Genomic DNA, 136,970 nt, shown 5'->3' on the forward strand with positions numbered 1-136,970 from the left:
GGATGAGGTCACGTATGATCGTGGTGAATGAAGTGTCGTCAGCGTCCGGTCGGTGAGATGAGGGGTCCTGAGGTGCAGATGGAGATGGCCCGTCGCGGGAGGGGAACAGGGTGGCGGCGGCGGAACCGCGCCGAGTCCAGGCGTTGGAGGTGACGGCGGGAAAGGCACGAGCGTCGGTCAAGTTTGGCGGTCGCGGTCGCGGTGCCGGGGTGGCCTCAGGCTGTTGTCGGGGGGGGTGGCGTCTGAGGTAGGCCTGGTTCACCCGGCAGTCCATGGAAGTCGCGAAGTGCGCCTCGCCGCAATTGACGCACTTCGGAGTCGTCGATGTGCACTCGCGGGACCGGTGGGGCCCGGCACACTTGAAACAGGCCACCGGCCTCTCGCAGCGTGTGGATGGGTGGCCGGCCTGCTGGCACCGGTAACACTGCGGGACCCGCCCGCTGCCACGATAGCGTTCGACGGAGACCACCCAGCAGCCCAGGGAGCGTAGAGCCAGGAAGGGAGCTGCCTCCCCCAGGTGGTGAGTATTAACCAGGAACGGACGGGTCGTGGCGGTGTCGGTGACGCGGAGCGGAGTGACGGAAGCAACGGGTAGGTCCAGGTCGAGGAGGGCGGCGTGCACCTCCTCGGGGGTAGTGGTGAGTGGGAGACGCTTCAGGACGAGTCGGTCCCCCTTCTCGTCCTGTCGCAGGTGCGTGAAAGGCTGATGGCCGAGCTGGGTGAGGTGGTTGTATAGGAAGGTGTGATCAGCGGCGTTAGAAGTGTAAAAGAAGGTGCGGCCGTCGACGGAGGTGATGGATAGCTTGCCAGAAAGGAGCGACTGAAACGATTGGGCCAGGGTGAAGGGGCTGGTGGTGATGGGGAGGCGGCAGCCGATGGGCGGCATGCGGGTAGGCTTGACGGTGGCGGCGGCGGAGGCAGATGCGGGGGCGGCAGCAGGTTGGGTGGGAGGCCGGGTGCGGGGTCCAGGTGCAGATGCGGAGGTGGATGGTCGAGGCGACGGCTGACGAGCAGCGGAGGTCGATGGCTGAGTCGCGGCGGTCGTAGTCGGCCGGGGGGTGGTGCGGCGGGTGAGGTGTGAGATGCGGGATGACGTGGATGGTGCAGGTGACGAGTCCCGGGACGAGGTCCCCTCCTCGCCGGCGGAGTCGAGCTCGAGGGCGCCAAACCGGTTGGAGATGGAGGTGCGGTCCTCGGCGCGCCCCATCCTCGGCCGCTTCACCGTCCGGCGGGGGAGGCTGAAGCCGGTGTCCATCGGCACGTCCCGGGGGGCCGCAGGCTCGACAGGGATGAGTGGCAGTGAGGGGGAAGGCGCTGAGAATGGTGAGGAGATGGGGTGAGAAGCAGAGGGGGTGAAAGTGCAAACTGTCGTGGTCGTCATGGTGGTGGTCGTGGTGGTGAGGGTTGCTGCCATTGTGACGTCCGGGGTGAAGGGGGTGTCGGAGCAGAAGCCAGGTGGCACCATCTGGTGATGCTTGGACTCCGACACCTTCGTGCAGCGCTCCTGGGTGCGGATCCCGGTCCGGCTGGGGGTGGGGGGCGGCGAGCATCCCTCTGCTCCAGCATCGCCCGAGGCACCCGTCCGGTCTCGGTGGCCACCAGGAGGCCTGGTGTAGTCCCTCAATGGCGGTTGGAGTCGGCCCTCAAAGTCGGAGTCCCCCAGGGGCGGGTCCTCCCCGGACCCCCCCTCGGCCATGCCGACGAGAAACAATCAAGTCGGCAGGCCAAGAGCCACACCCGGGAGGAACTACTCTTCTCGGCCACCTGGTGACAGCCCCAGGAAGCAGCAGCAGCAGTCAGCAGTCAGTTAAAGGTGGAAGAAGATGGAGTGAATATAATAGGAGTGATGCTGAGTAGAACTTGTAAATAAAAAGAAAATAAAAATTAGTGGAACCCGAGGGTTGAATTTATTTCTGCAGAGTCCCCCCAGCAATGCCCAGGGGGGGACCCTGTTGCTTGCTGCTGAGAGTTACCAGATCCGGATATGCACCCAGCAGCAAGTCTTCGCACCAGAAACGACTGGTCGGATTATAAAAGCACGCGAGGAAAACTCGAATTAACTAAGGAAATCCCTGCAAACCACTCAGAGTAGCACCTAAGAGCAGTTTGAAGGGAAACCAGAGCACGGTTGAAACTTTGAAAATCCGGACTATATAGGAAAAATGTGCGGACCACCACTAATGGTGAAAATAGCGTACGGTCGTGCAGCCTGAAGCCGCGAATCGTCCGAAAATCGCCTCGTGGGACACGGCACTCGATATTTCGTGAAACCCTAGGTATGTTGCTAATGGAAAAAAGTTCCCCTCTCGACTGTGCCGTGGTGCCCGCCTTTTTGCCGAGGCGGACGCGACGACCCGAGTGCCGCCACGCGGCAAACGGTGTAACCAAGTGCCGCCACGCGGCAAACGGGGTAACCAAATGCACGCGGCGGTCGACCGTCGCCGTGGGTACAGAAACAAAGGAAACGAGGTGCGAGTAGAAACGGGCAGTTGTAGGAAGAAATTGTATTTGCATTGTTGGTGTGTACTGTCATGTAGTGTGATGAACTGGCACGGGAGTGTTATGTCTGGGGAAAGAGCTGTTTCGGAGGTAGAAGTACATAACCTCAAAACACGTTGATGAGGTGGTCCGAGCTCCAAGTGAAATAGAAAAGCGAAACACTGCGCAGCATACTTACCTGGCGTAGGGGCTACCCTGTGTGCGGGTCGTTTTGAGTGTGCTTACGCGCGTAGTTGTGCTCTTTTCGCTGAATTTCGGTTTTCCCCCCCTCCCCGCTTCACCCCCGGGTCCATCGGTTTTGCTGTAACCCCGCGAGTGTGTAAATTCCTGGTCGTGTGCGCGTGCGTCGGTGCTGCCGCCTAGCGGCGGCAGTCAGAAGCTGCTGGTGTTGCGGTGCCTGGTGCTGCTCCTGGTGGCGGGATCTACAAGCCGCTGGCCTGCGCGGGACTTCGCCGAGCGCCGCCTGGATGGTGCTGCCCCTGGTGGCGGCCTGCGGAACTCCGTGCTGCCCGCGCCCTGTGTCGTCATCGCAGGCGATCGTCTGCTGAATAATGTGAGCCCGACCCATATTTCACGCCCGATTCAGGTCTGTTTCATTTCCCTTATTTTCTGGTTTAATTTTATGCTGCTTGTTGTTCCACATTCTTTCCTTGCTGGTTCTATTAATTTTCTGCGCATTCATTTCCCGTTTTTGCTGTTCACGCTTGCTGCTCCTTGTGACGAGTCCGCGTGTCATGGCCGCCAGGTCTCTCGTTCCTGCACATTTAATTTTGCAAGGCCGACTCATGCCTTTCTGTTTGCACTATTAATTGCTGCTGCGTTTATTTCTGTTTTCGTGATTGCTGATTGTTTATTGGTCCGTGATCTGTGTCTCGCGCGCGGTTTATTTACGTTTTCTGTGTTCGCTGATTTTTCGTTTTGCTGTTTGCGATCTCGTGGTATTTTTGTGGTCGTCATTTCGTGTCATTTTGCTCTGTACTTTCGTGTTTTCGCTCTGTATTTTTTCTGTTTTCTGTTCTTGTGTTTGGGTCTCGTGTCTTTCGCTCCTTTGCGTATTTTTCGTTGCCGATTTGTTTATTTAGTATTTTTGTGGTTCGTGTTTTCTGTTTGCTATAATAGTCTCGCTGGCCATCTTGTCTTCTTCGGCTTGCCTGGTGGTTGGCCTCCGGCAGTTCCGGCAACGGCCGGTGCTTGTTTTCTGTTGCAGTTAATGGCCGCCTATGTGGCCCGCAATCGATTGCTGTTGGCCTCGTTAGTTGGAGCGCGGCATACTTGCGACCAATTAATTATATTTAATTTTCTGTTCCTGCGCCCAGGTTTTGTTGTGGGTTATTTTTGCTGTTCTGTTACTTCTTTATTTTCTTCTTATTATGGCGAGTGAACCTACTTGTGACATTATTTCCTGTACCACTGATACTGATGATTACGAACATTACTACATTGCTGACTGTCCTGCCCAGCCTGTGCGCACTGTGTCTCTCTCCCAGCCTTCTGTTTGTGTGGCGGTCAGCGCGGTGGCGCCTGGCTGCATTGTGTCACCTGTTATGTCCTCCTCGCAGCCTGAGCGGATTGCGCGGCCTTTGTCCCGGCGTCTGGCGCGCGCTGATGGTTCTGGTGGCGATGGCCCCCGGCCTGGGGCTGGGGCGCGGCGCTCCCTCAGTCTTGATCGGCGGGCGGATGGCCCCCGCACTCGTACCCAGTCTTCGTACGTTGGGTCCAAGCAGCCCAGTGGGGGCGGCGTGCCGCCGCCTGTGCCGGATCCGTACGCGGCCCAGCGGCCCGGCCTGACGCCGCCGTCTGCCTCGGGGGTGGACCAGCCCCCGGGTGGTTCGTGCCAGCTGCCTGCGACGCCTGTTGCTGTCTTTTCTGATGTGGGGCTACCGGTGGCCTGCCTCCGGTGTGCCACCGCCACCGTCACCACCTCAAGCGTGACGACGACTAGCCGGACAACTGCTGCTGGGGGGCACGTCTTTGCGGTGCCTGACTATTCGCTGCGGTATCGTGGCATGGCGGGCGATTCCACTGCGCCTGCTGTCACTGTGGCGCCTGTGGCTGTGGATGGCGCGCCCGCGCCGCCCGTCTCGTCGGGTGCTGGGGTTCCTGTGTCTGTTTATTCAGGTCCTCCTTTGGTGGTGCCCCGCCCGAAGCCCCTGGTGGTGGCTCCGCGGGACCAGGAGCCGGTGCTGCTGGGCAAGCGGAAGCGCGCTGCGGCCCCGGGCGACCATTTGCTGTCCCCTGACTCGGAGCGTGAGGAGCAGGGTGGAGGTTCTGGTGGGCCTCTGCCTCCCCGGGCCAAGCCGCCGCCCAAGGGGAAACGCCCCAAGTCTGGGGGCGCCCGCGGCCGGTCGTCCCGGCTGTCGCAGACCTCTGGTGATCTGTCTACCTCACGGGACGACCTCTCCGATGTGTCTGCTGTTGCTGGCCCTAGCTCTGGCCGCCCAGCACGGCCGCCAGCGCCCGGGGCCCCCTCGCCGCGGCCGGCGGTGTCCTCTGCTGGTGGTGCGCCGGCCCCTGCGCCGCCTCTTACAGGCCGGAAGTCCTGGCCGCCTGTCATCGTGTGCCAGGGGGGTCTTTCGCCTACTGCGCTGCGGGACTTGCGGGATCTGCGGCCGCACTTCTCTGCAGATTTCGAGGCCAAGAGTTTCGCCCGCACGTCCACCTTTCAGATGCGCAACAAGGCGGACTTCGAGAAGATGCGCACCATTCTGCGGGAGCGTGGCATGGCGTTCCACACCTGGGCCAGTCAGGAGGACCGCAATGCTCGGGTGGTGATCCGGAACCTCCACCTGGACACCCCGGTGGAGCTCATCTCCGAGTTCCTGACAGAGCAGGGCATCGCCCACAGCAAGGTGGTGCGTATGGGCAGCCGCGGACCTCAGGCCACTCCTTGGCCGCTCTTTCTCGTGGTGCTGAACGGGACGGAGCAGAAGGCGCAGGCTCTCCAGCTGAAGCACCTGGGACACGTCGCGGTCAAGGTAGAGCTGTACCGCGGCAGCCTTCGGGCTGTCCAGTGTTATAGGTGCCAGGAGTTCGGCCACTCCAGCCACAACTGCGATAACCCCGCGGTGTGTGTGCGCTGTGGGGGGCCCCACCGGTCTACCGACTGCTCGCTTGATCCTGCCTCTCCGCCCACGTGTGCGCTGTGTGGCCTGGATCACCCGGCCAACTTCTCTGGCTGTCCTTCTCGGTTGGCGTACGAGGAGCGTCAGGCGCGCCGCCGCAAGCCTCCAGCCCGGGGCCCTGGCGGGTTTGATGCGACCCGGGGCAGTCAGTTTCCAGGTCTGCCGGCCTCTCGTCGTGACGGCGTGGACTATGCGGGGGCGGTTGCGGGCTCTTCCCGCGGCCGGCCTGCTGCTGGCGGTGCAGATGCGCCCCCCGAGGGCGGGCGCGGCTTGGCTGCTGATGTGCAGGAGATCATCCGCCTGCTGAAGGACCTGCGCCTCTCGTCCTGGCTGCAGTGCATCCGGCGCACGCTTGTTGCCCTGGCGCGTGCCCCCACTCTCCTGGAGAAGGGCGAGGTGCTGCTGTCTGCTCTGCTGCGGCTCTTTGGCGATGACGATGCGGGGCCCGGGCAGGCTGTGCCCGCCGCTGGTGCTGCCTCTCATGACTAGCCTGCTTCTGTGGAATGCCCGGTCTGTCCGTTCTCATTCCCAGGAGCTGGCTGACATCCTTCACCGCTGGTCGCCCGACCTGGTGCTGCTCACCGAGACCTGGCTCAAGCCGCATTTGGCGCTTGACGTCCCGGGCTACGTGTGCCACCGGGCTGACCGCCCTGCTGGGCCGCGTGGCGGGGTTGCTGTGCTGGTGCGGTGCCACATCTCCCACTACCGCCGTGCTGTTCCTGCGCTGGCCGCGGCGGAGGCGGTGGCTGTTCGGCTGACGTCCACGCGCCCGGCCCTCACGGTGGTGGCCGCCTACCTGCAGCCTAATCGGGTGCTGCCCACGGATGACCTGGTGCTGCTGGCGCGGCTGGACGCTGCTGTCTTGCTCGCTGGCGATTTCAACTGCCGCCATACTCGCTGGGGCTGCGCCGCTGACACCTTCCGTGGCCGTGCGCTCCTGCGGTTCACGGCTGCTTGCGATCTGACCATCCATGCGCCTCCCTCGCCTACCTACTGTCCCACCCGGGCTAACCAGCGCCCTTCTGTCCTGGACTTGTGCCTGACCACCCAACGGCTGACCGTCGTTTCCCTGGCCGTCCTCTCTGACCTCGCCTCTGACCATTTACCGGTGGTCGGTGTTCTCCAGGGTCTTCAGGCTGCTGGCCCTCCTCTGCGGCGGCGCGACTACCAGCGGGCGGATTGGCCGGCCTTTCGGAGGCACCTGGATGACCAGCTGGACCTGGGGCTGACGGTGGCGACCCCTGAGGACCTGGATGACGTGGTGGAGCGGTTCGCTGCCGCACTTGGCAGTGCGGAGCGTGCGGCCGTCCCGTTGCGGCCTGTGCGCCCGGGGGGCAAGCCTTTACCGCCGCCCCTGCGTGCGCTGATCCGGATGCGGAATGCTGCCCGGCGTTGCTGGCAGCGCCTGCGCCACCCCCAGGCGCTGGAAGACTACCGGTACTACAAGGGCCGCTGCCGCCGTGCCGTTACCGACTGGCAGGCCTCTCAGCACCTTCTGGCCCTGCGGTCTTTATCGGCGCAGACGGGCTCGGTGTGGGGCTACGTCCGGGGCCTGCGCTCCCGTGCCGCTGGTGTCCCGCCGCTGCAGTCTGGTCAGCGCTTCCTGGATGACCCCCGGGATAAAGCGGAGCTGTTGGCGGGCCACTTCGTGTCCACCTTCGTGCCGCACGCTGTTCCGGCGGCTGGGCCGACTGCTGCCGCCTTCCGGGATCTGCCGCCGCTGCCGCTCCCGGCCGCCGTGGGCTCCCTGCTGGTCACGCCTCGTGAGGTGGAGCGTGCCGTGGGCCGGCTGAAGCTGGGGAAGGCTCCTGGCCCTGATGGTGTGCGCCCCGTTTTGGTGAAGTCCCTCTCCCGGAAGGCGCTTATTTATTTCACCAAGCTGTGCAACTTCAGCCTTCTTCTGGCACACTTTCCTCTGCCGTGGCGTCATGCTGTGATCGTCCCGGTCCCCAAGACGCATCCTGCTTCTCCAGATGTTGCCCTGTACCGGCCTATCTCTCTGCTGTCTTGCCTCTCCAAGGTCTTTGAGCGTATGGTTCTTGGGCGTTTGGGGCTCCACCTGGCGGTTCATGGCACTCTCCAGGACTTCCAGTTTGGGTTCCGCCGGCACCTGTCTGCGCTCCAAGCTGTTGCATACGTGACTGACCTGATTTCTGCCGGCTTCAATCGGCGGGCGCACTCCATTCTCGTGCTGCTGGATTTAAAGCGCGCCTTTGACTCGGTTCACCATGCTGCCCTGGTGCACAAGCTGCGGCGGACGGAGCTGAGCCCCCATCTGATCAATCTCCTCCAGAGCTTCCTTGCTGACCGTACGTTTGCTGTCCGGGTTGATGGCGCGCTCTCCGGGATTCATCGCGTGGCTGCTGGGGTGCCGCAGGGGGCGATCCTGAGTCCGACGCTGTTCGCTGTGTTCCTGGCGGACATGGCGCCCCCGCCTGGGGCTACTTTGGCGCTCTACGCCGATGACACGGCGGTTCTGGTGACCGGTGACGACGCGCAGGTGCTGCAGGCGCAGGCGCAGGTGGCGCTGCGTCACTTGAGCGGCTACATGGCCTCCTGGGGCATCTTGCCGAACCCCGCGAAGACCCAGGTGCTCTTCTGCACCAAGCGCCGCCGCCGACCACCGGCCCCCCTGGTGCTCCTGGGCGTCTTGCTGCCGTACTTGCCTGCGGTGAAGTACCTGGGGGTGCTGCTGGACGCCACTTTCACCTGGCAGCCCCACATCACGGCGGCGGTTCGGAGGACGCGGATTCTGCACAGGACGTTGCGGCCGGTGCTGGGGGCGCGGAGTGGCGTGCCTCTGCCCACCCGGCAACTGGTGTACAGGGCCTACATCCTGCCAGTGTTGCTGTACGCGTCGGTGGTCTGGGCGGCGCTTCCCCGGACTTGCTGGCGCCCCATCAATTCTGTGCTGCACGCTGGTCTGCGCCTGGTGCTCGGCTACCCGCTGTGGACGCCTGTGGAGCTGCTGTACCGCCTCTCTGGTCTCCGGCGGCCGGTGGAGATGGTTGCTGACTTCGCCCGGCGGTTCTTCAGGCGCAATGCGCGCAGCCTTAACCCGTTGGTCCGGTCTATTGGGGACTACGACGTTGCTGCGCCACACGCCCATCCCCGGTTGCGTGACATTCTTCGTGACGACCCACCCTAACTTTGACATTTTTACGTGCTGTGCGTCGTTTGACTCTGGCTGTCTTCGGTGTACTTTGTGTGCTTCGGTGTGTTTTTGTTTTCTTTTTCAGGGTTATTTTTGGACTTTAAATGCTTTATTGTGTCAGGGTGGTGTTTGTGTATCGTGTCTTGTTTGCTGTCTGTGTTTATTAAATTAGTGTTTTGTGTGCCTTCCCCCTCCCTCCTCGACCCACTTGGTTCTCTGTTAGGGTTCGGGGGGGGTGCTCTTGTTCAGCCTTATGCTGTAAATTTATTTTAGGGTACTGTTTCATTGAGTGACATCTTGCCTGCGCTGGGTGTCTTTTCATGTATTTGCTTTGCGCCACGCTTCTCGTGGGTGCCTTTTGGCTTCCTTCTGGCCCTTTCTTGTAGGGGATTTAATTGTTATTGCTTTCCCCCTTCGTTTGCTGGTATGCTGCCATTTATGATACCACTTTGCTTTAAATGTTCTTAATTATTTTTCCTATATTTTTGCAACCAACATGGCTGCCTTTTAGCTTTTCCTTTGGGATCTTTTATTTGCCTCTCTAGGCATTCTTTTTGCGATGTTTTTATTCGTCGCTTTCTTTTGTTGCCGCGGCCCGCGAGTGTTCGGGTCGCCTTTTTTTTCCTCTCTCTTTTGGCCTCGGTGGCGTTTCGCCACCCATTCTTCGCTTTTTGTTTTCTTTGCCTCGTGGGGGTTTTCGGGGTTTTTATTCCCCGCCCTCCTTCTCGTTAGCTGTTTTGGGGCTTCTCCTGTTTCTGGTCATTTTTCCTTTCCCCTTTTTCAATTTGTTTTGGGGTTTTTCGTGTTTTTCCCCACTTATTTTTACCGACTTGTTTTCTTTCGTTCTTTTTGTGTATTTTTTATTTAAATTTGTTTTCATGTAGGAGCCTGCGGCTGAGGCATGTAATTGTATCTTTTTGTTTGTAAACCGACCAAGGTGTATTTTAATTTTCTGTTAATAAATGTTATGAACTTGAACTTGAACTTGCACTTCGGTTGAGCTGACCTCTGCGATTACCCCAAATGTGGGTAACTCGGGCGCGTAATTTTTGGTAGTCGGGACTGCGTTCGCGCTGTCCCGGTGAAAAAATTTCAACTTAGTAGTTGTGAAGTAGTGTTAAGAATTATGTACAGTGAAGTGTAATTTTTTTTTTTTTTTTCATCTGTGTATGGTATGTAATGCATTCGTAGGTCTCAAGTTTACGGTGCCTTGGCGAACAACCCCACCGTCTTGAAAGTGCGGAAGGAAGGTACGTAATTGTGCATGGTAATAGTTGAAAAAAGAAAAAAAAAATTCCCATGAACGATACTTGTCCAATTCGATTTTTCAGATTTCCCCCTCCCCGCCTCACCCCCGGGCCCAGTGGTTTAACGGTAACCGGCCCAGTGTGTAAACACTGGGCACAACAAAAAATTGTTTAAAGACTCATCAAATGTTCCCCTCCACGGAAATCTTTAGTTTTTTTTTTTTTTTTTTTTTTTTTTTTTATATAAGTGGGGCCCCTAGGGGCCCACACACAAAAACATCATTTAATACATAAAGATACATACAAGGCAGTGGACAAGAACACTGTACAGAACATAAACACAAAGATGAAGAACATGACGATGCTGCTGGACCCCGCCAACACGGAGGTTCTTGAAGGTCCCGGCTACTTGTTGGGTGGAGGGGGGGTGAGGGACTGCTGGGGGTGAAGAGATGCTGATCCAGGAGCCGCGCAGCTGATGGAGGCCGCGCGGAGAAAACGGCGATGCTGATGACGATGGGAAGAAGACGGAGTGGCGATGTAGATGGTGAACTATGGTGGCGGGTCCGCGGAGGCTACCGGTGGACGTGGAGGTCCACGCCGTCATCTACCGGGCCCACCGGCCGCCGGGACGTCGTCAGCGTCGTCGTCGGAGTCGTCGCGTAAGTGGTCAGTCGAAAAGAGCGGTCGTCGTGGGTGGGGTGCAGGAGGCAGCGGCTCCGCAAGTTGAAGGATGAGGGGGTTGTCGCTGCGTCGGCATCGGCGTAGGAAGTAAGTTGTCATGGAGCGAAGGAGAGGGTGAAGGTGGGGCAGGCCGGAGTCTGCCAGGAGAGTCAGCCTGGAGGTGGCGCGGGGGAGTCCGAGAAGGAGACGAATCCCCAGGAAGTAGGTGCGGGTAATGGGGCGAAGGTTGAAACGGGATGAATGAACCCACACGGGGGATGCGTAGGTGAAGCGTGGGATGACGTAGGAATGAAATGCGGTGATGCGAACCGGGAGGGGGGTGCCAGATGAGGGTCGCAGTATCGGTGCCAGCTGCGCCAAGACCGCCCTGGATTGAGTCTTCATGGAAGCAAGGTGCGGGATGAAAGTGAAGGTACTGTCCAGGGTCACCCCCAGATAGCGGACCTCGGGTGACCAGGGGATGGCAGTGCTGGAAACTCGTGGGGGGTGGTCCTGGCGTGGGTGGATGCGTGAGAAGAGAATGGATTGGGTCTTCGAGCAGTTCAGCCCGATGCCGTGCGCGAGGAACTGAGTAGAGAGTGATGTGAGCCCGCGGCTCAGGCGGTCGCCGAGCATCCGCTCGGAGACGGAGGAAGCGAGGAGGCAAGTGTCATCGGCGTACTGAACCAGGTGAGTGCCAGGTGGTGGTTGCAGGTCGGCGATGTGAAGGGTGAAGAGAAGGGGTGAAAGGATGGCGCCCTGGGGGACGCCGGCCATGATGTGACGGGGGTCGGAGAGTTCGCCCTCCACCCGAACCCGGAAGGTACGACCCCCCAGGAACGAGCAGATGAGGCGTATGAGATGAGGTGGAAGGTCGGTGGCGGAGAGACGGTGAATGAGTTGTGAATGGGGCACGGAATCAAATGCCCGGGCAAGGTCCAGAAGCACCATGCCCGTGTGTTGGCGCCGTGCGAAACCTTGGACAGCCAGCACCTCCACACGGGCGATGGCGTGGGAGGTGGAGTGACGTTTGCGGAAACCGAACTGGTGATGGGGGAGAAGATGCAAGAGGTTGACGTGAAGGAGAAGGCGTGTGAGAATGGTCCGCTCTGCGACCTTAGAGATGATGGGTAGAAGAGAAATGGGGCGGTACGATGATGGTAGGGAAGGGGGCTTCCCGGGTTTGGGTATGGGTGAGACAATGGCCACTTTCCAAGGGGTGGGGAAATGACAGAGAAGGAACATCGCGTTGATGATGCGGGTAAGGAAGACCGTCGCCTTCCGAGGAAGAGCACGGAGGACGGGTGCAGGCAGAGAGTCGGAACCGGGGGCAGAAGGGGGCTTGAGACGGAGGAGGAGTGTGCGCACCTCCGATGGCGTGGCGAGAGGGAATGGCAGAGAGTCCGGAAGAACGGGCAGAGTGACGTGATGTGCGAGGGGGGGGGGGTGTGTCCCCGTCGTCCGAAGACTCGGAGGAGAGGGTGGGGGGGTCAGCGGAGGCAAACGTGGTCGCGAGGTAGGCAGCGACCGCCTCCGATCGCTCAGGGGCAGTCTCCGCCACCCCGGCCGGGTGGGTGAGTGGGGGAATAGTGGTGGGGACCGATCGGAGGCGCCGGACGTAGGTCCACAGAGAGCCGGATGCAGAGGCGAGGGAGCCGAGACGCCGGGTCTCCAAATGCGCCTTCCACGCCGCGACCATCCGGCGGCACCGGCCCCGCAGCAGGAGGAACACCATCCGTGTCAACGGGGACCGGTTGGCCTGCCACAGGCCGCGGAAGCGGTCGCGCAGGACCACGGCGTCACGCAGGTAAGGCGGGAAGGGGGTGATGCGGGTACTTGGAGTGGCCAGCGGAATGTGAGCGGAGGCGGCCGCAGAGACGGCCCGGGTGAATGACACGACGTTGGCGTCGAGACGGTCGGGGGTGTCGAAGGGGAGGGTGAGGTCGAGTGATGATGAGAGGGTGGTCTGGAACCCATTCCAGTCGGCGTTGCGGAAGTCGAAGCGGGGAAGGTGCGGGTTGGAATGGGGGTAGAAGTGAAGGGAGCCGAGGACGGGCAGGTGATCCGAGGCCCCGGCGGTGAGCGTGGTGAGACCAGAGATGATGGGGAGCGGTGTGGTGAGGGCGAGGTCGATGATACTGGGATGACGGTGGTGCTGAGCGGGGAAGAATGTGGGGGTGGCGGGGGCGCAGATGGAGAGGTTAGTACGCCGGAGGAGCTGACGGAGGGAGCTGCCTCGGCGGTTGGCCGCGACGCAGCCCCAGTAGGGATGGGTGGCGTTGAAGTCCCCGGCCAGCACGACATGGGCATCGAGCCGACCGAGGGCGACAACGGCGGCAGAGGGGAAGGCAAATTGGGGTGGGAGATACACGGAGACTAGAGTCAGGGAGTAGGGCTGTCCGAACAGGCGCACGGCCACAGCCTCAGTCGCGGGTGAAGGTGGAATGTGTCGGCGGTGATGGGTGAAGGTGTCGCGCACCAGGAGTGCCACCCCACCCCCCCGACCATCACGGTCGGAGCGGTGGACGGCATATCCCGGGACGCGGAGGGGTACAGCGGGGGTCAGCCAGGTCTCTGATAGGAACACGACATCGGGTGAGTGCTCGTCGACGAGGTGAAGGAAGTCGAGAAGCTTAGGGAGCAAAGAAAAGGCGTTCCAGACTAGGAGCTTAAGGGGCGGCGGGGGATCCATCGAAGAGACCCAGAAGCGCTTGGAGGAGCACCTCGAATCTCTCCGAAGGGGACTTGGCATGGGACAGGGCGGTCAGGGTGCGGCGAATGAAGGGAAAGTACTGCCGAAACAGCTGGATGAGGTCACGTATGATCGCGGTGAATGAAGCGTCGTCAGCGTCCGGTCGGTGAGATGAGGGGTCCTGAGGTGCAGATGGAGATGGCCCGTCGCGGGAGGGGAACAGGGTGGCGGCGGCGGAACCGCGCCGAGTCCAGGCGTTGGAGGTGACGGCGGGAAAGGCACGAGCGTCGGTCAAGTTTGGCGGTCGCGGTCGCGGTGCCGGGGTGGCCTCAGGCTGTTGTCGGGGGGGGTGGCGTCTGAGGTAGGCCTGGTTCACCCGGCAGTCCATGGAAGTCGCGAAGTGCGCCTCGCCGCAATTGACGCACTTCGGAGTCGTCGAAGTGCACTCGCGGGACCGGTGGGGCCCGGCACACTTGAAACAGGCCACCGGCCTCTCGCAGCGTGTGGATGGGTGGCCGGCCTGCTGGCACCGGTAACACTGCGGGACCCGCCCGCTGCCACGATAGCGTTCGACGGAGACCACCCAGCAGCCCAGGGAGCGTAGAGCCAGGAAGGGAGCTGCCTCCCCCAGGTGGTGAGTATTAACCAGGAACGGACGGGTCGTGGCGGTGTCGGTGACGCGGAGCGGAGTGACGGAAGCAACGGGTAGGTCCAGGTCGAGGAGGGCGGCGTGCACCTCCTCGGGGGTAGTGGTGAGTGGGAGACGCTTCAGGACGAGTCGGTCCCCCTTCTCGTCCTGTCGCAGGTGCGTGAAAGGCTGATGGCCGAGCTGGGTGAGGTGGTTGTATAGGAAGGTGTGATCAGCGGCGTTAGAAGTGTAAAAGGAGGTGCGGCCGTCGACGGAGGTGATGGATAGCTTGCCAGAAAGGAGCGACTGAAACGATTGGGCCAGGGTGAAGGGGCTGGTGGTGATGGGGAGGCGGCAGCCGATGGGCGGCATGCGGGTAGGCTTGACGGTGGCGGCGGCGGAGGCAGATGCGGGGGCGGCAGCAGGTTGGGTGGGAGGCCGGGTGCGGGGTCCAGGTGCAGATGCGGAGGTGGATGGTCGAGGCGACGGCTGACGAGCAGCGGAGGTCGATGGCTGAGTCGCGGCGGTCGTAGTCGGTCGGGGGGTGGTGCGGCGGGTGAGGTGTGAGATGCGGGATGACGTGGATGGTGCAGGTGACGAGTCCCGGGACGAGGTCCCCTCCTCGCCGGCGGAGTCGAGCTCGAGGGCGCCAAACCGGTTGGAGATGGAGGTGCGGTCCTCGGCGCGCCCCATCCTCGGCCGCTTCACCGTCCGGCGGGGGAGGCTGAAGCCGGTGTCCATCGGCACGTCCCGGGGGGCCGCAGGCTCGACAGGGATGAGTGGCAGTGAGGGGGAAGGCGCTGAGAATGGTGAGGAGATGGGGTGAGAAGCAGAGGGGGTGAAAGTGCAAACTGTCGTGGTCGTCATGGTGGTGGTCGTGGTGGTGAGGGTTGCTGCCATGGTGACGTCCGGGGTGAAGGGGGTGTCGGAGCAGAAGCCAGGTGGCACCATCTGGTGATGCTTGGACTCCGACACCTTCGTGCAGCGCTCCTGGGTGCGGATCCCGGTCCGGCTGGGGGTGGGGGGCGGCGAGCATCCCTCTGCTCCAGCATCGCCCGAGGCACCCGTCCGGTCTCGGTGGCCACCAGGAGGCCTGGTGTAGTCCCTCAATGGCGGTTGGAGTCGGCCCTCAAAGTCGGAGTCCCCCAGGGGCGGGTCCTCCCCGGACCCCCCCTCGGCCATGCCGACGAGAAACAATCAAGTCGGCAGGCCAAGAGCCACACCTGGGAGGAACTACTCTTCTCGGCCACCTGGTGACAGCCCCAGGAAGCAGCAGCAGCAGTCAGCAGTCAGTTAAAGGTGGAAGAAGATGGAGTGAATATAATAGGAGTGATGCTGAGTAGAACTTGTAAATAAAAATAAAATAATAATTAGTGGAACCCGAGGGTTGAATTTATTTCTGCAGAGTCCCCCCAGCAATGCCCAGGGGGGGACCCTGTTGCTTGCTGCTGAGAGTTACCAGATCCGGATATGCACCCAGCAGCAAGTCTTCGCACCAGAAACGACTGGTCGGATTATAAAAGCACGCGAGGAAAACTCGAATTAACTAAGGAAATCCCTGCAAACCACTCAGAGTAGCACCTAAGAGCAGTTTGAAGGGAAACCAGAGCACGGTTGAAACTTTGAAAATCCGGACTATATAGGAAAAATGTGCGGACCACCACTAATGGTGAAAATAGCGTACGGTCGTGCAGCCTGAAGCCGCGAATCGTCCGAAAATCGCCTCGTGGGACACGGCACTCGATATTTCGTGAAACCCTAGGTATGTTGCTAATGGAAAAAAGTTCCCCTCTCGACTGTGCCGTGGTGCCCGCCTTTTTGCCGAGGCGGACGCGACGACCCGAGTGCCGCCACGCGGCAAACGGTGTAACCAAGTGCCGCCACGCGGCAAACGGGGTAACCAAATGCACGCGGCGGTCGACCGTCGCCGTGGGTACAGAAACAAAGGAAACGAGGTGCGAGTAGAAACGGGCAGTTGTAGGAAGAAATTGTATTTGCATTGTTGGTGTGTACTGTCATGTAGTGTGATGAACTGGCACGGGAGTGTTATGTCTGGGGAAAGAGCTGTTTCGGAGGTAGAAGTACATAACCTCAAAACACGTTGATGAGGTGGTCCGAGCTCCAAGTGAAATAGAAAAGCGAAACACTGCGCAGCATACTTACCTGGCGTAGGGGCTACCCTGATCAAGCAGGGGGTTCCCCCAGGGTGAGGCTCTTCCCTTGCACTTCGGTTGAGCTGACCTCTGCGATTACCCCAAATGTGGGTAACTCGGGCGCGTAATTTTTGGTAGTCGGGACTGCGTTCGCGCTGTCCCGGTGAAAAAATTTCAACTTAGTAGTTGTGAAGTAGTGTTAAGAATTATGTACAGTGAAGTGTAATTTTTTTTTTTTTTTTCATCTGTGTATGGTATGTAATGCATTCGTAGGTCTCAAGTTTACGGTGCCTTGGCGAACAACCCCACCGTCTTGAAAGTGCGGAAGGAAGGTACGTAATTGTGCATGGTAATAGTTGAAAAAAGAAAAAAAAAATTCCCATGAACGATACTTGTCCAATTCGATTTTTCAGATTTCCCCCTCCCCGCCTCACCCCCGGGCCCAGTGGTTTAACGGTAACCGGCCCAGTGTGTAAACACTGGGCACAACAAAAAATTGTTTAAAGACTCATCAAATGTTCCCCTCCACGGAAATCTTTAGTTTTTTTTTTTTTTTAACAAAGGGAACTCCCACTGAAGGGAGTTACCCACCAAAAAATTCATCTTTAATATAAAAAGCGGATACAGGTGAACACAAATAAAACACAACATAGAACACGAATACATGGCCACAAGGGCGAATGGTGACAATCTTTATTCAACACTGACGAAACGGGGCCCCTCCGACGATACCGTCCTAGAGGTCCAGCTGCTTGTTGGGCGGCGAATCTTCTGTGGGCTGCCGGGGGCGACTCGGGGCGCAGAAGGTGCCGGGCCGCAGATGAAGACGGTCCGGAGCAGTGGCGATGTTAGGCAGTAGTTCACTGAGAGCAGAGATCTTGATGGGATGATGCCTGGTAACATTCCTCAGAGCCAACCGTGGACGTGGTGATCACCGTCGTCAGCTGCCGGGCCCACCAGCCGCGACTGCACCAGCGTCAACGTCATCAGGGTCAGGGCGTCTCAAATGATCGTAGGTAAAGAGCGGTCGGCGGGGGTGAGGAGCGTCAGGCAGGGGCTCTGCAAGGAGTCGGATCAGGGGGTTGTCAGAACGCCGGCAGTGGCGGAGAAACTTCTTAGTCACCTTGCAGAGCAGCTCGTGTAAGTGCGGGAGCCCAGTCTGGTCCAGGAGGGTCTGTCGTAAGGTGGCGCGAGGGAGACCGAGCAGGAGGCGGGCACCGAGAAAGTAGGACCGGGTGATCGGACGGAGGTTGTACAGAGAGGAGTGGACCCAAGCCGGGCACGCGTAGAGGAAGTGGGGAAGAACAAAGGAACGGTAGGCAGTCACACGAACGTCGAGAGGGGTGCCGGATGTCGGTCTGAGTATGGTGGCCAGCTGAGCCATGACGGCACGGGACTTGGTGCGGATTGAGTCGAGGTGCGGCAGAAAAGTAAAGGTATTGTCTAGGGTGACCCCCAGATAACGGATGCGAGGCGACCAGGGGATGGCTACGGTGGAGATGACTGGCGGGTGGTCGAGGTGTGGATGAAGTCGGGAGAAGAGGATGGATCGTGATTTAGAGTGATTGAGCCCGATGCCATGCGCGAGGAACTGATTGTTGAGGGAAGTGAGGCCGCGGCCGAGACGGTCGCAGAGCAGCCGCTCGGAAACTGAAGAGGCCAGGAGACAGGTATCATCGGCGTACTGGACAAGATAGGTGCCGGGAGGGGGCTTGAGATCAGAGATGTGGAGGGTAAAAAGTAGCGGTGAGAGAATGGCGCCCTGGGGGACGCCGGCGGAGATGGGGCGGGGGCCGGAGAGGACCCCCTCCACCCGAACCCGGAAGGTGCGACCCTCCAGGAAGGAGCAGAGGAGGCGGATGAGATGAGATGAGAGGTCGGTGGCAGAGAGGCGCTGGAGGAGCTGGGCATGCGGAACGGAATCGAAAGCACGGGCGAGGTCAAGAAGCACCATGCCCGTGTGTTGCCGCCTGGCGAATCCCTGGACCACCAGGTGCTCCACACGGGCAATGGCGTGGGTCGTCGAGTGGCGGGGGCGGAAACCGAACTGGTGGCGGGGTAGAAGGTCCAGGGTGGTGACTTGAAAGAGGAGACGGCGGTGGATCGCCCGTTCCGCGACCTTGGACAGAATAGGAAGAAGCGAGATGGGCCGAAAAGATGAAGGGAGAGACGGGGGCTTGCCAGGTTTGGGGATGGGTGAGACGACGGCGGTTTTCCAGGGGGTGGGGAAGTGGCAGAGGAGGAACATTGCGTTGAAAAGACGGGTCAGAAACACAAGGGCCTTGCGAGGTAGGGCACGGAGCACGGGGGAGGGCAGAGAGTCGTGGCCAGGAGCAGAACGGGGCCGAAGGCGGGCGAGCAGGGTGCGGACCTCGGAAGGCGTGACGAGCGGCAGGGGGAAGGTGGCCGGAAGGGGGGGCAAAGTGACGTGGCGAGACAGGAGGCGGGCCCCGTCCTCGTCGTCCGAAGACTCGGAGGACAGGGAAGGGCCGGGTGCGGATGCGAAGGTGGTCGCCAGGTAGGCGGCCACCGCCTCGGATCGCTCCGAGGCCGTTTCCGCCACACCCGTGGGGGTGGTCAGCGGGGGGATGGTGGTAGGAACCGAGCGGAGACGACGGACGTGAGACCAGAGGGAGCCGGAGCAAGCAGAGAGGGATTGGAGACGCCGAGTCTCCAGACGGGCCCTCCACTCCGCGACCAATCGCCGGCAGCGCCCCCGCAGCACCAGGTACACCCGCCGGTGCAGCAGGGAACGACTAGCCTGCCAGAGGACGCGGAAGCGGTTGCGCAAGGACAAGGCGTCCCGGAGGTAAGGCGGAAATGGGTCGACAAGGGGACGGGGGGGAACCAGAGGTATGTTGGCAGAGGCGGCCGCGGAAATGGCGTCGGTCAGCGAGAGAACGTTGGCGTCAAGGCGGGCAGGGGTATCGAACGGAACAGACAGGTCTATGGCAGCGGAGAGGGAACGCTGAAAACCGCCCCAGTCGGCCTTGGGAAAATCGAAGCGGGGGAGGTGGGGGTTAGAACGGGGGTGAAAGTGAAGTGTGGCAAGAACAGGCAAGTGGTCGGAGGTGCCGGAGGTGATGGTGGTGAGATCCGAGAGAATGGGGAGGGGCGTGGACAGTGCAAAGTCGATGATGCTGGGTTGCCGGTTGAGCTGGGCCGGAAAAAATGTCGGGGTCGGAGGGGCATAAAGAGAGAGAGGAGTACGCCGAAGGAGTTGCCGGAGGGAGCTGCCCCGCCGGTTCGCGGCGGCACAGCCCCAGAAGGGATGGGTGGCGTTGAAGTCCCCGGCCAGCACGACGTGGGCGTCGAGCCGACCGAGGGCGACAACGTCGGCCGTGGGAAAGGCGTACTGAGGGGGGAGGTACAAGGATACCAAGGTCAGGGAGTACGGGAGGCCGTGCAAGCGCACAGCAACCGCCTCGGCCGCGGGGGAAGAAGGGATGCGACGGCGATGATGTGAAATGGTGTTGCGGACGAGTAACGCCACCCCCCCCGCCCCGACCATCGCGATCGGCACGGTGGACCGCATACCCGGGGACCAGGACGGGGGCAGAGGGGGAGAGCCAGGTCTCAGAAAGGAACACGACGTCGGGCGATCGCTCGTGGAGCAGGTGCAAAAGGTCGTGGAGCTTAGGGAGGAGGGAAAAGACGTTCCAGATGAGGACACTAAGGGGAGGGGCGGGATCCATCGAAGAAATTCAGAAGGGCCTGGAGGAGCACTTCGAACTTCTCGGTGGAGGTGCGGGCTCGGGAGAGTGCCGTCAGGACAGACCGGATGAGCGGGAGGTACTGTCGGATGAATGAAATGAAGTCGTGAATGAGGGATGAAAGCGACGAGCAGTCTGAGTCGGAGGCAAGCGGTCGAGAGTCAGAAGAAGGAGCGGAAGGAGGAGGGTGCGAGGTGGCAGAGGGGGGAACAACCGGTACAACGGGGGGAGGGCGTGCCCAAGCATTGGTGGAGAGAGCAGGAAACGTCTTGGGATCGGACAGGGACGGGACAGAGGGCCCGGTCCCCACGGCAGTCGTCGTGGCGTCAGTGAGTCGTTGAGGGTGTCGGCGCAGGTAAGCCTGAATCACGCGACAGTCAGTGGAAGTAGCGAAGTGGGCCCCGTCACAAAGCGTGCAGCGTCGGGTAGTCGAGGTGCAGTCCCGAGACCAGTGGGGCCCAGCGCACTTGAAACAGGCGAGGTCCCGGTGGCATCGGGAGGACGGGTGTCCAGGCCGCTGGCAGCGGTAGCACTGAGGTACGCGCCCCGAGCCGCGGTATTTCTCAACTGCCACCACCCAGCAGCCCAATGTCTTCAACTTCAGGAAGGGGGCTGCCTCACCCAGACCGGATGTAGTGACCAGGAAAGGCCGGGTCGTTGAAGTAGGAGAGGTGCGCATGGCCACCACAGATGCCACAGGTAGGTGCAGGTCGAGCAGGGACTGGGTGACCTCGTCAGCCGTCGTGGAGAGAGGGAGTTTCTTGATCACAACTCGATCGGCACGCTCGTCGGGGCGGAGATGGGTGTAGGGTTTATATCCGAGGCGTTGGAGTTCGTCAAATAGGAGCTGGTGGTCCTGAGGGTTGCTGGTATAAAAGGAGGTGCGGTCATTGACGGAGGTGACAGAGAGAGGACCGGAGAGGAGAGACTGAAAACGTTGTGCAGTGGCGAAGGGGCCGGCTGTGGGCGTGAGAAGGCAGGCGATCGGAGGCATGCGAGGCGTGCGAGGAGTGGAGGTAGGCGGGCGAGGCGCCGCCGAGGAGGAGGCACGAGGCTGCGAGGCTGGAGGGCGGGGTGGAGCACGAGATGAGCTGGGACTCGTCGAAGAGGGGCCCGGGAGAGTGGTGAAGGGCACAGGAGGAGGTTGCGTGTCGGGCCGGTGCCGCTTAGCATGCTGCTTGCGGCGGGGCTTGGCAGTCAAGGGTCGGTCCGAGGAGGCAGCCCCAGCGCCGTCGTCGGTGTCGGTATCCGGTAGACTGAGGAGACTGTCGTAGCGGTTGCTGGTAGGGACGGCATCGTCGGAGGAGTGCTGGTCGGGGTGGGCGCGCTTGACGGTCTTCGTGGGAACGATGAAGCCGGTGTCCATGGGAGTAGCAGTCGCAGCAGGAGGAACGGCGGCAGGCGGTGAGTCGGTCGGCAACAGCGGAAGAGAAGGCGCAGGAGACATGATCGGTGAAGTGATGCAGGCCGTGGTGGTAGTAGTAGTCACAGTTGGTGGTGTTGGAGCAGAGGTAGTCGTAGGCAGAGCGAGGATGGTGGAGACGTCCAGGCCGTGAAGATGTTTCGTCTCGCTGACCTTAATGCAAACAGTCTGGGTGCGCAGCCCGGCTGGCGCGGGGGAGGGAGGCGGAGCCACCCCCCCGACCCCAGCAGCGCCCGCCTCCCCAGACCCGACTTGCATGGTCTCCAAGCGCTGGCGATGCGGTCCACAGTATTGTCGTGGCTGGGGTGGCCGATTGTCAGTAGTCATCTCATCGCCAGAACCGGCCTCGGCCGAGGGCCTCGGACCAAAGTCGTCCCCGCCCTGGTTCGGCGTCATCGGGAGAGAGTCCATTCCAAACTCACCCCTCGGCCTCCCCAATAGGCTACAACTTGGTTGCCGGGAGTCACAAGAAGTGGCCTCGGCCGATGGCCTCTGACCGAGGTCGCCCCCGCCCTGGTTTGGCTTCATCGGGAGGGAGTCCATTCCAAACTCCCCCCTCAGCCGCCCCAATAGGCCGCGACTCGGTGGCGCACAGCACTCACAAGAAGAAGATCTAGGATCTAAGAACTAGATCTACACAAGAGCACTCCTGGTGGTCGACTCAGGAACTAGCAGCAGCAGGTCTCGGCGGCTCGCTGAAATTGCTGAAAGGAAACCAGTTAGTTAATGGCCAAAAGTGCTCAGATTTGCTTCAAAAAGCTTTTAAAAAATTCCCCTGAACAGTTTGATGCCTTTGAAGGGAAACCAGAGCACGGTTGAAACTTTGAAAATCCGGACTATATAGGAAAAATGTGCGGACCACCACTAATGGTGAAAATAGCGTACGGTCGTGCAGCCTGAAGCCGCGAATCGTCCGAAAATCGCCTCGTGGGACACGGCACTCGATATTTCGTGAAACCCTAGGTATGTTGCTAATGGAAAAAAGTTCCCCTCTCGACTGTGCCGTGGTGCCCGCCTTTTTGCCGAGGCGGACGCGACGACCCGAGTGCCGCCACGCGGCAAACGGTGTAACCAAGTGCCGCCACGCGGCAAACGGGGTAACCAAATGCACGCGGCGGTCGACCGTCGCCGTGGGTACAGAAACAAAGGAAACGAGGTGCGAGTAGAAACGGGCAGTTGTAGGAAGAAATTGTATTTGCATTGTTGGTGTGTACTGTCATGTAGTGTGATGAACTGGCACGGGAGTGTTATGTCTGGGGAAAGAGCTGTTTCGGAGGTAGAAGTACATAACCTCAAAACACGTTGATGAGGTGGTCCGAGCTCCAAGTGAAATAGAAAAGCGAAACACTGCGCAGCATACTTACCTGGCGTAGGGGCTACCCTGATCAAGCAGGGGGTTCCCCCAGGGTGAGGCTCTTCCCTTGCACTTCGGTTGAGCTGACCTCTGCGATTACCCCAAATGTGGGTAACTCGGGCGCGTAATTTTTGGTAGTCGGGACTGCGTTCGCGCTGTCCCGGTGAAAAAATTTCAACTTAGTAGTTGTGAAGTAGTGTTAAGAATTATGTACAGTGAAGTGTAATTTTTTTTTTTTTTTTCATCTGTGTATGGTATGTAATGCATTCGTAGGTCTCAAGTTTACGGTGCCTTGGCGAACAACCCCACCGTCTTGAAAGTGCGGAAGGAAGGTACGTAATTGTGCATGGTAATAGTTGAAAAAAGAAAAAAAAAATTCCCATGAACGATACTTGTCCAATTCGATTTTTCAGATTTCCCCCTCCCCGCCTCACCCCCGGGCCCAGTGGTTTAACGGTAACCGGCCCAGTGTGTAAACACTGGGCACAACAAAAAATTGTTTAAAGACTCATCAAATGTTCCCCTCCACGGAAATCTTTAGTTTTTTTTTTTTTTTTTTTTTTTTTTTTTTTTTTTTTTTTTTTTTTTTTTTTTTTTTTTAATATAAGTGGGGCCCCTAGGGGCCCACACACAAAAACATCATTTAATACATAAAGATACATACAAGGCAGTGGACAAGAACACTGTACAGAACATAAACACAAAGATGAAGAACATGACGATGCTGCTGGACCCCGCCAACACGGAGGTTCTTGAAGGTCCCGGCTACTTGTTGGGTGGAGGGGGGGTGAGGGACTGCTGGGGGTGAAGAGATGCTGATCCAGGAGCCGCGCAGCTGATGGAGGCCGCGCGGAGAAAACGGCGATGCTGATGACGATGGGAAGAAGACGGAGTGGCGATGTAGATGGTGAACTATGGTGGCGGGTCCGCGGAGGCTACCGGTGGACGTGGAGGTCTACGCCGTTATCTACCGGGCCCACCGGCCGCCGGGACGTCGTCAGCGTCGTCGTCGGAGTCGTCGCGTAAGTGGTCAGTCGAAAAGAGCGGTCGTCGTGGGTGGGGTGCAGGAGGCAGCGGCTCCGCAAGTTGAAGGATGAGGGGGTTGTCGCTGCGTCGGCATCGGCGTAGGAAGTAAGTTGTCATGGAGCGAAGGAGAGGGTGAAGGTGGGGCAGGCCGGAGTCTGCCAGGAGAGTCAGCCTGGAGGTGGCGCGGGGGAGTCCGAGAAGGAGACGAATCCCCAGGAAGTAGGTGCGGGTAATGGGGCGAAGGTTGAAACGGGATGAATGAACCCACACGGGGGATGCGTAGGTGAAGCGTGGGATGATGTAGGAATGAAATGCGGTGATGCGAACCGGGAGGGGGGTGCCAGATGAGGGTCGCAGTATCGGTGCCAGCTGCGCCAAGACCGCCCTGGATTGAGTCTTCATGGAAGCAAGGTGCGGGATGAAAGTGAAGGTACTGTCCAGGGTCACCCCCAGATAGCGGACCTCGGGTGACCAGGGGATGGCAGTGCTGGAAACTCGTGGGGGGTGGTCCTGGCGTGGGTGGATGCGTGAGAAGAGAATGGATTGGGTCTTCGAGCAGTTCAGCCCGATGCCGTGCGCGAGGAACTGAGTAGAGAGTGATGTGAGCCCGCGGCTCAGGCGGTCGCCGAGCATCCGCTCGGAGACGGAGGAAGCGAGGAGGCAAGTGTCATCGGCGTACTGAACCAGGTGAGTGCCAGGTGGTGGTTGCAGGTCGGCGATGTGAAGGGTGAAGAGAAGGGGTGAAAGGATGGCGCCCTGGGGGACGCCGGCCATGATGTGACGGGGGTCGGAGAGTTCGCCCTCCACCCGAACCCGGAAGGTACGACCCCCCAGGAACGAGCAGATGAGGCGTATGAGATGAGGTGGAAGGTCGGTGGCGGAGAGACGGTGAATGAGTTGTGAATGGGGCACGGAATCAAATGCCCGGGCAAGGTCCAGAAGCACCATGCCCGTGTGTTGGCGCCGTGCGAAACCTTGGACAGCCAGCACCTCCACACGGGCGATGGCGTGGGAGGTGGAGTGACGTTTGCGGAAACCGAACTGGTGATGGGGGAGAAGATGCAAGAGGTTGACGTGAAGGAGAAGGCGTGTGAGAATGGTCCGCTCTGCGACCTTAGAGATGATGGGTAGAAGAGAAATGGGGCGGTACGATGATGGTAGGGAAGGGGGCTTCCCGGGTTTGGGTATGGGTGAGACAATGGCCACTTTCCAAGGGGTGGGGAAATGACAGAGAAGGAACATCGCGTTGATGATGCGGGTAAGGAAGACCGTCGCCTTCCGAGGAAGAGCACGGAGGACGGGTGCAGGCAGAGAGTCGGAACCGGGGGCAGAAGGGGGCTTGAGACGGAGGAGGAGTGTGCGCACCTCCGATGGCGTGGCGAGAGGGAATGGCAGAGAGTCCGGAAGAACGGGCAGAGTGACGTGATGTGCGAGGGGGGGGGGGTGTGTCCCCGTCGTCCGAAGACTCGGAGGAGAGGGTGGGGGGGTCAGCGGAGGCAAACGTGGTCGCGAGGTAGGCAGCGACCGCCTCCGATCGCTCAGGGGCAGTCTCCGCCACCCCGGCCGGGTGGGTGAGTGGGGGAATAGTGGTGGGGACCGATCGGAGGCGCCGGACGTAGGTCCACAGAGAGCCGGATGCAGAGGCGAGGGAGCCGAGACGCCGGGTCTCCAAATGCGCCTTCCACGCCGCGACCATCCGGCGGCACCGGCCCCGCAGCAGGAGGAACACCATCCGTGTCAACGGGGACCGGTTGGCCTGCCACAGGCCGCGGAAGCGGTCGCGCAGGACCACGGCGTCACGCAGGTAAGGCGGGAAGGGGGTGATGCGGGTACTTGGAGTGGCCAGCGGAATGTGAGCGGAGGCGGCCGCAGAGACGGCCCGGGTGAATGACACGACGTTGGCGTCGAGACGGTCGGGGGTGTCGAAGGGGAGGGTGAGGTCGAGTGATGATGAGAGGGTGGTCTGGAACCCATTCCAGTCGGCGTTGCGGAAGTCGAAGCGGGGAAGGTGCGGGTTGGAATGGGGGTAGAAGTGAAGGGAGCCGAGGACGGGCAGGTGATCCGAGGCCCCGGCGGTGAGCGTGGTGAGACCAGAGATGATGGGGAGCGGTGTGGTGAGGGCGAGGTCGATGATACTGGGATGACGGTGGTGCTGAGCGGGGAAGAATGTGGGGGTGGCGGGGGCGCAGATGGAGAGGTTAGTACGCCGGAGGAGCTGACGGAGGGAGCTGCCTCGGCGGTTGGCCGCGACGCAGCCCCAGTAGGGATGGGTGGCGTTGAAGTCCCCGGCCAGCACGACATGGGCATCGAGCCGACCGAGGGCGACAACGGCGGCAGAGGGGAAGGCAAATTGGGGTGGGAGATACACGGAGACTAGAGTCAGGGAGTAGGGCTGTCCGAACAGGCGCACGGCCACAGCCTCAGTCGCGGGTGAAGGTGGAATGTGTCGGCGGTGATGGGTGAAGGTGTCGCGCACCAGGAGTGCCACCCCACCCCCCCGACCATCACGGTCGGAGCGGTGGACGGCATATCCCGGGACGCGGAGGGGTACAGCGGGGGTCAGCCAGGTCTCTGATAGGAACACGACATCGGGTGAGTGCTCGTCGACGAGGTGAAGGAAGTCGAGAAGCTTAGGGAGCAAAGAAAAGGCGTTCCAGACTAGGAGCTTAAGGGGCGGCGGGGGATCCATCGAAGAGACCCAGAAGCGCTTGGAGGAGCACCTCGAATCTCTCCGAAGGGGACTTGGCATGGGACAGGGCGGTCAGGGTGCGGCGAATGAAGGGAAAGTACTGCCGAAACAGCTGGATGAGGTCACGTATGATCGCGGTGAATGAAGTGTCGTCAGCGTCCGGTCGGTGAGATGAGGGGTCCTGAGGTGCAGATGGAGATGGCCCGTCGCGGGAGGGGAACAGGGTGGCGGCGGCGGAACCGCGCCGAGTCCAGGCGTTGGAGGTGACGGCGGGAAAGGCACGAGCGTCGGTCAAGTTTGGCGGTCGCGGTCGCGGTGCCGGGGTGGCCTCAGGCTGTTGTCGGGGGGGGGTGGCGTCTGAGGTAGGCCTGGTTCACCCGGCAGTCCATGGAAGTCGCGAAGTGCGCCTCGCCGCAATTGACGCACTTCGGAGTCGTCGAAGTGCACTCGCGGGACCGGTGGGGCCCGGCACACTTGAAACAGGCCACCGGCCTCTCGCAGCGTGTGGATGGGTGGCCGGCCTGCTGGCACCGGTAACACTGCGGGACCCGCCCGCTGCCACGATAGCGTTCGACGGAGACCACCCAGCAGCCCAGGGAGCGTAGAGCCAGGAAGGGAGCTGCCTCCCCCAGGTGGTGAGTATTAACCAGGAACGGACGGGTCGTGGCGGTGTCGGTGACGCGGAGCGGAGTGACGGAAGCAACGGGTAGGTCCAGGTCGAGGAGGGCGGCGTGCACCTCCTCGGGGGTAGTGGTGAGTGGGAGACGCTTCAGGACGAGTCGGTCCCCCTTCTCGTCCTGTCGCAGGTGCGTGAAAGGCTGATGGCCGAGCTGGGTGAGGTGGTTGTATAGGAAGGTGTGATCAGCGGCGTTAGAAGTGTAAAAGGAGGTGCGGCCGTCGACGGAGGTGATGGATAGCTTGCCAGAAAGGAGCGACTGAAACGATTGGGCCAGGGTGAAGGGGCTGGTGGTGATGGGGAGGCGGCAGCCGATGGGCGGCATGCGGGTAGGCTTGACGGTGGCGGCGGCGGAGGCAGATGCGGGGGCGGCAGCAGGTTGGGTGGGAGGCCGGGTGCGGGGTCCAGGTGCAGATGCGGAGGTGGATGGTCGAGGCGACGGCTGACGAGCAGCGGAGGTCGATGGCTGAGTCGCGGCGGTCGTAGTCGGTCGGGGGGTGGTGCGGCGGGTGAGGTGTGAGATGCGGGATGACGTGGATGGTGCAGGTGACGAGTCCCGGGACGAGGTCCCCTCCTCGCCGGCGGAGTCGAGCTCGAGGGCGCCAAACCGGTTGGAGATGGAGGTGCGGTCCTCGGCGCGCCCCATCCTCGGCCGCTTCACCGTCCGGCGGGGGAGGCTGAAGCCGGTGTCCATCGGCACGTCCCGGGGGGCCGCAGGCTCGACAGGGATGAGTGGCAGTGAGGGGGAAGGCGCTGAGAATGGTGAGGAGATGGGGTGAGAAGCAGAGGGGGTGAAAGTGCAAACTGTCGTGGTCGTCATGGTGGTGGTCGTGGTGGTGAGGGTTGCTGCCATGGTGACGTCCGGGGTGAAGGGGGTGTCGGAGCAGAAGCCAGGTGGCACCATCTGGTGATGCTTGGACTCCGACACCTTCGTGCAGCGCTCCTGGGTGCGGATCCCGGTCCGGCTGGGGGTGGGGGGCGGCGAGCATCCCTCTGCTCCAGCATCGCCCGAGGCACCCGTCCGGTCTCGGTGGCCACCAGGAGGCCTGGTGTAGTCCCTCAATGGCGGTTGGAGTCGGCCCTCAAAGTCGGAGTCCCCCAGGGGCGGGTCCTCCCCGGACCCCCCCTCGGCCATGCCGACGAGAAACAATCAAGTCGGCAGGCCAAGAGCCACACCTGGGAGGAACTACTCTTCTCGGCCACCTGGTGACAGCCCCAGGAAGCAGCAGCAGCAGTCAGCAGTCAGTTAAAGGTGGAAGAAGATGGAGTGAATATAATAGGAGTGATGCTGAGTAGAACTTGTAAATAAAAATAAAATAATAATTAGTGGAACCCGAGGGTTGAATTTATTTCTGCAGAGTCCCCCCAGCAATGCCCAGGGGGGGACCCTGTTGCTTGCTGCTGAGAGTTACCAGATCCGGATATGCACCCAGCAGCAAGTCTTCGCACCAGAAACGACTGGTCGGATTATAAAAGCACGCGAGGAAAACTCGAATTAACTAAGGAAATCCCTGCAAACCACTCAGAGTAGCACCTAAGAGCAGTTTGAAGGGAAACCAGAGCACGGTTGAAACTTTGAAAATCCGGACTATATAGGAAAAATGTGCGGACCACCACTAATGGTGAAAATAGCGTACGGTCGTGCAGCCTGAAGCCGCGAATCGTCCGAAAATCGCCTCGTGGGACACGGCACTCGATATTTCGTGAAACCCTAGGTATGTTGCTAATGGAAAAAAGTTCCCCTCTCGACTGTGCCGTGGTGCCCGCCTTTTTGCCGAGGCGGACGCGACGACCCGAGTGCCGCCACGCGGCAAACGGTGTAACCAAGTGCCGCCACGCGGCAAACGGGGTAACCAAATGCACGCGGCGGTCGACCGTCGCCGTGGGTACAGAAACAAAGGAAACGAGGTGCGAGTAGAAACGGGCAGTTGTAGGAAGAAATTGTATTTGCATTGTTGGTGTGTACTGTCATGTAGTGTGATGAACTGGCACGGGAGTGTTATGTCTGGGGAAAGAGCTGTTTCGGAGGTAGAAGTACATAACCTCAAAACACGTTGATGAGGTGGTCCGAGCTCCAAGTGAAATAGAAAAGCGAAACACTGCGCAGCATACTTACCTGGCGTAGGGGCTACCCTGTGTGCGGGTCGTTTTGAGTGTGCTTACGCGCGTAGTTGTGCTCTTTTCGCTGAATTTCGGTTTTCCCCCCCTCCCCGCTTCACCCCCGGGTCCATCGGTTTTGCTGTAACCCCGCGAGTGTGTAAATTCCTGGTCGTGTGCGCGTGCGTCGGTGCTGCCGCCTAGCGGCGGCAGTCAGAAGCTGCTGGAGTTGCGGTGCCTGGTGCTGCTCCTGGTGGCGGGATCTACAAGCTGCTGGCCTGCGCGGGACTTCGCCGAGCGCCGCCTGGATGGTGCTGCCCCTGGTGGCGGCCTGCGCAACTCCGTGCTGCCCGCGCCCTGTGTCGTCATCGCAGGCGATCGTCTGCTGAATAATGTGAGCCCGACCCATATTTCACGCCCGATTCCGATCTGTTTCATTTCCCTTATTTTCTGGTTTATTTTTATGCTACTTGTGGTTCCACATTCTTTCCTTGCTGGTTCTATTAATTTTCTGCGCATTCATTTACCGTTTTTGCTGTTCTTGCTTGCTGCTCCCTGCGACGAGTCCGTGTGTCATGGCCGCCTGGTCTCTCGTTTCGTTCTTATAAATTTTGCTTGGCCGCTTCGTGCGTTTATGTTTGCACTCTTAATTACTGCTGTGCTTATTTCTGTTTTTCTATTTGCAGAATATTTCTTGGCCCTTGCTCTGTGTCGCGCGCGCGGTTTCTTTGCATTTTCTGTGTTCGTGATTTTTTCGTTTTGCTGTCTGCGACCTCGTGGCATTTTTGTGGTCGTCATTTCGTGTATATTTGCTTTGTACTTTCGTGTTTCGGCCCTGTATTTTTCTTGCTTTCTGTTTTTGTGCTTGGGCCTCGTGTACTTAGCGGTTTTGCGTGTTTTTTGTTGCCGTTTTGTTTATTTCGTATTTTTGTGGTTCGTGTTTCCTGTTTGTGGTAATTGTCTCGCTGGCCATCTTGTCTTCTTCGGCTTGCCTGGTGGGTGGCCTTCGGCAGTCCAGCATACAGCCAGCACTTGTTTTCGGTTGCTGTTAATGGCCGCCTTCGCGGCGAACAATCGATCCTTGTTGGCCTCGTTAATTGGAGCGCGGCATACTTGCGATCATTTTCTTGCATTTAATTTTCTGTTTCTGCGGGCGAGTTCTTTTGTGTGTTCTTTTTGCTGTTCCTTTGTTTCATTAATTTCTTCTCATTATGGCGAGTGAACCTTCTTGCACGAACATTACCTGTACGTCGGATACCGATGTTTACGAACATTATTATATCTCTGAGGGTCTTGCCCAGCCTGCGCGTTCTGGGGCTCTTTCCCAGCCTTCTGTTTGTGTGGCTGTCAGCGCGGTGGCGCCTGGCTGCATTGTGTCGCCTGTGATGTCCTCCTCGCAGCCTGAGCGGATTGCGCGGCCTTTGTCTCGGCAACTGGCGCGTGTTGATGGTGCTGGTGGCGCCGGCCCCCGGCCTGGGGCTGGGGCGCGGCGCTCCCTCAGTCTTGATCGGCGGGCGGATGGCCCCCGTACGCGTACCCAGTCCTCGTACGTTGGATCCAAGCAGCCTGGGGGGAGTGGCGTGCCGCCGCCGCCTGTGGCAGATCCCTACGCGGCCCGGCAACCCAGCCTGACGCCGCCAGCTGTTTCGGAGGTGGCCCAGCCCCCGGTTGAGTCGCGCCAGCTGTCTGAGGCGGATGCTGCTGTTCCTGCTGCGGTGGGGCTGCCGGTGGTCTCCCTCCGGTGTGCCACTACCACCGCCACCACCTCCAGTGTGACGACGACCAGCCGGACCACTGCTGCTGGAGGACATGTCCTTGCTGTGCCCGACTATTCACTGCGGTATCGTGGCATGGTGGGCGATTCCGCTGCGCCTGCTGACACCGTGGTGCCTGCGGCAGCGGCTGGCGCGCCTGCGCCGCCCGTCTCGTCGGGTGCTGGGGAACCTGTGTCTGTTTATTCAGGTCCCCCATTGGTGGTGCCCCGTCCGAAGCCCCAGGTGGTGGCTCCGGGCGTCCAGGAGCCGGTGCAGCTGGGCAAGAGAAAGCGCGTTGCGGCCCAGGGAGATTCTTTGCTGTCCCCTGACTCGGAGCGTGAGGAGCCTGGCGGTGGTTCTGGTGGGCCTTTGCCTCCCCGGGCCATGCCGCCGCCCCGTGGGAAGCGCCCCAAGGCTGGGGGTGCCCGCGGCCGGTCTTCTCGGCTGTCGCAGACCTCCAGTGGATTGTCTACCTCTCGTGACGATCTTTCAGATATCTCGGCTGTTGCTGGCCCCAGCTCTGGCCGCCAGGCGCGTCCGCCTGTGCCCAGTGTGCCCTCGCCCCGGCCGGCGGTGTCCTCTGCTGGTGGTGCGCCGGCCCCTGCGCCGCCTCTTACTGGACGGAAGTCCTGGCCGCCTGTCATCGTGTGCCAGGGCGGTCTTTCGCCCACTGCGCTGAGAGACTTGCGGGATCTGCGGCCGCATTTCACCGCTGACTTTGAGGCCAAGAGTTTTGCTCGTACGTCCACGTTTCAGATGCGCAACAAGGCGGACTTCGAGAAGATGCGCACCATTCTGCGGGAACGTGGCATGGCGTTCCACACCTGGGCCAGTCAGGAGGACAGGAATGCTCGGGTGGTGATCCGGAACCTCCACCTGGACACCCCGGTGGAGCTCATCTCCGAGTTCCTGACGGAGCAGGGCATTGCCCACAGCAAGGTGGTGCGTATGGGCAGCAGGGGGCCCCAGCCCACGCCGTGGCCGCTCTTTCTCGTGGTGCTGGACGGCGTGACGCAGAAGGCGCAGGCTCTCCAGCTGAAGCACCTGGGCCACGTTGCGGTCAAGGTGGAGCTGTACCGTGGCAGCCTCCGGGCTGTCCAATGTTATCGGTGCCAGGAGTTCGGCCATTCCAGCCACAACTGTGACAACCCTGCAGTGTGTGTGCGCTGTGGGGGGGCCCACCGGTCCACCGAATGCTCTCTTGATCCTGCCTCTCCGCCCAGGTGTGCGCTGTGTGGCCTGGATCACCCGGCCAACTTCTCAGGCTGTCCTTCTCGGTTGGCGTACGAGGAGCGTCAGGCGCGCCGCCGCAGGCCTCCAGCCCGGGGCCCTGGCGGGTTTGATGCGACCCAGGGCAGTCAGTTTCCAGGTCTGCCGGCCTCTCGTCGTGATGGAGTGGACTACGCGGGGGCGGTTGCGGGCACTTCCCGCGGCCGGCCTGCTGCTGGCGGTGCTGATGCGCCCCCCGAGGGCGGGCGCGGCCTGGCTGCTGACGTGCAGGAGATCATCCGCCTGCTGAAGGACCTGCGCCTCTCGTCCTGGTTGCAGTGCATCCGGCGCACGCTTGTTGCCCTGGCGCGTGCCCCCACTCTCCTGGAGAAGGGCGAGGTGCTGCTGTCTGCTCTGCTGCGGCTCTTCGGCGATGACGCTGCTGGGCCCGGGCAGGCTGTGCCCGCCGCTGGTGCTGCCTCTAATGACTAGCCTGCTTCTGTGGAATGCCCGGTCTGTCCGTTATCATTCCCAGGAGCTGGCCGACATCCTTCACCGCTGGACGCCCGACCTGGTGCTGCTCACCGAGACCTGGCTCAAGCCGCACTTGGCGCTTGACGTCCCGGGCTACGTGTGCCACCGGGCTGACCGCCATGCTGGGCCGCGGGGCGGGGTTGCTGTGCTGGTGCGGTGCCACATCCCCCACTACCGCCGTGCTGTTCCTGCGCTGGCCGCGGCGGAGGCGGTGGCTGTTCGGCTGACGTCCACGCGCCCGGCCCTCACGGTGGCGGCCGTCTACCTGCAGCCTAATCGGGTGCTGCCCGCGGCGGACCTGCTGCTGCTGGCCCGGCTGGATGGTGCTGTCCTGCTGGCTGGCGATTTTAACTGCCGCCATACTCGCTGGGGCTGCGCCGCCGACACCTTCCGTGGCCGCGCCCTCTTGCGGTTCACCGCAGCGTGCGACCTCACCATCCATGCGCCTCCTTCGCCTACTTACTGTCCTACCCGGGCTAACCAGCGCCCTTCTGTTCTGGATTTGTGCCTGACCACCCAACGGCTCACCGTCGTTTCCTTGGCCGTCCTCTCTGACCTCGCCTCGGATCACTTACCGGTGGTCGGTGTTCTCCAGGGTCTTCTGGCTGCTGGCCCTCCTCTGCGGCGGCGCGACTACCAGCGGGCGGATTGGCCGGCCTTTCGGAGGCACCTGGATGACCAGCTGGACCTGGGGCTGACGGTGGCGACCCCTGAGGACCTGGATGACGTGGTGGAGCGGTTCGCTGCCGCCATTGGCTGTGCGGAGCGTGCGGCCATCCCGTTGCGGCCTGTGCGCCCGGGGGGCAAGCCTTTGCCACCACCCCTGCGTGCGCTGATCCGGATGCGGAATGCTGCCCGGCGTTGCTGGCAGCGCCTGCGCCACCCCCAGGCGCTGGAGGAATACCGGTACTACAAGGGCCGCTGCCGCCGTGCCGTTACCGACTGGCAGGCCTCTCAGCACCTTCTGGCCTTGCAGTCTTTATCGGCGCAGACGGGCTCGGTGTGGGGCTACGTCCGGGGCCTGCGCTCCCGTGCCGCTGGTGTCCCGCCGCTACAGTCTGGTCAGCGCTTCCTGGATGACCCCCGGGATAAAGCGGAGCTGTTGGCGGGCCACTTCGAGTCCACCTTCGTGCCGCACGCTGTCCCGGCGGCTGGGCCGACCGCTGCCGCCTTCCGGGATCTGCCGCCGCTGCCGCTCCCGGCCGCCGTGGGCTCCCTGCTGGTCACGCCTCGTGAGGTGGAGCGTGCCGTGGGCCGGCTGAAGCTGGGGAAGGCTCCTGGCCCTGATGGTGTGCGCCCCGTTTTGGTGAAATCCCTCTCCCGGAAGGCGCTTATTTATTTCACCAAGCTGTGCAACTTCAGTCTTCTTCTGGCGCACTTTCCTCTGCCGTGGCGTCATGCTGTGATCGTCCCGGTCCCCAAGACACACCCTGCCTCTCCAGATGTTGCCCAGTACCGGCCTATCTCTCTGCTGTCTTGCCTCTCCAAGGTGTTCGAACGCATGCTTCTTGGTCGCCTGGGGCTGCATCTAGCGGTCCATGGTTCCCTGCCTGATTTCCAGTTTGGGTTCCGCCGGCACTTGTCGGCCCTCCATGCTGTTGCGTACGTGTCCGACCTGATTACGGCCGGCTTCAACCGGCGGGCGCATTCCATCCTCGTGCTGCTGGACTTGAAGCGCGCCTTCGACTCGGTCCACCATGCCGCTTTGGTGCACAAGCTGCGGCAGACGGAGCTCAGTCCTCATCTGCTGAATCTCCTACAGAGTTTCCTCGCTGACCGCACGTTTGCTGTCCGAGTTGGTGGCGCGCTCTCCGGGATTCATCGGGTGGCTGCTGGAGTGCCGCAGGGGGCGATCCTGAGTCCTACGCTGTTCGCTGTGTTCCTGGCGGACATGGCGCCCCCGCCTGGGGCTACTTTGGCGCTCTACGCAGACGACACGGCGGTCCTGGTGACCGGCGACGATGCGCAGGTGCTGCAAGCGCAGGCGCAGGTGGCGTTGCGTCATTTGAGCGGCTACATGGCCTCCTGGGGTATCTTACCCAATCCTGCGAAGACCCAGGTGCTCTTCTGCACCAAGCGCCGCCGGCGGCCCCCGGCCCCACTGGTGCTCCTGGGCGTCTTGCTGCCGTACTTGCCTGCCGTGAAGTACCTGGGGGTGTTGCTGGACGCCACCTTCACCTGGCAGCCCCACATCACGGCGGCGGTTCGGAAGACCCGGATTCTGCACAGGACGTTGCGGCCGGTGCTGGGGGCGCGGAGTGGCGTGCCTCAGCCGACGCGGCTGTTGGTGTACAAGACCTACATCCTGCCGGTCTTGCTGTACGCATCGGTGGTTTGGGCGACGCTCCCCCGGACTTGCTGGCGCCCCATCAATTCGGTGCTGCACGCTGGCCTGCGTCTGGTGCTCGGGTACCCGCTGTGGACGCCCGTGGAATTGTTGTACCGCCTCTCTGGACTCCGGCGGCCGGTGGAGATGGTTGCTGCCTTCGCCCAGCGGTTCTTCCGACGCAACGAGCGCAGCCTCAACCCGTTGGTGCGGTCCATCGGTGACTACGACGTTGCGGAGCCCCATGCGCATCCTCGGATACGAGACTTTCTTCGTGCCGATCCCCCCTAACTTTGACATTTTTACGTGCTGTGCGTCGTTTGTCTCTTGCGGTCTTTGGTGTGCCTTGTGTGCTTCGGTGTGTTTGTGTTTTTCTTTTTCAGGTTATTTTGGACTGTAATTGGTTACTTGTGTCAGGGTGATGATTGTATATTAGTGTCTTGTTTGCTGTTTGTGTTTATTAAATGAGTGTTTTGTGTGCCTTCCCCCTCCCTCCTAGGCCCACTTGGTTCTTTGTTAGGGTTCGGGGGGGTGCTCTTGTTCAGCCTTCTGCTGTAATTTATTTATTTAGGGTTCTGTGTCCTTGTTTAACTTCTTGCCTGCGCTGGGTGTATTTTGTGCTTTTGTTCTGCGCCACGCTTTTCGTGGGTGCCTCCTGGCCTCTTTCTGGCCTTTTTATTGTTGGGGCTTTAGTTTTTAAACGGATCCCCCATTAGTTTGCTGTTTCTGCTATCACTTGTGCTTATTATATATTTTTAATTATTTCACTGTTTCTGAGACCAATGTGGCTGCCTTCCTTTAATTTAGGGATTTTTTATTCGCCTCACTAGGCATTCTTTTTGCGATGTTTTTAATCGTCGCTTTCTTTTGTTGCCGCGACCCGCGAGTGTTCGGGTCGCCTCTTTTCCTCCTTTTTATGGTTTCGGTGGCATATTGCCGCCCATGCATAGTTTTCGTTTTTTTGTCTCGTGGTTGTTTTTGGGGTTTTTACTCCCCGCTTTTCGTCTCGCTAGCCGTTTAGGGGCTTCTCCTGTTGCCTGTTCTTGCTTCCTTTTTCCTTTTTCAATTTGTTTCGGGGTTTTTCGTGTTTTTCCCCCAATTTGTTTTCGACTTGTTTTCTGCCTTTCTTTTTCAGTGTTTTTCTTTTCAATTTGTTTTCATGTAAGAGCCTGCGGCTGAGGCATGTATTGTTCCTTTTTCCTTGTAAACCGATCACAGGTGTATTTTATTTTCTGTCAATACAATTATTTGAACTTGAACTTGAACTTGCACTTCGGTTGAGCTGACCTCTGCGATTACCCCAAATGTGGGTAACTCGGGCGCGTAATTTTTGGTAGTCGGGACTGCGTTCGCGCTGTCCCGGTGAAAAAATTTCAACTTAGTAGTTGTGAAGTAGTGTTAAGAATTATGTACAGTGAAGTGTAATTTTTTTTTTTTTTTTCATCTGTGTATGGTATGTAATGCATTCGTAGGTCTCAAGTTTACGGTGCCTTGGCGAACAACCCCACCGTCTTGAAAGTGCGGAAGGAAGGTACGTAATTGTGCATGGTAATAGTTGAAAAAAGAAAAAAAAAATTCCCATGAACGATACTTGTCCAATTCGATTTTTCAGATTTCCCCCTCCCCGCCTCACCCCCGGGCCCAGTGGTTTAACGGTAACCGGCCCAGTGTGTAAACACTGGGCACAACAAAAAATTGTTTAAAGACTCATCAAATGTTCCCCTCCACGGAAATCTTTAGTTTTTTTTTTTTTTTTTTTTTTTTTTTTTTTTTTTTTTTTTTTTTTTTTTTTTTTTTTTTTTTTTTTTTTATAAGTGGGGCCCCTAGGGGCCCACACACAAAAACATCATTTAATACATAAAGATACATACAAGGCAGTGGACAAGAACACTGTACAGAACATAAACACAAAGATGAAGAACATGACGATGCTGCTGGACCCCGCCAACGGAGGTTCTTGAAGGTCCCGGCTACTTGTTGGGTGGAGGGGGGGTGAGGGACTGCTGGGGGTGAAGAGATGCTGATCCAGGAGCCGCGCAGCTGATGGAGGCCGCGCGGAGAAAACGGCGATGCTGATGACGATGGGAAGAAGACGGAGTGGCGATGTAGATGGTGAACTATGGTGGCGGGTCCGCGGAGGCTACCGGTGGACGTGGAGGTCTACGCCGTCATCTACCGGGCCCACCGGCCGCCGGGACGTCGTCAGCGTCGTCGTCGGAGTCGTCGCGTAAGTGGTCAGTCGAAAAGAGCGGTCGTCGTGGGTGGGGTGCAGGAGGCAGCGGCTCCGCAAGTTGAAGGATGAGGGGGTTGTCGCTGCGTCGGCATCGGCGTAGGAAGTAAGTTGTCATGGAGCGAAGGAGAGGGTGAAGGTGGGGCAGGCCGGAGTCTGCCAGGAGAGTCAGCCTGGAGGTGGCGCGGGGGAGTCCGAGAAGGAGACGAATCCCCAGGAAGTAGGTGCGGGTAATGGGGCGAAGGTTGAAACGGGATGAATGAACCCACACGGGGGATGCGTAGGTGAAGCGTGGGATGACGTAGGAATGAAATGCGGTGATGCGAACCGGGAGGGGGGTGCCAGATGAGGGTCGCAGTATCGGTGCCAGCTGCGCCAAGACCGCCCTGGATTGAGTCTGCATGGAAGCAAGGTGCGGGATGAAAGTGAAGGTACTGTCCAGGGTCACCCCCAGATAGCGGACCTCGGGTGACCAGGGGATGGCAGTGCTGGAAACTCGTGGGGGGTGGTCCTGGCGTGGGTGGATGCGGGAGAAGAGAATGGATTGGGTCTTCGAGCAGTTCAGCCCGATGCCGTGCGCGAGGAACTGAGTAGAGAGTGATGTGAGCCCGCGGCTCAGGCGGTCGCCGAGCATCCGCTCGGAGACGGAGGAAGCGAGGAGGCAAGTGTCATCGGCGTACTGAACCAGGTGAGTGCCAGGTGGTGGTTGCAGGTCGGCGATGTGAAGGGTGAAGAGAAGGGGTGAAAGGATGGCGCCCTGGGGGACGCCGGCCATGATGTGACGGGGGTCGGAGAGTTCGCCCTCCACCCGAACCCGGAAGGTACGACCCCCCAGGAACGAGCAGATGAGGCGTATGAGATGAGGTGGAAGGTCGGTGGCGGAGAGACGGTGAATGAGTTGTGAATGGGGCACGGAATCAAATGCCCGGGCAAGGTCCAGAAGCACCATGCCCGTGTGTTGGCGCCGTGCGAAACCTTGGACAGCCAGCACCTCCACACGGGCGATGGCGTGGGAGGTGGAGTGACGTTTGCGGAAACCGAACTGGTGATGGGGGAGAAGATGCAAGAGGTTGACGTGAAGGAGAAGGCGTGTGAGAATGGTCCGCTCTGCGACCTTAGAGATGATGGGTAGAAGAGAAATGGGGCGGTACGATGATGGTAGGGAAGGGGGCTTCCCGGGTTTGGGTATGGGTGAGACAATGGCCACTTTCCAAGGGGTGGGGAAATGACAGAGAAGGAACATCGCGTTGATGATGCGGGTAAGGAAGACCGTCGCCTTCCGAGGAAGAGCACGGAGGACGGGTGCAGGCAGAGAGTCGGAACCGGGGGCAGAAGGGGGCTTGAGACGGAGGAGGAGTGTGCGCACCTCCGATGGCGTGGCGAGAGGGAATGGCAGAGAGTCCGGAAGAACGGGCAGAGTGACGTGATGTGCGAGGGGGGGGGGGTGTGTCCCCGTCGTCCGAAGACTCGGAGGAGAGGGTGGGGGGGTCAGCGGAGGCAAACGTGGTCGCGAGGTAGGCAGCGACCGCCTCCGATCGCTCAGGGGCAGTCTCCGCCACCCCGGCCGGGTGGGTGAGTGGGGGAATAGTGGTGGGGACCGATCGGAGGCGCCGGACGTAGGTCCACAGAGAGCCGGATGCAGAGGCGAGGGAGCCGAGACGCCGGGTCTCCAAATGCGCCTTCCACGCCGCGACCATCCGGCGGCACCGGCCCCGCAGCAGGAGGAACACCATCCGTGTCAACGGGGACCGGTTGGCCTGCCACAGGCCGCGGAAGCGGTCGCGCAGGACCACGGCGTCACGCAGGTAAGGCGGGAAGGGGGTGATGCGGGTACTTGGAGTGGCCAGCGGAATGTGAGCGGAGGCGGCCGCAGAGACGGCCCGGGTGAATGACACGACGTTGGCGTCGAGACGGTCGGGGGTGTCGAAGGGGAGGGTGAGGTCGAGTGATGATGAGAGGGTGGTCTGGAACCCATTCCAGTCGGCGTTGCGGAAGTCGAAGCGGGGAAGGTGCGGGTTGGAATGGGGGTAGAAGTGAAGGGAGCCGAGGACGGGCAGGTGATCCGAGGCCCCGGCGGTGAGCGTGGTGAGACCAGAGATGATGGGGAGCGGTGTGGTGAGGGCGAGGTCGATGATACTGGGATGACGGTGGTGCTGAGCGGGGAAGAATGTGGGGGTGGCGGGGGCGCAGATGGAGAGGTTAGTACGCCGGAGGAGCTGACGGAGGGAGCTGCCTCGGCGGTTGGCCGCGACGCAGCCCCAGTAGGGATGGGTGGCGTTGAAGTCCCCGGCCAGCACGACATGGGCATCGAGCCGACCGAGGGCGACAACGGCGGCAGAGGGGAAGGCAAATTGGGGTGGGAGATACACGGAGACTAGAGTCAGGGAGTAGGGCTGTCCGAACAGGCGCACGGCCACAGCCTCAGTCGCGGGTGAAGGTGGAATGTGTCGGCGGTGATGGGTGAAGGTGTCGCGCACCAGGAGTGCCACCCCACCCCCCCGACCATCACGGTCGGAGCGGTGGACGGCATATCCCGGGACGCGGAGGGGTACAGCGGGGGTCAGCCAGGTCTCTGATAGGAACACGACATCGGGTGAGTGCTCGTCGACGAGGTGAAGGAAGTCGAGAAGCTTAGGGAGCAAAGAAAAGGCGTTCCAGACTAGGAGCTTAAGGGGCGGCGGGGGATCCATCGAAGAGACCCAGAAGCGCTTGGAGGAGCACCTCGAATCTCTCCGAAGGGGACTTGGCATGGGACAGGGCGGTCAGGGTGCGGCGAATGAAGGGAAAGTACTGCCGAAACAGCTGGATGAGGTCACGTATGATCGCGGTGAATGAAGTGTCGTCAGCGTCCGGTCGGTGAGATGAGGGGTCCTGAGGTGCAGATGGAGATGGCCCGTCGCGGGAGGGGAACAGGGTGGCGGCGGCGGAACCGCGCCGAGTCCAGGCGTTGGAGGTGACGGCGGGAAAGGCACGAGCGTCGGTCAAGTTTGGCGGTCGCGGTCGCGGTGCCGGGGTGGCCTCAGGCTGTTGTCGGGGGGGGTGGCGTCTGAGGTAGGCCTGGTTCACCCGGCAGTCCATGGAAGTCGCGAAGTGCGCCTCGCCGCAATTGACGCACTTCGGAGTCGTCGAAGTGCACTCGCGGGACCGGTGGGGCCCGGCACACTTGAAACAGGCCACCGGCCTCTCGCAGCGTGTGGATGGGTGGCCGGCCTGCTGGCACCGGTAACACTGCGGGACCCGCCCGCTGCCACGATAGCGTTCGACGGAGACCACCCAGCAGCCCAGGGAGCGTAGAGCCAGGAAGGGAGCTGCCTCCCCCAGGTGGTGAGTATTAACCAGGAACGGACGGGTCGTGGCGGTGTCGGTGACGCGGAGCGGAGTGACGGAAGCAACGGGTAGGTCCAGGTCGAGGAGGGCGGCGTGCACCTCCTCGGGGGTAGTGGTGAGTGGGAGACGCTTCAGGACGAGTCGGTCCCCCTTCTCGTCCTGTCGCAGGTGCGTGAAAGGCTGATGGCCGAGCTGGGTGAGGTGGTTGTATAGGAAGGTGTGATCAGCGGCGTTAGAAGTGTAAAAGGAGGTGCGGCCGTCGACGGAGGTGATGGATAGCTTGCCAGAAAGGAGCGACTGAAACGATTGGGCCAGGGTGAAGGGGCTGGTGGTGATGGGGAGGCGGCAGCCGATGGGCGGCATGCGGGTAGGCTTGACGGTGGCGGCGGCGGAGGCAGATGCGGGGGCGGCAGCAGGTTGGGTGGGAGGCCGGGTGCGGGGTCCAGGTGCAGATGCGGAGGTGGATGGTCGAGGCGACGGCTGACGAGCAGCGGAGGTCGATGGCTGAGTCGCGGCGGTCGTAGTCGGTCGGGGGGTGGTGCGGCGGGTGAGGTGTGAGATGCGGGATGACGTGGATGGTGCAGGTGACGAGTCCCGGGACGAGGTCCCCTCCTCGCCGGCGGAGTCGAGCTCGAGGGCGCCAAACCGGTTGGAGATGGAGGTGCGGTCCTCGGCGCGCCCCATCCTCGGCCGCTTCACCGTCCGGCGGGGGAGGCTGAAGCCGGTGTCCATCGGCACGTCCCGGGGGGCCGCAGGCTCGACAGGGATGAGTGGCAGTGAGGGGGAAGGCGCTGAGAATGGCGAGGAGATGGGGTGAGAAGCAGAGGGGGTGAAAGTGCAAACTGTCGTGGTCGTCATGGTGGTGGTCGTGGTGGTGAGGGTTGCTGCCATGGTGACGTCCGGGGTGAAGGGGGTGTCGGAGCAGAAGCCAGGTGGCACCATCTGGTGATGCTTGGACTCCGACACCTTCGTGCAGCGCTCCTGGGTGCGGATCCCGGTCCGGCTGGGGGTGGGGGGCGGCGAGCATCCCTCTGCTCCAGCATCGCCCGAGGCACCCGTCCGGTCTCGGTGGCCACCAGGAGGCCTGGTGTAGTCCCTCAATGGCGGTTGGAGTCGGCCCTCAAAGTCGGAGTCCCCCAGGGGCGGGTCCTCCCCGGACCCCCCCTCGGCCATGCCGACGAGAAACAATCAAGTCGGCAGGCCAAGAGCCACACCTGGGAGGAACTACTCTTCTCGGCCACCTGGTGACAGCCCCAGGAAGCAGCAGCAGCAGTCAGCAGTCAGTTAAAGGTGGAAGAAGATGGAGTGAATATAATAGGAGTGATGCTGAGTAGAACTTGTAAATAAAAATAAAATAATAATTAGTGGAACCCGAGGGTTGAATTTATTTCTGCAGAGTCCCCCCAGCAATGCCCAGGGGGGGACCCTGTTGCTTGCTGCTGAGAGTTACCAGATCCGGATATGCACCCAGCAGCAAGTCTTCGCACCAGAAACGACTGGTCGGATTATAAAAGCACGCGAGGAAAACTCGAATTAACTAAGGAAATCCCTGCAAACCACTCAGAGTAGCACCTAAGAGCAGTTTGAAGGGAAACCAGAGCACGGTTGAAACTTTGAAAATCCGGACTATATAGGAAAAATGTGCGGACCACCACTAATGGTGAAAATAGCGTACGGTCGTGCAGCCTGAAGCCGCGAATCGTCCGAAAATCGCCTCGTGGGACACGGCACTCGATATTTCGTGAAACCCTAGGTATGTTGCTAATGGAAAAAAGTTCCCCTCTCGACTGTGCCGTGGTGCCCGCCTTTTTGCCGAGGCGGACGCGACGACCCGAGTGCCGCCACGCGGCAAACGGTGTAACCAAGTGCCGCCACGCGGCAAACGGGGTAACCAAATGCACGCGGCGGTCGACCGTCGCCGTGGGTACAGAAACAAAGGAAACGAGGTGCGAGTAGAAACGGGCAGTTGTAGGAAGAAATTGTATTTGCATTGTTGGTGTGTACTGTCATGTAGTGTGATGAACTGGCACGGGAGTGTTATGTCTGGGGAAAGAGCTGTTTCGGAGGTAGAAGTACATAACCTCAAAACACGTTGATGAGGTGGTCCGAGCTCCAAGTGAAATAGAAAAGCGAAACACTGCGCAGCATACTTACCTGGCGTAGGGGCTACCCTGTGTGCGGGTCGTTTTGAGTGTGCTTACGCGCGTAGTTGTGCTCTTTTCGCTGAATTTCGGTTTTCCCCCCCTCCCCGCTTCACCCCCGGGTCCATCGGTTTTGCTGTAACCCCGCGAGTGTGTAAATTCCTGGTCGTGTGCGCGTGCGTCGGTGCTGCCGCCTAGCGGCGGCAGTCAGAAGCTGCTGGAGTTGCGGTGCCTGGTGCTGCTCCTGGTGGCGGGATCTACAAGCTGCTGGCCTGCGCGGGACTTCGCCGAGCGCCGCCTGGATGGTGCTGCCCCTGGTGGCGGCCTGCGCAACTCCGTGCTGCCCGCGCCCTGTGTCGTCATCGCAGGCGATCGTCTGCTGAATAATGTGAGCCCGACCCATATTTCACGCCCGATTCCGATCTGTTTCATTTCCCTTATTTTCTGGTTTATTTTTATGCTACTTGTGGTTCCACATTCTTTCCTTGCTGGTTCTATTAATTTTCTGCGCATTCATTTACCGTTTTTGCTGTTCTTGCTTGCTGCTCCCTGCGACGAGTCCGTGTGTCATGGCCGCCTGGTCTCTCGTTTCGTTCTTATAAATTTTGCTTGGCCGCTTCGTGCGTTTATGTTTGCACTCTTAATTACTGCTGTGCTTATTTCTGTTTTTCTATTTGCAGAATATTTCTTGGCCCTTGCTCTGTGTCGCGCGCGCGGTTTCTTTGCATTTTCTGTGTTCGTGATTTTTTCGTTTTGCTGTCTGCGACCTCGTGGCATTTTTGTGGTCGTCATTTCGTGTATATTTGCTTTGTACTTTCGTGTTTCGGCCCTGTATTTTTCTTGCTTTCTGTTTTTGTGCTTGGGCCTCGTGTACTTAGCGGTTTTGCGTGTTTTTTGTTGCCGTTTTGTTTATTTCGTATTTTTGTGGTTCGTGTTTCCTGTTTGTGGTAATTGTCTCGCTGGCCATCTTGTCTTCTTCGGCTTGCCTGGTGGGTGGCCTTCGGCAGTCCAGCATACAGCCAGCACTTGTTTTCGGTTGCTGTTAATGGCCGCCTTCGCGGCGAACAATCGATCCTTGTTGGCCTCGTTAATTGGAGCGCGGCATACTTGCGATCATTTTCTTGCATTTAATTTTCTGTTTCTGCGGGCGAGTTCTTTTGTGTGTTCTTTTTGCTGTTCCTTTGTTTCATTAATTTCTTCTCATTATGGCGAGTGAACCTTCTTGCACGAACATTACCTGTACGTCGGATACCGATGTTTACGAACATTATTATATCTCTGAGGGTCTTGCCCAGCCTGCGCGTTCTGGGGCTCTTTCCCAGCCTTCTGTTTGTGTGGCTGTCAGCGCGGTGGCGCCTGGCTGCATTGTGTCGCCTGTGATGTCCTCCTCGCAGCCTGAGCGGATTGCGCGGCCTTTGTCTCGGCAACTGGCGCGTGTTGATGGTGCTGGTGGCGCCGGCCCCCGGCCTGGGGCTGGGGCGCGGCGCTCCCTCAGTCTTGATCGGCGGGCGGATGGCCCCCGTACGCGTACCCAGTCCTCGTACGTTGGATCCAAGCAGCCTGGGGGGAGTGGCGTGCCGCCGCCGCCTGTGGCAGATCCCTACGCGGCCCGGCGGCCCAGCCTGACGCCGCCAGCTGTTTCGGAGGTGGCCCAGCCCCCGGTTGAGTCGCGCCAGCTGTCTGAGGCGGATGCTGCTGTTCCTGCTGCGGTGGGGCTGCCGGTGGTCTCCCTCCGGTGTGCCACTACCACCGCCACCACCTCCAGTGTGACGACGACCAGCCGGACCACTGCTGCTGGAGGACATGTCCTTGCTGTGCCCGACTATTCACTGCGGTATCGTGGCATGGTGGGCGATTCCGCTGCGCCTGCTGACACCGTGGTGCCTGCGGCAGCGGCTGGCGCGCCTGCGCCGCCCGTCTCGTCGGGTGCTGGGGAACCTGTGTCTGTTTATTCAGGTCCCCCATTGGTGGTGCCCCGTCCGAAGCCCCAGGTGGTGGCTCCGGGCGTCCAGGAGCCGGTGCAGCTGGGCAAGAGAAAGCGCGTTGCGGCCCAGGGAGATTCTTTGCTGTCCCCTGACTCGGAGCGTGAGGAGCCTGGCGGTGGTTCTGGTGGGCCTTTGCCTCCCCGGGCCATGCCGCCGCCCCGTGGGAAGCGCCCCAAGGCTGGGGGTGCCCGCGGCCGGTCTTCTCGGCTGTCGCAGACCTCCAGTGGATTGTCTACCTCTCGTGACGATCTTTCAGATATCTCGGCTGTTGCTGGCCCCAGCTCTGGCCGCCAGGCGCGTCCGCCTGTGCCCAGTGTGCCCTCGCCCCGGCCGGCGGTGTCCTCTGCTGGTGGTGCGCCGGCCCCTGCGCCGCCTCTTACTGGACGGAAGTCCTGGCCGCCTGTCATCGTGTGCCAGGGCGGTCTTTCGCCCACTGCGCTGAGAGACTTGCGGGATCTGCGGCCGCATTTCACCGCTGACTTTGAGGCCAAGAGTTTTGCTCGTACGTCCACGTTTCAGATGCGCAACAAGGCGGACTTCGAGAAGATGCGCACCATTCTGCGGGAACGTGGCATGGCGTTCCACACCTGGGCCAGTCAGGAGGACAGGAATGCTCGGGTGGTGATCCGGAACCTCCACCTGGACACCCCGGTGGAGCTCATCTCCGAGTTCCTGACGGAGCAGGGCATTGCCCACAGCAAGGTGGTGCGTATGGGCAGCAGGGGGCCCCAGCCCACGCCGTGGCCGCTCTTTCTCGTGGTGCTGGACGGCGTGACGCAGAAGGCGCAGGCTCTCCAGCTGAAGCACCTGGGCCACGTTGCGGTCAAGGTGGAGCTGTACCGTGGCAGCCTCCGGGCTGTCCAATGTTATCGGTGCCAGGAGTTCGGCCATTCCAGCCACAACTGTGACAACCCTGCAGTGTGTGTGCGCTGTGGGGGGGCCCACCGGTCCACCGAATGCTCTCTTGATCCTGCCTCTCCGCCCAGGTGTGCGCTGTGTGGCCTGGATCACCCGGCCAACTTCTCAGGCTGTCCTTCTCGGTTGGCGTACGAGGAGCGTCAGGCGCGCCGCCGCAGGCCTCCAGCCCGGGGCCCTGGCGGGTTTGATGCGACCCAGGGCAGTCAGTTTCCAGGTCTGCCGGCCTCTCGTCGTGATGGAGTGGACTACGCGGGGGCGGTTGCGGGCACTTCCCGCGGCCGGCCTGCTGCTGGCGGTGCTGATGCGCCCCCCGAGGGCGGGCGCGGCCTGGCTGCTGACGTGCAGGAGATCATCCGCCTGCTGAAGGACCTGCGCCTCTCGTCCTGGTTGCAGTGCATCCGGCGCACGCTTGTTGCCCTGGCGCGTGCCCCCACTCTCCTGGAGAAGGGCGAGGTGCTGCTGTCTGCTCTGCTGCGGCTCTTCGGCGATGACGCTGCTGGGCCCGGGCAGGCTGTGCCCGCCGCTGGTGCTGCCTCTAATGACTAGCCTGCTTCTGTGGAATGCCCGGTCTGTCCGTTATCATTCCCAGGAGCTGGCCGACATCCTTCACCGCTGGACGCCCGACCTGGTGCTGCTCACCGAGACCTGGCTCAAGCCGCACTTGGCGCTTGACGTCCCGGGCTACGTGTGCCACCGGGCTGACCGCCATGCTGGGCCGCGGGGCGGGGTTGCTGTGCTGGTGCGGTGCCACATCCCCCACTACCGCCGTGCTGTTCCTGCGCTGGCCGCGGCGGAGGCGGTGGCTGTTCGGCTGACGTCCACGCGCCCGGCCCTCACGGTGGCGGCCGTCTACCTGCAGCCTAATCGGGTGCTGCCCGCGGCGGACCTGCTGCTGCTGGCCCGGCTGGATGGTGCTGTCCTGCTGGCTGGCGATTTTAACTGCCGCCATACTCGCTGGGGCTGCGCCGCCGACACCTTCCGTGGCCGCGCCCTCTTGCGGTTCACCGCAGCGTGCGACCTCACCATCCATGCGCCTCCTTCGCCTACTTACTGTCCTACCCGGGCTAACCAGCGCCCTTCTGTTCTGGATTTGTGCCTGACCACCCAACGGCTCACCGTCGTTTCCTTGGCCGTCCTCTCTGACCTCGCCTCGGATCACTTACCGGTGGTCGGTGTTCTCCAGGGTCTTCTGGCTGCTGGCCCTCCTCTGCGGCGGCGCGACTACCAGCGGGCGGATTGGCCGGCCTTTCGGAGGCACCTGGATGACCAGCTGGACCTGGGGCTGACGGTGGCGACCCCTGAGGACCTGGATGACGTGGTGGAGCGGTTCGCTGCCGCCATTGGCTGTGCGGAGCGTGCGGCCATCCCGTTGCGGCCTGTGCGCCCGGGGGGCAAGCCTTTGCCACCACCCCTGCGTGCGCTGATCCGGATGCGGAATGCTGCCCGGCGTTGCTGGCAGCGCCTGCGCCACCCCCAGGCGCTGGAGGAATACCGGTACTACAAGGGCCGCTGCCGCCGTGCCGTTACCGACTGGCAGGCCTCTCAGCACCTTCTGGCCTTGCAGTCTTTATCGGCGCAGACGGGCTCGGTGTGGGGCTACGTCCGGGGCCTGCGCTCCCGTGCCGCTGGTGTCCCGCCGCTACAGTCTGGTCAGCGCTTCCTGGATGACCCCCGGGATAAAGCGGAGCTGTTGGCGGGCCACTTCGAGTCCACCTTCGTGCCGCACGCTGTCCCGGCGGCTGGGCCGACCGCTGCCGCCTTCCGGGATCTGCCGCCGCTGCCGCTCCCGGCCGCCGTGGGCTCCCTGCTGGTCACGCCTCGTGAGGTGGAGCGTGCCGTGGGCCGGCTGAAGCTGGGGAAGGCTCCTGGCCCTGATGGTGTGCGCCCCGTTTTGGTGAAATCCCTCTCCCGGAAGGCGCTTATTTATTTCACCAAGCTGTGCAACTTCAGTCTTCTTCTGGCGCACTTTCCTCTGCCGTGGCGTCATGCTGTGATCGTCCCGGTCCCCAAGACACACCCTGCCTCTCCAGATGTTGCCCAGTACCGGCCTATCTCTCTGCTGTCTTGCCTCTCCAAGGTGTTCGAACGCATGCTTCTTGGTCGCCTGGGGCTGCATCTAGCGGTCCATGGTTCCCTGCCTGATTTCCAGTTTGGGTTCCGCCGGCACTTGTCGGCCCTCCATGCTGTTGCGTACGTGTCCGACCTGATTACGGCCGGCTTCAACCGGCGGGCGCATTCCATCCTCGTGCTGCTGGACTTGAAGCGCGCCTTCGACTCGGTCCACCATGCCGCTTTGGTGCACAAGCTGCGGCAGACGGAGCTCAGTCCTCATCTGCTGAATCTCCTACAGAGTTTCCTCGCTGACCGCACGTTTGCTGTCCGAGTTGGTGGCGCGCTCTCCGGGATTCATCGGGTGGCTGCTGGAGTGCCGCAGGGGGCGATCCTGAGTCCTACGCTGTTCGCTGTGTTCCTGGCGGACATGGCGCCCCCGCCTGGGGCTACTTTGGCGCTCTACGCAGACGACACGGCGGTCCTGGTGACCGGCGACGATGCGCAGGTGCTGCAAGCGCAGGCGCAGGTGGCGTTGCGTCATTTGAGCGGCTACATGGCCTCCTGGGGTATCTTACCCAATCCTGCGAAGACCCAGGTGCTCTTCTGCACCAAGCGCCGCCGGCGGCCCCCGGCCCCACTGGTGCTCCTGGGCGTCTTGCTGCCGTACTTGCCTGCCGTGAAGTACCTGGGGGTGTTGCTGGACGCCACCTTCACCTGGCAGCCCCACATCACGGCGGCGGTTCGGAAGACCCGGATTCTGCACAGGACGTTGCGGCCGGTGCTGGGGGCGCGGAGTGGCGTGCCTCAGCCGACGCGGCTGTTGGTGTACAAGACCTACATCCTGCCGGTCTTGCTGTACGCATCGGTGGTTTGGGCGACGCTCCCCCGGACTTGCTGGCGCCCCATCAATTCGGTGCTGCACGCTGGCCTGCGTCTGGTGCTCGGGTACCCGCTGTGGACGCCCGTGGAATTGTTGTACCGCCTCTCTGGACTCCGGCGGCCGGTGGAGATGGTTGCTGCCTTCGCCCAGCGGTTCTTCCGACGCAACGAGCGCAGCCTCAACCCGTTGGTGCGGTCCATCGGTGACTACGACGTTGCGGAGCCCCATGCGCATCCTCGGATACGAGACTTTCTTCGTGCCGATCCCCCCTAACTTTGACATTTTTACGTGCTGTGCGTCGTTTGTCTCTTGCGGTCTTTGGTGTGCCTTGTGTGCTTCGGTGTGTTTGTGTTTTTCTTTTTCAGGTTATTTTGGACTGTAATTGGTTACTTGTGTCAGGGTGATGATTGTATATTAGTGTCTTGTTTGCTGTTTGTGTTTATTAAATGAGTGTTTTGTGTGCCTTCCCCCTCCCTCCTAGGCCCACTTGGTTCTTTGTTAGGGTTCGGGGGGGTGCTCTTGTTCAGCCTTCTGCTGTAATTTATTTATTTAGGGTTCTGTGTCCTTGTTTAACTTCTTGCCTGCGCTGGGTGTATTTTGTGCTTTTGTTCTGCGCCACGCTTTTCGTGGGTGCCTCCTGGCCTCTTTCTGGCCTTTTTATTGTTGGGGCTTTAGTTTTTAAACGGATCCCCCATTAGTTTGCTGTTTCTGCTATCACTTGTGCTTATTATATATTTTTAATTATTTCACTGTTTCTGAGACCAATGTGGCTGCCTTCCTTTAATTTAGGGATTTTTTATTCGCCTCACTAGGCATTCTTTTTGCGATGTTTTTAATCGTCGCTTTCTTTTGTTGCCGCGACCCGCGAGTGTTCGGGTCGCCTCTTTTCCTCCTTTTTATGGTTTCGGTGGCATATTGCCGCCCATGCATAGTTTTCGTTTTTTTTGTCTCGTGGTTGTTTTTGGGGTTTTTACTCCCCGCTTTTCGTCTCGCTAGCCGTTTAGGGGCTTCTCCTGTTGCCTGTTCTTGCTTCCTTTTTCCTTTTTCAATTTGTTTCGGGGTTTTTCGTGTTTTTCCCCCAATTTGTTTTCGACTTGTTTTCTGCCTTTCTTTTTCAGTGTTTTTCTTTTCAATTTGTTTTCATGTAAGAGCCTGCGGCTGAGGCATGTATTGTTCCTTTTTCCTTGTAAACCGATCACAGGTGTATTTTATTTTCTGTCAATACAATTATTTGAACTTGAACTTGCACTTCGGTTGAGCTGACCTCTGCGATTACCCCAAATGTGGGTAACTCGGGCGCGTAATTTTTGGTAGTCGGGACTGCGTTCGCGCTGTCCCGGTGAAAAAATTTCAACTTAGTAGTTGTGAAGTAGTGTTAAGAATTATGTACAGTGAAGTGTAATTTTTTTTTTTTTTTTCATCTGTGTATGGTATGTAATGCATTCGTAGGTCTCAAGTTTACGGTGCCTTGGCGAACAACCCCACCGTCTTGAAAGTGCGGAAGGAAGGTACGTAATTGTGCATGGTAATAGTTGAAAAAAGAAAAAAAAAATTCCCATGAACGATACTTGTCCAATTCGATTTTTCAGATTTCCCCCTCCCCGCCTCACCCCCGGGCCCAGTGGTTTAACGGTAACCGGCCCAGTGTGTAAACACTGGGCACAACAAAAAATTGTTTAAAGACTCATCAAATGTTCCCCTCCACGGAAATCTTTAGTTTTTTTTTTTTTTTTTTTTTTTTTTTTTTTTTTTTTTTTTTTTTTTTCAAAGGGAACTCCCACTGAAGGGAGTTACCCACCAAAAAATTCATCTTTAATATAAAAAGCGGATACAGGTGAACACAAATAAAACACAACATAGAACACGAATACATGGCCACAAGGGCGAATGGTGACAATCTTTATTCAACACTGACGAAACGGGGCCCCTCCGACGATACCGTCCTAGAGGTCCAGCTGCTTGTTGGGCGGCGAATCTTCTGTGGGCTGCCGGGGGCGACTCGGGGCGCAGAAGGTGCCGGGCCGCAGATGAAGACGGTCCGGAGCAGTGGCGATGTTAGGCAGTAGTTCACTGAGAGCAGAGATCTTGATGGGATGATGCCTGGTAACATTCCTCAGAGCCAACCGTGGACGTGGTGATCACCGTCGTCAGCTGCCGGGCCCACCAGCCGCGACTGCACCAGCGTCAACGTCATCAGGGTCAGGGCGTCTCAAATGATCGTAGGTAAAGAGCGGTCGGCGGGGGTGAGGGGCGTCAGGCAGGGGCTCTGCAAGGAGTCGGATCAGGGGGTTGTCAGAACGCCGGCAGTGGCGGAGAAACTTCTTAGTCACCTTGCAGAGCAGCTCGTGTAAGTGCGGGAGCCCAGTCTGGTCCAGGAGGGTCTGTCGTAAGGTGGCGCGAGGGAGACCGAGCAGGAGGCGGGCACCGAGAAAGTAGGACCGGGTGATCGGACGGAGGTTGTACAGAGAGGAGTGGACCCAAGCCGGGCACGCGTAGAGGAAGTGGGGAAGAACAAAGGAACGGTAGGCAGTCACACGAACGTCGAGAGGGGTGCCGGATGTCGGTCTGAGTATGGTGGCCAGCTGAGCCATGACGGCACGGGACTTGGTGCGGATTGAGTCGAGGTGCGGCAGAAAAGTAAAGGTATTGTCTAGGGTGACCCCCAGATAACGGATGCGAGGCGACCAGGGGATGGCTACGGTGGAGATGACTGGCGGGTGGTCGTGGTGTGGATGAAGTCGGGAGAAGAGGATGGATCGTGATTTAGAGTGATTGAGCCCGATGCCATGCGCGAGGAACTGATTGTTGAGGGAAGTGAGGCCGCGGCCGAGACGGTCGCAGAGCAGCCGCTCGGAAACTGAAGAGGCCAGGAGACAGGTATCATCGGCGTACTGGACAAGATAGGTGCCGGGAGGGGGCTTGAGATCAGAGATGTGGAGGGTAAAAAGTAGCGGTGAGAGAATGGCGCCCTGGGGGACGCCGGCGGAGATGGGGCGGGGGCCGGAGAGGACCCCCTCCACCCGAACCCGGAAGGTGCGACCCTCCAGGAAGGAGCAGAGGAGGCGGATGAGATGAGATGAGAGGTCGGTGGCAGAGAGGCGCTGGAGGAGCTGGGCATGCGGAACGGAATCGAAAGCACGGGCGAGGTCAAGAAGCACCATGCCCGTGTGTTGCCGCCTGGCGAATCCCTGGACCACCAGGTGCTCCACACGGGCAATGGCGTGGGTCGTCGAGTGGCGGGGGCGGAAACCGAACTGGTGGCGGGGTAGAAGGTCCAGGGTGGTGACTTGAAAGAGGAGACGGCGGTGGATCGCCCGTTCCGCGACCTTGGACAGAATAGGAAGAAGCGAGATGGGCCGAAAAGATGAAGGGAGAGACGGGGGCTTGCCAGGTTTGGGGATGGGTGAGACGACGGCGGTTTTCCAGGGGGTGGGGAAGTGGCAGAGGAGGAACATTGCGTTGAAAAGACGGGTCAGAAACACAAGGGCCTTGCGAGGTAGGGCACGGAGCACGGGGGAGGGCAGAGAGTCGTGGCCAGGAGCAGAACGGGGCCGAAGGCGGGCGAGCAGGGTGCGGACCTCGGAAGGCGTGACGAGCGGCAGGGGGAAGGTGGCCGGAAGGGGGGGCAAAGTGACGTGGCGAGACAGGAGGCGGGCCCCGTCCTCGTCGTCCGAAGACTCGGAGGACAGGGAAGGGCCGGGTGCGGATGCGAAGGTGGTCGCCAGGTAGGCGGCCACCGCCTCGGATCGCTCCGAGGCCGTTTCCGCCACACCCGTGGGGGTGGTCAACGGGGGGATGGTGGTAGGAACCGAGCGGAGACGACGGACGTGAGACCAGAGGGAGCCGGAGCAAGCAGAGAGGGATTGGAGACGCCGAGTCTCCAGACGGGCCCTCCACTCCGCGACCAATCGCCGGCAGCGCCCCCGCAGCACCAGGTACACCCGCCGGTGCAGCAGGGAACGACTAGCCTGCCAGAGGACGCGGAAGCGGTTGCGCAAGGACAAGGCGTCCCGGAGGTAAGGCGGAAATGGGTCGACAAGGGGACGGGGGGGAACCAGAGGTATGTTGGCAGAGGCGGCCGCGGAAATGGCGTCGGTCAGCGAGAGAACGTTGGCGTCAAGGCGGGCAGGGGTATCGAACGGAACAGACAGGTCTATGGCAGCGGAGAGGGAACGCTGAAAACCGCCCCAGTCGGCCTTGGGAAAATCGAAGCGGGGGAGGTGGGGGTTAGAACGGGGGTGAAAGTGAAGTGTGGCAAGAACAGGCAAGTGGTCGGAGGTGCCGGAGGTGATGGTGGTGAGATCCGAGAGAATGGGGAGGGGCGTGGACAGTGCAAAGTCGATGATGCTGGGTTGCCGGTTGAGCTGGGCCGGAAAAAATGTCGGGGTCGGAGGGGCATAAAGAGAGAGAGGAGTACGCCGAAGGAGTTGCCGGAGGGAGCTGCCTCGCCGGTTCGCGGCGGCACAGCCCCAGAAGGGATGGGTGGCGTTGAAGTCCCCGGCCAGCACGACGTGGGCGTCGAGCCGACCGAGGGCGACAACGTCGGCCGTGGGAAAGGCGTACTGAGGGGGGAGGTACAAGGATACCAAGGTCAGGGAGTACGGGAGGCCGTGCAAGCGCACAGCAACCGCCTCGGCCGCGGGGGAAGAAGGGATGCGACGGCGATGATGTGAAATGGTGTTGCGGACGAGTAACGCCACCCCCCCGCCCCGACCATCGCGATCGGCACGGTGGACCGCATACCCGGGGACCAGGACGGGGGCAGAGGGGGAGAGCCAGGTCTCAGAAAGGAACACGACGTCGGGCGATCGCTCGTGGAGCAGGTGCAAAAGGTCGTGGAGCTTAGGGAGGAGGGAAAAGACGTTCCAGATGAGGACACTAAGGGGAGGGGCGGGATCCATCGAAGAAATTCAGAAGGGCCTGGAGGAGCACTTCGAACTTCTCGGTGGAGGTGCGGGCTCGGGAGAGTGCCGTCAGGACAGACCGGATGAGCGGGAGGTACTGTCGGATGAATGAAATGAAGTCGTGAATGAGGGATGAAAGCGACGAGCAGTCTGAGTCGGAGGCAAGCGGTCGAGAGTCAGAAGAAGGAGCGGAAGGAGGAGGGTGCGAGGTGGCAGAGGGGGGAACAACCGGTACAACGGGGGGAGGGCGTGCCCAAGCATTGGTGGAGAGAGCAGGAAACGTCTTGGGATCGGACAGGGACGGGACAGAGGGCCCGGTCCCCACGGCAGTCGTCGTGGCGTCAGTGAGTCGTTGAGGGTGTCGGCGCAGGTAAGCCTGAATCACGCGACAGTCAGTGGAAGTAGCGAAGTGGGCCCCGTCACAAAGCGTGCAGCGTCGGGTAGTCGAGGTGCAGTCCCGAGACCAGTGGGGCCCAGCGCACTTGAAACAGGCGAGGTCCCGGTGGCATCGGGAGGACGGGTGTCCAGGCCGCTGGCAGCGGTAGCACTGAGGTACGCGCCCCGAGCCGCGGTATTTCTCAACTGCCACCACCCAGCAGCCCAATGTCTTCAACTTCAGGAAGGGGGCTGCCTCACCCAGACCGGATGTAGTGACCAGGAAAGGCCGGGTCGTTGAAGTAGGAGAGGTGCGCATGGCCACCACAGATGCCACAGGTAGGTGCAGGTCGAGCAGGGACTGGGTGACCTCGTCAGCCGTCGTGGAGAGAGGGAGTTTCTTGATCACAACTCGATCGGCACGCTCGTCGGGGCGGAGATGGGTGTAGGGTTTATATCCGAGGCGTTGGAGTTCGTCAAATAGGAGCTGGTGGTCCTGAGGGTTGCTGGTATAAAAGGAGGTGCGGTCATTGACGGAGGTGACAGAGAGAGGACCGGAGAGGAGAGACTGAAAACGTTGTGCAGTGGCGAAGGGGCCGGCTGTGGGCGTGAGAAGGCAGGCGATCGGAGGCATGCGAGGCGTGCGAGGAGTGGAGGTAGGCGGGCGAGGCGCCGCCGAGGAGGAGGCACGAGGCTGCGAGGCTGGAGGGCGGGGTGGAGCACGAGATGAGCTGGGACTCGTCGAAGAGGGGCCCGGGAGAGTGGTGAAGGGCACAGGAGGAGGTTGCGTGTCGGGCCGGTGCCGCTTAGCATGCTGCTTGCGGCGGGGCTTGGCAGTCAAGGGTCGGTCCGAGGAGGCAGCCCCAGCGCCGTCGTCGGTGTCGGTATCCGGTAGACTGAGGAGACTGTCGTAGCGGTTGCTGGTAGGGACGGCATCGTCGGAGGAGTGCTGGTCGGGGTGGGCGCGCTTGACGGTCTTCGTGGGAACGATGAAGCCGGTGTCCATGGGAGTAGCAGTCGCAGCAGGAGGAACGGCGGCAGGCGGTGAGTCGGTCGGCAACAGCGGAAGAGAAGGCGCAGGAGACATGATCGGTGAAGTGATGCAGGCCGTGGTGGTAGTAGTAGTCACAGTTGGTGGTGTTGGAGCAGAGGTAGTCGTAGGCAGAGCGAGGATGGTGGAGACGTCCAGGCCGTGAAGATGTTTCGTCTCGCTGACCTTAATGCAAACAGTCTGGGTGCGCAGCCCGGCTGGCGCGGGGGAGGGAGGCGGAGCCACCCCCCCGACCCCAGCAGCGCCCGCCTCCCCAGACCCGACTTGCATGGTCTCCAAGCGCTGGCGATGCGGTCCACAGTATTGTCGTGGCTGGGGTGGCCGATTGTCAGTAGTCATCTCATCGCCAGAACCGGCCTCGGCCGAGGGCCTCGGACCAAAGTCGTCCCCGCCCTGGTTCGGCGTCATCGGGAGAGAGTCCATTCCAAACTCTCCCCTCGGCCTCCCCAATAGGCTACAACTTGGTTGCCGGGAGTCACAAGAAGTGGCCTCGGCCGATGGCCTCTGACCGAGGTCGCCCCCGCCCTGGTTTGGCTTCATCGGGAGGGAGTCCATTCCAAACTCCCCCCTCAGCCGCCCCAATAGGCCGCGACTCGGTGGCGCACAGCACTCACAAGAAGAAGATCTAGGATCTAAGAACTAGATCTACACAAGAGCACTCCTGGTGGTCGACTCAGGAACTAGCAGCAGCAGGTCTCGGCGGCTCGCTGAAATTGCTGAAAGGAAACCAGTTAGTGAATGGCCAAAAGTGCTCAGATTTGCTTCAAAAAGCTTTTAAAAAATTCCCCTGAACAGTTTGATGCCTTTGAAGGGAAACCAGAGCACGGTTGAAACTTTGAAAATCCGGACTATATAGGAAAAATGTGCGGACCACCACTAATGGTGAAAATAGCGTACGGTCGTGCAGCCTGAAGCCGCGAATCGTCCGAAAATCGCCTCGTGGGACACGGCACTCGATATTTCGTGAAACCCTAGGTATGTTGCTAATGGAAAAAAGTTCCCCTCTCGACTGTGCCGTGGTGCCCGCCTTTTTGCCGAGGCGGACGCGACGACCCGAGTGCCGCCACGCGGCAAACGGTGTAACCAAGTGCCGCCACGCGGCAAACGGGGTAACCAAATGCACGCGGCGGTCGACCGTCGCCGTGGGTACAGAAACAAAGGAAACGAGGTGCGAGTAGAAACGGGCAGTTGTAGGAAGAAATTGTATTTGCATTGTTGGTGTGTACTGTCATGTAGTGTGATGAACTGGCACGGGAGTGTTATGTCTGGGGAAAGAGCTGTTTCGGAGGTAGAAGTACATAACCTCAAAACACGTTGATGAGGTGGTCCGAGCTCCAAGTGAAATAGAAAAGCGAAACACTGCGCAGCATACTTACCTGGCGTAGGGGCTACCCTGATCAAGCAGGGGGTTCCCCCAGGGTGAGGCTCTTCCCTTGCACTTCGGTTGAGCTGACCTCTGCGATTACCCCAAATGTGGGTAACTCGGGCGCGTAATTTTTGGTAGTCGGGACTGCGTTCGCGCTGTCCCGGTGAAAAAATTTCAACTTAGTAGTTGTGAAGTAGTGTTAAGAATTATGTACAGTGAAGTGTAATTTTTTTTTTTTTTTTCATCTGTGTATGGTATGTAATGCATTCGTAGGTCTCAAGTTTACGGTGCCTTGGCGAACAACCCCACCGTCTTGAAAGTGCGGAAGGAAGGTACGTAATTGTGCATGGTAATAGTTGAAAAAAGAAAAAAAAAATTCCCATGAACGATACTTGTCCAATTCGATTTTTCAGATTTCCCCCTCCCCGCCTCACCCCCGGGCCCAGTGGTTTAACGGTAACCGGCCCAGTGTGTAAACACTGGGCACAACAAAAAATTGTTTAAAGACTCATCAAATGTTCCCCTCCACGGAAATCTTTAGTAAAAGGCGAAAGATTTATGCGTTTGAAGGGAAACCAGAGCACGGTTGAAACTTTGAAAATCCGGACTATATAGGAAAAATGTGCGGACCACCACTAATGGTGAAAATAGCGTACGGTCGTGCAGCCTGAAGCCGCGAATCGTCCGAAAATCGCCTCGTGGGACACGGCACTCGATATTTCGTGAAACCCTAGGTATGTTGCTAATGGAAAAAAGTTCCCCTCTCGACTGTGCCGTGGTGCCCGCCTTTTTGCCGAGGCGGACGCGACGACCCGAGTGCCGCCACGCGGCAAACGGTGTAACCAAGTGCCGCCACGCGGCAAACGGGGTAACCAAATGCACGCGGCGGTCGACCGTCGCCGTGGGTACAGAAACAAAGGAAACGAGGTGCGAGTAGAAACGGGCAGTTGTAGGAAGAAATTGTATTTGCATTGTTGGTGTGTACTGTCATGTAGTGTGATGAACTGGCACGGGAGTGTTATGTCTGGGGAAAGAGCTGTTTCGGAGGTAGAAGTACATAACCTCAAAACACGTTGATGAGGTGGTCCGAGCTCCAAGTGAAATAGAAAAGCGAAACACTGCGCAGCATACTTACCTGGCGTAGGGGCTACCCTGATCAAGCAGGGGGTTCCCCCAGGGTGAGGCTCTTCCCTTGCACTTCGGTTGAGCTGACCTCTGCGATTACCCCAAATGTGGGTAACTCGGGCGCGTAATTTTTGGTAGTCGGGACTGCGTTCGCGCTGTCCCGGTGAAAAAATTTCAACTTAGTAGTTGTGAAGTAGTGTTAAGAATTATGTACAGTGAAGTGTAATTTTTTTTTTTTTTTTCATCTGTGTATGGTATGTAATGCATTCGTAGGTCTCAAGTTTACGGTGCCTTGGCGAACAACCCCACCGTCTTGAAAGTGCGGAAGGAAGGTACGTAATTGTGCATGGTAATAGTTGAAAAAAGAAAAAAAAAATTCCCATGAACGATACTTGTCCAATTCGATTTTTCAGATTTCCCCCTCCCCGCCTCACCCCCGGGCCCAGTGGTTTAACGGTAACCGGCCCAGTGTGTAAACACTGGGCACAACAAAAAATTGTTTAAAGACTCATCAAATGTTCCCCTCCACGGAAATCTTTAGTTTTTTTTTTTTTTTTTTTTTTTTTTTTTTTTTTTTTTTTTTTTTTTTTTTTCACAAAGGGAACTCCCACTGAAGGGAGTTACCCACCAAAAAATTCATCTTTAATATAAAAAGCGGATACAGGTGAACACAAATAAAACACAACATAGAACACGAATACATGGCCACAAGGGCGAATGGTGACAATCTTTATTCAACACTGACGAAACGGGGCCCCTCCGACGATACCGTCCTAGAGGTCCAGCTGCTTGTTGGGCGGCGAATCTTCTGTGGGCTGCCGGGGGCGACTCGGGGCGCAGAAGGTGCCGGGCCGCAGATGAAGACGGTCCGGAGCAGTGGCGATGTTAGGCAGTAGTTCACTGAGAGCAGAGATCTTGATGGGATGATGCCTGGTAACATTCCTCAGAGCCAACCGTGGACGTGGTGATCACCGTCGTCAGCTGCCGGGCCCACCAGCCGCGACTGCACCAGCGTCAACGTCATCAGGGTCAGGGCGTCTCAAATGATCGTAGGTAAAGAGCGGTCGGCGGGGGTGAGGGGCGTCAGGCAGGGGCTCTGCAAGGAGTCGGATCAGGGGGTTGTCAGAACGCCGGCAGTGGCGGAGAAACTTCTTAGTCACCTTGCAGAGCAGCTCGTGTAAGTGCGGGAGCCCAGTCTGGTCCAGGAGGGTCTGTCGTAAGGTGGCGCGAGGGAGACCGAGCAGGAGGCGGGCACCGAGAAAGTAGGACCGGGTGATCGGACGGAGGTTGTACAGAGAGGAGTGGACCCAAGCCGGGCACGCGTAGAGGAAGTGGGGAAGAACAAAGGAACGGTAGGCAGTCACACGAACGTCGAGAGGGGTGCCGGATGTCGGTCTGAGTATGGTGGCCAGCTGAGCCATGACGGCACGGGACTTGGTGCGGATTGAGTCGAGGTGCGGCAGAAAAGTAAAGGTATTGTCTAGGGTGACCCCCAGATAACGGATGCGAGGCGACCAGGGGATGGCTACGGTGGAGATGACTGGCGGGTGGTCGTGGTGTGGATGAAGTCGGGAGAAGAGGATGGATCGTGATTTAGAGTGATTGAGCCCGATGCCATGCGCGAGGAACTGATTGTTGAGGGAAGTGAGGCCGCGGCCGAGACGGTCGCAGAGCAGCCGCTCGGAAACTGAAGAGGCCAGGAGACAGGTATCATCGGCGTACTGGACAAGATAGGTGCCGGGAGGGGGCTTGAGATCAGAGATGTGGAGGGTAAAAAGTAGCGGTGAGAGAATGGCGCCCTGGGGGACGCCGGCGGAGATGGGGCGGGGGCCGGAGAGGACCCCCTCCACCCGAACCCGGAAGGTGCGACCCTCCAGGAAGGAGCAGAGGAGGCGGATGAGATGAGATGAGAGGTCGGTGGCAGAGAGGCGCTGGAGGAGCTGGGCATGCGGAACGGAATCGAAAGCACGGGCGAGGTCAAGAAGCACCATGCCCGTGTGTTGCCGCCTGGCGAATCCCTGGACCACCAGGTGCTCCACACGGGCAATGGCGTGGGTCGTCGAGTGGCGGGGGCGGAAACCGAACTGGTGGCGGGGTAGAAGGTCCAGGGTGGTGACTTGAAAGAGGAGACGGCGGTGGATCGCCCGTTCCGCGACCTTGGACAGAATAGGAAGAAGCGAGATGGGCCGAAAAGATGAAGGGAGAGACGGGGGCTTGCCAGGTTTGGGGATGGGTGAGACGACGGCGGTTTTCCAGGGGGTGGGGAAGTGGCAGAGGAGGAACATTGCGTTGAAAAGACGGGTCAGAAACACAAGGGCCTTGCGAGGTAGGGCACGGAGCACGGGGGAGGGCAGAGAGTCGTGGCCAGGAGCAGAACGGGGCCGAAGGCGGGCGAGCAGGGTGCGGACCTCGGAAGGCGTGACGAGCGGCAGGGGGAAGGTGGCCGGAAGGGGGGGCAAAGTGACGTGGCGAGACAGGAGGCGGGCCCCGTCCTCGTCGTCCGAAGACTCGGAGGACAGGGAAGGGCCGGGTGCGGATGCGAAGGTGGTCGCCAGGTAGGCGGCCACCGCCTCGGATCGCTCCGAGGCCGTTTCCGCCACACCCGTGGGGGTGGTCAACGGGGGGATGGTGGTAGGAACCGAGCGGAGACGACGGACGTGAGACCAGAGGGAGCCGGAGCAAGCAGAGAGGGATTGGAGACGCCGAGTCTCCAGACGGGCCCTCCACTCCGCGACCAATCGCCGGCAGCGCCCCCGCAGCACCAGGTACACCCGCCGGTGCAGCAGGGAACGACTAGCCTGCCAGAGGACGCGGAAGCGGTTGCGCAAGGACAAGGCGTCCCGGAGGTAAGGCGGAAATGGGTCGACAAGGGGACGGGGGGGAACCAGAGGTATGTTGGCAGAGGCGGCCGCGGAAATGGCGTCGGTCAGCGAGAGAACGTTGGCGTCAAGGCGGGCAGGGGTATCGAACGGAACAGACAGGTCTATGGCAGCGGAGAGGGAACGCTGAAAACCGCCCCAGTCGGCCTTGGGAAAATCGAAGCGGGGGAGGTGGGGGTTAGAACGGGGGTGAAAGTGAAGTGTGGCAAGAACAGGCAAGTGGTCGGATGTGCCGGAGGTGATGGTGGTGAGATCCGAGAGAATGGGGAGGGGCGTGGACAGTGCAAAGTCGATGATGCTGGGTTGCCGGTTGAGCTGGGCCGGAAAAAATGTCGGGGTCGGAGGGGCATAAAGAGAGAGAGGAGTACGCCGAAGGAGTTGCCGGAGGGAGCTGCCCCGCCGGTTCGCGGCGGCACAGCCCCAGAAGGGATGGGTGGCGTTGAAGTCCCCGGCCAGCACGACGTGGGCGTCGAGCCGACCGAGGGCGACAACGTCGGCCGTGGGAAAGGCGTACTGAGGGGGGAGGTACAAGGATACCAAGGTCAGGGAGTACGGGAGGCCGTGCAAGCGCACAGCAACCGCCTCGGCCGCGGGGGAAGAAGGGATGCGACGGCGATGATGTGAAATGGTGTTGCGGACGAGTAACGCCACCCCCCCGCCCCGACCATCGCGATCGGCACGGTGGACCGCATACCCGGGGACCAGGACGGGGGCAGAGGGGGAGAGCCAGGTCTCAGAAAGGAACACGACGTCGGGCGATCGCTCGTGGAGCAGGTGCAAAAGGTCGTGGAGCTTAGGGAGGAGGGAAAAGACGTTCCAGATGAGGACACTAAGGGGAGGGGCGGGATCCATCGAAGAAATTCAGAAGGGCCTGGAGGAGCACTTCGAACTTCTCGGTGGAGGTGCGGGCTCGGGAGAGTGCCGTCAGGACAGACCGGATGAGCGGGAGGTACTGTCGGATGAATGAAATGAAGTCGTGAATGAGGGATGAAAGCGACGAGCAGTCTGAGTCGGAGGCAAGCGGTCGAGAGTCAGAAGAAGGAGCGGAAGGAGGAGGGTGCGAGGTGGCAGAGGGGGGAACAACCGGTACAACGGGGGGAGGGCGTGCCCAAGCATTGGTGGAGAGAGCAGGAAACGTCTTGGGATCGGACAGGGACGGGACAGAGGGCCCGGTCCCCACGGCAGTCGTCGTGGCGTCAGTGAGTCGGTGAGGGTGTCGGCGCAGGTAAGCCTGAATCACGCGACAGTCAGTGGAAGTAGCGAAGTGGGCCCCGTCACAAAGCGTGCAGCGTCGGGTAGTCGAGGTGCAGTCCCGAGACCAGTGGGGCCCAGCGCACTTGAAACAGGCGAGGTCCCGGTGGCATCGGGAGGACGGGTGTCCAGGCCGCTGGCAGCGGTAGCACTGAGGTACGCGCCCCGAGCCGCGGTATTTCTCAACTGCCACCACCCAGCAGCCCAATGTCTTCAACTTCAGGAAGGGGGCTGCCTCACCCAGACCGGATGTAGTGACCAGGAAAGGCCGGGTCGTTGAAGTAGGAGAGGTGCGCATGGCCACCACAGATGCCACAGGTAGGTGCAGGTCGAGCAGGGACTGGGTGACCTCGTCAGCCGTCGTGGAGAGAGGGAGTTTCTTGATCACAACTCGATCGGCACGCTCGTCGGGGCGGAGATGGGTGTAGGGTTTATATCCGAGGCGTTGGAGTTCGTCAAATAGGAGCTGGTGGTCCTGAGGGTTGCTGGTATAAAAGGAGGTGCGGTCATTGACGGAGGTGACAGAGAGAGGACCGGAGAGGAGAGACTGAAAACGTTGTGCAGTGGCGAAGGGGCCGGCTGTGGGCGTGAGAAGGCAGGCGATCGGAGGCATGCGAGGCGTGCGAGGAGTGGAGGTAGGCGGGCGAGGCGCCGCCGAGGAGGAGGCACGAGGCTGCGAGGCTGGAGGGCGGGGTGGAGCACGAGATGAGCTGGGACTCGTCGAAGAGGGGCCCGGGAGAGTGGTGAAGGGCACAGGAGGAGGTTGCGTGTCGGGCCGGTGCCGCTTAGCATGCTGCTTGCGGCGGGGCTTGGCAGTCAAGGGTCGGTCCGAGGAGGCAGCCCCAGCGCCGTCGTCGGTGTCGGTATCCGGTAGACTGAGGAGACTGTCGTAGCGGTTGCTGGTAGGGACGGCATCGTCGGAGGAGTGCTGGTCGGGGTGGGCGCGCTTGACGGTCTTCGTGGGAACGATGAAGCCGGTGTCCATGGGAGTAGCAGTCGCAGCAGGAGGAACGGCGGCAGGCGGTGAGTCGGTCGGCAACAGCGGAAGAGAAGGCGCAGGAGACATGATCGGTGAAGTGATGCAGGCCGTGGTGGTAGTAGTAGTCACAGTTGGTGGTGTTGGAGCAGAGGTAGTCGTAGGCAGAGCGAGGATGGTGGAGACGTCCAGGCCGTGAAGATGTTTCGTCTCGCTGACCTTAATGCAAACAGTCTGGGTGCGCAGCCCGGCTGGCGCGGGGGAGGGAGGCGGAGCCACCCCCCCGACCCCAGCAGCGCCCGCCTCCCCAGACCCGACTTGCATGGTCTCCAAGCGCTGGCGATGCGGTCCACAGTATTGTCGTGGCTGGGGTGGCCGATTGTCAGTAGTCATCTCATCGCCAGAACCGGCCTCGGCCGAGGGCCTCGGACCAAAGTCGTCCCCGCCCTGGTTCGGCGTCATCGGGAGAGAGTCCATTCCAAACTCTCCCCTCGGCCTCCCCAATAGGCTACAACTTGGTTGCCGGGAGTCACAAGAAGTGGCCTCGGCCGATGGCCTCTGACCGAGGTCGCCCCCGCCCTGGTTTGGCTTCATCGGGAGGGAGTCCATTCCAAACTCCCCCCTCAGCCGCCCCAATAGGCCGCGACTCGGTGGCGCACAGCACTCACAAGAAGAAGATCTAGGATCTAAGAACTAGATCTACACAAGAGCACTCCTGGTGGTCGACTCAGGAACTAGCAGCAGCAGGTCTCGGCGGCTCGCTGAAATTGCTGAAAGGAAACCAGTTAGTTAATGGCCAAAAGTGCTCAGATTTGCTTCAAAAAGCTTTTAAAAAATTCCCCTGAACAGTTTGATGCCTTTGAAGGGAAACCAGAGCACGGTTGAAACTTTGAAAATCCGGACTATATAGGAAAAATGTGCGGACCACCACTAATGGTGAAAATAGCGTACGGTCGTGCAGCCTGAAGCCGCGAATCGTCCGAAAATCGCCTCGTGGGACACGGCACTCGATATTTCGTGAAACCCTAGGTATGTTGCTAATGGAAAAAAGTTCCCCTCTCGACTGTGCCGTGGTGCCCGCCTTTTTGCCGAGGCGGACGCGACGACCCGAGTGCCGCCACGCGGCAAACGGTGTAACCAAGTGCCGCCACGCGGCAAACGGGGTAACCAAATGCACGCGGCGGTCGACCGTCGCCGTGGGTACAGAAACAAAGGAAACGAGGTGCGAGTAGAAACGGGCAGTTGTAGGAAGAAATTGTATTTGCATTGTTGGTGTGTACTGTCATGTAGTGTGATGAACTGGCACGGGAGTGTTATGTCTGGGGAAAGAGCTGTTTCGGAGGTAGAAGTACATAACCTCAAAACACGTTGATGAGGTGGTCCGAGCTCCAAGTGAAATAGAAAAGCGAAACACTGCGCAGCATACTTACCTGGCGTAGGGGCTACCCTGATCAAGCAGGGGGTTCCCCCAGGGTGAGGCTCTTCCCTTGCACTTCGGTTGAGCTGACCTCTGCGATTACCCCAAATGTGGGTAACTCGGGCGCGTAATTTTTGGTAGTCGGGACTGCGTTCGCGCTGTCCCGGTGAAAAAATTTCAACTTAGTAGTTGTGAAGTAGTGTTAAGAATTATGTACAGTGAAGTGTAATTTTTTTTTTTTTTTTCATCTGTGTATGGTATGTAATGCATTCGTAGGTCTCAAGTTTACGGTGCCTTGGCGAACAACCCCACCGTCTTGAAAGTGCGGAAGGAAGGTACGTAATTGTGCATGGTAATAGTTGAAAAAAGAAAAAAAAAATTCCCATGAACGATACTTGTCCAATTCGATTTTTCAGATTTCCCCCTCCCCGCCTCACCCCCGGGCCCAGTGGTTTAACGGTAACCGGCCCAGTGTGTAAACACTGGGCACAACAAAAAATTGTTTAAAGACTCATCAAATGTTCCCCTCCACGGAAATCTTTAGTTTTTTTTTTTTTTTTTTTTTTTTTTTTTTTTTTTTTTTTTTTTTTTTTTTTTTTTTTTTTTTTTTTTTTTTTTATTAAGTGGGGCCCCTAGGGGCCCACACACAAAAACATCATTTAATACATAAAGATACATACAAGGCAGTGGACAAGAACACTGTACAGAACATAAACACAAAGATGAAGAACATGACGATGCTGGACCCCGCCAACACGGAGGTTCTTGAAGGTCCCGGCTACTTGTTGGGTGGAGGGGGGGTGAGGGACTGCTGGGGGTGAAGAGATGCTGATCCAGGAGCCGCGCAGCTGATGGAGGCCGCGCGGAGAAAACGGCGATGCTGATGACGATGGGAAGAAGACGGAGTGGCGATGTAGATGGTGAACTATGGTGGCGGGTCCGCGGAGGCTACCGGTGGACGTGGAGGTCTACGCCGTCATCTACCGGGCCCACCGGCCGCCGGGACGTCGTCAGCGTCGTCGTCGGAGTCGTCGCGTAAGTGGTCAGTCGAAAAGAGCGGTCGTCGTGGGTGGGGTGCAGGAGGCAGCGGCTCCGCAAGTTGAAGGATGAGGGGGTTGTCGCTGCGTCGGCATCGGCGTAGGAAGTAAGTTGTCATGGAGCGAAGGAGAGGGTGAAGGTGGGGCAGGCCGGAGTCTGCCAGGAGAGTCAGCCTGGAGGTGGCGCGGGGGAGTCCGAGAAGGAGACGAATCCCCAGGAAGTAGGTGCGGGTAATGGGGCGAAGGTTGAAACGGGATGAATGAACCCACACGGGGGATGCGTAGGTGAAGCGTGGGATGACGTAGGAATGAAATGCGGTGATGCGAACCGGGAGGGGGGTGCCAGATGAGGGTCGCAGTATCGGTGCCAGCTGCGCCAAGACCGCCCTGGATTGAGTCTTCATGGAAGCAAGGTGCGGGATGAAAGTGAAGGTACTGTCCAGGGTCACCCCCAGATAGCGGACCTCGGGTGACCAGGGGATGGCAGTGCTGGAAACTCGTGGGGGGTGGTCCTGGCGTGGGTGGATGCGTGAGAAGAGAATGGATTGGGTCTTCGAGCAGTTCAGCCCGATGCCGTGCGCGAGGAACTGAGTAGAGAGTGATGTGAGCCCGCGGCTCAGGCGGTCGCCGAGCATTCGCTCGGAGACGGAGGAAGCGAGGAGGCAAGTGTCATCGGCGTACTGAACCAGGTGAGTGCCAGGTGGTGGTTGCAGGTCGGCGATGTGAAGGGTGAAGAGAAGGGGTGAAAGGATGGCGCCCTGGGGGACGCCGGCCATGATGTGACGGGGGTCGGAGAGTTCGCCCTCCACCCGAACCCGGAAGGTACGACCCCCCAGGAACGAGCAGATGAGGCGTATGAGATGAGGTGGAAGGTCGGTGGCGGAGAGACGGTGAATGAGTTGTGAATGGGGCACGGAATCAAATGCCCGGGCAAGGTCCAGAAGCACCATGCCCGTGTGTTGGCGCCGTGCGAAACCTTGGACAGCCAGCACCTCCACACGGGCGATGGCGTGGGAGGTGGAGTGACGTTTGCGGAAACCGAACTGGTGATGGGGGAGAAGATGCAAGAGGTTGACGTGAAGGAGAAGGCGTGTGAGAATGGTCCGCTCTGCGACCTTAGAGATGATGGGTAGAAGAGAAATGGGGCGGTACGATGATGGTAGGGAAGGGGGCTTCCCGGGTTTGGGTATGGGTGAGACAATGGCCACTTTCCAAGGGGTGGGGAAATGACAGAGAAGGAACATCGCGTTGATGATGCGGGTAAGGAAGACCGTCGCCTTCCGAGGAAGAGCACGGAGGACGGGTGCAGGCAGAGAGTCGGAACCGGGGGCAGAAGGGGGCTTGAGACGGAGGAGGAGTGTGCGCACCTCCGATGGCGTGGCGAGAGGGAATGGCAGAGAGTCCGGAAGAACGGGCAGAGTGACGTGATGTGCGAGGGGGGGGGGGTGTGTCCCCGTCGTCCGAAGACTCGGAGGAGAGGGTGGGGGGGTCAGCGGAGGCAAACGTGGACGCGAGGTAGGCAGCGACCGCCTCCGATCGCTCAGGGGCAGTCTCCGCCACCCCGGCCGGGTGGGTGAGTGGGGGAATAGTGGTGGGGACCGATCGGAGGCGCCGGACGTAGGTCCACAGAGAGCCGGATGCAGAGGCGAGGGAGCCGAGACGCCGGGTCTCCAAATGCGCCTTCCACGCCGCGACCATCCGGCGGCACCGGCCCCGCAGCAGGAGGAACACCATCCGTGTCAACGGGGACCGGTTGGCCTGCCACAGGCCGCGGAAGCGGTCGCGCAGGACCACGGCGTCACGCAGGTAAGGCGGGAAGGGGGTGATGCGGGTACTTGGAGTGGCCAGCGGAATGTGAGCGGAGGCGGCCGCAGAGACGGCCCGGGTGAATGACACGACGTTGGCGTCGAGACGGTCGGGGGTGTCGAAGGGGAGGGTGAGGTCGAGTGATGATGAGAGGGTGGTCTGGAACCCATTCCAGTCGGCGTTGCGGAAGTCGAAGCGGGGAAGGTGCGGGTTGGAATGGGGGTAGAAGTGAAGGGAGCCGAGGACGGGCAGGTGATCCGAGGCCCCGGCGGTGAGCGTGGTGAGACCAGAGATGATGGGGAGCGGTGTGGTGAGGGCGAGGTCGATGATACTGGGATGACGGTGGTGCTGAGCGGGGAAGAATGTGGGGGTGGCGGGGGCGCAGATGGAGAGGTTAGTACGCCGGAGGAGCTGACGGAGGGAGCTGCCTCGGCGGTTGGCCGCGACGCAGCCCCAGTAGGGATGGGTGGCGTTGAAGTCCCCGGCCAGCACGACATGGGCATCGAGCCGACCGAGGGCGACAACGGCGGCAGAGGGGAAGGCAAATTGGGGTGGGAGATACACGGAGACTAGAGTCAGGGAGTAGGGCTGTCCGAACAGGCGCACGGCCACAGCCTCAGTCGCGGGTGAAGGTGGAATGTGTCGGCGGTGATGGGTGAAGGTGTCGCGCACCAGGAGTGCCACCCCACCCCCCCGACCATCACGGTCGGAGCGGTGGACGGCATATCCCGGGACGCGGAGGGGTACAGCGGGGGTCAGCCAGGTCTCTGATAGGAACACGACATCGGGTGAGTGCTCGTCGACGAGGTGAAGGAAGTCGAGAAGCTTAGGGAGCAAAGAAAAGGCGTTCCAGACTAGGAGCTTAAGGGGCGGCGGGGGATCCATCGAAGAGACCCAGAAGCGCTTGGAGGAGCACCTCGAATCTCTCCGAAGGGGACTTGGCATGGGACAGGGCGGTCAGGGTGCGGCGAATGAAGGGAAAGTACTGCCGAAACAGCTGGATGAGGTCACGTATGATCGTGGTGAATGAAGTGTCGTCAGCGTCCGGTCGGTGAGATGAGGGGTCCTGAGGTGCAGATGGAGATGGCCCGTCGCGGGAGGGGAACAGGGTGGCGGCGGCGGAACCGCGCCGAGTCCAGGCGTTGGAGGTGACGGCGGGAAAGGCACGAGCGTCGGTCAAGTTTGGCGGTCGCGGTCGCGGTGCCGGGGTGGCCTCAGGCTGTTGTCGGGGGGGGTGGCGTCTGAGGTAGGCCTGGTTCACCCGGCAGTCCATGGAAGTCGCGAAGTGCGCCTCGCCGCAATTGACGCACTTCGGAGTCGTCGATGTGCACTCGCGGGACCGGTGGGGCCCGGCACACTTGAAACAGGCCACCGGCCTCTCGCAGCGTGTGGATGGGTGGCCGGCCTGCTGGCACCGGTAACACTGCGGGACCCGCCCGCTGCCACGATAGCGTTCGACGGAGACCACCCAGCAGCCCAGGGAGCGTAGAGCCAGGAAGGGAGCTGCCTCCCCCAGGTGGTGAGTATTAACCAGGAACGGACGGGTCGTGGCGGTGTCGGTGACGCGGAGCGGAGTGACGGAAGCAACGGGTAGGTCCAGGTCGAGGAGGGCGGCGTGCACCTCCTCGGGGGTAGTGGTGAGTGGGAGACGCTTCAGGACGAGTCGGTCCCCCTTCTCGTCCTGTCGCAGGTGCGTGAAAGGCTGATGGCCGAGCTGGGTGAGGTGGTTGTATAGGAAGGTGTGATCAGCGGCGTTAGAAGTGTAAAAGGAGGTGCGGCCGTCGACGGAGGTGATGGATAGCTTGCCAGAAAGGAGCGACTGAAACGATTGGGCCAGGGTGAAGGGGCTGGTGGTGATGGGGAGGCGGCAGCCGATGGGCGGCATGCGGGTAGGCTTGACGGTGGCGGCGGCGGAGGCAGATGCGGGGGCGGCAGCAGGTTGGGTGGGAGGCCGGGTGCGGGGTCCAGGTGCAGATGCGGAGGTGGATGGTCGAGGCGACGGCTGACGAGCAGCGGAGGTCGATGGCTGAGTCGCGGCGGTCGTAGTCGGCCGGGGGGTGGTGCGGCGGGTGAGGTGTGAGATGCGGGATGACGTGGATGGTGCAGGTGACGAGTCCCGGGACGAGGTCCCCTCCTCGCCGGCGGAGTCGAGCTCGAGGGCGCCAAACCGGTTGGAGATGGAGGTGCGGTCCTCGGCGCGCCCCATCCTCGGCCGCTTCACCGTCCGGCGGGGGAGGCTGAAGCCGGTGTCCATCGGCACGTCCCGGGGGGCCGCAGGCTCGACAGGGATGAGTGGCAGTGAGGGGGAAGGCGCTGAGAATGGTGAGGAGATGGGGTGAGAAGCAGAGGGGGTGAAAGTGCAAACTGTCGTGGTCGTCATGGTGGTGGTCGTGGTGGTGAGGGTTGCTGCCATGGTGACGTCCGGGGTGAAGGGGGTGTCGGAGCAGAAGCCAGGTGGCACCATCTGGTGATGCTTGGACTCCGACACCTTCGTGCAGCGCTCCTGGGTGCGGATCCCGGTCCGGCTGGGGGTGGGGGGCGGCGAGCATCCCTCTGCTCCAGCATCGCCCGAGGCACCCGTCCGGTCTCGGTGGCCACCAGGAGGCCTGGTGTAGTCCCTCAATGGCGGTTGGAGTCGGCCCTCAAAGTCGGAGTCCCCCAGGGGCGGGTCCTCCCCGGACCCCCCCTCGGCCATGCCGACGAGAAACAATCAAGTCGGCAGGCCAAGAGCCACACCCGGGAGGAACTACTCTTCTCGGCCACCTGGTGACAGCCCCAGGAAGCAGCAGCAGCAGTCAGCAGTCAGTTAAAGGTGGAAGAAGATGGAGTGAATATAATAGGAGTGATGCTGAGTAGAACTTGTAAATAAAAAGAAAATAAAAATTAGTGGAACCCGAGGGTTGAATTTATTTCTGCAGAGTCCCCCCAGCAATGCCCAGGGGGGGACCCTGTTGCTTGCTGCTGAGAGTTACCAGATCCGGATATGCACCCAGCAGCAAGTCTTCGCACCAGAAACGACTGGTCGGATTATAAAAGCACGCGAGGAAAACTCGAATTAACTAAGGAAATCCCTGCAAACCACTCAGAGTAGCACCTAAGAGCAGTTTGAAGGGAAACCAGAGCACGGTTGAAACTTTGAAAATCCGGACTATATAGGAAAAATGTGCGGACCACCACTAATGGTGAAAATAGCGTACGGTCGTGCAGCCTGAAGCCGCGAATCGTCCGAAAATCGCCTCGTGGGACACGGCACTCGATATTTCGTGAAACCCTAGGTATGTTGCTAATGGAAAAAAGTTCCCCTCTCGACTGTGCCGTGGTGCCCGCCTTTTTGCCGAGGCGGACGCGACGACCCGAGTGCCGCCACGCGGCAAACGGTGTAACCAAGTGCCGCCACGCGGCAAACGGGGTAACCAAATGCACGCGGCGGTCGACCGTCGCCGTGGGTACAGAAACAAAGGAAACGAGGTGCGAGTAGAAACGGGCAGTTGTAGGAAGAAATTGTATTTGCATTGTTGGTGTGTACTGTCATGTAGTGTGATGAACTGGCACGGGAGTGTTATGTCTGGGGAAAGAGCTGTTTCGGAGGTAGAAGTACATAACCTCAAAACACGTTGATGAGGTGGTCCGAGCTCCAAGTGAAATAGAAAAGCGAAACACTGCGCAGCATACTTACCTGGCGTAGGGGCTACCCTGATCAAGCAGGGGGTTCCCCCAGGGTGAGGCTCTTCCCTTGCACTTCGGTTGAGCTGACCTCTGCGATTACCCCAAATGTGGGTAACTCGGGCGCGTAATTTTTGGTAGTCGGGACTGCGTTCGCGCTGTCCCGGTGAAAAAATTTCAACTTAGTAGTTGTGAAGTAGTGTTAAGAATTATGTACAGTGAAGTGTAATTTTTTTTTTTTTTTTCATCTGTGTATGGTATGTAATGCATTCGTAGGTCTCAAGTTTACGGTGCCTTGGCGAACAACCCCACCGTCTTGAAAGTGCGGAAGGAAGGTACGTAATTGTGCATGGTAATAGTTGAAAAAAGAAAAAAAAAATTCCCATGAACGATACTTGTCCAATTCGATTTTTCAGATTTCCCCCTCCCCGCCTCACCCCCGGGCCCAGTGGTTTAACGGTAACCGGCCCAGTGTGTAAACACTGGGCACAACAAAAAATTGTTTAAAGACTCATCAAATGTTCCCCTCCACGGAAATCTTTAGTAAAAGGCGAAAGATTTATGCGTTTGAAGGGAAACCAGAGCACGGTTGAAACTTTGAAAATCCGGACTATATAGGAAAAATGTGCGGACCACCACTAATGGTGAAAATAGCGTACGGTCGTGCAGCCTGAAGCCGCGAATCGTCCGAAAATCGCCTCGTGGGACACGGCACTCGATATTTCGTGAAACCCTAGGTATGTTGCTAATGGAAAAAAGTTCCCCTCTCGACTGTGCCGTGGTGCCCGCCTTTTTGCCGAGGCGGACGCGACGACCCGAGTGCCGCCACGCGGCAAACGGTGTAACCAAGTGCCGCCACGCGGCAAACGGGGTAACCAAATGCACGCGGCGGTCGACCGTCGCCGTGGGTACAGAAACAAAGGAAACGAGGTGCGAGTAGAAACGGGCAGTTGTAGGAAGAAATTGTATTTGCATTGTTGGTGTGTACTGTCATGTAGTGTGATGAACTGGCACGGGAGTGTTATGTCTGGGGAAAGAGCTGTTTCGGAGGTAGAAGTACATAACCTCAAAACACGTTGATGAGGTGGTCCGAGCTCCAAGTGAAATAGAAAAGCGAAACACTGCGCAGCATACTTACCTGGCGTAGGGGCTACCCTGATCAAGCAGGGGGTTCCCCCAGGGTGAGGCTCTTCCCTTGCACTTCGGTTGAGCTGACCTCTGCGATTACCCCAAATGTGGGTAACTCGGGCGCGTAATTTTTGGTAGTCGGGACTGCGTTCGCGCTGTCCCGGTGAAAAAATTTCAACTTAGTAGTTGTGAAGTAGTGTTAAGAATTATGTACAGTGAAGTGTAATTTTTTTTTTTTTTTTCATCTGTGTATGGTATGTAATGCATTCGTAGGTCTCAAGTTTACGGTGCCTTGGCGAACAACCCCACCGTCTTGAAAGTGCGGAAGGAAGGTACGTAATTGTGCATGGTAATAGTTGAAAAAAGAAAAAAAAAATTCCCATGAACGATACTTGTCCAATTCGATTTTTCAGATTTCCCCCTCCCCGCCTCACCCCCGGGCCCAGTGGTTTAACGGTAACCGGCCCAGTGTGTAAACACTGGGCACAACAAAAAATTGTTTAAAGACTCATCAAATGTTCCCCTCCACGGAAATCTTTAGTTTTTTTTTTTTTTTTTTTTTTTTTTTTTTTTTTTTTTTTTTTTTTTTTTTTTTTTTTTTTTTTTCAAAAGTGGGGCCCCTAGGGGCCCCACACACAAAAACATCATTTAATACATAAAGATACATACAAGGCAGTTGACAAGAACACTGTACAGAACATAAACACAAAGATGAAGAACATGACGATGCTGGACCCCGCCAACACGGAGGTTCTTGAAGGTCCCGGCTACTTGTTGGGTGGAGGGGGGGTGAGGGACTGCTGGGGGTGAAGAGATGCTGATCCAGGAGCCGCGCAGCTGATGGAGGCCGCGCGGAGAAAACGGCGATGCTGATGACGATGGGAAGAAGACGGAGTGGCGATGTAGATGGTGAACTATGGTGGCGGGTCCGCGGAGGCTACCGGTGGACGTGGAGGTCTACGTCGTCATCTACCGGGCCCACCGGCCGCCGGGACGTCGTCAGCGTCGTCGTCGGAGTCGTCGCGTAAGTGGTCAGTCGAAAAGAGCGGTCGTCGTGGGTGGGGTGCAGGAGGCAGCGGCTCCGCAAGTTGAAGGATGAGGGGGTTGTCGCTGCGTCGGCATCGGCGTAGGAAGTAAGTAGTCATGGAGCGAAGGAGAGGGTGAAGGTGGGGCAGGCCGGAGTCTGCCAGGAGAGTCAGCCTGGAGGTGGCGCGGGGGAGTCCGAGAAGGAGACGAATCCCCAGGAAGTAGGTGCGGGTAATGGGGCGAAGGTTGAAACGGGATGAATGAACCCACACGGGGGATGCGTAGGTGAAGCGTGGGATGACGTAGGAATGAAATGCGGTGATGCGAACCGGGAGGGGGGTGCCAGATGAGGGTCGCAGTATCGGTGCCAGCTGCGCCAAGACCGCCCTGGATTGAGTCTTCATGGAAGCAAGGTGCGGGATGAAAGTGAAGGTACTGTCCAGGGTCACCCCCAGATAGCGGACCTCGGGTGACCAGGGGATGGCAGTGCTGGAAACTCGTGGGGGGTGGTCCTGGCGTGGGTGGATGCGTGAGAAGAGAATGGATTGGGTCTTCGAGCAGTTCAGCCCGATGCCGTGCGCGAGGAACTGAGTAGAGAGTGATGTGAGCCCGCGGCTCAGGCGGCCGCCGAGCATCCGCTCGGAGACGGAGGAAGCGAGGAGGCAAGTGTCATCGGCGTACTGAACCAGGTGAGTGCCAGGTGGTGGTTGCAGGTCGGCGATGTGAAGGGTGAAGAGAAGGGGTGAAAGGATGGCGCCCTGGGGGACGCCGGCCATGATGTGACGGGGGTCGGAGAGTTCGCCCTCCACCCGAACCCGGAAGGTACGACCCCCCAGGAACGAGCAGATGAGGCGTATGAGATGAGGTGGAAGGTCGGTGGCGGAGAGACGGTGAATGAGTTGTGAATGGGGCACGGAATCAAATGCCCGGGCAAGGTCCAGAAGCACCATGCCCGTGTGTTGGCGCCGTGCGAAACCTTGGACAGCCAGCACCTCCACACGGGCGATGGCGTGGGAGGTGGAGTGACGTTTGCGGAAACCGAACTGGTGATGGGGGAGAAGATGCAAGAGGTTGACGTGAAGGAGAAGGCGTGTGAGAATGGTCCGCTCTGCGACCTTAGAGATGATGGGTAGAAGAGAAATGGGGCGGTACGATGATGGTAGGGAAGGGGGCTTCCCGGGTTTGGGTATGGGTGAGACAATGGCCACTTTCCAAGGGGTGGGGAAATGACAGAGAAGGAACATCGCGTTGATGATGCGGGTAAGGAAGACCGTCGCCTTCCGAGGAAGAGCACGGAGGACGGGTGCAGGCAGAGAGTCGGAACCGGGGGCAGAAGGGGGCTTGAGACGGAGGAGGAGTGTGCGCACCTCCGATGGCGTGGCGAGAGGGAATGGCAGAGAGTCCGGAAGAACGGGCAGAGTGACGTGATGTGCGAGGGGGGGGGGTGTGTCCCCGTCGTCCGAAGACTCGGAGGAGAGGGTGGGGGGGTCAGCGGAGGCAAACGTGGTCGCGAGATAGGCAGCGACCGCCTCCGATCGCTCAGGGGCAGTCTCCGCCACCCCGGCCGGGTGGGTGAGTGGGGGAATAGTGGTGGGGACCGATCGGAGGCGCCGGACGTAGGTCCACAGAGAGCCGGATGCAGAGGCGAGGGAGCCGAGACGCCGGGTCTCCAAATGCGCCTTCCACGCCGCGACCATCCGGCGGCACCGGCCCCGCAGCAGGAGGAACACCATCCGTGTCAACGGGGACCGGTTGGCCTGCCACAGGCCGCGGAAGCGGTCGCGCAGGACCACGGCGTCACGCAGGTAAGGCGGGAAGGGGGTGATGCGGGTACTTGGAGTGGCCAGCGGAATGTGAGCGGAGGCGGCCGCAGAGACGGCCCGGGTGAATGACACGACGTTGGCGTCGAGACGGTCGGGGGTGTCGAAGGGGAGGGTGAGGTCGAGTGATGATGAGAGGGTGGTCTGGAACCCATTCCAGTCGGCGTTGCGGAAGTCGAAGCGGGGAAGGTGCGGGTTGGAATGGGGGTAGAAGTGAAGGGAGCCGAGGACGGGCAGGTGATCCGAGGCCCCGGCGGTGAGCGTGGTGAGACCAGAGATGATGGGGAGCGGTGTGGTGAGGGCGAGGTCGATGATACTGGGATGACGGTGGTGCTGAGCGGGGAAGAATGTGGGGGTGGCGGGGGCGCAGATGGAGAGGTTAGTACGCCGGAGGAGCTGACGGAGGGAGCTGCCTCGGCGGTTGGCCGCGACGCAGCCCCAGTAGGGATGGGTGGCGTTGAAGTCCCCGGCCAGCACGACATGGGCATCGAGCCGACCGAGGGCGACAACGGCGGCAGAGGGGAAGGCAAATTGGGGTGGGAGATACACGGAGACTAGAGTCAGGGAGTAGGGCTGTCCGAACAGGCGCACGGCCACAGCCTCAGTCGCGGGTGAAGGTGGAATGTGTCGGCGGTGATGGGTGAAGGTGTCGCGCACCAGGAGTGCCACCCCACCCCCCCGACCATCACGGTCGGAGCGGTGGACGGCATATCCCGGGACGCGGAGGGGTACAGCGGGGGTCAGCCAGGTCTCTGATAGGAACACGACATCGGGTGAGTGCTCGTCGACGAGGTGAAGGAAGTCGAGAAGCTTAGGGAGCAAAGAAAAGGCGTTCCAGACTAGGAGCTTAAGGGGCGGCGGGGGATCCATCGAAGAGACCCAGAAGCGCTTGGAGGAGCACCTCGAATCTCTCCGAAGGGGACTTGGCATGGGACAGGGCGGTCAGGGTGCGGCGAATGAAGGGAAAGTACTGCCGAAACAGCTGGATGAGGTCACGTATGATCGTGGTGAATGAAGTGTCGTCAGCGTCCGGTCGGTGAGATGAGGGGTCCTGAGGTGCAGATGGAGATGGCCCGTCGCGGGAGGGGAACAGGGTGGCGGCGGCGGAACCGCGCCGAGTCCAGGCGTTGGAGGTGACGGCGGGAAAGGCACGAGCGTCGGTCAAGTTTGGCGGTCGCGGTCGCGGTGCCGGGGTGGCCTCAGGCTGTTGTCGGGGGGGGTGGCGTCTGAGGTAGGCCTGGTTCACCCGGCAGTCCATGGAAGTCGCGAAGTGCGCCTCGCCGCAATTGACGCACTTCGGAGTCGTCGATGTGCACTCGCGGGACCGGTGGGGCCCGGCACACTTGAAACAGGCCACCGGCCTCTCGCAGCGTGTGGATGGGTGGCCGGCCTGCTGGCACCGGTAACACTGCGGGACCCGCCCGCTGCCACGATAGCGTTCGACGGAGACCACCCAGCAGCCCAGGGAGCGTAGAGCCAGGAAGGGAGCTGCCTCCCCCAGGTGGTGAGTATTAACCAGGAACGGACGGGTCGTGGCGGTGTCGGTGACGCGGAGCGGAGTGACGGAAGCAACGGGTAGGTCCAGGTCGAGGAGGGCGGCGTGCACCTCCTCGGGGGTAGTGGTGAGTGGGAGACGCTTCAGGACGAGTCGGTCCCCCTTCTCGTCCTGTCGCAGGTGCGTGAAAGGCTGATGGCCGAGCTGGGTGAGGTGGTTGTATAGGAAGGTGTGATCAGCGGCGTTAGAAGTGTAAAAGGAGGTGCGGCCGTCGACGGAGGTGATGGATAGCTTGCCAGAAAGGAGCGACTGAAACGATTGGGCCAGGGTGAAGGGGCTGGTGGTGATGGGGAGGCGGCAGCCGATGGGCGGCATGCGGGTAGGCTTGACGGTGGCGGCGGCGGAGGCAGATGCGGGGGCGGCAGCAGGTTGGGTGGGAGGCCGGGTGCGGGGTCCAGGTGCAGATGCGGAGGTGGATGGTCGAGGCGACGGCTGACGAGCAGCGGAGGTCGATGGCTGAGTCGCGGCGGTCGTAGTCGGTCGGGGGGTGGTGCGGCGGGTGAGGTGTGAGATGCGGGATGACGTGGATGGTGCAGGTGACGAGTCCCGGGACGAGGTCCCCTCCTCGCCGGCGGAGTCGAGCTCGAGGGCGCCAAACCGGTTGGAGATGGAGGTGCGGTCCTCGGCGCGCCCCATCCTCGGCCGCTTCACCGTCCGGCGGGGGAGGCTGAAGCCGGTGTCCATCGGCACGTCCCGGGGGGCCGCAGGCTCGACAGGGATGAGTGGCAGTGAGGGGGAAGGGGCTGAGAATGGTGAGGAGATGGGGTGAGAAGCAGAGGGGGTGAAAGTGCAAACTGTCGTGGTCGTCATGGTGGTGGTCGTGGTGGTGAGGGTTGCTGCCATGGTGACGTCCGGGGTGAAGGGGGTGTCGGAGCAGAAGCCAGGTGGCACCATCTGGTGATGCTTGGACTCCGACACCTTCGTGCAGCGCTCCTGGGTGCGGATCCCGGTCTGGCTGGGGGTGGGGGGCGACGAGCATCCCTCTGCTCCAGCATCGCCCGAGGCACCCGTCCGGTCTCGGTGGCCACCAGGAGGCCTGGTGTAGTCCCTCAATGGCGGTTGGAGTCGGCCCTCAAAGTCGGAGTCCCCCAGGGGCGGGTCCTCCCCGGACCCCCCCTCGGCCATGCCGACGAGAAACAATCAAGTCGGCAGGCCAAGAGCCACACCTGGGAGGAACTACTCTTCTCGGCCACCTGGTGACAGCCCCAGGAAGCAGCAGCAGCAGTCAGCAGTCAGTTAAAGGTGGAAGAAGATGGAGTGAATATAATAGGAGTGATGCTGAGTAGAACTTGTAAATAAAAATAAAATAATAATTAGTGGAACCCGAGGGTTGAATTTATTTCTGCAGAGTCCCCCCAGCAATGCCCAGGGGGGGACCCTGTTGCTTGCTGCTGAGAGTTACCAGATCCGGATATGCACCCAGCAGCAAGTCTTCGCACCAGAAACGACTGGTCGGATTATAAAAGCACGCGAGGAAAACTCGAATTAACTAAGGAAATCCCTGCAAACCACTCAGAGTAGCACCTAAGAGCAGTTTGAAGGGAAACCAGAGCACGGTTGAAACTTTGAAAATCCGGACTATATAGGAAAAATGTGCGGACCACCACTAATGGTGAAAATAGCGTACGGTCGTGCAGCCTGAAGCCGCGAATCGTCCGAAAATCGCCTCGTGGGACACGGCACTCGATATTTCGTGAAACCCTAGGTATGTTGCTAATGGAAAAAAGTTCCCCTCTCGACTGTGCCGTGGTGCCCGCCTTTTTGCCGAGGCGGACGCGACGACCCGAGTGCCGCCACGCGGCAAACGGTGTAACCAAGTGCCGCCACGCGGCAAACGGGGTAACCAAATGCACGCGGCGGTCGACCGTCGCCGTGGGTACAGAAACAAAGGAAACGAGGTGCGAGTAGAAACGGGCAGTTGTAGGAAGAAATTGTATTTGCATTGTTGGTGTGTACTGTCATGTAGTGTGATGAACTGGCACGGGAGTGTTATGTCTGGGGAAAGAGCTGTTTCGGAGGTAGAAGTACATAACCTCAAAACACGTTGATGAGGTGGTCCGAGCTCCAAGTGAAATAGAAAAGCGAAACACTGCGCAGCATACTTACCTGGCTCGTGGCTACAATTGCGGACAAAGGGCTTGAAGTAAGCGGTTGAGCATGATATTCAAAGAGAATAGTTAGGGACAACAGTAAGTACAGATTATACCAGGGGATCGAATAGGATCCAAACTTCCTCCCTTTTCAGTTTTCAGTTTTCATTTTACACACTCCGACGATTACCATTATTTCTCACTAAGTTCCGTTTCTCACCACCGCGCGGCAGCACCGTCTTCGCACTGTGCTGCCGCCTGGCGCCCATTCCGCGAACTCGCTCTGTTTCTTCTGCTGTTCGCGATGTGCCGAATTCGCCGCTCGCCTTTCTTCCTGCGCGCAGTTGTCTGATGATGCTGTGTCGCCTTTTGTTTTTCTGTTTCTTGTTGCTGCTCCATTTTTCCGCCGTTTTTTCGCTTACTGTCTCTCCTGATGCTCAACTCGCTACTTCTTGCTGTCCGCAATGTCTGCTCGCGCGCTGCCTGTGCGCGCGCATTTCTTTTGCTGCTCCCTGCCATCTAGTGGCGGCTTTTGCAACTGCTTGTCTCGCCTCGCGCGGTCTTCTCGCTGATTTCGCTGCTTTTGTGCAACCATCGGTCTTTATGTTTTGTTTTCGTCCTTTGCATATCTTGATAGTATATTTAATCCAGTTTGCTGATTTATATTGTGTTTTCTGTCTCCATTATGGCAGATAAATTTCGCAAATCTGACCGACTTTCTGACCGCCCTCGCGACTCCACAGTTCGCAGGGCGAAAATCACCTATACCAAAGATGACCCCGGCCAAGGCCGCAGTTGGCGCCGAATGAAGCCGACCCCCCCAGCTCCTACAGGCTCCTCGCAGGCGAGTGCAACAAGCACTGATGATGTTGACTCTCAGTCTTCGCGAGTGAGCTCCGACCACGAAGAGGAACTTTTGGTTACCAAGCAGCCTGCCGCAGCTTGCTATGGCATGCGGCCTCCTGCTACTTCCTCCAGCTTGGTTTCTTTGACCACCACCACGATTACGACTACTGTTTGTTCCGCCCCGATTTCTGCCTCGGCCATGTCTGCTTCGAGCCTTTACTCGCAGCCTGGCCCCTATTATGCCTCCACTCTTGCCAGTGGGGTGCCTGCTGATTCTGACACCTGCTCATCTCTGCCACTCGGCCAGGCCTCTGTGTCTGCCGCTGTTCGCCCTGCTTCGCCCTCTGCTTCGCATGGTCTCCCTGGGCCCGATTTGACGCCTTTTTCGCAGCCTCGGTCAGCCGCGCCTGAGTCTGGCATGCTGCCGCCGCCGATTGTTCTGCCCTCTTCTGACCACTCTGCGCGGTTGCCTGCTGTTTCTTCTGCCGACATGTTCTCGTCGCCGCTGCAGGAAGCCTCCGTGTCTCGCGCTGGCCATGGTGCTGCCGTCCCTTGTTCTGCACCCAACTTGTCTACGCGGCCTGACGCCACGGCGCCATTACAGGACCTCCCTGCTTCCGCGCAGCCTGGTATTTTCGACCCCTCTCGTGCCCCCGACTTTCAGTTCGGCGGCGCTCTGAGCTTCTCGATGGGGCCACCTGCTCCTGACACTTCCTCTGGCCGTTTGGGGAAACGTCAGACTGACCTTTGGGCGGACGACGAGTATGACTGGTCTGCTGCTCCAACTGGTGACCGTCCTCCAGCCCCGTCTTCGCCCCTACACGGCCTGCAGCCGCCCATGCCTCAACGCGCCTACGCCAAGCGTGCCAAGCGTGCTGCTACTGTGGTCCACACTTCGCAGATTGCTGGTCCTTCTCATGTGGACGTGCCGTTGATCTTGCCTCCGGTGTCTGTGCACGGTGGTCCTGAGGGCCGCCCGACGACGACTCAGTTGCCCCCGCCTCCCGTGTCTCGGCCGCCGCCGCCGTCGCAGAAAATGCCGCCGGCGCGGCCCGGCACTGATCTTCGCCCTCCAGACTCTGGAGTGGCTCGTGGTGCTCGTGCCACCAAGAAACCGCCGTTGATTGTGCGCAGGGGCGGTTTGTCCCCGAACGCCATTAAGGAACTGGATGCGCTGCGCGCAAAGTTCTCTCAGCCCTTTGTTGCCACGCATTATGACTCCACCTCGACTTTCCAAATGGCAAATAAGGAGGACCATTTTGCCATGACCAACTTGCTGCGGTCCAAGGGCGAGAAGTTCCACACCTGGACGTGCGCTGAGGACAGGAATGCCAGGGTGGTCATCCGCAAGTTGCACATAGACACGCCGATTGAGCACATTTCGGGGGCCTTGATGGAGAACGGCATTCGTCACTCCAAAGTGACTCGTCTCGCCAGCCGCTCTGCCTTTCCTGAGCCGTACCCACTGTTCCTGGTGGTGTTGGAGGGCACCACTCAGGTGGCTGAGGCTATGAAGATTCGCCATCTCGGCGGTGTCGGCGTGACCATAGAGCCCTTCCGCGGTGGTGGTGGGACCGTCCAGTGTTTTCGGTGCCAACGTCTGGGACACTCGTCGCATACCTGTGATGAAGACCCGGTCTGTGTCCGGTGTGGCGCTGACCATCCCTCGGCTGCCTGCCCTGTCCCTAAGTCGGACCCGCCGAAATGCGTTTTCTGCGAGGGCCCACATCCTGCGAATTATTCGCGATGTCCTGAACGGCTCCGTCTCATCCAGGCCAGGGAGTCCAGACAACAACAGCGCCAGCCACCTGTTCCTGCCGCACAAGCTCCGCGGTTGATCCCCCCTGGCATGCAATCGCGTCGATCTGGAGGCCGCTCTTATGCCGATGCTACGTCGCGTCAGCCGTCACAGCAACCGCCGCCCGTCTCTGGCCCTGAAGATCCAAGTCACTCCGAGTCTCTTCGTGACCTCCTTGACTTTTTCAAGCGGCTGGACATCTGCACATGGTTCAAGCGAGTCATGGCTGCGATTCACCGCTTTCAGGCTGCCTGCTCCTGGACTGCCAAGTGTGACATCATACTTGGACTCCTGGATCAGGTTCAACGCGCTTTTTCGTCCAGTTCTGAGGCCTTACCACCTACACACTGACATGCAGTACACTGTTCTTACCTGGAACATGCGGTCGGTCTCCTCACGCTTACCTGACTTGCTGGTCCTTCTCCATCAGTTCCGGCCTGCCTTGGTGGGGCTGACCGAGACTTGGTTGACTGCGGCAGATGACTTCTCCTTACCTGGCTACCGCATCCACCGTGCTGATCGTTCCTCTGGTCCACGTGGCGGCGTTGCTCTCCTCGTGCGGCAGGACATCAAGCATCATCGCCGTTCTGTTCCTCATCTCTCGGTGGTGGAAGCTGCGGCCGTTCGGTGTTCCGGCGCGGGTGCGTCTTTCACCTTCATCGTGGTTTACATGCGGCCGAAGACTCCCTTTCCCGCTGCCGAGTTGACTGCGCTCTTTCAGATGGATGCCAACTGCCTGATGGCCGGCGATTACAACTGCCGTAGCACCTCGTGGGGCTGTAGGACGACCGACTACAGGGGACGGGGTCTTGGCCGTCTGGTGTCACACCTGGGCCTCCAGATTTTTGCGCCGTCGGAGCCCTCTTACCGGCCTGCTCGTCTGGATCATGCTCCTTCTGTCCTTGATTTCTTCATCGCGCCTCCTTCTATGAGTCTCATTGATACGGCTGCTGTGACGTTGTCCGACTCGGACCACTTGCCTGTCCGTACTCTTCTTGAGCTGGCTTCCTCTTTGGATTCTTTGCCGCTCCACTGGGATTTTCGCCGTGCTGACTGGCCTCGCTATCGCCGCCTCCTTGATGATGGTCTCGACCTCACGGCTGTTCCACGTGATGCGCAATCTTTCGACCAGGCAGTGGATTCTTTCACGCTCCTTCTCAAGTCGGCCGCGCAGCAGGCCATCCCTTTGCGACCGCCGCGGCACGTCGGTACCCCGTTCCCTCGGGAGTTGCGTGCGCTTGTCAGGACTCGTGACAGGGCGAGGGAGCGGTGGCAACGCTCGCATCAGGAGGCCGACTTGGAACAGTACAAGTGTTGGAGGAGGGCCGCCCGGCACGCCATTCACCGTTGGCAGGCTCAGGACCAACTTGAGAAGCTCCAGGCACTTTCTGTCACGTCGGGCTCGGTGTGGACCTACATCCGTCGGCTCAAGGCTACCTCCCGTACGATTCCGCCTCTTACTGTTGGCGTTCGTCAGGTTGACTCTCCTGCGGAGCAGGCGGAGGTCATCGCCGCTCATTTCGAAGGAACGTTCCAGGTGCCGCGTCCCGTTCTGGGCGCAGGCCCAGCTCACACGTTGCCGACCTCCTTTACTTGCGTGGCGCCCCCTCCTGTTGAGGGGTGGATGCTCACAACGCCCAAAGAGGTCGGGAAGATCTTGAAGACTGTGCGCCTCTCTGCGGCTCCTGGACACGACGGCATTCCTCCACGACTGGTTACTTCGTTGTCCAGGAAAGGAATCGTCTACCTGACCGTCCTCATTAATGCTATCTTCTTGCTGCTCCACTTTCCGACCTCCTGGAAGCACTCTGTTGTGGTCCCGGTGCTGAAGAAGGATCAACTGCGTCATTTTCCGGCTTCCTATCGCCCCATTTCGCTCTTGTCGATCCTGTCGAAGGTGGCGGAGCAAGTGTTGTTGTCCCGTCTTCGCGTGGCCGTCGACGTCCTGCAGTTGTTGCCTGACCATCAATTTGGTTTCCGGAAGCGGCACTCGGCCATGCACGCTGTTGCGCTCCTCGTCGACAAGATCACAGCGGGTTTCAATAGGTCTGAGCACTCCATGTTAATCTCCTTGGACTTGGCAAAGGCCTTTGATTCCATTCAACATCCGGCGCTCCTTCACAAATTGCGCTCCTTTGGTCTGTCCGAGCGGCTGCTCACCATCCTCCACAGCGCGCTTCAGGCTCGGACGTTTCAGGTGCGGGTCGCCTCGTCACTCTCCACCACGCGGGACATCACCACCGGCGTTCCTCAGGGGTCCGTGCTCAGCCCCATGTTGTTCGCGCTGTACGTTTCCGACATTCCTGCTGTTCCGAACACTCAGATCGTACAATACGCTGACGACACGACCTTGCTCGCTTCTGGCACGGACGCTTATCTTCTGCGTGCGCGTGCACAGCTGGGCCTCAACGTTCTGCAGGACTATTTCTCGCGCTGGGGGGTCTCCGCCAATGCTGCTAAGTCCACGGCTCTGTTCTTCACCAAGCGTCGGAAACGTCCGCCCGCGCCCCTCACGCTTTGCGGCTCGCCTATCGCCTGGTCCGACAATGTGCGCATTCTTGGGTTCCATCTCGACCGCACTTTGACCTGGCACGACCACGTTCGTCAGTTGGCCGCTCGGACACGCACCGCTCTTCGTGCCGTCCGCTCCGTTCTCTTGCCGGTCAGCTCCATCGAACTGGACCTCCGTCTTTTCCTTTGGCGCACGCTCGTCCTTCCGGTTCTGTTGTACGGTGCCGTGGTGTGGGCCTACGTGCCCAAGTTCTGTTTCCGGCCTATCGCCTCCACCTACAACTTCTGCCTCCGCTTCGTCGCCGGCCGTTCCGTCCGCACGCCTCTTCCGGAGCTGTACGAGTTCACCGGCTCTCCTCATCCCGGCGATCTCGTCACGTCGCTGGCTCGGAACTTCTACTCCCGCACGCCGCGCCACCACAACCCCCTCGTCTCGTCTCTGGCCGACTACGACCCGACCGTCTGGCACCCCCATCGGCGTCTCCGAGACTTCAGCCTCGAACGCCCTCCATAGCCCTCGTGTGCTGCCGCCTGCTGCCCTCCACCGTCTCTGTGCAGTGTGGTGTCCTGCAGTGTTGTGCTCGCGTCATGGCCTGTCCGTTTTAACCTCTGTTTGTGTCTACTGCTCTCGTGAGCGAAGCTGCGGCCCGTGCTGCGAAGAACCTGTGTTTTGTGTTGAGTGGCCGCCGTGTCGGCGAAGAACCTGTGTTGGTGTGCCCCTCCGTCGCGCCGGTTTCGTATTTTGTTAAATATATTGAGTGTGCTGTCCATTTGCTACTGTAACTGTATTCGCCTAGTTATGCATTGTTAATTACTGCCGTGTTTTCTGTATTGTAATATTTAACCTTTATTATTCACTTGTTCCTTTTATTTTGCTGTACTGTAATTTTATGATTAACGCAGGGTTTTTATTATTTTCCCTGTAGCATTGCTGTGTTGTTTTGTGTAATGTATTATGTATGCTCATTATTGTTAAGTTGATGTATATGCTTAAAGGAACGGGCTAACCGTTGGGTTAAGTTTGTGTACAGTGTCTGTTTGTGTACTTTATTGTAAAGTGTACATGTCTTTCCGGGATGAATAAAGTCATCCTAACTAAAAAAAAAAAAAAAAAAAAAAAAAAAAAAAAAAAAAAAAAAAAAAAAAAAAAAAAAAAAAAAAAAAAAAAAAAACTTGCACTTCGGTTGAGCTGACCTCTGCGATTACCCCAAATGTGGGTAACTCGGGCGCGTAATTTTTGGTAGTCGGGACTGCGTTCGCGCTGTCCCGGTGAAAAAATTTCAACTTAGTAGTTGTGAAGTAGTGTTAAGAATTATGTACAGTGAAGTGTAATTTTTTTTTTTTTTTTCATCTGTGTATGGTATGTAATGCATTCGTAGGTCTCAAGTTTACGGTGCCTTGGCGAACAACCCCACCGTCTTGAAAGTGCGGAAGGAAGGTACGTAATTGTGCATGGTAATAGTTGAAAAAAGAAAAAAAAAATTCCCATGAACGATACTTGTCCAATTCGATTTTTCAGATTTCCCCCTCCCCGCCTCACCCCCGGGCCCAGTGGTTTAACGGTAACCGGCCCAGTGTGTAAACACTGGGCACAACAAAAAATTGTTTAAAGACTCATCAAATGTTCCCCTCCACGGAAATCTTTAGTAAAAGGCGAAAGATTTATGCGTTTGAAGGGAAACCAGAGCACGGTTGAAACTTTGAAAATCCGGACTATATAGGAAAAATGTGCGGACCACCACTAATGGTGAAAATAGCGTACGGTCGTGCAGCCTGAAGCCGCGAATCGTCCGAAAATCGCCTCGTGGGACACGGCACTCGATATTTCGTGAAACCCTAGGTATGTTGCTAATGGAAAAAAGTTCCCCTCTCGACTGTGCCGTGGTGCCCGCCTTTTTGCCGAGGCGGACGCGACGACCCGAGTGCCGCCACGCGGCAAACGGTGTAACCAAGTGCCGCCACGCGGCAAACGGGGTAACCAAATGCACGCGGCGGTCGACCGTCGCCGTGGGTACAGAAACAAAGGAAACGAGGTGCGAGTAGAAACGGGCAGTTGTAGGAAGAAATTGTATTTGCATTGTTGGTGTGTACTGTCATGTAGTGTGATGAACTGGCACGGGAGTGTTATGTCTGGGGAAAGAGCTGTTTCGGAGGTAGAAGTACATAACCTCAAAACACGTTGATGAGGTGGTCCGAGCTCCAAGTGAAATAGAAAAGCGAAACACTGCGCAGCATACTTACCTGGCGTAGGGGCTACCCTGATCAAGCAGGGGGTTCCCCCAGGGTGAGGCTCTTCCCTTGCACTTCGGTTGAGCTGACCTCTGCGATTACCCCAAATGTGGGTAACTCGGGCGCGTAATTTTTGGTAGTCGGGACTGCGTTCGCGCTGTCCCGGTGAAAAAATTTCAACTTAGTAGTTGTGAAGTAGTGTTAAGAATTATGTACAGTGAAGTGTAATTTTTTTTTTTTTTTTCATCTGTGTATGGTATGTAATGCATTCGTAGGTCTCAAGTTTACGGTGCCTTGGCGAACAACCCCACCGTCTTGAAAGTGCGGAAGGAAGGTACGTAATTGTGCATGGTAATAGTTGAAAAAAGAAAAAAAAAATTCCCATGAACGATACTTGTCCAATTCGATTTTTCAGATTTCCCCCTCCCCGCCTCACCCCCGGGCCCAGTGGTTTAACGGTAACCGGCCCAGTGTGTAAACACTGGGCACAACAAAAAATTGTTTAAAGACTCATCAAATGTTCCCCTCCACGGAAATCTTTAGTTTTTTTTTTTTTTTTTTACAAAGGGAACTCCCACTGAAGGGAGTTACCCACCAAAAAATTCATCTTTAATATAAAAAGCGGATACAGGTGAACACAAATAAAACACAACATAGAACACGAATACATGGCCACAAGGGCGAATGGTGACAATCTTTATTCAACACTGACGAAACGGGGCCCCTCCGACGATACCGTCCTAGAGGTCCAGCTGCTTGTTGGGCGGCGAATCTTCTGTGGGCTGCCGGGGGCGACTCGGGGCGCAGAAGGTGCCGGGCCGCAGATGAAGACGGTCCGGAGCAGTGGCGATGGTAGGCAGTAGTTCACTGAGAGCAGAGATCGTGATGGGATGATGCCTGGTAACATTCCTCAGAGCCAACCGTGGACGTGGTGATCACCGTCGTCAGCTGCCGGGCCCACCAGCCGCGACTGCACCAGCGTCAACGTCATCGGGGTCAGGGCGTCTCAAATGATCGTAGGTAAAGAGCGGTCGGCGGGGGTGAGGGGCGTCAGGCAGGGGCTCTGCAAGGAGTCGGATCAGGGGGTTGTCAGAACGCCGGCAGTGGCGGAGGAACTTCTTAGTCACCTTGCAGAGCAGCTCGTGTAAGTGCGGGAGCCCAGTCTGGTCCAGGAGGGTCTGCCGTAAGGTGGCGCGAGGGAGACCGAGCAGGAGGCGGGCACCGAGAAAGTAGGACCGGGCGATCGGACGGAGGTTGTACAGAGAGGAGTGGACCCAAGCCGGGCACGCGTAGAGGAAGTGGGGAAGAACGAAGGAACGGTAGGCAGTCACACGAACGTCGAGAGGGGTGCCGGATGTCGGTCTGAGTACGGTGGCCAGCTGAGCCATGACGGCACGGGACTTGGTGCGGATGGAGTCGAGGTGCGGCAGAAAAGTAAAGGTATTGTCTAGGGTGACCCCCAGATAACGGATGCGAGGCGACCAGGGGATGGCTACGGCGGAGATGACTGGCGGGTGGTCGTGGTGTGGATGAAGTCGGGAGAAGAGGATGGATCGTGATTTAGAGTGATTGAGCCCGATGCCATGCGCGAGGAACTGATTGTTGAGGGAAGTGAGGCCGCGGCCGAGACGGTCGCAGAGCAGCCGCTCGGAAACTGAAGAGGCCAGGAGACAGGTATCATCGGCGTACTGGACAAGATAGGTGCCGGGAGGGGGCTTGAGATCAGAGATGTGGAGGGTAAAAAGTAGCGGTGAGAGAATGGCGCCCTGGGGGACGCCGGCGGAGATGGGGCGGGGGCCGGAGAGGACCCCCTCCACCCGAACCCGGAAGGTGCGACCCTCCAGGAAGGAGCAGAGGAGGCGGACGAGATGAGATGAGAGGTCGGTGGCAGAGAGGCGCTGGAGGAGCTGGGCATGCGGAACGGAATCGAAAGCACGGGCGAGGTCAAGAAGCACCATGCCCGTGTGTTGCCGCCTGGCGAATCCCTGGACCACCAGGTGCTCCACACGGGCAATGGCGTGGGTCGTCGAGTGGCGGGGGCGGAAACCGAACTGGTGGCGGGGTAGAAGGTCCAGGGTGGTGACTTGAAAGAGGAGACGGCGGTGGATCGCCCGTTCCGCGACCTTGGACAGAATAGGAAGAAGCGAGATGGGCCGAAAAGATGAAGGGAGAGACGGGGGCTTGCCAGGTTTGGGGATGGGTGAGACGATGGCGGTTTTCCAGGGGGTGGGGAAGTGGCAGAGGAGGAACATTGCGTTGAAAAGACGGGTCAGAAACACAAGGGCCTTGCGAGGTAGGGCACGGAGCACGGGGGAGGGCAGAGAGTCGTGGCCAGGAGCAGAACGGGGCCGAAGGCGGGCGAGCAGGGTGCGGACCTCGGAAGGCGTGACGAGCGGCAGGGGGAAGGTGGCCGGAAGGGGGGGCAAAGTGACGTGGCGAGACAGGAGGCGGGCCCCGTCCTCGTCGTCCGAAGACTCGGAGGACAGGGAAGGGCCGGGTGCGGATGCGAAGGTGGTCGCCAGGTAGGCGGCCACCGCCTCGGATCGCTCCGAGGCCGTTTCCGCCACACCCGTGGGGGTGGTCAGCGGGGGGATGGTGGTAGGAACCGAGCGGAGACGACGGACGTGAGACCAGAGGGAGCCGGAGCAAGCAGAGAGGGATTGGAGACGCCGAGTCTCCAGACGGGCCCTCCACTCCGCGACCAATCGCCGGCAGCGCCCCCGCAGCACCAGGTACACCCGCCGGTGCAGCAGGGAACGACTAGCCTGCCAGAGGACGCGGAAGCGGTTGCGCAAGGACAAGGCGTCCCGGAGGTAAGGCGGAAATGGGTCGACAAGGGGACGGGGGGGAACCAGAGGTATGTTGGCAGAGGCGGCCGCGGAAATGGCGTCGGTCAGCGAGAGAACGTTGGCGTCAAGGCGGGCAGGGGTATCGAACGGAACAGACAGGTCAATGGCAGCGGAGAGGGAACGCTGAAAACCGCCCCAGTCGGCCTTGGGAAAATCGAAGCGGGGGAGGTGGGGGTTAGAATGGGGGTGAAAGTGAAGTGTGGCAAGAACAGGCAAGTGGTCGGAGGTGCCGGAGGCGATGGTGGTGAGATCCGAGAGAATGGGGAGGGGCGTGGACAGTGCAAAGTCGATGATGCTGGGTTGCCGGTTGAGCTGGGCCGGAAAAAATGTCGGGGTCGGAGGGGCATAAAGAGAGAGAGGAGTACGCCGAAGGAGTTGCCGGAGGGAGCTGCCCCGCCGGTTTGCGGCGGCACAGCCCCAGAAGGGATGGGTGGCGTTGAAGTCCCCGGCCAGCACGACGTGGGCGTCGAGCCGACCGAGGGCGACAACGTCGGCCGTGGGAAAGGCGAACTGAGGGGGGAGGTACAAGGATACCAAGGTCAGGGAGTACGGGAGGCCGTGCAAGCGCACAGCAACCGCCTCGGCCGCGGGGGAAGAAGGGATGCGACGGCGATGATGTGAAATGGTGTTGCGGACGAGTAACGCCACCCCCCCGCCCCGACCATCGCGATCGGCACGGTGGACCGCATACCCGGGGACCAGGACGGGGGCAGAGGGGGAGAGCCAGGTCTCAGAAAGGAACACGACGTCGGGCGATCGCTCGTGGAGCAGGTGCAAAAGGTCGTGGAGCTTAGGGAGGAGGGAAAAGACGTTCCAGATGAGGACACTAAGGGGAGGGGCGGGATCCATCGAAGAAATTCAGAAGGGCCTGGAGGAGCACTTCGAACTTCTCGGTGGAGGTGCGGGCTCGGGAGAGTGCCGTCAGGACAGTCCGGATGAGCGGGAGGTACTGTCGGATGAATGAAATGAAGTCGTGAATGAGGGATGAAAGCGACGAGCAGTCTGAGTCGGAGGCAAGCGGTCGAGAGTCAGAAGAAGGAGCGGAAGGAGGAGGGTGCGAGGTGGCAGAGGGGGGAACAACCGGTACAACGGGGGGAGGGCGTGCCCAAGCATTGGTGGAGAGAGCAGGAAACGTCTTGGGATCGGACAGGGACGGGACAGAGGGCCCGGTCCCCACGGCAGTCGTCGTGGCGTCAGTGAGTCGTTGAGGGTGTCGGCGCAGGTAAGCCTGAATCACGCGACAGTCAGTGGAAGTAGCGAAGTGGGCCCCGTCACAGAGCGTGCAGCGTCGGGTAGTCGAGGTGCAGTCCCGAGACCAGTGGGGCCCAGCGCACTTGAAACAGGCGAGGTCCCGGTGGCATCGGGAGGACGGGTGTCCAGGCCGCTGGCAGCGGTAGCACTGAGGTACGCGCCCCGAGCCGCGGTATTTCTCAACTGCCACCACCCAGCAGCCCAATGTCTTCAACTTCAGGAAGGGGGCTGCCTCACCCAGACCGGATGTAGTGACCAGGAAAGGCCGGGTCGTTGAAGTAGGAGAGGTGCGCATGGCCACCACAGATGCCACAGGTAGGTGCAGGTCGAGCAGGGACTGGGTGACCTCGTCAGCCGTCGTGGAGAGAGGGAGTTTCTTGATCACAACTCGATCGGCACGCTCGTCGGGGCGGAGATGGGTGTAGGGTTTATATCCGAGGCGTTGGAGTTCGTCAAATAGGAGCTGGTGGTCCTGAGGGTTGCTGGTATAAAAGGAGGTGCGGTCATTGACGGAGGTGACAGAGAGAGGACCGGAGAGGAGAGACTGAAAACGTTGTGCAGTGGCGAAGGGGCCGGCCGTGGGCGTGAGAAGGCAGGCGATCGGAGGCATGCGAGGCGTGCGAGGAGTGGAGGTAGGCGGGCGAGGCGCCGCCGAGGAGGAGGCACGAGGCTGCGAGGCTGGAGGGCGGGGTGGAGCACGAGATGAGCTGGGACTCGTCGAAGAGGGGCCCGGGAGAGTGGTGAAGGGCACAGGAGGAGGTTGCGTGTCGGGCCGGTGCCGTTTAGCATGCTGCTTGCGGCGGGGCTTGGCAGTCAAGGGTCGGTCCGAGGAGGCAGCCCCAGCGCCGTCGTCGGTGTCGGTATCCGGTAGACTGAGGAGACTGTCGTAGCGGTTGCTGGTAGGGACGGCATCGTCGGAGGAGTGCTGGTCGGGGTGGGCGCGCTTGACGGTCTTCGTGGGAACGATGAAGCCGGTGTCCATGGGAGTAGCAGTCGCAGCAGGAGGAACGGCGGCAGGCGGTGAGTCGGTCGGCAACAGCGGAAGAGAAGGCGCAGGAGACATGATCGGTGAAGTGATGCAGGCCGTGGTGGTAGTAGTAGTCACAGTTGGTGGTGTTGGAGCAGAGGTAGTCGTAGGCAGAGCGAGGATGGTGGAGACGTCCAGGCCGTGAAGATGTTTCGTCTCGCTGACCTCAATGCAAACAGTCTGGGTGCGCAGCCCGGCCGGCGCGGGGGAGGGAGGCGGAGCCACCCCCCCGACCCCAGCAGCGCCCGCCTCCCCAGACCCGACTTGCATGGTCTCCAAGCGCTGGCGATGCGGTCCACAGTATTGTCGTGGCTGGGGTGGCCGATTGTCAGTAGTCATCTCATCGCCAGAACCGGCCTCGGCCGAGGGCCTCGGACCAAAGTCGTCCCCGCCCTGGTTCGGCGTCATCGGGAGAGAGTCCATTCCAAACTCTCCCCTCGGCCTCCCCAATAGGCTACAACTTGGTTGCCGGGAGTCACAAGAAGTGGCCTCGGCCGATGGCCTCTGACCGAGGTCGCCCCCGCCCTGGTTTGGCTTCATCGGGAGGGAGTCCATTCCAAACTCCCCCCTCAGCCGCCCCAATAGGCCGCGACTCGGTGGCGCACAGCACTCACAAGAAGAAGATCTAGGATCTAAGAACTAGATCTACACAAGAGCACTCCTGGTGGTCGACTCAGGAACTAGCAGCAGCAGGTCTCGGCGGCTCGCTGAAATTGCTGAAAGGAAACCAGTTAGTTAATGGCCAAAAGTGCTCAGATTTGCTTCAAAAAGCTTTTAAAAAATTCCCCTGAACAGTTTGATGCCTTTGAAGGGAAACCAGAGCACGGTTGAAACTTTGAAAATCCGGACTATATAGGAAAAATGTGCGGACCACCACTAATGGTGAAAATAGCGTACGGTCGTGCAGCCTGAAGCCGCGAATCGTCCGAAAATCGCCTCGTGGGACACGGCACTCGATATTTCGTGAAACCCTAGGTATGTTGCTAATGGAAAAAAGTTCCCCTCTCGACTGTGCCGTGGTGCCCGCCTTTTTGCCGAGGCGGACGCGACGACCCGAGTGCCGCCACGCGGCAAACGGTGTAACCAAGTGCCGCCACGCGGCAAACGGGGTAACCAAATGCACGCGGCGGTCGACCGTCGCCGTGGGTACAGAAACAAAGGAAACGAGGTGCGAGTAGAAACGGGCAGTTGTAGGAAGAAATTGTATTTGCATTGTTGGTGTGTACTGTCATGTAGTGTGATGAACTGGCACGGGAGTGTTATGTCTGGGGAAAGAGCTGTTTCGGAGGTAGAAGTACATAACCTCAAAACACGTTGATGAGGTGGTCCGAGCTCCAAGTGAAATAGAAAAGCGAAACACTGCGCAGCATACTTACCTGGCGTAGGGGCTACCCTGATCAAGCAGGGGGTTCCCCCAGGGTGAGGCTCTTCCCTTGCACTTCGGTTGAGCTGACCTCTGCGATTACCCCAAATGTGGGTAACTCGGGCGCGTAATTTTTGGTAGTCGGGACTGCGTTCGCGCTGTCCCGGTGAAAAAATTTCAACTTAGTAGTTGTGAAGTAGTGTTAAGAATTATGTACAGTGAAGTGTAATTTTTTTTTTTTTTTTCATCTGTGTATGGTATGTAATGCATTCGTAGGTCTCAAGTTTACGGTGCCTTGGCGAACAACCCCACCGTCTTGAAAGTGCGGAAGGAAGGTACGTAATTGTGCATGGTAATAGTTGAAAAAAGAAAAAAAAAATTCCCATGAACGATACTTGTCCAATTCGATTTTTCAGATTTCCCCCTCCCCGCCTCACCCCCGGGCCCAGTGGTTTAACGGTAACCGGCCCAGTGTGTAAACACTGGGCACAACAAAAAATTGTTTAAAGACTCATCAAATGTTCCCCTCCACGGAAATCTTTAGTAAAAGGCGAAAGATTTATGCGTTTGAAGGGAAACCAGAGCACGGTTGAAACTTTGAAAATCCGGACTATATAGGAAAAATGTGCGGACCACCACTAATGGTGAAAATAGCGTACGGTCGTGCAGCCTGAAGCCGCGAATCGTCCGAAAATCGCCTCGTGGGACACGGCACTCGATATTTCGTGAAACCCTAGGTATGTTGCTAATGGAAAAAAGTTCCCCTCTCGACTGTGCCGTGGTGCCCGCCTTTTTGCCGAGGCGGACGCGACGACCCGAGTGCCGCCACGCGGCAAACGGTGTAACCAAGTGCCGCCACGCGGCAAACGGGGTAACCAAATGCACGCGGCGGTCGACCGTCGCCGTGGGTACAGAAACAAAGGAAACGAGGTGCGAGTAGAAACGGGCAGTTGTAGGAAGAAATTGTATTTGCATTGTTGGTGTGTACTGTCATGTAGTGTGATGAACTGGCACGGGAGTGTTATGTCTGGGGAAAGAGCTGTTTCGGAGGTAGAAGTACATAACCTCAAAACACGTTGATGAGGTGGTCCGAGCTCCAAGTGAAATAGAAAAGCGAAACACTGCGCAGCATACTTACCTGGCGTAGGGGCTACCCTGATCAAGCAGGGGGTTCCCCCAGGGTGAGGCTCTTCCCTTGCACTTCGGTTGAGCTGACCTCTGCGATTACCCCAAATGTGGGTAACTCGGGCGCGTAATTTTTGGTAGTCGGGACTGCGTTCGCGCTGTCCCGGTGAAAAAATTTCAACTTAGTAGTTGTGAAGTAGTGTTAAGAATTATGTACAGTGAAGTGTAATTTTTTTTTTTTTTTTCATCTGTGTATGGTATGTAATGCATTCGTAGGTCTCAAGTTTACGGTGCCTTGGCGAACAACCCCACCGTCTTGAAAGTGCGGAAGGAAGGTACGTAATTGTGCATGGTAATAGTTGAAAAAAGAAAAAAAAAATTCCCATGAACGATACTTGTCCAATTCGATTTTTCAGATTTCCCCCTCCCCGCCTCACCCCCGGGCCCAGTGGTTTAACGGTAACCGGCCCAGTGTGTAAACACTGGGCACAACAAAAAATTGTTTAAAGACTCATCAAATGTTCCCCTCCACGGAAATCTTTAGTTTTTTTTTTTTTTTTTTTTTTTTTTTTTTTTTTTTTTTTTTTTTTTTCAAAAGTGGGGCCCCTAGGGGCCCCACACACAAAAACATCATTTAATACATAAAGATACATACAAGGCAGTTGACAAGAACACTGTACAGAACATAAACACAAAGATGAAGAACATGACGATGCTGGACCCCGCCAACACGGAGGTTCTTGAAGGTCCCGGCTACTTGTTGGGTGGAGGGGGGGTGAGGGACTGCTGGGGGTGAAGAGATGCTGATCCAGGAGCCGCGCAGCTGATGGAGGCCGCGCGGAGAAAACGGCGATGCTGATGACGATGGGAAGAAGACGGAGTGGCGATGTAGATGGTGAACTATGGTGGCGGGTCCGCGGAGGCTACCGGTGGACGTGGAGGTCTACGTCGTCATCTACCGGGCCCACCGGCCGCCGGGACGTCGTCAGCGTCGTCGTCGGAGTCGTCGCGTAAGTGGTCAGTCGAAAAGAGCGGTCGTCGTGGGTGGGGTGCAGGAGGCAGCGGCTCCGCAAGTTGAAGGATGAGGGGGTTGTCGCTGCGTCGGCATCGGCGTAGGAAGTAAGTTGTCATGGAGCGAAGGAGAGGGTGAAGGTGGGGCAGGCCGGAGTCTGCCAGGAGAGTCAGCCTGGAGGTGGCGCGGGGGAGTCCGAGAAGGAGACGAATCCCCAGGAAGTAGGTGCGGGTAATGGGGCGAAGGTTGAAACGGGATGAATGAACCCACACGGGGGATGCGTAGGTGAAGCGTGGGATGACGTAGGAATGAAATGCGGTGATGCGAACCGGGAGGGGGGTGCCAGATGAGGGTCGCAGTATCGGTGCCAGCTGCGCCAAGACCGCCCTGGATTGAGTCTTCATGGAAGCAAGGTGCGGGATGAAAGTGAAGGTACTGTCCAGGGTCACCCCCAGATAGCGGACCTCGGGTGACCAGGGGATGGCAGTGCTGGAAACTCGTGGGGGGTGGTCCTGGCGTGGGTGGATGCGTGAGAAGAGAATGGATTGGGTCTTCGAGCAGTTCAGCCCGATGCCGTGCGCGAGGAACTGAGTAGAGAGTGATGTGAGCCCGCGGCTCAGGCGGTCGCCGAGCATCCGCTCGGAGACGGAGGAAGCGAGGAGGCAAGTGTCATCGGCGTACTGAACCAGGTGAGTGCCAGGTGGTGGTTGCAGGTCGGCGATGTGAAGGGTGAAGAGAAGGGGTGAAAGGATGGCGCCCTGGGGGACGCCGGCCATGATGTGACGGGGGTCGGAGAGTTCGCCCTCCACCCGAACCCGGAAGGTACGACCCCCCAGGAACGAGCAGATGAGGCGTATGAGATGAGGTGGAAGGTCGGTGGCGGAGAGACGGTGAATGAGTTGTGAATGGGGCACGGAATCAAATGCCCGGGCAAGGTCCAGAAGCACCATGCCCGTGTGTTGGCGCCGTGCGAAACCTTGGACAGCCAGCACCTCCACACGGGCGATGGCGTGGGAGGTGGAGTGACGTTTGCGGAAACCGAACTGGTGATGGGGGAGAAGATGCAAGAGGTTGACGTGAAGGAGAAGGCGTGTGAGAATGGTCCGCTCTGCGACCTTAGAGATGATGGGTAGAAGAGAAATGGGGCGGTACGATGATGGTAGGGAAGGGGGCTTCCCGGGTTTGGGTATGGGTGAGACAATGGCCACTTTCCAAGGGGTGGGGAAATGACAGAGAAGGAACATCGCGTTGATGATGCGGGTAAGGAAGACCGTCGCCTTCCGAGGAAGAGCACGGAGGACGGGTGCAGGCAGAGAGTCGGAACCGGGGGCAGAAGGGGGCTTGAGACGGAGGAGGAGTGTGCGCACCTCCGATGGCGTGGCGAGAGGGAATGGCAGAGAGTCCGGAAGAACGGGCAGAGTGACGTGATGTGCGAGGGGGGGGGGTGTGTCCCCGTCGTCCGAAGACTCGGAGGAGAGGGTGGGGGGGTCAGCGGAGGCAAACGTGGTCGCGAGGTAGGCAGCGACCGCCTCCGATCGCTCAGGGGCAGTCTCCGCCACCCCGGCCGGGTGGGTGAGTGGGGGAATAGTGGTGGGGACCGATCGGAGGCGCCGGACGTAGGTCCACAGAGAGCCGGATGCAGAGGCGAGGGAGCCGAGACGCCGGGTCTCCAAATGCGCCTTCCACGCCGCGACCATCCGGCGGCACCGGCCCCGCAGCAGGAGGAACACCATCCGTGTCAACGGGGACCGGTTGGCCTGCCACAGGCCGCGGAAGCGGTCGCGCAGGACCACGGCGTCACGCAGGTAAGGCGGGAAGGGGGTGATGCGGGTACTTGGAGTGGCCAGCGGAATGTGAGCGGAGGCGGCCGCAGAGACGGCCCGGGTGAATGACACGACGTTGGCGTCGAGACGGTCGGGGGTGTCGAAGGGGAGGGTGAGGTCGAGTGATGATGAGAGGGTGGTCTGGAACCCATTCCAGTCGGCGTTGCGGAAGTCGAAGCGGGGAAGGTGCGGGTTGGAATGGGGGTAGAAGTGAAGGGAGCCGAGGACGGGCAGGTGATCCGAGGCCCCGGCGGTGAGCGTGGTGAGACCAGAGATGATGGGGAGCGGTGTGGTGAGGGCGAGGTCGATGATACTGGGATGACGGTGGTGCTGAGCGGGGAAGAATGTGGGGGTGGCGGGGGCGCAGATGGAGAGGTTAGTACGCCGGAGGAGCTGACGGAGGGAGCTGCCTCGGCGGTTGGCCGCGACGCAGCCCCAGTAGGGATGGGTGGCGTTGAAGTCCCCGGCCAGCACGACATGGGCATCGAGCCGACCGAGGGCGACAACGGCGGCAGAGGGGAAGGCAAATTGGGGTGGGAGATACACGGAGACTAGAGTCAGGGAGTAGGGCTGTCCGAACAGGCGCACGGCCACAGCCTCAGTCGCGGGTGAAGGTGGAATGTGTCGGCGGTGATGGGTGAAGGTGTCGCGCACCAGGAGTGCCACCCCACCCCCCCGACCATCACGGTCGGAGCGGTGGACGGCATATCCCGGGACGCGGAGGGGTACAGCGGGGGTCAGCCAGGTCTCTGATAGGAACACGACATCGGGTGAGTGCTCGTCGACGAGGTGAAGGAAGTCGAGAAGCTTAGGGAGCAAAGAAAAGGCGTTCCAGACTAGGAGCTTAAGGGGCGGCGGGGGATCCATCGAAGAGACCCAGAAGCGCTTGGAGGAGCACCCCGAATCTCTCCGAAGGGGACTTGGCATGGGACAGGGCGGTCAGGGTGCGGCGAATGAAGGGAAAGTACTGCCGAAACAGCTGGACGAGGTCACGTATGATCGTGGTGAATGAAGTGTCGTCAGCGTCCGGTCGGTGAGATGAGGGGTCCTGAGGTGCAGATGGAGATGGCCCGTCGCGGGAGGGGAACAGGGTGGCGGCGGCGGAACCGCGCCGAGTCCAGGCGTTGGAGGTGACGGCGGGAAAGGCACGAGCGTCGGTCAAGTTTGGCGGTCGCGGTCGCGGTGCCGGGGTGGCCTCAGGCTGTTGTCGGGGGGGGTGGCGTCTGAGGTAGGCCTGGTTCACCCGGCAGTCCATGGAAGTCGCGAAGTGCGCCTCGCCGCAATTGACGCACTTCGGAGTCGTCGATGTGCACTCGCGGGACCGGTGGGGCCCGGCACACTTGAAACAGGCCACCGGCCTCTCGCAGCGTGTGGATGGGTGGCCGGCCTGCTGGCACCGGTAACACTGCGGGACCCGCCCGCTGCCACGATAGCGTTCGACGGAGACCACCCAGCAGCCCAGGGAGCGTAGAGCCAGGAAGGGAGCTGCCTCCCCCAGGTGGTGAGTATTAACCAGGAACGGACGGGTCGTGGCGGTGTCGGTGACGCGGAGCGGAGTGACGGAAGCAACGGGTAGGTCCAGGTCGAGGAGGGCGGCGTGCACCTCCTCGGGGGTAGTGGTGAGTGGGAGACGCTTCAGGACGAGTCGGTCCCCCTTCTCGTCCTGTCGCAGGTGCGTGAAAGGCTGATGGCCGAGCTGGGTGAGGTGGTTGTATAGGAAGGTGTGATCAGCGGCGTTAGAAGTGTAAAAGGAGGTGCGGCCGTCGACGGAGGTGATGGATAGCTTGCCAGAAAGGAGCGACTGAAACGATTGGGCCAGGGTGAAGGGGCTGGTGGTGATGGGGAGGCGGCAGCCGATGGGCGGCATGCGGGTAGGCTTGACGGTGGCGGCGGCGGAGGCAGATGCGGGGGCGGCAGCAGGTTGGGTGGGAGGCCGGGTGCGGGGTCCAGGTGCAGATGCGGAGGTGGATGGTCGAGGCGACGGCTGACGAGCAGCGGAGGTCGATGGCTGAGTCGCGGCGGTCGTAGTCGGTCGGGGGGTGGTGCGGCGGGTGAGGTGTGAGATGCGGGATGACGTGGATGGTGCAGGTGACGAGTCCCGGGACGAGGTCCCCTCCTCGCCGGCGGAGTCGAGCTCGAGGGCGCCAAACCGGTTGGAGATGGAGGTGCGGTCCTCGGCGCGCCCCATCCTCGGCCGCTTCACCGTCCGGCGGGGGAGGCTGAAGCCGGTGTCCATCGGCACGTCCCGGGGGGCCGCAGGCTCGACAGGGATGAGTGGCAGTGAGGGGGAAGGGGCTGAGAATGGTGAGGAGATGGGGTGAGAAGCAGAGGGGGTGAAAGTGCAAACTGTCGTGGTCGTCATGGTGGTGGTCGTGGTGGTGAGGGTTGCTGCCATGGTGACGTCCGGGGTGAAGGGGGTGTCGGAGCAGAAGCCAGGTGGCACCATCTGGTGATGCTTGGACTCCGACACCTTCGTGCAGCGCTCCTGGGTGCGGATCCCGGTCCGGCTGGGGGTGGGGGGCGGCGAGCATCCCTCTGCTCCAGCATCGCCCGAGGCACCCGTCCGGTCTCGGTGGCCACCAGGAGGCCTGGTGTAGTCCCTCAATGGCGGTTGGAGTCGGCCCTCAAAGTCGGAGTCCCCCAGGGGCGGGTCCTCCCCGGACCCCCCCTCGGCCATGCCGACGAGAAACAATCAAGTCGGCAGGCCAAGAGCCACACCTGGGAGGAACTACTCTTCTCGGCCACCTGGTGACAGCCCCAGGAAGCAGCAGCAGCAGTCAGCAGTCAGTTAAAGGTGGAAGAAGATGGAGTGAATATAATAGGAGTGATGCTGAGTAGAACTTGTAAATAAAAATAAAATAATAATTAGTGGAACCCGAGGGTTGAATTTATTTCTGCAGAGTCCCCCCAGCAATGCCCAGGGGGGGACCCAGTTGCTTGCTGCTGAGAGTTACCAGATCCGGATATGCACCCAGCAGCAAGTCCTCGCACCAGAAACGACTGGTCGGATTATAAAAGCACGCGAGGAAAACTCGAATTAACTAAGGAAATCCCTGCAAACCACTCAGAGTAGCACCTAAGAGCAGTTTGAAGGGAAACCAGAGCACGGTTGAAACTTTGAAAATCCGGACTATATAGGAAAAATGTGCGGACCACCACTAATGGTGAAAATAGCGTACGGTCGTGCAGCCTGAAGCCGCGAATCGTCCGAAAATCGCCTCGTGGGACACGGCACTCGATATTTCGTGAAACCCTAGGTATGTTGCTAATGGAAAAAAGTTCCCCTCTCGACTGTGCCGTGGTGCCCGCCTTTTTGCCGAGGCGGACGCGACGACCCGAGTGCCGCCACGCGGCAAACGGTGTAACCAAGTGCCGCCACGCGGCAAACGGGGTAACCAAATGCACGCGGCGGTCGACCGTCGCCGTGGGTACAGAAACAAAGGAAACGAGGTGCGAGTAGAAACGGGCAGTTGTAGGAAGAAATTGTATTTGCATTGTTGGTGTGTACTGTCATGTAGTGTGATGAACTGGCACGGGAGTGTTATGTCTGGGGAAAGAGCTGTTTCGGAGGTAGAAGTACATAACCTCAAAACACGTTGATGAGGTGGTCCGAGCTCCAAGTGAAATAGAAAAGCGAAACACTGCGCAGCATACTTACCTGGCGTAGGGGCTACCCTGATCAAGCAGGGGGTTCCCCCAGGGTGAGGCTCTTCCCTTGCACTTCGGTTGAGCTGACCTCTGCGATTACCCCAAATGTGGGTAACTCGGGCGCGTAATTTTTGGTAGTCGGGACTGCGTTCGCGCTGTCCCGGTGAAAAAATTTCAACTTAGTAGTTGTGAAGTAGTGTTAAGAATTATGTACAGTGAAGTGTAATTTTTTTTTTTTTTTTCATCTGTGTATGGTATGTAATGCATTCGTAGGTCTCAAGTTTACGGTGCCTTGGCGAACAACCCCACCGTCTTGAAAGTGCGGAAGGAAGGTACGTAATTGTGCATGGTAATAGTTGAAAAAAGAAAAAAAAAATTCCCATGAACGATACTTGTCCAATTCGATTTTTCAGATTTCCCCCTCCCCGCCTCACCCCCGGGCCCAGTGGTTTAACGGTAACCGGCCCAGTGTGTAAACACTGGGCACAACAAAAAATTGTTTAAAGACTCATCAAATGTTCCCCTCCACGGAAATCTTTAGTTTTTTTTTTTTTTTTTTTTTTTTTTTTTTTTTTTTTTTTTTTTTTTTTTTACAAAGGGAACTCCCACTGAAGGGAGTTACCCACCAAAAAATTCATCTTTAATATAAAAAGCGGATACAGGTGAACACAAATAAAACACAACATAGAACACGAATACATGGCCACAAGGGCGAATGGTGACAATCTTTATTCAACACTGACGAAACGGGGCCCCTCCGACGATACCGTCCTAGAGGTCCAGCTGCTTGTTGGGCGGCGAATCTTCTGTGGGCTGCCGGGGGCGACTCGGGGCGCAGAAGGTGCCGGGCCGCAGATGAAGACGGTCCGGAGCAGTGGCGATGTTAGGCAGTAGTTCACTGAGAGCAGAGATCTTGATGGGATGATGCCTGGTAACATTCCTCAGAGCCAACCGTGGACGTGGTGATCACCGTCGTCAGCTGCCGGGCCCACCAGCCGCGACTGCACCAGCGTCAACGTCATCAGGGTCAGGGCGTCTCAAATGATCGTAGGTAAAGAGCGGTCGGCGGGGGTGAGGAGCGTCAGGCAGGGGCTCTGCAAGGAGTCGGATCAGGGGGTTGTCAGAACGCCGGCAGTGGCGGAGAAACTTCTTAGTCACCTTGCAGAGCAGCTCGTGTAAGTGCGGGAGCCCAGTCTGGTCCAGGAGGGTCTGTCGTAAGGTGGCGCGAGGGAGACCGAGCAGGAGGCGGGCACCGAGAAAGTAGGACCGGGTGATCGGACGGAGGTTGTACAGAGAGGAGTGGACCCAAGCCGGGCACGCGTAGAGGAAGTGGGGAAGAACAAAGGAACGGTAGGCAGTCACACGAACGTCGAGAGGGGTGCCGGATGTCGGTCTGAGTATGGTGGCCAGCTGAGCCATGACGGCACGGGACTTGGTGCGGATTGAGTCGAGGTGCGGCAGAAAAGTAAAGGTATTGTCTAGGGTGACCCCCAGATAACGGATGCGAGGCGACCAGGGGATGGCTACGGTGGAGATGACTGGCGGGTGGTCGTGGTGTGGATGAAGTCGGGAGAAGAGGATGGATCGTGATTTAGAGTGATTGAGCCCGATGCCATGCGCGAGGAACTGATTGTTGAGGGAAGTGAGGCCGCGGCCGAGACGGTCGCAGAGCAGCCGCTCGGAAACTGAAGAGGCCAGGAGACAGGTATCATCGGCGTACTGGACAAGATAGGTGCCGGGAGGGGGCTTGAGATCAGAGATGTGGAGGGTAAAAAGTAGCGGTGAGAGAATGGCGCCCTGGGGGACGCCGGCGGAGATGGGGCGGGGGCCGGAGAGGACCCCCTCCACCCGAACCCGGAAGGTGCGACCCTCCAGGAAGGAGCAGAGGAGGCGGATGAGATGAGATGAGAGGTCGGTGGCAGAGAGGCGCTGGAGGAGCTGGGCATGCGGAACGGAATCGAAAGCACGGGCGAGGTCAAGAAGCACCATGCCCGTGTGTTGCCGCCTGGCGAATCCCTGGACCACCAGGTGCTCCACACGGGCAATGGCGTGGGTCGTCGAGTGGCGGGGGCGGAAACCGAACTGGTGGCGGGGTAGAAGGTCCAGGGTGGTGACTTGAAAGAGGAGACGGCGGTGGATCGCCCGTTCCGCGACCTTGGACAGAATAGGAAGAAGCGAGATGGGCCGAAAAGATGAAGGGAGAGACGGGGGCTTGCCAGGTTTGGGGATGGGTGAGACGACGGCGGTTTTCCAGGGGGTGGGGAAGTGGCAGAGGAGGAACATTGCGTTGAAAAGACGGGTCAGAAACACAAGGGCCTTGCGAGGTAGGGCACGGAGCACGGGGGAGGGCAGAGAGTCGTGGCCAGGAGCAGAACGGGGCCGAAGGCGGGCGAGCAGGGTGCGGACCTCGGAAGGCGTGACGAGCGGCAGGGGGAAGGTGGCCGGAAGGGGGGGCAAAGTGACGTGGCGAGACAGGAGGCGGGCCCCGTCCTCGTCGTCCGAAGACTCGGAGGACAGGGAAGGGCCGGGTGCGGATGCGAAGGTGGTCGCCAGGTAGGCGGCCACCGCCTCGGATCGCTCCGAGGCCGTTTCCGCCACACCCGTGGGGGTGGTCAGCGGGGGGATGGTGGTAGGAACCGAGCGGAGACGACGGACGTGAGACCAGAGGGAGCCGGAGCAAGCAGAGAGGGATTGGAGACGCCGAGTCTCCAGACGGGCCCTCCACTCCGCGACCAATCGCCGGCAGCGCCCCCGCAGCACCAGGTACACCCGCCGGTGCAGCAGGGAACGACTAGCCTGCCAGAGGACGCGGAAGCGGTTGCGCAAGGACAAGGCGTCCCGGAGGTAAGGCGGAAATGGGTCGACAAGGGGACGGGGGGGAACCAGAGGTATGTTGGCAGAGGCGGCCGCGGAAATGGCGTCGGTCAGCGAGAGAACGTTGGCGTCAAGGCGGGCAGGGGTATCGAACGGAACAGACAGGTCTATGGCAGCGGAGAGGGAACGCTGAAAACCGCCCCAGTCGGCCTTGGGAAAATCGAAGCGGGGGAGGTGGGGGTTAGAACGGGGGTGAAAGTGAAGTGTGGCAAGAACAGGCAAGTGGTCGGAGGTGCCGGAGGTGATGGTGGTGAGATCCGAGAGAATGGGGAGGGGCGTGGACAGTGCAAAGTCGATGATGCTGGGTTGCCGGTTGAGCTGGGCCGGAAAAAATGTCGGGGTCGGAGGGGCATAAAGAGAGAGAGGAGTACGCCGAAGGAGTTGCCGGAGGGAGCTGCCCCGCCGGTTCGCGGCGGCACAGCCCCAGAAGGGATGGGTGGCGTTGAAGTCCCCGGCCAGCACGACGTGGGCGTCGAGCCGACCGAGGGCGACAACGTCGGCCGTGGGAAAGGCGTACTGAGGGGGGAGGTACAAGGATACCAAGGTCAGGGAGTACGGGAGGCCGTGCAAGCGCACAGCAACCGCCTCGGCCGCGGGGGAAGAAGGGATGCGACGGCGATGATGTGAAATGGTGTTGCGGACGAGTAACGCCACCCCCCCGCCCCGACCATCGCGATCGGCACGGTGGACCGCATACCCGGGGACCAGGACGGGGGCAGAGGGGGAGAGCCAGGTCTCAGAAAGGAACACGACGTCGGGCGATCGCTCGTGGAGCAGGTGCAAAAGGTCGTGGAGCTTAGGGAGGAGGGAAAAGACGTTCCAGATGAGGACACTAAGGGGAGGGGCGGGATCCATCGAAGAAATTCAGAAGGGCCTGGAGGAGCACTTCGAACTTCTCGGTGGAGGTGCGGGCTCGGGAGAGTGCCGTCAGGACAGACCGGATGAGCGGGAGGTACTGTCGGATGAATGAAATGAAGTCGTGAATGAGGGATGAAAGCGACGAGCAGTCTGAGTCGGAGGCAAGCGGTCGAGAGTCAGAAGAAGGAGCGGAAGGAGGAGGGTGCGAGGTGGCAGAGGGGGGAACAACCGGTACAACGGGGGGAGGGCGTGCCCAAGCATTGGTGGAGAGAGCAGGAAACGTCTTGGGATCGGACAGGGACGGGACAGAGGGCCCGGTCCCCACGGCAGTCGTCGTGGCGTCAGTGAGTCGTTGAGGGTGTCGGCGCAGGTAAGCCTGAATCACGCGACAGTCAGTGGAAGTAGCGAAGTGGGCCCCGTCACAAAGCGTGCAGCGTCGGGTAGTCGAGGTGCAGTCCCGAGACCAGTGGGGCCCAGCGCACTTGAAACAGGCGAGGTCCCGGTGGCATCGGGAGGACGGGTGTCCAGGCCGCTGGCAGCGGTAGCACTGAGGTACGCGCCCCGAGCCGCGGTATTTCTCAACTGCCACCACCCAGCAGCCCAATGTCTTCAACTTCAGGAAGGGGGCTGCCTCACCCAGACCGGATGTAGTGACCAGGAAAGGCCGGGTCGTTGAAGTAGGAGAGGTGCGCATGGCCACCACAGATGCCACAGGTAGGTGCAGGTCGAGCAGGGACTGGGTGACCTCGTCAGCCGTCGTGGAGAGAGGGAGTTTCTTGATCACAACTCGATCGGCACGCTCGTCGGGGCGGAGATGGGTGTAGGGTTTATATCCGAGGCGTTGGAGTTCGTCAAATAGGAGCTGGTGGTCCTGAGGGTTGCTGGTATAAAAGGAGGTGCGGTCATTGACGGAGGTGACAGAGAGAGGACCGGAGAGGAGAGACTGAAAACGTTGTGCAGTGGCGAAGGGGCCGGCTGTGGGCGTGAGAAGGCAGGCGATCGGAGGCATGCGAGGCGTGCGAGGAGTGGAGGTAGGCGGGCGAGGCGCCGCCGAGGAGGAGGCACGAGGCTGCGAGGCTGGAGGGCGGGGTGGAGCACGAGATGAGCTGGGACTCGTCGAAGAGGGGCCCGGGAGAGTGGTGAAGGGCACAGGAGGAGGTTGCGTGTCGGGCCGGTGCCGCTTAGCATGCTGCTTGCGGCGGGGCTTGGCAGTCAAGGGTCGGTCCGAGGAGGCAGCCCCAGCGCCGTCGTCGGTGTCGGTATCCGGTAGACTGAGGAGACTGTCGTAGCGGTTGCTGGTAGGGACGGCATCGTCGGAGGAGTGCTGGTCGGGGTGGGCGCGCTTGACGGTCTTCGTGGGAACGATGAAGCCGGTGTCCATGGGAGTAGCAGTCGCAGCAGGAGGAACGGCGGCAGGCGGTGAGTCGGTCGGCAACAGCGGAAGAGAAGGCGCAGGAGACATGATCGGTGAAGTGATGCAGGCCGTGGTGGTAGTAGTAGTCACAGTTGGTGGTGTTGGAGCAGAGGTAGTCGTAGGCAGAGCGAGGATGGTGGAGACGTCCAGGCCGTGAAGATGTTTCGTCTCGCTGACCTTAATGCAAACAGTCTGGGTGCGCAGCCCGGCTGGCGCGGGGGAGGGAGGCGGAGCCACCCCCCCGACCCCAGCAGCGCCCGCCTCCCCAGACCCGACTTGCATGGTCTCCAAGCGCTGGCGATGCGGTCCACAGTATTGTCGTGGCTGGGGTGGCCGATTGTCAGTAGTCATCTCATCGCCAGAACCGGCCTCGGCCGAGGGCCTCGGACCAAAGTCGTCCCCGCCCTGGTTCGGCGTCATCGGGAGAGAGTCCATTCCAAACTCTCCCCTCGGCCTCCCCAATAGGCTACAACTTGGTTGCCGGGAGTCACAAGAAGTGGCCTCGGCCGATGGCCTCTGACCGAGGTCGCCCCCGCCCTGGTTTGGCTTCATCGGGAGGGAGTCCATTCCAAACTCCCCCCTCAGCCGCCCCAATAGGCCGCGACTCGGTGGCGCACAGCACTCACAAGAAGAAGATCTAGGATCTAAGAACTAGATCTACACAAGAGCACTCCTGGTGGTCGACTCAGGAACTAGCAGCAGCAGGTCTCGGCGGCTCGCTGAAATTGCTGAAAGGAAACCAGTTAGTTAATGGCCAAAAGTGCTCAGATTTGCTTCAAAAAGCTTTTAAAAAATTCCCCTGAACAGTTTGATGCCTTTGAAGGGAAACCAGAGCACGGTTGAAACTTTGAAAATCCGGACTATATAGGAAAAATGTGCGGACCACCACTAATGGTGAAAATAGCGTACGGTCGTGCAGCCTGAAGCCGCGAATCGTCCGAAAATCGCCTCGTGGGACACGGCACTCGATATTTCGTGAAACCCTAGGTATGTTGCTAATGGAAAAAAGTTCCCCTCTCGACTGTGCCGTGGTGCCCGCCTTTTTGCCGAGGCGGACGCGACGACCCGAGTGCCGCCACGCGGCAAACGGTGTAACCAAGTGCCGCCACGCGGCAAACGGGGTAACCAAATGCACGCGGCGGTCGACCGTCGCCGTGGGTACAGAAACAAAGGAAACGAGGTGCGAGTAGAAACGGGCAGTTGTAGGAAGAAATTGTATTTGCATTGTTGGTGTGTACTGTCATGTAGTGTGATGAACTGGCACGGGAGTGTTATGTCTGGGGAAAGAGCTGTTTCGGAGGTAGAAGTACATAACCTCAAAACACGTTGATGAGGTGGTCCGAGCTCCAAGTGAAATAGAAAAGCGAAACACTGCGCAGCATACTTACCTGGCTCGTGGCTACAATTGCGGACAAAGGGCTTGAAGTAAGCGGTTGAGCATGATATTCAAAGAGAATAGTTAGGGACAACAGTAAGTACAGATTATACCAGGGGATCGAATAGGATCCAAACTTCCTCCCTTTTCAGTTTTCAGTTTTCATTTTACACACTCCGACGATTACCATTATTTCTCACTAAGTTCCGTTTCTCACCACCGCGCGGCAGCACCGTCTTCGCACTGTGCTGCCGCCTGGCGCCCATTCCGCGAACTCGCTCTGTTTCTTCTGCTGTTCGCGATGTGCCGAATTCGCCGCTCGCCTTTCTTCCTGCGCGCAGTTGTCTGATGATGCTGTGTCGCCTTTTGTTTTTCTGTTTCTTGTTGCTGCTCCATTTTTCCGCCGTTTTTTCGCTTACTGTCTCTCCTGATGCTCAACTCGCTACTTCTTGCTGTCCGCAATGTCTGCTCGCGCGCTGCCTGTGCGCGCGCATTTCTTTTGCTGCTCCCTGCCATCTAGTGGCGGCTTTTGCAACTGCTTGTCTCGCCTCGCGCGGTCTTCTCGCTGATTTCGCTGCTTTTGTGCAACCATCGGTCTTTATGTTTTGTTTTCGTCCTTTGCATATCTTGATAGTATATTTAATCCAGTTTGCTGATTTATATTGTGTTTTCTGTCTCCATTATGGCAGATAAATTTCGCAAATCTGACCGACTTTCTGACCGCCCTCGCGACTCCACAGTTCGCAGGGCGAAAATCACCTATACCAAAGATGACCCCGGCCAAGGCCGCAGTTGGCGCCGAATGAAGCCGACCCCCCCAGCTCCTACAGGCTCCTCGCAGGCGAGTGCAACAAGCACTGATGATGTTGACTCTCAGTCTTCGCGAGTGAGCTCCGACCACGAAGAGGAACTTTTGGTTACCAAGCAGCCTGCCGCAGCTTGCTATGGCATGCGGCCTCCTGCTACTTCCTCCAGCTTGGTTTCTTTGACCACCACCACGATTACGACTACTGTTTGTTCCGCCCCGATTTCTGCCTCGGCCATGTCTGCTTCGAGCCTTTACTCGCAGCCTGGCCCCTATTATGCCTCCACTCTTGCCAGTGGGGTGCCTGCTGATTCTGACACCTGCTCATCTCTGCCACTCGGCCAGGCCTCTGTGTCTGCCGCTGTTCGCCCTGCTTCGCCCTCTGCTTCGCATGGTCTCCCTGGGCCCGATTTGACGCCTTTTTCGCAGCCTCGGTCAGCCGCGCCTGAGTCTGGCATGCTGCCGCCGCCGATTGTTCTGCCCTCTTCTGACCACTCTGCGCGGTTGCCTGCTGTTTCTTCTGCCGACATGTTCTCGTCGCCGCTGCAGGAAGCCTCCGTGTCTCGCGCTGGCCATGGTGCTGCCGTCCCTTGTTCTGCACCCAACTTGTCTACGCGGCCTGACGCCACGGCGCCATTACAGGACCTCCCTGCTTCCGCGCAGCCTGGTATTTTCGACCCCTCTCGTGCCCCCGACTTTCAGTTCGGCGGCGCTCTGAGCTTCTCGATGGGGCCACCTGCTCCTGACACTTCCTCTGGCCGTTTGGGGAAACGTCAGACTGACCTTTGGGCGGACGACGAGTATGACTGGTCTGCTGCTCCAACTGGTGACCGTCCTCCAGCCCCGTCTTCGCCCCTACACGGCCTGCAGCCGCCCATGCCTCAACGCGCCTACGCCAAGCGTGCCAAGCGTGCTGCTACTGTGGTCCACACTTCGCAGATTGCTGGTCCTTCTCATGTGGACGTGCCGTTGATCTTGCCTCCGGTGTCTGTGCACGGTGGTCCTGAGGGCCGCCCGACGACGACTCAGTTGCCCCCGCCTCCCGTGTCTCGGCCGCCGCCGCCGTCGCAGAAAATGCCGCCGGCGCGGCCCGGCACTGATCTTCGCCCTCCAGACTCTGGAGTGGCTCGTGGTGCTCGTGCCACCAAGAAACCGCCGTTGATTGTGCGCAGGGGCGGTTTGTCCCCGAACGCCATTAAGGAACTGGATGCGCTGCGCGCAAAGTTCTCTCAGCCCTTTGTTGCCACGCATTATGACTCCACCTCGACTTTCCAAATGGCAAATAAGGAGGACCATTTTGCCATGACCAACTTGCTGCGGTCCAAGGGCGAGAAGTTCCACACCTGGACGTGCGCTGAGGACAGGAATGCCAGGGTGGTCATCCGCAAGTTGCACATAGACACGCCGATTGAGCACATTTCGGGGGCCTTGATGGAGAACGGCATTCGTCACTCCAAAGTGACTCGTCTCGCCAGCCGCTCTGCCTTTCCTGAGCCGTACCCACTGTTCCTGGTGGTGTTGGAGGGCACCACTCAGGTGGCTGAGGCTATGAAGATTCGCCATCTCGGCGGTGTCGGCGTGACCATAGAGCCCTTCCGCGGTGGTGGTGGGACCGTCCAGTGTTTTCGGTGCCAACGTCTGGGACACTCGTCGCATACCTGTGATGAAGACCCGGTCTGTGTCCGGTGTGGCGCTGACCATCCCTCGGCTGCCTGCCCTGTCCCTAAGTCGGACCCGCCGAAATGCGTTTTCTGCGAGGGCCCACATCCTGCGAATTATTCGCGATGTCCTGAACGGCTCCGTCTCATCCAGGCCAGGGAGTCCAGACAACAACAGCGCCAGCCACCTGTTCCTGCCGCACAAGCTCCGCGGTTGATCCCCCCTGGCATGCAATCGCGTCGATCTGGAGGCCGCTCTTATGCCGATGCTACGTCGCGTCAGCCGTCACAGCAACCGCCGCCCGTCTCTGGCCCTGAAGATCCAAGTCACTCCGAGTCTCTTCGTGACCTCCTTGACTTTTTCAAGCGGCTGGACATCTGCACATGGTTCAAGCGAGTCATGGCTGCGATTCACCGCTTTCAGGCTGCCTGCTCCTGGACTGCCAAGTGTGACATCATACTTGGACTCCTGGATCAGGTTCAACGCGCTTTTTCGTCCAGTTCTGAGGCCTTACCACCTACACACTGACATGCAGTACACTGTTCTTACCTGGAACATGCGGTCGGTCTCCTCACGCTTACCTGACTTGCTGGTCCTTCTCCATCAGTTCCGGCCTGCCTTGGTGGGGCTGACCGAGACTTGGTTGACTGCGGCAGATGACTTCTCCTTACCTGGCTACCGCATCCACCGTGCTGATCGTTCCTCTGGTCCACGTGGCGGCGTTGCTCTCCTCGTGCGGCAGGACATCAAGCATCATCGCCGTTCTGTTCCTCATCTCTCGGTGGTGGAAGCTGCGGCCGTTCGGTGTTCCGGCGCGGGTGCGTCTTTCACCTTCATCGTGGTTTACATGCGGCCGAAGACTCCCTTTCCCGCTGCCGAGTTGACTGCGCTCTTTCAGATGGATGCCAACTGCCTGATGGCCGGCGATTACAACTGCCGTAGCACCTCGTGGGGCTGTAGGACGACCGACTACAGGGGACGGGGTCTTGGCCGTCTGGTGTCACACCTGGGCCTCCAGATTTTTGCGCCGTCGGAGCCCTCTTACCGGCCTGCTCGTCTGGATCATGCTCCTTCTGTCCTTGATTTCTTCATCGCGCCTCCTTCTATGAGTCTCATTGATACGGCTGCTGTGACGTTGTCCGACTCGGACCACTTGCCTGTCCGTACTCTTCTTGAGCTGGCTTCCTCTTTGGATTCTTTGCCGCTCCACTGGGATTTTCGCCGTGCTGACTGGCCTCGCTATCGCCGCCTCCTTGATGATGGTCTCGACCTCACGGCTGTTCCACGTGATGCGCAATCTTTCGACCAGGCAGTGGATTCTTTCACGCTCCTTCTCAAGTCGGCCGCGCAGCAGGCCATCCCTTTGCGACCGCCGCGGCACGTCGGTACCCCGTTCCCTCGGGAGTTGCGTGCGCTTGTCAGGACTCGTGACAGGGCGAGGGAGCGGTGGCAACGCTCGCATCAGGAGGCCGACTTGGAACAGTACAAGTGTTGGAGGAGGGCCGCCCGGCACGCCATTCACCGTTGGCAGGCTCAGGACCAACTTGAGAAGCTCCAGGCACTTTCTGTCACGTCGGGCTCGGTGTGGACCTACATCCGTCGGCTCAAGGCTACCTCCCGTACGATTCCGCCTCTTACTGTTGGCGTTCGTCAGGTTGACTCTCCTGCGGAGCAGGCGGAGGTCATCGCCGCTCATTTCGAAGGAACGTTCCAGGTGCCGCGTCCCGTTCTGGGCGCAGGCCCAGCTCACACGTTGCCGACCTCCTTTACTTGCGTGGCGCCCCCTCCTGTTGAGGGGTGGATGCTCACAACGCCCAAAGAGGTCGGGAAGATCTTGAAGACTGTGCGCCTCTCTGCGGCTCCTGGACACGACGGCATTCCTCCACGACTGGTTACTTCGTTGTCCAGGAAAGGAATCGTCTACCTGACCGTCCTCATTAATGCTATCTTCTTGCTGCTCCACTTTCCGACCTCCTGGAAGCACTCTGTTGTGGTCCCGGTGCTGAAGAAGGATCAACTGCGTCATTTTCCGGCTTCCTATCGCCCCATTTCGCTCTTGTCGATCCTGTCGAAGGTGGCGGAGCAAGTGTTGTTGTCCCGTCTTCGCGTGGCCGTCGACGTCCTGCAGTTGTTGCCTGACCATCAATTTGGTTTCCGGAAGCGGCACTCGGCCATGCACGCTGTTGCGCTCCTCGTCGACAAGATCACAGCGGGTTTCAATAGGTCTGAGCACTCCATGTTAATCTCCTTGGACTTGGCAAAGGCCTTTGATTCCATTCAACATCCGGCGCTCCTTCACAAATTGCGCTCCTTTGGTCTGTCCGAGCGGCTGCTCACCATCCTCCACAGCGCGCTTCAGGCTCGGACGTTTCAGGTGCGGGTCGCCTCGTCACTCTCCACCACGCGGGACATCACCACCGGCGTTCCTCAGGGGTCCGTGCTCAGCCCCATGTTGTTCGCGCTGTACGTTTCCGACATTCCTGCTGTTCCGAACACTCAGATCGTACAATACGCTGACGACACGACCTTGCTCGCTTCTGGCACGGACGCTTATCTTCTGCGTGCGCGTGCACAGCTGGGCCTCAACGTTCTGCAGGACTATTTCTCGCGCTGGGGGGTCTCCGCCAATGCTGCTAAGTCCACGGCTCTGTTCTTCACCAAGCGTCGGAAACGTCCGCCCGCGCCCCTCACGCTTTGCGGCTCGCCTATCGCCTGGTCCGACAATGTGCGCATTCTTGGGTTCCATCTCGACCGCACTTTGACCTGGCACGACCACGTTCGTCAGTTGGCCGCTCGGACACGCACCGCTCTTCGTGCCGTCCGCTCCGTTCTCTTGCCGGTCAGCTCCATCGAACTGGACCTCCGTCTTTTCCTTTGGCGCACGCTCGTCCTTCCGGTTCTGTTGTACGGTGCCGTGGTGTGGGCCTACGTGCCCAAGTTCTGTTTCCGGCCTATCGCCTCCACCTACAACTTCTGCCTCCGCTTCGTCGCCGGCCGTTCCGTCCGCACGCCTCTTCCGGAGCTGTACGAGTTCACCGGCTCTCCTCATCCCGGCGATCTCGTCACGTCGCTGGCTCGGAACTTCTACTCCCGCACGCCGCGCCACCACAACCCCCTCGTCTCGTCTCTGGCCGACTACGACCCGACCGTCTGGCACCCCCATCGGCGTCTCCGAGACTTCAGCCTCGAACGCCCTCCATAGCCCTCGTGTGCTGCCGCCTGCTGCCCTCCACCGTCTCTGTGCAGTGTGGTGTCCTGCAGTGTTGTGCTCGCGTCATGGCCTGTCCGTTTTAACCTCTGTTTGTGTCTACTGCTCTCGTGAGCGAAGCTGCGGCCCGTGCTGCGAAGAACCTGTGTTTTGTGTTGAGTGGCCGCCGTGTCGGCGAAGAACCTGTGTTGGTGTGCCCCTCCGTCGCGCCGGTTTCGTATTTTGTTAAATATATTGAGTGTGCTGTCCATTTGCTACTGTAACTGTATTCGCCTAGTTATGCATTGTTAATTACTGCCGTGTTTTCTGTATTGTAATATTTAACCTTTATTATTCACTTGTTCCTTTTATTTTGCTGTACTGTAATTTTATGATTAACGCAGGGTTTTTATTATTTTCCCTGTAGCATTGCTGTGTTGTTTTGTGTAATGTATTATGTATGCTCATTATTGTTAAGTTGATGTATATGCTTAAAGGAACGGGCTAACCGTTGGGTTAAGTTTGTGTACAGTGTCTGTTTGTGTACTTTATTGTAAAGTGTACATGTCTTTCCGGGATGAATAAAGTCATCCTAACTAAAAAAAAAAAAAAAAAAAAAAAAAAAAAAAAAAAAAAAAAAAAAAAAAAAAAAAAAAAAAAAAAAAACTTGCACTTCGGTTGAGCTGACCTCTGCGATTACCCCAAATGTGGGTAACTCGGGCGCGTAATTTTTGGTAGTCGGGACTGCGTTCGCGCTGTCCCGGTGAAAAAATTTCAACTTAGTAGTTGTGAAGTAGTGTTAAGAATTATGTACAGTGAAGTGTAATTTTTTTTTTTTTTTTCATCTGTGTATGGTATGTAATGCATTCGTAGGTCTCAAGTTTACGGTGCCTTGGCGAACAACCCCACCGTCTTGAAAGTGCGGAAGGAAGGTACGTAATTGTGCATGGTAATAGTTGAAAAAAGAAAAAAAAAATTCCCATGAACGATACTTGTCCAATTCGATTTTTCAGATTTCCCCCTCCCCGCCTCACCCCCGGGCCCAGTGGTTTAACGGTAACCGGCCCAGTGTGTAAACACTGGGCACAACAAAAAATTGTTTAAAGACTCATCAAATGTTCCCCTCCACGGAAATCTTTAGTTTTTTTTTTTTTTTTTTTTTTTTTTTTTTTTTCTTTTTTTTTTTCAAAAGTGGGGCCCCTAGGGGCCCCACACACAAAAACATCATTTAATACATAAAGATACATACAAGGCAGTTGACAAGAACACTGTACAGAACATAAACACAAAGATGAAGAACATGACGATGCTGGACCCCGCCAACACGGAGGTTCTTGAAGGTCCCGGCTACTTGTTGGGTGGAGGGGGGGTGAGGGACTGCTGGGGGTGAAGAGATGCTGATCCAGGAGCCGCGCAGCTGATGGAGGCCGCGCGGAGAAAACGGCGATGCTGATGACGATGGGAAGAAGACGGAGTGGCGATGTAGATGGTGAACTATGGTGGCGGGTCCGCGGAGGCTACCGGTGGACGTGGAGGTCTACGTCGTCATCTACCGGGCCCACCGGCCGCCGGGACGTCGTCAGCGTCGTCGTCGGAGTCGTCGCGTAAGTGGTCAGTCGAAAAGAGCGGTCGTCGTGGGTGGGGTGCAGGAGGCAGCGGCTCCGCAAGTTGAAGGATGAGGGGGTTGTCGCTGCGTCGGCATCGGCGTAGGAAGTAAGTAGTCATGGAGCGAAGGAGAGGGTGAAGGTGGGGCAGGCCGGAGTCTGCCAGGAGAGTCAGCCTGGAGGTGGCGCGGGGGAGTCCGAGAAGGAGACGAATCCCCAGGAAGTAGGTGCGGGTAATGGGGCGAAGGTTGAAACGGGATGAATGAACCCACACGGGGGATGCGTAGGTGAAGCGTGGGATGACGTAGGAATGAAATGCGGTGATGCGAACCGGGAGGGGGGTGCCAGATGAGGGTCGCAGTATCGGTGCCAGCTGCGCCAAGACCGCCCTGGATTGAGTCTTCATGGAAGCAAGGTGCGGGATGAAAGTGAAGGTACTGTCCAGGGTCACCCCCAGATAGCGGACCTCGGGTGACCAGGGGATGGCAGTGCTGGAAACTCGTGGGGGGTGGTCCTGGCGTGGGTGGATGCGTGAGAAGAGAATGGATTGGGTCTTCGAGCAGTTCAGCCCGATGCCGTGCGCGAGGAACTGAGTAGAGAGTGATGTGAGCCCGCGGCTCAGGCGGCCGCCGAGCATCCGCTCGGAGACGGAGGAAGCGAGGAGGCAAGTGTCATCGGCGTACTGAACCAGGTGAGTGCCAGGTGGTGGTTGCAGGTCGGCGATGTGAAGGGTGAAGAGAAGGGGTGAAAGGATGGCGCCCTGGGGGACGCCGGCCATGATGTGACGGGGGTCGGAGAGTTCGCCCTCCACCCGAACCCGGAAGGTACGACCCCCCAGGAACGAGCAGATGAGGCGTATGAGATGAGGTGGAAGGTCGGTGGCGGAGAGACGGTGAATGAGTTGTGAATGGGGCACGGAATCAAATGCCCGGGCAAGGTCCAGAAGCACCATGCCCGTGTGTTGGCGCCGTGCGAAACCTTGGACAGCCAGCACCTCCACACGGGCGATGGCGTGGGAGGTGGAGTGACGTTTGCGGAAACCGAACTGGTGATGGGGGAGAAGATGCAAGAGGTTGACGTGAAGGAGAAGGCGTGTGAGAATGGTCCGCTCTGCGACCTTAGAGATGATGGGTAGAAGAGAAATGGGGCGGTACGATGATGGTAGGGAAGGGGGCTTCCCGGGTTTGGGTATGGGTGAGACAATGGCCACTTTCCAAGGGGTGGGGAAATGACAGAGAAGGAACATCGCGTTGATGATGCGGGTAAGGAAGACCGTCGCCTTCCGAGGAAGAGCACGGAGGACGGGTGCAGGCAGAGAGTCGGAACCGGGGGCAGAAGGGGGCTTGAGACGGAGGAGGAGTGTGCGCACCTCCGATGGCGTGGCGAGAGGGAATGGCAGAGAGTCCGGAAGAACGGGCAGAGTGACGTGATGTGCGAGGGGGGGGGGGTGTGTCCCCGTCGTCCGAAGACTCGGAGGAGAGGGTGGGGGGGTCAGCGGAGGCAAACGTGGTCGCGAGATAGGCAGCGACCGCCTCCGATCGCTCAGGGGCAGTCTCCGCCACCCCGGCCGGGTGGGTGAGTGGGGGAATAGTGGTGGGGACCGATCGGAGGCGCCGGACGTAGGTCCACAGAGAGCCGGATGCAGAGGCGAGGGAGCCGAGACGCCGGGTCTCCAAATGCGCCTTCCACGCCGCGACCATCCGGCGGCACCGGCCCCGCAGCAGGAGGAACACCATCCGTGTCAACGGGGACCGGTAGGCCTGCCACAGGCCGCGGAAGCGGTCGCGCAGGACCACGGCGTCACGCAGGTAAGGCGGGAAGGGGGTGATGCGGGTACTTGGAGTGGCCAGCGGAATGTGAGCGGAGGCGGCCGCAGAGACGGCCCGGGTGAATGACACGACGTTGGCGTCGAGACGGTCGGGGGTGTCGAAGGGGAGGGTGAGGTCGAGTGATGATGAGAGGGTGGTCTGGAACCCATTCCAGTCGGCGTTGCGGAAGTCGAAGCGGGGAAGGTGCGGGTTGGAATGGGGGTAGAAGTGAAGGGAGCCGAGGACGGGCAGGTGATCCGAGGCCCCGGCGGTGAGCGTGGTGAGACCAGAGATGATGGGGAGCGGTGTGGTGAGGGCGAGGTCGATGATACTGGGATGACGGTGGTGCTGAGCGGGGAAGAATGTGGGGGTGGCGGGGGCGCAGATGGAGAGGTTAGTACGCCGGAGGAGCTGACGGAGGGAGCTGCCTCGGCGGTTGGCCGCGACGCAGCCCCAGTAGGGATGGGTGGCGTTGAAGTCCCCGGCCAGCACGACATGGGCATCGAGCCGACCGAGGGCGACAACGGCGGCAGAGGGGAAGGCAAATTGGGGTGGGAGATACACGGAGACTAGAGTCAGGGAGTAGGGCTGTCCGAACAGGCGCACGGCCACAGCCTCAGTCGCGGGTGAAGGTGGAATGTGTCGGCGGTGATGGGTGAAGGTGTCGCGCACCAGGAGTGCCACCCCACCCCCCCGACCATCACGGTCGGAGCGGTGGACGGCATATCCCGGGACGCGGAGGGGTACAGCGGGGGTCAGCCAGGTCTCTGATAGGAACACGACATCGGGTGAGTGCTCGTCGACGAGGTGAAGGAAGTCGAGAAGCTTAGGGAGCAAAGAAAAGGCGTTCCAGACTAGGAGCTTAAGGGGCGGCGGGGGATCCATCGAAGAGACCCAGAAGCGCTTGGAGGAGCACCTCGAATCTCTCCGAAGGGGACTTGGCATGGGACAGGGCGGTCAGGGTGCGGCGAATGAAGGGAAAGTACTGCCGAAACAGCTGGATGAGGTCACGTATGATCGTGGTGAATGAAGTGTCGTCAGCGTCCGGTCGGTGAGATGAGGGGTCCTGAGGTGCAGATGGAGATGGCCCGTCGCGGGAGGGGAACAGGGTGGCGGCGGCGGAACCGCGCCGAGTCCAGGCGTTGGAGGTGACGGCGGGAAAGGCACGAGCGTCGGTCAAGTTTGGCGGTCGCGGTCGCGGTGCCGGGGTGGCCTCAGGCTGTTGTCGGGGGGGGGTGGCGTCTGAGGTAGGCCTGGTTCACCCGGCAGTCCATGGAAGTCGCGAAGTGCGCCTCGCCGCAATTGACGCACTTCGGAGTCGTCGATGTGCACTCGCGGGACCGGTGGGGCCCGGCACACTTGAAACAGGCCACCGGCCTCTCGCAGCGTGTGGATGGGTGGCCGGCCTGCTGGCACCGGTAACACTGCGGGACCCGCCCGCTGCCACGATAGCGTTCGACGGAGACCACCCAGCAGCCCAGGGAGCGTAGAGCCAGGAAGGGAGCTGCCTCCCCCAGGTGGTGAGTATTAACCAGGAACGGACGGGTCGTGGCGGTGTCGGTGACGCGGAGCGGAGTGACGGAAGCAACGGGTAGGTCCAGGTCGAGGAGGGCGGCGTGCACCTCCTCGGGGGTAGTGGTGAGTGGGAGACGCTTCAGGACGAGTCGGTCCCCCTTCTCGTCCTGTCGCAGGTGCGTGAAAGGCTGATGGCCGAGCTGGGTGAGGTGGTTGTATAGGAAGGTGTGATCAGCGGCGTTAGAAGTGTAAAAGGAGGTGCGGCCGTCGACGGAGGTGATGGATAGCTTGCCAGAAAGGAGCGACTGAAACGATTGGGCCAGGGTGAAGGGGCTGGTGGTGATGGGGAGGCGGCAGCCGATGGGCGGCATGCGGGTAGGCTTGACGGTGGCGGCGGCGGAGGCAGATGCGGGGGCGGCAGCAGGTTGGGTGGGAGGCCGGGTGCGGGGTCCAGGTGCAGATGCGGAGGTGGATGGTCGAGGCGACGGCTGACGAGCAGCGGAGGTCGATGGCTGAGTCGCGGCGGTCGTAGTCGGTCGGGGGGTGGTGCGGCGGGTGAGGTGTGAGATGCGGGATGACGTGGATGGTGCAGGTGACGAGTCCCGGGACGAGGTCCCCTCCTCGCCGGCGGAGTCGAGCTCGAGGGCGCCAAACCGGTTGGAGATGGAGGTGCGGTCCTCGGCGCGCCCCATCCTCGGCCGCTTCACCGTCCGGCGGGGGAGGCTGAAGCCGGTGTCCATCGGCACGTCCCGGGGGGCCGCAGGCTCGACAGGGATGAGTGGCAGTGAGGGGGAAGGGGCTGAGAATGGTGAGGAGATGGGGTGAGAAGCAGAGGGGGTGAAAGTGCAAACTGTCGTGGTCGTCATGGTGGTGGTCGTGGTGGTGAGGGTTGCTGCCATGGTGACGTCCGGGGTGAAGGGGGTGTCGGAGCAGAAGCCAGGTGGCACCATCTGGTGATGCTTGGACTCCGACACCTTCGTGCAGCGCTCCTGGGTGCGGATCCCGGTCTGGCTGGGGGTGGGGGGCGGCGAGCATCCCTCTGCTCCAGCATCGCCCGAGGCACCCGTCCGGTCTCGGTGGCCACCAGGAGGCCTGGTGTAGTCCCTCAATGGCGGTTGGAGTCGGCCCTCAAAGTCGGAGTCCCCCAGGGGCGGGTCCTCCCCGGACCCCCCCTCGGCCATGCCGACGAGAAACAATCAAGTCGGCAGGCCAAGAGCCACACCTGGGAGGAACTACTCTTCTCGGCCACCTGGTGACAGCCCCAGGAAGCAGCAGCAGCAGTCAGCAGTCAGTTAAAGGTGGAAGAAGATGGAGTGAATATAATAGGAGTGATGCTGAGTAGAACTTGTAAATAAAAATAAAATAATAATTAGTGGAACCCGAGGGTTGAATTTATTTCTGCAGAGTCCCCCCAGCAATGCCCAGGGGGGGACCCAGTTGCTTGCTGCTGAGAGTTACCAGATCCGGATATGCACCCAGCAGCAAGTCTTCGCACCAGAAACGACTGGTCGGATTATAAAAGCACGCGAGGAAAACTCGAATTAACTAAGGAAATCCCTGCAAACCACTCAGAGTAGCACCTAAGAGCAGTTTGAAGGGAAACCAGAGCACGGTTGAAACTTTGAAAATCCGGACTATATAGGAAAAATGTGCGGACCACCACTAATGGTGAAAATAGCGTACGGTCGTGCAGCCTGAAGCCGCGAATCGTCCGAAAATCGCCTCGTGGGACACGGCACTCGATATTTCGTGAAACCCTAGGTATGTTGCTAATGGAAAAAAGTTCCCCTCTCGACTGTGCCGTGGTGCCCGCCTTTTTGCCGAGGCGGACGCGACGACCCGAGTGCCGCCACGCGGCAAACGGTGTAACCAAGTGCCGCCACGCGGCAAACGGGGTAACCAAATGCACGCGGCGGTCGACCGTCGCCGTGGGTACAGAAACAAAGGAAACGAGGTGCGAGTAGAAACGGGCAGTTGTAGGAAGAAATTGTATTTGCATTGTTGGTGTGTACTGTCATGTAGTGTGATGAACTGGCACGGGAGTGTTATGTCTGGGGAAAGAGCTGTTTCGGAGGTAGAAGTACATAACCTCAAAACACGTTGATGAGGTGGTCCGAGCTCCAAGTGAAATAGAAAAGCGAAACACTGCGCAGCATACTTACCTGGCGTAGGGGCTACCCTGATCAAGCAGGGGGTTCCCCCAGGGTGAGGCTCTTCCCTTGCACTTCGGTTGAGCTGACCTCTGCGATTACCCCAAATGTGGGTAACTCGGGCGCGTAATTTTTGGTAGTCGGGACTGCGTTCGCGCTGTCCCGGTGAAAAAATTTCAACTTAGTAGTTGTGAAGTAGTGTTAAGAATTATGTACAGTGAAGTGTAATTTTTTTTTTTTTTTTCATCTGTGTATGGTATGTAATGCATTCGTAGGTCTCAAGTTTACGGTGCCTTGGCGAACAACCCCACCGTCTTGAAAGTGCGGAAGGAAGGTACGTAATTGTGCATGGTAATAGTTGAAAAAAGAAAAAAAAAATTCCCATGAACGATACTTGTCCAATTCGATTTTTCAGATTTCCCCCTCCCCGCCTCACCCCCGGGCCCAGTGGTTTAACGGTAACCGGCCCAGTGTGTAAACACTGGGCACAACAAAAAATTGTTTAAAGACTCATCAAATGTTCCCCTCCACGGAAATCTTTAGTTTTTTTTTTTTTTTTTTTTTTTTTTTTTTTTTTTTTTTTTTTTTTTTTTTTTTAAAAAGTGGGGCCCCTAGGGGCCCACACACAAAAACATCATTTAATACATAAAGATACATACAAGGCAGTTGACAAGAACACTGTACAGAACATAAACACAAAGACGAAGAACATGACGATGCTGGACCCCGCCAACACGGAGGTTCTTGAAGGTCCCGGCTACTTGTTGGGTGGAGGGGGGGTGAGGGACTGCTGGGGGTGAAGAGATGCTGATCCAGGAGCCGCGCAGCTGATGGAGGCCGCGCGGAGAAAACGGCGATGCTGATGACGATGGGAAGAAGACGGAGTGGCGATGTAGATGGTGAACTATGGTGGCGGGTCCGCGGAGGCTACCGGTGGACGTGGAGGTCTACGCCGTCATCTACCGGGCCCACCGGCCGCCGGGACGTCGTCAGCGTCGTCGTCGGAGTCGTCGCGTAAGTGGTCAGTCGAAAAGAGCGGTCGTCGTGGGTGGGGTGCAGGAGGCAGCGGCTCCGCAAGTTGAAGGATGAGGGGGTTGTCGCTGCGTCGGCATCGGCGTAGGAAGTAAGTTGTCATGGAGCGAAGGAGAGGGTGAAGGTGGGGCAGGCCGGAGTCTGCCAGGAGAGTCAGCCTGGAGGTGGCGCGGGGGAGTCCGAGAAGGAGACGAATCCCCAGGAAGTAGGTGCGGGTAATGGGGCGAAGGTTGAAACGGGATGAATGAACCCACACGGGGGATGCGTAGGTGAAGCGTGGGATGACGTAGGAATGAAATGCGGTGATGCGAACCGGGAGGGGGGTGCCAGATGAGGGTCGCAGTATCGGTGCCAGCTGCGCCAAGACCGCCCTGGATTGAGTCTTCATGGAAGCAAGGTGCGGGATGAAAGTGAAGGTACTGTCCAGGGTCACCCCCAGATAGCGGACCTCGGGTGACCAGGGGATGGCAGTGCTGGAAACTCGTGGGGGGTGGTCCTGGCGTGGGTGGATGCGTGAGAAGAGAATGGATTGGGTCTTCGAGCAGTTCAGCCCGATGCCGTGCGCGAGGAACTGAGTAGAGAGTGATGTGAGCCCGCGGCTCAGGCGGTCGCCGAGCATTCGCTCGGAGACGGAGGAAGCGAGGAGGCAAGTGTCATCGGCGTACTGAACCAGGTGAGTACCAGGTGGTGGTTGCAGGTCGGCGATGTGAAGGGTGAAGAGAAGGGGTGAAAGGATGGCGCCCTGGGGGACGCCGGCCATGATGTGACGGGGGTCGGAGAGTTCGCCCTCCACCCGAACCCGGAAGGTACGACCCCCCAGGAACGAGCAGACGAGGCGTATGAGATGAGGTGGAAGGTCGGTGGCGGAGAGACGGTGAATGAGTTGTGAATGGGGCACGGAATCAAATGCCCGGGCAAGGTCCAGAAGCACCATGCCCGTGTGTTGGCGCCGTGCGAAACCTTGGACAGCCAGCACCTCCACACGGGCGATGGCGTGGGAGGTGGAGTGACGTTTGCGGAAACCGAACTGGTGATGGGGGAGAAGATGCAAGAGGTTGACGTGAAGGAGAAGGCGTGTGAGAATGGTCCGCTCTGCGACCTTAGAGATGATGGGTAGAAGAGAAATGGGGCGGTACGATGATGGTAGGGAAGGGGGCTTCCCGGGTTTGGGTATGGGTGAGACAATGGCCACTTTCCAAGGGGTGGGGAAATGACAGAGAAGGAACATCGCGTTGATGATGCGGGTAAGGAAGACCGTCGCCTTCCGAGGAAGAGCACGGAGGACGGGTGCAGGCAGAGAGTCGGAACCGGGGGCAGAAGGGGGCTTGAGACGGAGGAGGAGTGTGCGCACCTCCGATGGCGTGGCGAGAGGGAATGGCAGAGAGTCCGGAAGAACGGGCAGAGTGACGTGATGTGCGAGGGGGGGGGGGTGTGTCCCCGTCGTCCGAAGACTCGGAGGAGAGGGTGGGGGGGTCAGCGGAGGCAAACGTGGTCGCGAGGTAGGCAGCGACCGCCTCCGATCGCTCAGGGGCAGTCTCCGCCACCCCGGCCGGGTGGGTGAGTGGGGGAATAGTGGTGGGGACCGATCGGAGGCGCCGGACGTAGGTCCACAGAGAGCCGGATGCAGAGGCGAGGGAGCCGAGACGCCGGGTCTCCAAATGCGCCTTCCACGCCGCGACCATCCGGCGGCACCGGCCCCGCAGCAGGAGGAACACCATCCGTGTCAACGGGGACCGGTTGGCCTGCCACAGGCCGCGGAAGCGGTCGCGCAGGACCACGGCGTCACGCAGGTAAGGCGGGAAGGGGGTGATGCGGGTACTTGGAGTGGCCAGCGGAATGTGAGCGGAGGCGGCCGCAGAGACGGCCCGGGTGAATGACACGACGTTGGCGTCGAGACGGTCGGGGGTGTCGAAGGGGAGGGTGAGGTCGAGTGATGATGAGAGGGTGGTCTGGAACCCATTCCAGTCGGCGTTGCGGAAGTCGAAGCGGGGAAGGTGCGGGTTGGAATGGGGGTAGAAGTGAAGGGAGCCGAGGACGGGCAGGTGATCCGAGGCCCCGGCGGTGAGCGTGGTGAGACCAGAGATGATGGGGAGCGGTGTGGTGAGGGCGAGGTCGATGATACTGGGATGACGGTGGTGCTGAGCGGGGAAGAATGTGGGGGTGGCGGGGGCGCAGATGGAGAGGTTAGTACGCCGGAGGAGCTGACGGAGGGAGCTGCCACGGCGGTTGGCCGCGACGCAGCCCCAGTAGGGATGGGTGGCGTTGAAGTCCCCGGCCAGCACGACATGGGCATCGAGCCGACCGAGGGCGACAACGGCGGCAGAGGGGAAGGCAAATTGGGGTGGGAGATACACGGAGACTAGAGTCAGGGAGTAGGGCTGTCCGAACAGGCGCACGGCCACAGCCTCAGTCGCGGGTGAAGGTGGAATGTGTCGGCGGTGATGGGTGAAGGTGTCGCGCACCAGGAGTGCCACCCCACCCCCCCGACCATCACGGTCGGAGCGGTGGACGGCATATCCCGGGACGCGGAGGGGTACAGCGGGGGTCAGCCAGGTCTCTGATAGGAACACGACATCGGGTGAGTGCTCGTCGACGAGGTGAAGGAAGTCGAGAAGCTTAGGGAGCAAAGAAAAGGCGTTCCAGACTAGGAGCTTAAGGGGCGGCGGGGGATCCATCGAAGAGACCCAGAAGCGCTTGGAGGAGCACCTCGAATCTCTCCGAAGGGGACTTGGCATGGGACAGGGCGGTCAGGGTGCGGCGAATGAAGGGAAAGTACTGCCGAAACAGCTGGATGAGGTCACGTATGATCGTGGTGAATGAAGTGTCGTCAGCGTCCGGTCGGTGAGATGAGGGGTCCTGAGGTGCAGATGGAGATGGCCCGTCGCGGGAGGGGAACAGGGTGGCGGCGGCGGAACCGCGCCGAGTCCAGGCGTTGGAGGTGACGGCGGGAAAGGCACGAGCGTCGGTCAAGTTTGGCGGCCGCGGTCGCGGTGCCGGGGTGGCCTCAGGCTGTTGTCGGGGGGGGGTGGCGTCTGAGGTAGGCCTGGTTCACCCGGCAGTCCATGGAAGTCGCGAAGTGCGCCTCGCCGCAATTGACGCACTTCGGAGTCGTCGATGTGCACTCGCGGGACCGGTGGGGCCCGGCACACTTGAAACAGGCCACCGGCCTCTCGCAGCGTGTGGATGGGTGGCCGGCCTGCTGGCACCGGTAACACTGCGGGACCCGCCCGCTGCCACGATAGCGTTCGACGGAGACCACCCAGCAGCCCAGGGAGCGTAGAGCCAGGAAGGGAGCTGCCTCCCCCAGGTGGTGAGTATTAACCAGGAACGGACGGGTCGTGGCGGTGTCGGTGACGCGGAGCGGAGTGACGGAAGCAACGGGTAGGTCCAGGTCGAGGAGGGCGGCGTGCACCTCCTCGGGGGTAGTGGTGAGTGGGAGACGCTTCAGGACGAGTCGGTCCCCCTTCTCGTCCTGTCGCAGGTGCGTGAAAGGCTGATGGCCGAGCTGGGTGAGGTGGTTGTATAGGAAGGTGTGATCAGCGGCGTTAGAAGTGTAAAAGGAGGTGCGGCCGTCGACGGAGGTGATGGATAGCTTGCCAGAAAGGAGCGACTGAAACGATTGGGCCAGGGTGAAGGGGCTGGTGGTGATGGGGAGGCGGCAGCCGATGGGCGGCATGCGGGTAGGCTTGACGGTGGCGGCGGCGGAGGCAGATGCGGGGGCGGCAGCAGGTTGGGTGGGAGGCCGGGTGCGGGGTCCAGGTGCAGATGCGGAGGTGGATGGTCGAGGCGACGGCTGACGAGCAGCGGAGGTCGATGGCTGAGTCGCGGCGGTCGTAGTCGGTCGGGGGGTGGTGCGGCGGGTGAGGTGTGAGATGCGGGATGACGTGGATGGTGCAGGTGACGAGTCCCGGGACGAGGTCCCCTCCTCGCCGGCGGAGTCGAGCTCGAGGGCGCCAAACCGGTTGGAGATGGAGGTGCGGTCCTCGGCGCGCCCCATCCTCGGCCGCTTCACCGTCCGGCGGGGGAGGCTGAAGCCGGTGTCCATCGGCACGTCCCGGGGGGCCGCAGGCTCGACAGGGATGAGTGGCAGTGAGGGGGAAGGCGCTGAGAATGGTGAGGAGATGGGGTGAGAAGCAGAGGGGGTGAAAGTGCAAACTGTCGTGGTCGTCATGGTGGTGGTCGTGGTGGTGAGGGTTGCTGCCATGGTGACGTCCGGGGTGAAGGGGGTGTCGGAGCAGAAGCCAGGTGGCACCATCTGGAGATGCCTGGACTCCGACACCTTCGTGCAGCGCTCCTGGGTGCGGATCCCGGTCCGGCTGGGGGTGGGGGGCGGCGAGCATCCCTCTGTTCCAGCATCGCCCGAGGCACCCGTCCGGTCTCGGTGGCCACCAGGAGGCCTGGTGTAGTCCCTCAATGGCGGTTGGAGTCGGCCCTCAAAGTCGGAGTCCCCCAGGGGCGGGTCCTCCCCGGACCCCCCCTCGGCCATGCCGACGAGAAACAATCAAGTCGGCAGGCCAAGAGCCACACCCGGGAGGAACTACTCTTCTCGGCCACCTGGTGACAGCCCCAGGAAGCAGCAGCAGCAGTCAGCAGTCAGTTAAAGGTGGAAGAAGATGGAGTGAATATAATAGGAGTGATGCTGAGTAGAACTTGTAAATAAAAAGAAAATAATAATTAGTGGAACCCGAGGGTTGAATTTATTTCTGCAGAGTCCCCCCAGCAATGCCCAGGGGGGGACCCTGTTGCTTGCTGCTGAGAGTTACCAGATCCGGATATGCACCCAGCAGCAAGTCTTCGCACCAGAAACGACTGGTCGGATTATAAAAGCACGCGAGGAAAACTCGAATTAACGAAGGAAATCCCTGCAAACCACTCAGAGTAGCACCTAAGAGCAGTTTGAAGGGAAACCAGAGCACGGTTGAAACTTTGAAAATCCGGACTATATAGGAAAAATGTGCGGACCACCACTAATGGTGAAAATAGCGTACGGTCGTGCAGCCTGAAGCCGCGAATCGTCCGAAAATCGCCTCGTGGGACACGGCACTCGATATTTCGTGAAACCCTAGGTATGTTGCTAATGGAAAAAAGTTCCCCTCTCGACTGTGCCGTGGTGCCCGCCTTTTTGCCGAGGCGGACGCGACGACCCGAGTGCCGCCACGCGGCAAACGGTGTAACCAAGTGCCGCCACGCGGCAAACGGGGTAACCAAATGCACGCGGCGGTCGACCGTCGCCGTGGGTACAGAAACAAAGGAAACGAGGTGCGAGTAGAAACGGGCAGTTGTAGGAAGAAATTGTATTTGCATTGTTGGTGTGTACTGTCATGTAGTGTGATGAACTGGCACGGGAGTGTTATGTCTGGGGAAAGAGCTGTTTCGGAGGTAGAAGTACATAACCTCAAAACACGTTGATGAGGTGGTCCGAGCTCCAAGTGAAATAGAAAAGCGAAACACTGCGCAGCATACTTACCTGGCGTAGGGGCTACCCTGATCAAGCAGGGGGTTCCCCCAGGGTGAGGCTCTTCCCTTGCACTTCGGTTGAGCTGACCTCTGCGATTACCCCAAATGTGGGTAACTCGGGCGCGTAATTTTTGGTAGTCGGGACTGCGTTCGCGCTGTCCCGGTGAAAAAATTTCAACTTAGTAGTTGTGAAGTAGTGTTAAGAATTATGTACAGTGAAGTGTAATTTTTTTTTTTTTTTTCATCTGTGTATGGTATGTAATGCATTCGTAGGTCTCAAGTTTACGGTGCCTTGGCGAACAACCCCACCGTCTTGAAAGTGCGGAAGGAAGGTACGTAATTGTGCATGGTAATAGTTGAAAAAAGAAAAAAAAAATTCCCATGAACGATACTTGTCCAATTCGATTTTTCAGATTTCCCCCTCCCCGCCTCACCCCCGGGCCCAGTGGTTTAACGGTAACCGGCCCAGTGTGTAAACACTGGGCACAACAAAAAATTGTTTAAAGACTCATCAAATGTTCCCCTCCACGGAAATCTTTAGTTTTTTTTTTTTTTTTTTTTTTTTTTTTTTTTTTTTTTTTTTTTTTACAAAGGGAACTCCCACTGAAGGGAGTTACCCACCAAAAAATTCATCTTTAATATAAAAAGCGGATACAGGTGAACACAAATAAAACACAACATAGAACACGAATACATGGCCACAAGGGCGAATGGTGACAATCTTTATTCAACACTGACGAAACGGGGCCCCTCCGACGATACCGTCCTAGAGGTCCAGCTGCTTGTTGGGCGGCGAATCTTCTGTGGGCTGCCGGGGGCGACTCGGGGCGCAGAAGGTGCCGGGCCGCAGATGAAGACGGTCCGGAGCAGTGGCGATGTTAGGCAGTAGTTCACTGAGAGCAGAGATCTTGATGGGATGATGCCTGGTAACATTCCTCAGAGCCAACCGTGGACGTGGTGATCACCGTCGTCAGCTGCCGGGCCCACCAGCCGCGACTGCACCAGCGTCAACGTCATCAGGGTCAGGGCGTCTCAAATGATCGTAGGTAAAGAGCGGTCGGCGGGGGTGAGGAGCGTCAGGCAGGGGCTCTGCAAGGAGTCGGATCAGGGGGTTGTCAGAACGCCGGCAGTGGCGGAGAAACTTCTTAGTCACCTTGCAGAGCAGCTCGTGTAAGTGCGGGAGCCCAGTCTGGTCCAGGAGGGTCTGTCGTAAGGTGGCGCGAGGGAGACCGAGCAGGAGGCGGGCACCGAGAAAGTAGGACCGGGTGATCGGACGGAGGTTGTACAGAGAGGAGTGGACCCAAGCCGGGCACGCGTAGAGGAAGTGGGGAAGAACAAAGGAACGGTAGGCAGTCACACGAACGTCGAGAGGGGTGCCGGATGTCGGTCTGAGTATGGTGGCCAGCTGAGCCATGACGGCACGGGACTTGGTGCGGATTGAGTCGAGGTGCGGCAGAAAAGTAAAGGTATTGTCTAGGGTGACCCCCAGATAACGGATGCGAGGCGACCAGGGGATGGCTACGGTGGAGATGACTGGCGGGTGGTCGTGGTGTGGATGAAGTCGGGAGAAGAGGATGGATCGTGATTTAGAGTGATTGAGCCCGATGCCATGCGCGAGGAACTGATTGTTGAGGGAAGTGAGGCCGCGGCCGAGACGGTCGCAGAGCAGCCGCTCGGAAACTGAAGAGGCCAGGAGACAGGTATCATCGGCGTACTGGACAAGATAGGTGCCGGGAGGGGGCTTGAGATCAGAGATGTGGAGGGTAAAAAGTAGCGGTGAGAGAATGGCGCCCTGGGGGACGCCGGCGGAGATGGGGCGGGGGCCGGAGAGGACCCCCTCCACCCGAACCCGGAAGGTGCGACCCTCCAGGAAGGAGCAGAGGAGGCGGATGAGATGAGATGAGAGGTCGGTGGCAGAGAGGCGCTGGAGGAGCTGGGCATGCGGAACGGAATCGAAAGCACGGGCGAGGTCAAGAAGCACCATGCCCGTGTGTTGCCGCCTGGCGAATCCCTGGACCACCAGGTGCTCCACACGGGCAATGGCGTGGGTCGTCGAGTGGCGGGGGCGGAAACCGAACTGGTGGCGGGGTAGAAGGTCCAGGGTGGTGACTTGAAAGAGGAGACGGCGGTGGATCGCCCGTTCCGCGACCTTGGACAGAATAGGAAGAAGCGAGATGGGCCGAAAAGATGAAGGGAGAGACGGGGGCTTGCCAGGTTTGGGGATGGGTGAGACGACGGCGGTTTTCCAGGGGGTGGGGAAGTGGCAGAGGAGGAACATTGCGTTGAAAAGACGGGTCAGAAACACAAGGGCCTTGCGAGGTAGGGCACGGAGCACGGGGGAGGGCAGAGAGTCGTGGCCAGGAGCAGAACGGGGCCGAAGGCGGGCGAGCAGGGTGCGGACCTCGGAAGGCGTGACGAGCGGCAGGGGGAAGGTGGCCGGAAGGGGGGGCAAAGTGACGTGGCGAGACAGGAGGCGGGCCCCGTCCTCGTCGTCCGAAGACTCGGAGGACAGGGAAGGGCCGGGTGCGGATGCGAAGGTGGTCGCCAGGTAGGCGGCCACCGCCTCGGATCGCTCCGAGGCCGTTTCCGCCACACCCGTGGGGGTGGTCAGCGGGGGGATGGTGGTAGGAACCGAGCGGAGACGACGGACGTGAGACCAGAGGGAGCCGGAGCAAGCAGAGAGGGATTGGAGACGCCGAGTCTCCAGACGGGCCCTCCACTCCGCGACCAATCGCCGGCAGCGCCCCCGCAGCACCAGGTACACCCGCCGGTGCAGCAGGGAACGACTAGCCTGCCAGAGGACGCGGAAGCGGTTGCGCAAGGACAAGGCGTCCCGGAGGTAAGGCGGAAATGGGTCGACAAGGGGACGGGGGGGAACCAGAGGTATGTTGGCAGAGGCGGCCGCGGAAATGGCGTCGGTCAGCGAGAGAACGTTGGCGTCAAGGCGGGCAGGGGTATCGAACGGAACAGACAGGTCTATGGCAGCGGAGAGGGAACGCTGAAAACCGCCCCAGTCGGCCTTGGGAAAATCGAAGCGGGGGAGGTGGGGGTTAGAACGGGGGTGAAAGTGAAGTGTGGCAAGAACAGGCAAGTGGTCGGAGGTGCCGGAGGTGATGGTGGTGAGATCCGAGAGAATGGGGAGGGGCGTGGACAGTGCAAAGTCGATGATGCTGGGTTGCCGGTTGAGCTGGGCCGGAAAAAATGTCGGGGTCGGAGGGGCATAAAGAGAGAGAGGAGTACGCCGAAGGAGTTGCCGGAGGGAGCTGCCCCGCCGGTTCGCGGCGGCACAGCCCCAGAAGGGATGGGTGGCGTTGAAGTCCCCGGCCAGCACGACGTGGGCGTCGAGCCGACCGAGGGCGACAACGTCGGCCGTGGGAAAGGCGTACTGAGGGGGGAGGTACAAGGATACCAAGGTCAGGGAGTACGGGAGGCCGTGCAAGCGCACAGCAACCGCCTCGGCCGCGGGGGAAGAAGGGATGCGACGGCGATGATGTGAAATGGTGTTGCGGACGAGTAACGCCACCCCCCCGCCCCGACCATCGCGATCGGCACGGTGGACCGCATACCCGGGGACCAGGACGGGGGCAGAGGGGGAGAGCCAGGTCTCAGAAAGGAACACGACGTCGGGCGATCGCTCGTGGAGCAGGTGCAAAAGGTCGTGGAGCTTAGGGAGGAGGGAAAAGACGTTCCAGATGAGGACACTAAGGGGAGGGGCGGGATCCATCGAAGAAATTCAGAAGGGCCTGGAGGAGCACTTCGAACTTCTCGGTGGAGGTGCGGGCTCGGGAGAGTGCCGTCAGGACAGACCGGATGAGCGGGAGGTACTGTCGGATGAATGAAATGAAGTCGTGAATGAGGGATGAAAGCGACGAGCAGTCTGAGTCGGAGGCAAGCGGTCGAGAGTCAGAAGAAGGAGCGGAAGGAGGAGGGTGCGAGGTGGCAGAGGGGGGAACAACCGGTACAACGGGGGGAGGGCGTGCCCAAGCATTGGTGGAGAGAGCAGGAAACGTCTTGGGATCGGACAGGGACGGGACAGAGGGCCCGGTCCCCACGGCAGTCGTCGTGGCGTCAGTGAGTCGTTGAGGGTGTCGGCGCAGGTAAGCCTGAATCACGCGACAGTCAGTGGAAGTAGCGAAGTGGGCCCCGTCACAAAGCGTGCAGCGTCGGGTAGTCGAGGTGCAGTCCCGAGACCAGTGGGGCCCAGCGCACTTGAAACAGGCGAGGTCCCGGTGGCATCGGGAGGACGGGTGTCCAGGCCGCTGGCAGCGGTAGCACTGAGGTACGCGCCCCGAGCCGCGGTATTTCTCAACTGCCACCACCCAGCAGCCCAATGTCTTCAACTTCAGGAAGGGGGCTGCCTCACCCAGACCGGATGTAGTGACCAGGAAAGGCCGGGTCGTTGAAGTAGGAGAGGTGCGCATGGCCACCACAGATGCCACAGGTAGGTGCAGGTCGAGCAGGGACTGGGTGACCTCGTCAGCCGTCGTGGAGAGAGGGAGTTTCTTGATCACAACTCGATCGGCACGCTCGTCGGGGCGGAGATGGGTGTAGGGTTTATATCCGAGGCGTTGGAGTTCGTCAAATAGGAGCTGGTGGTCCTGAGGGTTGCTGGTATAAAAGGAGGTGCGGTCATTGACGGAGGTGACAGAGAGAGGACCGGAGAGGAGAGACTGAAAACGTTGTGCAGTGGCGAAGGGGCCGGCTGTGGGCGTGAGAAGGCAGGCGATCGGAGGCATGCGAGGCGTGCGAGGAGTGGAGGTAGGCGGGCGAGGCGCCGCCGAGGAGGAGGCACGAGGCTGCGAGGCTGGAGGGCGGGGTGGAGCACGAGATGAGCTGGGACTCGTCGAAGAGGGGCCCGGGAGAGTGGTGAAGGGCACAGGAGGAGGTTGCGTGTCGGGCCGGTGCCGCTTAGCATGCTGCTTGCGGCGGGGCTTGGCAGTCAAGGGTCGGTCCGAGGAGGCAGCCCCAGCGCCGTCGTCGGTGTCGGTATCCGGTAGACTGAGGAGACTGTCGTAGCGGTTGCTGGTAGGGACGGCATCGTCGGAGGAGTGCTGGTCGGGGTGGGCGCGCTTGACGGTCTTCGTGGGAACGATGAAGCCGGTGTCCATGGGAGTAGCAGTCGCAGCAGGAGGAACGGCGGCAGGCGGTGAGTCGGTCGGCAACAGCGGAAGAGAAGGCGCAGGAGACATGATCGGTGAAGTGATGCAGGCCGTGGTGGTAGTAGTAGTCACAGTTGGTGGTGTTGGAGCAGAGGTAGTCGTAGGCAGAGCGAGGATGGTGGAGACGTCCAGGCCGTGAAGATGTTTCGTCTCGCTGACCTTAATGCAAACAGTCTGGGTGCGCAGCCCGGCTGGCGCGGGGGAGGGAGGCGGAGCCACCCCCCCGACCCCAGCAGCGCCCGCCTCCCCAGACCCGACTTGCATGGTCTCCAAGCGCTGGCGATGCGGTCCACAGTATTGTCGTGGCTGGGGTGGCCGATTGTCAGTAGTCATCTCATCGCCAGAACCGGCCTCGGCCGAGGGCCTCGGACCAAAGTCGTCCCCGCCCTGGTTCGGCGTCATCGGGAGAGAGTCCATTCCAAACTCACCCCTCGGCCTCCCCAATAGGCTACAACTTGGTTGCCGGGAGTCACAAGAAGTGGCCTCGGCCGATGGCCTCTGACCGAGGTCGCCCCCGCCCTGGTTTGGCTTCATCGGGAGGGAGTCCATTCCAAACTCCCCCCTCAGCCGCCCCAATAGGCCGCGACTCGGTGGCGCACAGCACTCACAAGAAGAAGATCTAGGATCTAAGAACTAGATCTACACAAGAGCACTCCTGGTGGTCGACTCAGGAACTAGCAGCAGCAGGTCTCGGCGGCTCGCTGAAATTGCTGAAAGGAAACCAGTTAGTTAATGGCCAAAAGTGCTCAGATTTGCTTCAAAAAGCTTTTAAAAAATTCCCCTGAACAGTTTGATGCCTTTGAAGGGAAACCAGAGCACGGTTGAAACTTTGAAAATCCGGACTATATAGGAAAAATGTGCGGACCACCACTAATGGTGAAAATAGCGTACGGTCGTGCAGCCTGAAGCCGCGAATCGTCCGAAAATCGCCTCGTGGGACACGGCACTCGATATTTCGTGAAACCCTAGGTATGTTGCTAATGGAAAAAAGTTCCCCTCTCGACTGTGCCGTGGTGCCCGCCTTTTTGCCGAGGCGGACGCGACGACCCGAGTGCCGCCACGCGGCAAACGGTGTAACCAAGTGCCGCCACGCGGCAAACGGGGTAACCAAATGCACGCGGCGGTCGACCGTCGCCGTGGGTACAGAAACAAAGGAAACGAGGTGCGAGTAGAAACGGGCAGTTGTAGGAAGAAATTGTATTTGCATTGTTGGTGTGTACTGTCATGTAGTGTGATGAACTGGCACGGGAGTGTTATGTCTGGGGAAAGAGCTGTTTCGGAGGTAGAAGTACATAACCTCAAAACACGTTGATGAGGTGGTCCGAGCTCCAAGTGAAATAGAAAAGCGAAACACTGCGCAGCATACTTACCTGGCGTAGGGGCTACCCTGTGTGCGGGTCGTTTTGAGTGTGCTTACGCGCGTAGTTGTGCTCTTTTCGCTGAATTTCGGTTTTCCCCCCCTCCCCGCTTCACCCCCGGGTCCATCGGTTTTGCTGTAACCCCGCGAGTGTGTAAATTCCTGGTCGTGTGCGCGTGCGTCGGTGCTGCCGCCTAGCGGCGGCAGTCAGAAGCTGCTGGAGTTGCGGTGCCTGGTGCTGCTCCTGGTGGCGGGATCTACAAGCTGCTGGCCTGCGCGGGACTTCGCCGAGCGCCGCCTGGATGGTGCTGCCCCTGGTGGCGGCCTGCGCAACTCCGTGCTGCCCGCGCCCTGTGTCGTCATCGCAGGCGATCGTCTGCTGAATAATGTGAGCCCGACCCATATTTCACGCCCGATTCCGATCTGTTTCATTTCCCTTATTTTCTGGTTTATTTTTATGCTACTTGTGGTTCCACATTCTTTCCTTGCTGGTTCTATTAATTTTCTGCGCATTCATTTACCGTTTTTGCTGTTCTTGCTTGCTGCTCCCTGCGACGAGTCCGTGTGTCATGGCCGCCTGGTCTCTCGTTTCGTTCTTATAAATTTTGCTTGGCCGCTTCGTGCGTTTATGTTTGCACTCTTAATTACTGCTGTGCTTATTTCTGTTTTTCTATTTGCAGAATATTTCTTGGCCCTTGCTCTGTGTCGCGCGCGCGGTTTCTTTGCATTTTCTGTGTTCGTGATTTTTTCGTTTTGCTGTCTGCGACCTCGTGGCATTTTTGTGGTCGTCATTTCGTGTATATTTGCTTTGTACTTTCGTGTTTCGGCCCTGTATTTTTCTTGCTTTCTGTTTTTGTGCTTGGGCCTCGTGTACTTAGCGGTTTTGCGTGTTTTTTGTTGCCGTTTTGTTTATTTCGTATTTTTGTGGTTCGTGTTTCCTGTTTGTGGTAATTGTCTCGCTGGCCATCTTGTCTTCTTCGGCTTGCCTGGTGGGTGGCCTTCGGCAGTCCAGCATACAGCCAGCACTTGTTTTCGGTTGCTGTTAATGGCCGCCTTCGCGGCGAACAATCGATCCTTGTTGGCCTCGTTAATTGGAGCGCGGCATACTTGCGATCATTTTCTTGCATTTAATTTTCTGTTTCTGCGGGCGAGTTCTTTTGTGTGTTCTTTTTGCTGTTCCTTTGTTTCATTAATTTCTTCTCATTATGGCGAGTGAACCTTCTTGCACGAACATTACCTGTACGTCGGATACCGATGTTTACGAACATTATTATATCTCTGAGGGTCTTGCCCAGCCTGCGCGTTCTGGGGCTCTTTCCCAGCCTTCTGTTTGTGTGGCTGTCAGCGCGGTGGCGCCTGGCTGCATTGTGTCGCCTGTGATGTCCTCCTCGCAGCCTGAGCGGATTGCGCGGCCTTTGTCTCGGCAACTGGCGCGTGTTGATGGTGCTGGTGGCGCCGGCCCCCGGCCTGGGGCTGGGGCGCGGCGCTCCCTCAGTCTTGATCGGCGGGCGGATGGCCCCCGTACGCGTACCCAGTCCTCGTACGTTGGATCCAAGCAGCCTGGGGGGAGTGGCGTGCCGCCGCCGCCTGTGGCAGATCCCTACGCGGCCCGGCGGCCCAGCCTGACGCCGCCAGCTGTTTCGGAGGTGGCCCAGCCCCCGGTTGAGTCGCGCCAGCTGTCTGAGGCGGATGCTGCTGTTCCTGCTGCGGTGGGGCTGCCGGTGGTCTCCCTCCGGTGTGCCACTACCACCGCCACCACCTCCAGTGTGACGACGACCAGCCGGACCACTGCTGCTGGAGGACATGTCCTTGCTGTGCCCGACTATTCACTGCGGTATCGTGGCATGGTGGGCGATTCCGCTGCGCCTGCTGACACCGTGGTGCCTGCGGCAGCGGCTGGCGCGCCTGCGCCGCCCGTCTCGTCGGGTGCTGGGGAACCTGTGTCTGTTTATTCAGGTCCCCCATTGGTGGTGCCCCGTCCGAAGCCCCAGGTGGTGGCTCCGGGCGTCCAGGAGCCGGTGCAGCTGGGCAAGAGAAAGCGCGTTGCGGCCCAGGGAGATTCTTTGCTGTCCCCTGACTCGGAGCGTGAGGAGCCTGGCGGTGGTTCTGGTGGGCCTTTGCCTCCCCGGGCCATGCCGCCGCCCCGTGGGAAGCGCCCCAAGGCTGGGGGTGCCCGCGGCCGGTCTTCTCGGCTGTCGCAGACCTCCAGTGGATTGTCTACCTCTCGTGACGATCTTTCAGATATCTCGGCTGTTGCTGGCCCCAGCTCTGGCCGCCAGGCGCGTCCGCCTGTGCCCAGTGTGCCCTCGCCCCGGCCGGCGGTGTCCTCTGCTGGTGGTGCGCCGGCCCCTGCGCCGCCTCTTACTGGACGGAAGTCCTGGCCGCCTGTCATCGTGTGCCAGGGCGGTCTTTCGCCCACTGCGCTGAGAGACTTGCGGGATCTGCGGCCGCATTTCACCGCTGACTTTGAGGCCAAGAGTTTTGCTCGTACGTCCACGTTTCAGATGCGCAACAAGGCGGACTTCGAGAAGATGCGCACCATTCTGCGGGAACGTGGCATGGCGTTCCACACCTGGGCCAGTCAGGAGGACAGGAATGCTCGGGTGGTGATCCGGAACCTCCACCTGGACACCCCGGTGGAGCTCATCTCCGAGTTCCTGACGGAGCAGGGCATTGCCCACAGCAAGGTGGTGCGTATGGGCAGCAGGGGGCCCCAGCCCACGCCGTGGCCGCTCTTTCTCGTGGTGCTGGACGGCGTGACGCAGAAGGCGCAGGCTCTCCAGCTGAAGCACCTGGGCCACGTTGCGGTCAAGGTGGAGCTGTACCGTGGCAGCCTCCGGGCTGTCCAATGTTATCGGTGCCAGGAGTTCGGCCATTCCAGCCACAACTGTGACAACCCTGCAGTGTGTGTGCGCTGTGGGGGGGCCCACCGGTCCACCGAATGCTCTCTTGATCCTGCCTCTCCGCCCAGGTGTGCGCTGTGTGGCCTGGATCACCCGGCCAACTTCTCAGGCTGTCCTTCTCGGTTGGCGTACGAGGAGCGTCAGGCGCGCCGCCGCAGGCCTCCAGCCCGGGGCCCTGGCGGGTTTGATGCGACCCAGGGCAGTCAGTTTCCAGGTCTGCCGGCCTCTCGTCGTGATGGAGTGGACTACGCGGGGGCGGTTGCGGGCACTTCCCGCGGCCGGCCTGCTGCTGGCGGTGCTGATGCGCCCCCCGAGGGCGGGCGCGGCCTGGCTGCTGACGTGCAGGAGATCATCCGCCTGCTGAAGGACCTGCGCCTCTCGTCCTGGTTGCAGTGCATCCGGCGCACGCTTGTTGCCCTGGCGCGTGCCCCCACTCTCCTGGAGAAGGGCGAGGTGCTGCTGTCTGCTCTGCTGCGGCTCTTCGGCGATGACGCTGCTGGGCCCGGGCAGGCTGTGCCCGCCGCTGGTGCTGCCTCTAATGACTAGCCTGCTTCTGTGGAATGCCCGGTCTGTCCGTTATCATTCCCAGGAGCTGGCCGACATCCTTCACCGCTGGACGCCCGACCTGGTGCTGCTCACCGAGACCTGGCTCAAGCCGCACTTGGCGCTTGACGTCCCGGGCTACGTGTGCCACCGGGCTGACCGCCATGCTGGGCCGCGGGGCGGGGTTGCTGTGCTGGTGCGGTGCCACATCCCCCACTACCGCCGTGCTGTTCCTGCGCTGGCCGCGGCGGAGGCGGTGGCTGTTCGGCTGACGTCCACGCGCCCGGCCCTCACGGTGGCGGCCGTCTACCTGCAGCCTAATCGGGTGCTGCCCGCGGCGGACCTGCTGCTGCTGGCCCGGCTGGATGGTGCTGTCCTGCTGGCTGGCGATTTTAACTGCCGCCATACTCGCTGGGGCTGCGCCGCCGACACCTTCCGTGGCCGCGCCCTCTTGCGGTTCACCGCAGCGTGCGACCTCACCATCCATGCGCCTCCTTCGCCTACTTACTGTCCTACCCGGGCTAACCAGCGCCCTTCTGTTCTGGATTTGTGCCTGACCACCCAACGGCTCACCGTCGTTTCCTTGGCCGTCCTCTCTGACCTCGCCTCGGATCACTTACCGGTGGTCGGTGTTCTCCAGGGTCTTCTGGCTGCTGGCCCTCCTCTGCGGCGGCGCGACTACCAGCGGGCGGATTGGCCGGCCTTTCGGAGGCACCTGGATGACCAGCTGGACCTGGGGCTGACGGTGGCGACCCCTGAGGACCTGGATGACGTGGTGGAGCGGTTCGCTGCCGCCATTGGCTGTGCGGAGCGTGCGGCCATCCCGTTGCGGCCTGTGCGCCCGGGGGGCAAGCCTTTGCCACCACCCCTGCGTGCGCTGATCCGGATGCGGAATGCTGCCCGGCGTTGCTGGCAGCGCCTGCGCCACCCCCAGGCGCTGGAGGAATACCGGTACTACAAGGGCCGCTGCCGCCGTGCCGTTACCGACTGGCAGGCCTCTCAGCACCTTCTGGCCTTGCAGTCTTTATCGGCGCAGACGGGCTCGGTGTGGGGCTACGTCCGGGGCCTGCGCTCCCGTGCCGCTGGTGTCCCGCCGCTACAGTCTGGTCAGCGCTTCCTGGATGACCCCCGGGATAAAGCGGAGCTGTTGGCGGGCCACTTCGAGTCCACCTTCGTGCCGCACGCTGTCCCGGCGGCTGGGCCGACCGCTGCCGCCTTCCGGGATCTGCCGCCGCTGCCGCTCCCGGCCGCCGTGGGCTCCCTGCTGGTCACGCCTCGTGAGGTGGAGCGTGCCGTGGGCCGGCTGAAGCTGGGGAAGGCTCCTGGCCCTGATGGTGTGCGCCCCGTTTTGGTGAAATCCCTCTCCCGGAAGGCGCTTATTTATTTCACCAAGCTGTGCAACTTCAGTCTTCTTCTGGCGCACTTTCCTCTGCCGTGGCGTCATGCTGTGATCGTCCCGGTCCCCAAGACACACCCTGCCTCTCCAGATGTTGCCCAGTACCGGCCTATCTCTCTGCTGTCTTGCCTCTCCAAGGTGTTCGAACGCATGCTTCTTGGTCGCCTGGGGCTGCATCTAGCGGTCCATGGTTCCCTGCCTGATTTCCAGTTTGGGTTCCGCCGGCACTTGTCGGCCCTCCATGCTGTTGCGTACGTGTCCGACCTGATTACGGCCGGCTTCAACCGGCGGGCGCATTCCATCCTCGTGCTGCTGGACTTGAAGCGCGCCTTCGACTCGGTCCACCATGCCGCTTTGGTGCACAAGCTGCGGCAGACGGAGCTCAGTCCTCATCTGCTGAATCTCCTACAGAGTTTCCTCGCTGACCGCAC

At 59.6% G+C, this 136,970-nt stretch overlaps 1 protein-coding gene and 17 non-coding genes across 18 annotated transcripts; 14 read left to right on the plus strand and 4 right to left on the minus strand.

The window, feature by feature from the left end:
• Positions 1 to 10,576: 10,576 nt before the first annotated feature.
• LOC134544777 (uncharacterized) lies at positions 10,577 to 49,731 on the plus strand. Its single transcript, XM_063388513.1, has 8 exons — positions 10,577 to 10,684; positions 10,791 to 10,907; positions 23,777 to 23,893; positions 24,032 to 24,141; positions 29,341 to 29,530; positions 32,635 to 35,162; positions 42,856 to 43,045; positions 46,150 to 49,731. Exons 1-8 carry the CDS (start codon positions 10,577 to 10,579, stop codon positions 48,763 to 48,765), a joined length of 5,976 nt encoding a protein of 1,991 aa, XP_063244583.1. The 3' UTR covers positions 48,766 to 49,731.
• LOC134544797 (U1 spliceosomal RNA) lies at positions 16,161 to 16,323 on the plus strand. Its single transcript, XR_010078054.1, has one exon. It is a non-coding gene; the product is annotated as a U1 spliceosomal RNA (small nuclear RNA).
• On the plus strand, positions 22,651 to 22,813 carry LOC134544798 (U1 spliceosomal RNA). The gene has a single exon (XR_010078055.1). It is a non-coding gene; the product is annotated as a U1 spliceosomal RNA (small nuclear RNA).
• A 6,459-nt stretch (positions 49,732 to 56,190) lies between the features above and the next one.
• Positions 56,191 to 56,353, plus strand: LOC134544799 (U1 spliceosomal RNA). The gene has a single exon (XR_010078056.1). It is a non-coding gene; the product is annotated as a U1 spliceosomal RNA (small nuclear RNA).
• A 299-nt stretch (positions 56,354 to 56,652) lies between these two features.
• LOC134544832 (U5 spliceosomal RNA) lies at positions 56,653 to 56,772 on the minus strand. The gene has a single exon (XR_010078087.1). It is a non-coding gene; the product is annotated as a U5 spliceosomal RNA (small nuclear RNA).
• Positions 56,773 to 57,315: 543 nt separating this feature from the next.
• LOC134544800 (U1 spliceosomal RNA) lies at positions 57,316 to 57,478 on the plus strand. Its single transcript, XR_010078057.1, has one exon. It is a non-coding gene; the product is annotated as a U1 spliceosomal RNA (small nuclear RNA).
• Positions 57,479 to 63,841: 6,363 nt separating this feature from the next.
• LOC134544801 (U1 spliceosomal RNA) lies at positions 63,842 to 64,004 on the plus strand. The gene has a single exon (XR_010078058.1). It is a non-coding gene; the product is annotated as a U1 spliceosomal RNA (small nuclear RNA).
• Positions 64,005 to 70,347: 6,343 nt separating this feature from the next.
• Positions 70,348 to 70,510, plus strand: LOC134544802 (U1 spliceosomal RNA). The gene has a single exon (XR_010078059.1). It is a non-coding gene; the product is annotated as a U1 spliceosomal RNA (small nuclear RNA).
• Positions 70,511 to 70,809: 299 nt separating this feature from the next.
• Positions 70,810 to 70,929, minus strand: LOC134544833 (U5 spliceosomal RNA). Its single transcript, XR_010078088.1, has one exon. It is a non-coding gene; the product is annotated as a U5 spliceosomal RNA (small nuclear RNA).
• A 543-nt stretch (positions 70,930 to 71,472) lies between these two features.
• Positions 71,473 to 71,635, plus strand: LOC134544803 (U1 spliceosomal RNA). The gene has a single exon (XR_010078060.1). It is a non-coding gene; the product is annotated as a U1 spliceosomal RNA (small nuclear RNA).
• Positions 71,636 to 84,686: 13,051 nt separating this feature from the next.
• On the minus strand, positions 84,687 to 84,806 carry LOC134544834 (U5 spliceosomal RNA). The gene has a single exon (XR_010078089.1). It is a non-coding gene; the product is annotated as a U5 spliceosomal RNA (small nuclear RNA).
• A 543-nt stretch (positions 84,807 to 85,349) lies between these two features.
• LOC134544804 (U1 spliceosomal RNA) lies at positions 85,350 to 85,512 on the plus strand. Its single transcript, XR_010078061.1, has one exon. It is a non-coding gene; the product is annotated as a U1 spliceosomal RNA (small nuclear RNA).
• Positions 85,513 to 91,840: 6,328 nt separating this feature from the next.
• Positions 91,841 to 92,003, plus strand: LOC134544806 (U1 spliceosomal RNA). Its single transcript, XR_010078063.1, has one exon. It is a non-coding gene; the product is annotated as a U1 spliceosomal RNA (small nuclear RNA).
• Positions 92,004 to 92,302: 299 nt separating this feature from the next.
• On the minus strand, positions 92,303 to 92,422 carry LOC134544779 (U5 spliceosomal RNA). The gene has a single exon (XR_010078036.1). It is a non-coding gene; the product is annotated as a U5 spliceosomal RNA (small nuclear RNA).
• Positions 92,423 to 92,965: 543 nt separating this feature from the next.
• LOC134544807 (U1 spliceosomal RNA) lies at positions 92,966 to 93,128 on the plus strand. The gene has a single exon (XR_010078064.1). It is a non-coding gene; the product is annotated as a U1 spliceosomal RNA (small nuclear RNA).
• A 6,317-nt stretch (positions 93,129 to 99,445) lies between these two features.
• Positions 99,446 to 99,608, plus strand: LOC134544808 (U1 spliceosomal RNA). The gene has a single exon (XR_010078065.1). It is a non-coding gene; the product is annotated as a U1 spliceosomal RNA (small nuclear RNA).
• A 19,088-nt stretch (positions 99,609 to 118,696) lies between these two features.
• Positions 118,697 to 118,859, plus strand: LOC134544809 (U1 spliceosomal RNA). The gene has a single exon (XR_010078066.1). It is a non-coding gene; the product is annotated as a U1 spliceosomal RNA (small nuclear RNA).
• A 6,324-nt stretch (positions 118,860 to 125,183) lies between these two features.
• LOC134544810 (U1 spliceosomal RNA) lies at positions 125,184 to 125,346 on the plus strand. The gene has a single exon (XR_010078067.1). It is a non-coding gene; the product is annotated as a U1 spliceosomal RNA (small nuclear RNA).
• Positions 125,347 to 136,970: the final 11,624 nt, after the last annotated feature.

The sequence above is a fragment of the Bacillus rossius genome, unplaced genomic scaffold, assembly GCF_032445375.1.
Source record: "Bacillus rossius redtenbacheri isolate Brsri unplaced genomic scaffold, Brsri_v3 Brsri_v3_scf50, whole genome shotgun sequence".
NCBI lineage: Eukaryota > Metazoa > Arthropoda > Insecta > Phasmatodea > Bacillidae > Bacillus > Bacillus rossius.

Coding starts and splice junctions, on each gene's coding strand:
- LOC134544777 (XM_063388513.1), top strand. CDS start 10,577: ATGGTGGCGGGTCCGCGGAGGCTACCGGTGGACGTGGAGGTCCACGCC. Junction 10,685..10,790: donor GTCGTCGTCGGAGTCGTCGC/GTAAGTGGTCAG, acceptor GCATCGGCGTAG/GAAGTAAGTTGTCATGGAGC. Junction 29,531..32,634: donor GCGATCGTCTGCTGAATAAT/GTGAGCCCGACC, acceptor TATCATTCCCAG/GAGCTGGCCGACATCCTTCA.